The sequence below is a fragment of the Eupeodes corollae genome, chromosome 1 (genome assembly GCF_945859685.1).
Source record: "Eupeodes corollae chromosome 1, idEupCoro1.1, whole genome shotgun sequence".
NCBI lineage: Eukaryota > Metazoa > Arthropoda > Insecta > Diptera > Syrphidae > Eupeodes > Eupeodes corollae.
Genome location: NC_079147.1, coordinates 119,656,841 through 119,798,777, shown reverse-complemented (window position 1 = coordinate 119,798,777; position 141,937 = coordinate 119,656,841). Strand labels below are relative to the sequence as shown.

The 141,937-nt window shown below is 35.6% G+C and overlaps 2 protein-coding genes and 2 long non-coding RNA genes across 11 annotated transcripts in view; 1 reads left to right on the top strand and 3 right to left on the bottom strand.

The window, feature by feature from the left end:
* LOC129943292 (probable cyclin-dependent serine/threonine-protein kinase DDB_G0292550) overlaps positions 1-4,184 on the bottom strand; it is a gene marked incomplete at its 3' end in the record, with an annotated part of 7,232 nt that extends 3,048 nt beyond the window's left edge. The window contains exons 1-2 of the mRNA XM_056052617.1: positions 4,036-4,184; positions 3,687-3,942 (exon numbers count right to left, since the gene is read on the bottom strand). Of these exons, the coding sequence (XP_055908592.1) occupies positions 3,687-3,942; positions 4,036-4,184 (405 nt within the window). The remainder of the gene's footprint in view (positions 1-3,686; positions 3,943-4,035) is intronic.
* Positions 4,185-20,794: 16,610 nt separating this feature from the next.
* Positions 20,795-101,805, top strand: LOC129945594 (structural maintenance of chromosomes protein 6). 7 transcript variants are annotated; one of them, XM_056055444.1, is made up of 18 exons: positions 20,803-21,037; positions 21,105-21,318; positions 32,804-33,077; positions 33,128-33,254; positions 55,116-55,193; positions 66,202-66,374; positions 66,430-66,633; positions 66,688-66,884; positions 76,674-76,900; positions 77,061-77,374; positions 77,432-77,648; positions 77,716-77,886; positions 77,941-78,045; positions 78,104-78,355; positions 78,667-78,750; positions 90,635-90,862; positions 90,934-91,064; positions 101,235-101,805. In XM_056055444.1, exons 1-18 carry the CDS (start codon positions 20,945-20,947, stop codon positions 101,254-101,256), a joined length of 3,111 nt encoding a protein of 1,036 aa, XP_055911419.1. In that variant the 5' UTR covers positions 20,803-20,944; the 3' UTR covers positions 101,257-101,805. The 7 variants fall into 7 exon arrangements, 6 of the variants coding, with proteins under 6 accessions (XP_055911446.1, XP_055911419.1, XP_055911401.1 ...); XM_056055426.1 differs by having other exon boundaries at positions 76,674-76,996; XM_056055452.1 differs by having other exon boundaries at positions 20,810-21,037; positions 32,788-33,077; positions 76,674-76,996.
* Positions 101,806-102,946: 1,141 nt separating this feature from the next.
* LOC129941929 (uncharacterized) lies at positions 102,947-104,369 on the bottom strand. 2 transcript variants are annotated; one of them, XR_008780949.1, is made up of 3 exons: positions 103,665-104,369; positions 103,269-103,604; positions 102,947-103,184 (listed from the first exon to the last, which is right to left on the bottom strand). It is a non-coding gene; the product is annotated as an uncharacterized LOC129941929 (long non-coding RNA). The 2 variants fall into 2 exon arrangements; XR_008780950.1 differs by having other exon boundaries at positions 102,947-103,364; positions 103,440-103,604.
* Positions 104,370-120,659: 16,290 nt separating this feature from the next.
* On the bottom strand, positions 120,660-122,169 carry LOC129940375 (uncharacterized). The gene is made up of 2 exons (XR_008780672.1): positions 121,072-122,169; positions 120,660-121,000 (listed from the first exon to the last, which is right to left on the bottom strand). It is a non-coding gene; the product is annotated as an uncharacterized LOC129940375 (long non-coding RNA).
* Between the last annotated feature and the right edge of the window lie 19,768 nt (positions 122,170-141,937).

Below are 141,937 nucleotides of genomic sequence, written 5' to 3'. Positions count from 1 at the left end.
AGACTTTGTATACAAAATGCAATCTTACAGCACATGCCCACTTTATGAAGAACTTGAAGCATGTTATAAAGCTTAAAAGTTATGAAAGCTTCTTCATTGATTATTTTAAGTAATAATTTACGTTATTCTTAAAGCTTTGAGGAAAAAACAATAATAATTATAACAAGTTAAATTGGCACAATATTGACTTTTTACGTTTGCGAAATACTTTGTGAATACACAAATTGTAACTTCAGCTGTTCAGGTTGTAAAGTAATGGATTTGTCATTCATTATATTGTCGTTCAATATATTTGTCATTTTAATGGAATCAACCATGTTTTTAAATATGTCAGTTTAGATTTTCTGGGTGAGTTGCGTATAATGGCCATAATCGGACATCATAAAAGACTTGAATGTGAGGTAAGTATCTTGTATCTGATTGGAAAGATACATTAGAAGGTTAGTCAACAAAAATGTCATTTACTTCATTGGCGATCATAAAGAGAGGAACGCATGGCTTGCCCTCGGAAAGTGCGAAGCTAAAAGAATTTGGTTCTTATATTTTATCATGTGGAATGTATTGTGGTAGGGGTAAGAATGAAAGAGAAATTGAAAAAAAAAGTTAATTAAAGAAAAGAAAATAGAGAACAATAAAGGTTAGGTTAGGTTAACGTGGCTGCGGATTAAACAAAAAAATCCACACACTTAGGCCAAGAGAAAGGCCCGTTGTGATACCACATGAATCTAGAGAATTACTTCTAACTAGTCGAACCATTTTGAGCTTTTTATAAAGCGAAGAAGATATTTGATATCCTTTTTAGCTAGTTCACTGGGATTATCAAAAGAGTAGTCCCCCATGAAGTTTGCGTCTGAGTGAAAGAGCAAGGCCAGTGCATAGGTGATGAGAGATTGTTTCCTCTTTTTCTTCGTCCATACAGCTCCAACAGAAGTCATTTGAGGCTACGCCAAGCAGTATTGCGTGTCTGCCTATAAGACAGTGTCCCGTAAGGACACCTATTAGGGAGCTAATATGAAGTCAGCTTTGAGATAACAAGTCTTTAGAGCACTTTAGGTACAGCGAAGGCCATATGAGTTTTGTGGCTGCGCATGTTGGTAATTTGTACCAGATAGAATTTGCTATCGCAAAAGCTGTTTCTTTTAGCATAAGTTTACATGTAGCTATCGGTATACCTATCTTCTCCCTTTCAGGCGAAATAAGTATGACGGTTCCATTTTTAGCGAGTTCATCGGCTTTACAATTACCTGTGATGTCTCTGTGGCCCGGCACCCAACAGAGGTGAATGTTGAATTGCTGCGCCATCTCCATAAGAGACGATCGACAATCGAGGGCCGTTAAAGATTTGGTCGAGACACCGTCAAGGGATTTGATAGCACCTTGACTGTCAGAGAAGATGCAGATATCAGAAGTTGATATCACGTTTTCTCTTAGCCAGGAGAGAACCTCTTTGATCGCTTAAATTTCCGCTTGGAAGACGCTACAATGATTAGGGAGGCGGAATGAGATGTTTAGATTAAGCTTTTCTGAGTACACACCACTACCAACTCCCTCATTTGTCTTGGATCCATCTGTATAAAAATGAATACTTTTGTTATCCAGGAGTTTTTTGTCTTCCCATTCATCTCTGGATGGAATGGATACCTGAAAGTTTTTTCCAAATAGGGGTTTAGGAATAGTGTAGTCTATGTACTTTGGTATAGGACCAAAGAGGTTCAAAATGATGGACTGCCCCACATTGTTGTTGGTCCATTGAGATGAGGCGTCGAGTCTTATCGCTGTACTCGCTGCCATTAGTTTACTGAAGATGTCGAGGGGTGTCAGACGGAGGAGAGTGTCTTCCGCTTCTGAGGGTGTGGTTCTCAATGCCCCGCTTATGCAGAGACATGCAGTGCGCTGTACTCTGCTGAGTTTGTCGCAGTATGTGACTTTCTCCAGTGCAGTCCACCATACTGCAACCCCGTACATAAGTATTGGTCGGATGACCGATGTGAATAGCCAGTAGGTTATGCGAGGTTGAAAACCATATTTGCTTCCTATAGCTTTCTTGCAAAGGAAAAGAGCTACTGTAGCTTTTTGAACTCTTTCCTGTATATTGGATTTCCAACTTAATCCGCAGTTATCAGCCCATCTAGTGAGCATATTGAGTGCATTTTGTAGGAGGTCGCTCAGTGTATTAGGATGTTCCCCTATGACAGCGATAGCAACATCATCGGCATACGCAACCACTCTGTAGCCTTCCCTCTCAAGGGATATTAGTAGTGGGTTAACCACTATGTTCCACAGGAGAGGGGACAGAACACCACCTTGCGGAGTGCCTCTACTGACAGACCTTTTTGTGCGAAAATCTCCCAAACTAGAGTTGATGATCCTGCTTTTTAGCATTAGATTAATCAACTCACAGATTGAGTATTTGACGTTTAATTTCGTCATATCAGAAGTGATAGCTGATGTGTCAACGTTGTTGAAAGCGCCCCCAATTTCCAAGAAGGCCACCATAGTGTATTCCTTTTTCTCTAGGGAGTATTCAATAGTTCTTACCAGAGTGTGCAATGCTGTTTCTACCGATTTCCCTTTGCAGTAAGCAAGCTGAGACATTGATAGTCTCTTCTCAATGTTGTTACGTATATGGATATCGATCGTTCCAGAGTTTTTAGAATGAATGGTGTTAGGCTAATAGGTCTTAGGTCCTTAGGGTTGACATGCGAGCATTTGCCCCCCTAGGGAATGAAAACTACCTTTACATCCCTTTATCGCTGAGGTATATAGACCAGATTTATACAACTTTTAAAGATCATCTCAATGATGGGCGAAGTTATATCAATGGTATATTGTAGCTCAGCTGGTATGATTTGATCTGGACCTGAAGATTTATAGGGTTTGAAACTATTCAGAGCCCATGTCAATTTTTCTTTTGTGACCAGACCTTGAGGAAAAATTAAGTTAATACCCGACCCAGGACTGTTTGTTGTATTAACGGATTGGGAGCTATCTGGGAAGTGGGTGTCTAATAGCAGGTTAAGCGTTTCTTCGCAAGAGTTAGTCCATGTACCATCTGAGTTTTTAAGACAACTAGGCATGGTTGGATTTGTCGAGAGAATCTTCCTTATCCTTGATAAATCCGCGGATTCTTCTATGGAGTTACAGAAAGATCTCCATGAGGATCTTTTGGCTATTCTCAATTCTAGTTTATACTTTTTGAGGGATTCTTTATAGGAGTCCCAATCTTGGGGATGTCTAGTCTTTTTTGCTCGATTGAAAAGCTTTCTACAACCTCTCCCGAGTATATCTAGTTCAGCAGCCCACCAATATGGTTTCTTCTTTCCCCGCACTGTAGTGAGGGGGCAGTCAGTTTCCATGGCTTTATTGAGGGCTGCTGTAAGTTCATCGACCTTTTGATCGAGTTCAAGAGCGCACAAGGGCGTATCTGAAAGTTCTGGTTTAATCAGATTTTTCAGAGTCGCCCCATATTTTGGCCAATCTGTTTTCCTATAATTCCGGGATTGGATCGGTTTTGGGGACCATTCACTAAGTGAGAATTGGATGTTTCTATGATCGGAGAACGAGTTCTCCTTTGATACTCTCCAATTCAATATTTTATTTGAGAGATTTAACGAGACAAGAGTCAAATCTAAAACTCCTTGTCGATTTTTTATGACGAAGGTTGGTTCACTGCCTACATTACTTACTGCCAGATTACTTGTTAGAATATAATCAAAAAGAGACACACCTCTGTTATTTATATCGGTACTACCCCATGTAGTATGGTGCGCATTGACATCACAACCGATAATTAGGTTTGTTTTCTGTCTTGTTGATTCAGCGACCGTCTTCTCAAGAATGGTACCAGGCAGTGGACCCTGGTGGTCGTGACAGAAATATGCTGATACCAGCCAGTAGGTATGGTTGTCTATTACCATACTGGCTGTGGTGACGTCTTTATCACTGAAATTAGGGAGTAAAAATACATTTAGATTACGTTTTACTAGTATGCAGAACCTTGGGCTACCTTTTCCTGTTACATATAGCACGTAGTACCCAGGAGTTCTCAGTCCTCGAACCAGGGATTTCACAATCCAAGGTTCTTGGATGAGAACGACATCTTCTCCAATTTTTGTCAGGAGGTGAAGAAGGGAGGCCGAAGCCGTTTTAGAGTGTTGGAGGTCCATCTGTAGTATTTGCAGCATTTTGGCTACAAATAGGCAGATCAACCTCCACCACTGTTAAATCCAGCTCATCCAGATCAGACTAAGAGGAACCTAAAAGTTCATCTTCTTCCTCACTGGGAAGAGCTTTGTCGATTAAGTAATCAGTCTCATCATTAGGGATAAACCTTTGACGTTTTTAGGAGAAGACTGTGCTGCGACAGAAGAGGGGGCCGCCACATTCTTACCTACGTCTTGCTGCACAGCTTCGGAAGAAGACTGTACTACGACAGAAGAGGGACCAGGTAGATCATCAACAACATCCGAGGATGGGAAGGAGATAGCAGCAATGGGTCTCACTACGTCTTGCGACACAGCCTTCGAAGGAGGTTGTGGAGGCTCGCATGAAGCGTTTACCTCATCTTTTTTATATACGCGGAGCGTGACTGACTCGAAGCCGTATCTTATCACACCCTTATCTCGCGCCAGAGAAGCCACAGAGTCTTTATTGATTACGATAATCGCACTTCGATAAAGACCCTTTGGCTCCTCCAGTTTCGCGATCTTCCAGTCGTGACAAGGGAGGTTCGGGTTGCTGATCCTGATCATTGCACTAAAGTCATCTGGACAAGAGGGTTCTATCGGGATCCATGCGCAAGCTCTCGGCCTGCAAGGAATATCTTCCTTTGCAACGACCTCGAGTTTTGCGCCTGGCCAGACTTCGCCCAGCATTTCGACAGCAAGCGTATAGAGATCGCACGACCTCTGCTCGTTACAAGCGATTAGTTTGACATGACCTTGATACCAACCCCAATCGCTTGTTACTGGTGATGGACCCGGATGCTCTCTCATGACTTTGAGAAAGCCAGCCGAGAGCCCCAGTTTCACCATCTGCCAACGGTCAGAAGTCTGGAGAGGTTTACTCTCTTTGGTAGTGGAAAGATCATTATTCACGAACTTTCCACTACCGACCTGAGAAGGCGTTTTAGTCAGTGATACATCCTTTACCATACCGGAAAATGGGCAGTGACTTGGCACAAGCCCTTCTCCGGTGTTTGGCACAGGAGTAACGACAGCCGACGTTGCCGCCGAACTGCCGCCCGGTGTAGATAGAACCTGTACCGCACACGAAGAAGGGCAGTGACTTGGCACAATCCCTTCTCCGATGTTTGGCACAGGTGCAACGACAGCCACCGTTGCCGCCAAACTGCCGCCCGGTGTAGCTGAGTACCAGCTCCGGTTTGACGTTTTTGCTTCGGGTTAATTTGTTGTTTTTGTTTATACATTTGGATTCCCACGAGTTGGCGTAGTAAAAACGGGGGTCCATCTGTGCAGAGATTAGCTTACACAGATAAGGCTAGCTTATCTGGAGGTCGCCTGGTATCCGAAAAATCCGTTAACGACTGAGCTATTTTTAGAAATTGGGCTCTCAGCCTGGCTAATCATCGGCACGGGTCGTATAACACCTTAGATCCAGCCCAATTGGGAAGTTGAAGGGAGGGATATGTATTGGAAAAGGAGAGACGAACAGCAATTAAACCATAAGCGTCCCAGGAAGGAAACAGGGTATTGACAGACAGTGATGCACTATACAGTCAGGGAATAAGGAGCCATCAGCCAGCACAGTAGCACAAAGCCGATGTAGGAGGTGGTAAGGATTGGGAAAGGGAGGGGCGAGCGACCTTTAGTTTCAGGGCTCTTCTGGAGAAATAATTCCGAAGAATCATTGACCTTACTCAGCTTCTACAACTCGACAAGTTCGACGGTCAGGTAGAAGGAGAACTATATATGTATGCATACAAATTAAGCGCCAGTTCATAGGGGGAAATGAGAAGACAATTTTTTTAATAAGGTTAATGAAACGATCACAGTAAGAACGTATTTTGGTTGCCAATTGGAAACATTAAGTGTGCTTTTACTTGCTAAAGATCTCTTTGAAGGATGCAAAGAAGAACGCTGGTGAAAAAGAAACTCCTTGTTGAACACCTTTTGATTGTGAAATTTAAAATTTTGTCCTGAAACTAAAGGACGGCGATTTTTTCTCCATTAGAATCTGCCAATGAGCAGACTTAATATCTAACGAAGACAAATACTTCATGTTTCAAAGCTTGTCTTAAATCACTGAAACAAAGTTTAACTTCCTTTGGTCAACACGGAACCTATAACGGCCATCTTTCTTCTTAACCAGAAGAGCCGGTGATGCTCAAGGACTCTTCGACTTTTCGATCACTCCAGCTTCCAACATCTCTTGGAGCTTCTGGTCGATATGTTTCTGAATCACTGGTAACACTGGGTAATATCGTTGTTTTTTTTATAATAAGCACACACTCAAGGGGATATTACTTTCCTTTTTATAACTACCCTTATTATGGCACAAGGAAGAGGAAAGATTGTTTAAAGGGAGATCTCAGTGCACATTGGTTTTGAATTCCTAAATATTGCAATGACAAGGAAAGACATAGTGTGGTAAGGCATTCCACATTCGCGTAGTAGGTCTAAATAAAGAAACTCTGTATTTGATAGTACGGCCGAAGTTGGGCTCGAGGGTATACTGATGAGCATTTCTAGAACCGAGAGTATTACGGCTGAACTGTTTAATGGGAGGAATGCGACTGGATATTTCACTAGAGCATAAGCCGTTAAAATAACGGTACAAATCAGAAGGGGTGAAATATTTCTTGCATCGCTTAAGAAAACCCAAACACCTTGCGACATTTTTGGCGACATCTCGTATGTGATCTTGCCACAAGAGGTGGTTGGCGACACACATACCGAGAATATCGAGGTGTTCAGTCTCATTGATGCAAGTACCATCTATGGATAATGGCAAGCATTAAATTAAACGCGGTTTTTTAATCCCCATTGAACAATGCTGTTTAGGTCGGAATTTAATGAGCTTATCATATTTTGTCGTTGCAGTTCCATATCCGAAGAATAGGGATGTGAGTCTGAAAAAGATTATGGAAAGCTAAGAGTACTATCGTCAGCGAAACAATGTATTGGATTAGATGTTGCAGACATTAGATCATTAAAAAAAAAAGAGAATCGGATGTGCAGACGTTCTAATCTTGTGCTCAACTAAATTGGTGCACCTTAACCCTTCGGTCATTGTTTTAAAAAGTGTTTCTTACACTAATTCTAACTAACTATTTTCGAAATCGTCCAAATCCGATTTTTCCCTAATCCCTCACGTATCTGATAAAACAGTCATGTTTTCTTGATTTGAAAAGTTCCAAATAGCAAATCTTAAATCCGGAACTAAGTCCGGTAGTGCACAGAAATCATCACCCAAGATCAGCTGGTGCTATAAAATTGGATCTATTCTCAACCTCTATTGGTAGAGAAATATATCCAGCTACACCTACACCTGCTCGATCTGCTAACAGTACTGACCCAACACTACTCTTTCCTAACTTAAGCCCTAATTCTTTAAAAAATGTCCACCCGTCAACACCACAATGGTACGAGGGGCTCCTGAATCAAGCAACCCCAAAAACTTTATTCCATAAATCTTAACTCCCAGACATGGTCTAATGTCCCTACCATATGCCGCTTACGTGAAACTCAGTTGAACTCCTACACGCTGATCGTCAGGAGACGACCTTCTATGCTTAAATAAAAAGAAGATATTTGAGAGATAATAGGAACCCATTAGAATTGAGTGAAAATGAGTAAATATTCAAATAAATAAATATCCACCCGTGCCTTTTAAGTGAAGTTTATTACTTCTTGGTTTGTTCTTCACCTTGAATTTAAAATCACTCCAGGTCTATACAAAAAATGATCTGCAAATAAGTACATATATACTCGTATAAACATAATATTTAACATCAACCTACTTTTTTCCAATCTTTCAGATCCTTTTGTGGAGGACCCTCTGTGTTTAGGGATGCTATCACTTTTCCCCACGGCTTATTGCTATCTTTCCTCCCATGGGCAGTTTTAAGTACTCCCCTCGCTAAATCCACGTGAGCACTCATGAAGTTGGTTAAAATCTCACATTGTTTTTTTATTTATTGACATACATATTTTGTTTTTCCATTTTTCCGTACAAATTACACTGCCGACAATAACTTATTTCTGTGGAGTGAACATTTTTGTTTAAACGTCAATTTGAAGTTTGTGTGCTGCCGAATCTTTCGAAACAATCGAGGACGCTCGATTGAACCAAAATGTGTGCTGCCAATGCTCGATTGTATCGACTAAACTCGGTTGTATCAAGATACGTTCTGGCACCCCTGGTCATTAAGCACCAGTGTGTGAAACAAAAAGGAGAAACAATGTTTTAAATTACGTATCAGATCCTGATAGCAATTCATATAAATACATTAATAGTGATTTATTTGATCTCTCTATTTACAGCATGGCTTCAAAATGTTCTAGTGGGATCTACTCTTTGGAAGTTGTACTGGATGGTATTCCGATGAAAGTTGTTTGCAACACCGGTGCTCCTGAAACTGAAACTAAAGGACGTTCTTATCCCTCTACCTTCCCAAAATCATCATCCACTCCCACATAAACAAGGCATACCAGACTACGTTTATGTCACCAAGTCCCATCCCACTTCCCACGTTTGTAATGGCGAAAAAGCTAGCAACGGTCCTATCTCCTTCTCACTCTAGGTAACCTAGCTGAATTGCTGTTACCGAATCCCAATCTTTTCCTTACACGTCAGAATGATGAATTAACGTCAACTGACTCCCCACCCTTTCTCTTCCTCCCCAACCACCTCTCATCAATATTGGGCTGGATCTAAGGTGTTAAACGACCCGTGCCGATGATCAGCCTGGCTGGGTGCCCAATTCAAAAATATCCCAGTCTCTAACGGAGTATCCGGATACCTGGCGACCTCCGGATTAACTAGCCTTTACTGTACATGCGAATCTCTGTGCAGATGGACCTTTTTTCTTCGCGTCTCGTGGGACCAAACTGTACAAAACAAACAACAAAAACAAAAACACATGTGAGACCGGTATCACTTCAGGACCGGGCGGTAGCTTGGTGTCAAAGCCTGCTGTCGTATCTCTTGCGGCCAACACAGAGAAGGGAGTAGTGGCTAACCATGGACCCTCCTCTGCTGTTGGTAGCAACGAGAATAAAAAGGTAGCGATACCTAATTTCAGTAGTGGCAGGGTTGTGAAAAATGGCCTACCACTACTAGTGAGAATACTTCCAGAAATGGAAAACTCTCTAAAGGCCTTTATAGACAAAGGCGGCAAGCGGCGAAAATCTTGAAGGCCTCTGGTGCATCATCGGGGGCTGAAAAGACTCCGCAGCAAACCGCTAGCGTCGAATGGGCCAAAAGCATACTTGCTTCAAAAAGATCCAATAAGGACTCTACGTCCAAGAGAGAAAGGTCTCTTGAGGGGGCCGTGCCGACACCAAAACGGCCTCGGGTGCACAACACCAGCGCCCCCCTCAATGCCATCAAGAAACAAGCCAGTTTCAGTGACGTCGCGAAGGGCAAAGTCGTGGTTGCCGTCATTGACAGGAGCGATGATGATGGCACAATATCGGCTGATCGTTGGCAGTTGGTCAAGGTTAAGCTCTCGGGTGGCTTTTTGAGCATTTTGAGAGAGCTTCCAGGACCACTTCCTTCCATAAGCGATGGGGGTTGGCATCAAGGCCATGTCAAACTCATGGTTTGTGGCGACCAGAGATCTTGTGACCTTTACAAGCTTGCTGTCAGCCGGTTAGGTGAAGTTTGGCCAGGTGCGAAGCTCGAGGTTGTCGCTGTGGAAGACATTCCTAGCAGACCAAGAGCCCGCATTTGGATACCGATTGAACCTGCTGGTATCGAGGATATTCTCGAGATGGTCAAAGTGTGTAACCCGTCCCTTCCGACGCATAACTGGAAAATAGCCAAGCTAGAGGAAGTGAAGGGTCTTTATAGTAGCACCATTGTGGTACTCAATAAAGAATCCTTGGCTCCTCTAGCCCTAAACGAGGGCTCCATAAATTATGGTTTCGAATCCATTAAAATTTGAATCTATAAAAAAGATGAGGTTGACGCGGAAAGCGGGCCTCCAAAACCTACCGAAGGTGAACTAGCGGTTGGTGAACCTGGGACGTCGTCTTCTCTCCTAACAGAGGGTGACGATGCACCCTTGTCCTCTCCAATCGCGACTGCACCCTCTACAAAAGTCGTGGACAGTCCATCCTAAATGGAGACTGACGACGACCTTAACATGATCCTTCTGAGCGAGGACGAACTCTTGGGTTCATCCTCAGACTCAGAGGATCAGAACAAAACCGTGGTGGAGGTTGATCTGCCTAATTGTAGCCAAAATGCTGCAGTTAGTACAGATTAATCTCCAACACTCCATAAAGGCCTCGGCCTCACTTCTTCTCCGTCTGGCGAGTAACGGGGAAGATATTGTCCTGATCCAAGAGCCATGGATTGTAGGATCCATTGTTCGAGGACTCAGGACTCCTGGATACTACACACTTTGTGTGACAGATAAAGGTGAACCTAGATCTTGCATACTAGTGAAACGTAGCATTAATGTATTTTTACTCCATCGTTTCAGTGACAGAGATACCACCGTAGCTAGGCTGGAAACAACCAAAGGAAGTTTCTGGCTGGTATCGGCGTATCTTGGGCATGACCACCTTGGCGCTCTCCCTGGAAAAACCCTGGAGAAAGTCGTCGCTGAAGCGGAATGGCAAAGGATCCGCCTAATTATTGGGAGCGATGCTAACGCTCATCATACTGTATGGAGCAGTACGAATATCAACAACAGATGTGAGTATCTTTTTGATTATATTCTTGGTACTAACCTCTTAGTAAGTAATGTTGGTAATGAACCAACCTTCATAACTAAAACTCGACAAGAAGTCCTAGACATAACTCTTGTCTCAGATAGTATACACCATATGATCTTGGACTGGAAAGTATCCAAAAAACACTCGATCTCTGATCATAGATATATCCAGTTCAATATAAATGTGGATGATAACCCGAGTCCATTGACTTTTCGAAACTATCGGAAAACTGACTGGGCTTTATACAGGAACTCATTACAGAGTTTACTAGAACCTGGACTATCTAGTCCTTCTTCTAACGCTAACGAACTTGACAAAAAAGTCAATGACCTTACCTCAGCTATGAACAGATCCCTAGAAATTGCTTGTCCACTTATACACATAAGAGGAAAGAGGAAACCACAATGGTGGGCCTCAGAGCTTGACTCGCTCAGGAAGGAATGCAGGAAACTTTTCAACCGGGCCAAAGCTGCAAGACTTAAATCTCATTGGGACTCCTACAAAGAATCCCTAAGAATCTACAAGAAGGCACTAAGGAAATCCAAGCGATCTTCTTGGCGATCCTTCTGTGGCATGATAGAAGAAACTTCTGAAGCCTCTAGGTTACGGAAAAATCTTTCAACTAATCCAGCTATTCCAAGCTGCTTGAAAAATACAGACGGCTCCTGGACAAATTCAAGTAATGATTCGCTGAACTTACTATTAGACACTCATTTTCCTGGTAGTTCTCTTACCGAAACTTGCAACAGTTTTATACATTCAAGTTCAAATTCAACATATCCACAAGGTCTAATTACAAAGGATAAGCTACAATGGGCTCTCAACAGCTTCAAACCATTTAAAGCTGCAGGACCAGATGGTATAATACCAGTCGAATTACAAAAGGCTTCTGATATAATTGCACCAACCCTTGAGGCAATTTTTACCAGCTGTCTTTACCTGGTCCATGTTCCCTCGGCATGGAGAGAAGTTAAAGTTGTTTTTATACCTAAAGCAGGTAAATGCTCCCAAGTCAATCCTAAAGATCTACGACCTATAAGTCTATCATCATTCCTTCTTAAGAGCCTGGAAAGATTGATTGATATCCATTTAAGGGCACGTATCGATACAAGACTTCTGTCTTCGTCTCAACATGCCTACTGTAAGGGTAAATCGGTGGAAACAGCGTTACACACTTTAGTACGCACCATCGAATATTCCCTCCATCATAAAGAGTTCACTATGGTTGCTTTCCTTGACATCGAAGGTGCCTTTAACAACGTGGACACATCTGCAATCACATCTGCACTGACATCTCTAAATGTAGAGAATTCGCTTCGGGAGTTAATTCATTTAATGCTTACTAGCAGAATAATTAATTCAAAACTGGGCAACTCTTCTAGCAGACGATTTGTTAGTAGAGGGACACCGCAAGGTGGTGTTCTATCCCCTCTCCTCTGGAACCTAGTGGTGAATGAAATCCTAACTAGTCTGGATGCGGAGGGTTTCAGAGTGATAGCCTATGCGGACGACGTTGCTATAGCAGTTTCAGGAAAGCATCTTAATATCCTAAAAGAACTCTTACAAAATGCCTTGGACAGACTAATACTCTGGGCTGATCGGTGTGGACTGGGTGTTAACCCACACAAAACCGATCTGGTCTTATTTTCTAGGAGATACAAAATTCCATTTGTCAACCCTCCTTACATTAAAGGAATCCAATTAAAATTCTCAGACGAGGCCAAATACCTAGGTCTTGTCTTAGACAAAAAACTAAATTGGAAACGCAACGTACAGGAAAGAGTCAAAAAAGCTACTGTAGCTCTCTTTTCTTGCAAAAAAGCTATTGGTAATAAATGGGGTTTACAACCCAGAATCACGCATTGGCTATACACATTGGTAATCAGACCGATTTTAACGTACGGTGTAGCAGTATGGTGGACTGCTTTAGAGAAAGGTATAAACAGGGATAAGTTAAATAAAGTTCAACGTTCAGCCTGCCTATGTATAAGCGGATCGCTTCGCACGACCCCGTCTGCGGCACTGGACACCTTGCTCTACCTTACACCTCTTGACATATTTAGTAAACAAATAGCTGCAAGCTCTGCTATCCGCCTCAATGCTTCGTCGCAGTGGACTAACAACAACATTGGCCACTCCGTAATTCTAAGGTACTTAGAATCAATTCCAAAGCACACAGACTACACCATCCCCCAACTACAAATCGATAGGAATTTCCAGATTTCTATACCTACCAGATCTTTTTGGGAGGATAGGACATTCTTAGAGGATGAGTCAATCCACTTTTACACAGATGGCTCAAAGACCAAAGAAGGGGTTGGTGGTGGTGTGTACTCTGAACGACTGAAATTAAGTCTCTCATTCCGCCTTCCCAATCATTGTAGCGTGTTCCAGGCGGAACTTTTGGCGATTAAGGAAGTCTTGTCTTGTCTCAAAGAAAACGTGATATCAACATCTGATATCCGTATTTTCTCCGACAGCCAGGCCGCTATCAAATCTCTGGACTCAGTCTCTACAAACTCTATAACAGTCCATAACTGTCGATCATCTCTAATGAAGATGGCGCAACAGTTTAATATTCACCTTTGCTTTGTGCCGGGCCATAGAGACATTCCAGGTAACTGGCAATGAACTCGCCAGGAACGGTACAGTACAACCCATCCTACCACGTTTGGCAAGTACTGGCATACCAATCGCTACTTGTACTTGTACTCTGAACGACTGAAATTAAGTCTATCATTCCGCCTTCCCAATCATTGGAAGTCTTGTCTTGGCTCAAAGAAAACGTGATATCAACATCTGATATCCGTTTTTTCTCCAACAGCCAGGCCGCTATCAAATCTCTGGACTCTGTCTCTACAAACTCTATAATAGTCCATAACTGTCGATCATCTCTAATGGAGATGGCGCAGCAGTTTAATATTCACCTATGCTGGGTGCCGGGCCATAGAGACATTCCAGGTAACTGGCAATGAACTCGCCAGGAACGGTACAGTACAGCCCATCCTACCACGTTTGGCAAGTACTGGCATACCAATCGCTACTTGTAAACTGCTACTAATGCAAGACTCTGCGAGGAGGGCAGGCACCAGGTGGACCAACATCACCACGTGTCAAGCCACAAAAAACATCTGGCCAACACTGGATTTAAAACGTTCAAGGTGCTTGCTCTCTCTAAGCAGATCGTATATAAGCTCGATAATAGGTGTCACAACCGGACACTGTCTAATAGGAAAGCACGCCACGAGACTAGGCGTATTCTCAAATGACTTTTGCAGAAGCTGTATGGACGAGGAAGAGGAAGAAACGGTTCTTCATCTTCTCTGCACATGCCATGCTCTAGCTCAAAAACGCAAGAATTACCTAGGAGAATTCTTCTTTAACGATCTAAACGATCTAAATCATATCAGTATAATCAGCCTCTCACGTTTCGTAAGGGACTCTAACTGGTTCTATTGAGCTTAGGAGGAAGTCTCAAGATTCATGTGGTATCACAATGGGCCATTAAACTGGCCTAAGTGTGTTCGTTTCCATCTTGGACAGCCACTATAACCTAACCTAACCTAACCTAACCGGTACTCCTTGTGCGTTGGTTAAAATTTTTTTTACGAAAAAACACATAGTGCAAAGTCCTTAAGACCATGTCAAGTTCCATATGTTGACTATAGCGGCGAAAGAATCCAACTTTTGGGTGAGTACGATGCTTTAATATCGTATCGAGGTACACAAAAAAAATAATAGTTGTTGTTCCTAATACAAAAAATCCACCATTGCTCGGTTGCTCCTTTTTAAGACAGTTTAAATTCGATTTAATTTAAGTAAATTTTATTTCGGCTCTAGAAAATAATTTATCAATAGTTGTAGACCAATTAAAAGACAATTTTTCAAAAGTGTTCCAAGAGCGGTTGAGAGAATACAAGGGCAAACAAATTTTTTTTAAGGCCTTTGAAAATGCAAAACCTTTATTTTTCAAACCAAGGCCACTACCATTTGCTTGGAAAAGTAAAGTAGGAAATCAATTAAGAAAATTAATTGAAGACGGAGTTCTTGAGCAGGTAGATAATTCGGAATGGGGTACACCCTTAGTTCCAATTTTAAAACCAAACGGTGATTTGCGAATATGTGGTGAATATAAAGTCACCCTAAATAAATGCTTAGAAATTTCACCCACTTCCCAGAATTGAAGAGGACAATTATTTAGTAAACTTGACCTTTCTAATTCTAATGCATGTAACCAATTATTACTCGATGAAGAGTCACAGCTTTTATGTACCTGGAGTACACACCTTTTGAACGTTAAAATATTACCTTACGGTGTTAAAACTGCAGCATCTTTATTTTAAAGAGTTAATGAAAATGTATTACTTGGAATTAAAAATGTAGTGGTCTATCAAGATGATATAACTATAACCAGCAAAGACATGGCCGAACATATTGAAACTCTAAAATTGTTTTAAGTGTCTCGTTGGCACCCGTTCCAAAAGATATTTCAGAGCTTAGAGCTTTCATTGGAATGGTCAATTATTATTCCAAATTTATAAATAAATTCAGTCAAAAAAATGTTTCCCCTATCCGAGCTCCTCCTTAAGAATGTTCCGTTTTGTTGGTCAAAAGAATACCAAAAGGCATATGAATTAATAAGATCTCATGTGACATCCGATCAAGTTTAATCCAAGTCTACCAATAGTTTTAACTCCAGATGCTAGTAATAGCTGGAGTTCAGGAGTGTCACAGGATTCAGGGAAGTCTTAGGCCAATAGCTTTTGTTTCGAGAGCTTTATCAAAGAGTGAGTGTAAATATAGTACGCTTGAAAAAGAAGCTCTTGCCTTAATCTTTTGTGTTACAAAATTAAAACAATATCTATTGGGCAATAAACTTATCTTGCGTAGTGATCATAGACCATTACTAGGCATATTTGGTGAGCATAAAGGTTCACCTATCATGGGTTTTATGGTACTAACAATATGGAGACATAGATAATCGGACAAAATAAGACTGAGTTTATATACATCTCCTTAGCTTGCAATTTAAAAAAGCTCTCAATAGGAAGCAATATCGTGTGTTGAATTTGTTTTTAAAATAATAACACGCCTAATATGAATATACTAATGTCAAATTTAAACAGTTATTTTTATCATAAGCTATTAGCTTTGTTATTGAAACTTGCTGTAAATTAACTGTTACCTCTCAAAACCTTCATAATGATTTCGAAGGTCAATCAACATTTGGTTTGAATCAGCTTTGATAGCAAGTTCACTAAGTCACGATGTCCGTTTTTTTCGATATCTCGTTCAGTTTTAGCTGATTTAATTTTGAAAAAAGAGGAATCCTTAGAAGTGTTCTTAAATAAACAAAATTAAAAAATTATAACGGTAGATCGTGGTGAATTTGTTTTTCTCTTCTTTTTCTCAACGTTGCAGATGGATGGCAGCATTGTATATACATTTATTATAGTACTATAATGAAGAGGAACGATCGAAGCAACATCTGAGAGGCGTGGAGATGATTGCATTTGATCCCTTTTTGTATACCCCTCAATAGTTGGGAAGAGTTGAGAATGAGGAAAAATTCAACAAAAATTAATGAATAGAAAATAGAGTAGAACGTATGCAAAGGTAGTAGCAGATCGAGGGAGACAAAAGACAGTAGACAACCTTTTGACAATATTTTACGGTTATGCTTTGGCAAGAAATAGAAAAAGTAAAACAAAACAAAAACAAAGCAAAAAAGTACTTCAAGAGTACTTTTTGCGGTTGTAGTTAATACAATATATTTTTTTCAATTCAATGGGGTAATCCTGATAATTTTCTTTATTTTTGAAATGACTTTTAAAATTAAAAAAATTATAATTTAAATTTGTAGTGTGATATAATTTCTTTAGTTTGTCCGATTTATATATGTATATGTATATAAAAGGTGAATTTTTAAAAACTATAGGAAAGTTTTTCAAAAAAAAACACGTACAATTCAGGAAAATGCATCAAATCTTTGTTTAAATCGATAGAACGGTCTATATAATTTAATGTTTGAAGAGTCCAATTTTGGTACATTCTTTCCAACATTTCGGCCGGTATATCAAGAATAAATGCTTCAATGTTGTCTTCAAATGCAATAAACTCTTGAAACAATTATGTTTGAATCTTTAACAAGAAAAGACCTCAAAGGATTAAAACCGAAAAGTTAAATTTTCAGGACTATATGAATCGAAGACTCTCACAGAAGCAATTAATGTTATCATTATGATATCTCCACACAAGAAACATTACCATTCTGTACAAATTACTACCATGTCATCATGATAATTCATATATTAAGCTAATACCTTTCCAATTTAGGCATTGACACTTGTAACGTTAATTTTTCAACTGAGTTTTTATACGAAAATAAAAACATTCAATGCAGTACATCCTGCTTAGCCGTTAAAGAAAAAAACAAATAACAGCCTATTTTTGAGAGAGCAATTTGATACGTACAAAAGTAATACGAAATAATAACAACATAACAATTGAATATATATTAAATCTTTAATGAATCATATGCAAATTGGTCGAATATGGCAACATTTCATTTTTCACAAGAATTGAAAATTTAAAATCAAACAAGAATTTTGAAATTCAAAATACCTACAACGTCAAAGTATACATAGCTACAAACATATGCAAGTAGATACATATATGCACAACTACTCTACTTTCACACATAAAAGCAAAAAAATGTAAACAAATATTATTCCGTCTTGGTTTGACATTTGTTACATTAACTTAAACAAATTTACTTTTCTCATTTTTTCTTTAGTAATTTTCTCTTTATTCTTAATTCATTACCAAGTACTTTGATACACACAGCGCCGTCAATAGTTGTAGAGATGAAATAAAAAATTTCGTCTCATAATAGTACTATAGTAAATATATATATAATGATGGTAGGAACAACCAAAACAAGAAAGGTTGTGTGCAGAAAGAGTGTAACAAGTTTAAGATTTTTAGACTAGGCTTTATTTGCATACACATACGATCGAGTAAATATTTTTCATATATTTATATGTTATATTTATTTCAACAGTAATATCTTAACTTATAACTTTACTTATGTATTATCTAAAATATACTGCATCAAATTATTAATATGTTTTATTATAAAAAGCCAAATTAATAAAATTCTACAATTTACCTTGAATATTTATAAAAAATATGCATTTATTTTTGGCTTATGTAGTAAAGCCTTTAAAAGCAACACACTACAGCTACGTAAATATAAATAAATAAATAAATTGAGTGGCGCAACAGTCCGTTGTGAACCAGGGCCTAGTGACATACAACTCTTAACCATTCCAGTAATGGAAGGGACCTACAATTTTAGGCCGAATCCGAACGGCTTATTTTGAGAAAGCACTTTTTCATGACAAGATTTATTCTTGAAGGATTTGTCAATTAATCGCAAGAGGCAGTACCTCGCAAAAGGCAGTACCCGCGCAAATTTTTTTTTTTTTAAATTAAGGTGGCACAGTCAGGGATTGAACCCAAGCCCCTTGCTTGACAGTCCAATGCCCTAACCATTTTTTTTTTTTTTTTTGCAAATTCATTTTTATTTATTCAATCTTAAACCTATCTTAAAGCTAGACAAAAATTCATAAAACTAGCCTAATTATCCATAACTTACAAACCCTAACCATCATGCCACGGGTACTCACTACAGCTATGTAGCAAGGTGGAAAGTGGTAAGAAAAGCTTATCACCTATTCACAAATCTTATGCAAAGAAAATCGGCAGCAGAAGTAACAAGTTGACGGACTATTTATTTAGTCTCTACCTAAGTCACTTGGTTTCATCATTTTAGAAATGTGGTGGGTAATTTAAAGAAAAAAGACAACGAGTACACACAAATAAAACATGAATAGAAAAAAATGGGTACAGACAAATGTTTTCAACGCAGCTAATAATTTACCACCTAATTTATTTTATTAATTAATGATTAAAACTGGCCCAAAATATGTTACTAATATTTCTCTAAATTTAAATTTTAAATTTAGAATTGTTTGTAAATCTTCATTGTTCTGGCACCTAAAGCTAGCATCACACTACCAGTGAATTCACTGACAACTGACAGGCTGTGACGTAAAAATTACGTTACAAAGTCGTCAGTGTGGTTGCGCGTAGTGTGATAGCCAGTTTTGGGACGTCAGTGAAGTATGTCAGTGCACTGACGTGTTCACTGACAAGCCGAAATTGCGTCAGTAACTGACACGAAAAATGGCAAGTGTGATAAGTAGTCACTGACACACGGGACAACTGGCAGACTTTTTTGACAAGAGTAAACTGACAGTGTCCCATCACTGACAACCCATGTAATTTCAAGTGCTGTCAGTGTTGAAATCCTGTCAGTGAACTGGCAGGTTTTTTGACATTATTTGCATGTTTTCTGCAGGAGGTTTTATTTATATAAAATGAGTGGAGGCAATAACGTGGCTGATTCTGAAGCATCCATTAAAGCCAAGAAGAGGGCTAAGCGTGAGAGGGCTATGAACCATAAGTGGATATTTGAGCAGGAGACGTGTTTAATAGAGCATGTGGAAAAGCGACCACCGCTTTGGAACTGCACCCACCAAGACCATAAATGCCCAAATATAAAAAAAAAAACATGGCAAACAATACTTATTTTTTTAATAAAACAAACAAACTTTATTAAATTTTTTTTAAATTTTTTAAGCTTTTTAAAACTTTTCTGAAAAATAAATTAGACGCTAGAATATTGCCAATTGAGATCTCCTTCCCCTGTGAAATAATGCATCAATTCCTCTTGTATCTTTTTCGCGTTGTCCGATGACCCTCCAATCGGTTGCAGTGCATGCATCGATGCGGTTGGTGCTTCAGCACGCCAATCAGCCGGTCTCAAAAGGTTGTCCTCATCATCGTATTGATCGAATGCAGATGCTGAAGCACCGCACACGCTAGAACCAGTTGCTTTGCTTTTCCGGGATCTAAGAGAATAGGATGCCGAAGGACGCGAAAGCATGATACCAAACACGTTTTCAATGATGCGACGTGCGCGAGATAAACGATAGTTGAAAACACGTTGGGTCATCGTTATGGCGAAGGCATCGTCCGCGACGAGGACATAGGGCAATGGCATTTCTCTGAAAGGCAATGGTTTCGGTGGGGGCAAATGCAGCTCATTCCTTTTCTGAATGAGCAGCGGGTGAAAACACCACCATCAGAAAAGCGTCCGTTTCGACCGACGTCAACGTACAAAAACAAGAAACTGACAGCCACTGGCTGTTATTATTTAGTGCTTCCAGTATAGTGTGATAGCAAAACTGCTCACTGACCCAATTTCATGTAAATTTCACTGACGCCACTTGTCAGTGTTATGTGCCAGTGAATCATGTGTCAGTGTAATGTGATAGTCAGTTTTTAAGGCGTCAGTTCACTGATTGACTCGGAAAAAAATTCAGTGACTAGCATCAGTTGTCAGTGAGTTTTGGGACACACTGGCACGGGCCTGTCAGTAAGTGTGATAACCTTTTTTGCTCAACTGACCACTGACAAGCAATTGCTTCACTGGCGTTAAAACCACGTCAGTTTTTGTGACGTCACTGCCTGTCAGTGGTCAGTGAATTTACTGGTAGTGTGATGCTAGCTTAACAAGAGTAATTAATTTCACTTCATATTTGAATGATATTACTTCCAAACGAACAAAATGAGATTACCAAAAAAAATTGATCATCAACATTGTATTTTCTTTGAACACCTCTGAACAGCTGACAACATCCGCCATTGTTCAAAGGTGGTGAGTATGCACATCTTCTTGCATTTCGTCGCATAGTTCTTGTATACCGAGTTAATACACATGCAAGTTGGTGTGCAAATCTCAGCTTGTAGGCAAAAAGAGCTACCGTCGAATTTGACTCTCGCGATTAGTTTTTTTCTCTCTGTGTTAAACTTTTAAACGACGCTGTTTTGGATTCGAGTTATTAATTTACTTGAAAAGTGTTCTTAACTGACAATATTTCGGCATCTGTAAATCATTCCGCTATTTTATGGCACCTTTTAAAAAACGATCTAAACCAGAAACTTTTCCAAATGAAGAATCAAATTCTAAGCGAAGGAATGTCTTTGAGGATCTTGTTTTGGTAATCGAATCATGCACTTTAGTTTATTTGTTTACGTTTGGGTTTAATTAAAAGTACATTTTTTCAGTCGCAACAAGACGGTTATAACTTTCGATGTGGAAAAATAATTCGAATTCATTTGACGAACTTTATGTGCCATTCGAATCTTGTAATAAGCTTCAGCGATCGAGTTAATTTCCTTGTTGGAAACAATGGCAGTGGTAAGAGCGCCATCCTTGCAGCTTTGGTGTTGGGACTTGGATCTAAAGCCAGTAATACAAATCGTTCGCAGAATATGCAAAGTGAGTAATACAAATCATTATACATTTACTATCGTATTTCTCAAAATCCTTAAATCTAAGGCTGGGTGAAAAAGCTAACACTCTTTTGACCAGGGGAGTCATTCCGTAATGTTCCAAATGATAATCGTTAAAACGAATATCATGAACGATATTGTGATATGGAATCGGCTAATGATTATCACCGAATCTTCCGCCTGTGTAAGATGATTCAACTCCATTTAATTCCATTGAATAATTTCAGGGCCAACTTTCCATTACCGCAGCACAAGTTTCCTTCATTTTTTTTTACAGTTAGGTAGGGGTCTCAATAGAACATGTTTAAAATATTAAGGCGAGGAAACACGGTTAAGTCATAAAAAAATATTTTCTTTTTCTTTTAAAATGTAAATAATTTTATATTTGTTGCCCCCAACTATAATATCAAAATGTAAGTTATTTATGTCAGATATTAATGTAAGCTATTCATATCTTACTTTAAATATTTCATACAACCATTGCATTTAAGCTAAGTTTTCTCTTCCTCTTTGTTCCATCTATTCACTCAACAACTATCAATATTTTCAATGAATAACTATTGTAATTTTTAATTCTTCTCAGTATTCTTTCTACAATTTACTTTCTGGTATTGAACATTTTTGATAAAACCATTGCTTTATTTTGGAATTTTCGTTTTCCCTAGAAAAACTTCATTTTATCCAAGGGAAATATAAATTGCTAACAAAACATTTTTTGTTTTCTAAACTATTTTGGATAACGTCAAACTTTGGTACCCCCCGCCAACCAAAATCTCAATAGTTACAGCAAATCTTAATATTGTAAAATAACCGTCTGGCAAGTTTATTGTTTCCAATATCATTATAAAAGCTTTTTTCGAAATTCGAAAATGTTTAACAAAACAACAATTGTTTACAACAAGTTTAAAAGGTTATTTTGTACGTCTTTGTTTTGTATATACAAAAAATGCTTACATATCGGTTGGAAGAGCTGAGTCTAATTCTTGATTTCTACCAAACACTAAACTTTTTATATCGCAAAAATTGTTAACCGTTATGATGACATGAATATAAGAATTAACGTGGGTCAACTTTTCTTTTCATTTTCAAATGCGTTTCTTTTATTTATTTGATATGGATATACCTACATATGTATAACACCGTAAAGTTGAAAAAAAAATGTTTTTATTTTCGGATTTAACCATAATTTTTGTATTTTGCTTTTGAGGCACTGTACACACTTAAAACAATTTTTTTTAATGAATACTAATGCGTATTAACCCTGCAGAGGACTATAGAGTTGTGTTCATAAAAATAGTGCTCTCCAAATAAAACAAAAAGGATCATATCAAAGTTATAATATATTTAGTAAACTTCTAATAACAAACTAAAATATTTCATTCAAAAGAACAGAAAAAACGTATTATCGATTTTTTACAAACTCTAATAAGTTAGGTACTACATGAAATTATACAAATAATGTTAACTTACAATTAGTTCTGCGCAAACCATGATTTTCCAATTTTTGACTTATGCTTTGGGTCATAATCTTGTTTGTATACCCAAACCATTGGCATGTCCTCTTCAGCATAGGTTAACATAACCTCCTCGAGAATTTTTACATACTCGGTTATATCCCTTATACCCCCGATTGGATAAATAGGCCAGACCCAGTAATATGAAAAGCAAGCCCATATCATAATTTTTTCTCCACCATGCTTTACTGTTTTTATAGTGTGCCGTGGATCGTTTGCTGCATTTTAGGTTCTTCTCACGTATTCTCCACAGAACATTCCTCCATTTCTCTTTGCCTAATATCTATGCGCTTTAACTTTATTCTTTATTTAACTCCATTCTCTTTCCACATGCCTTTTGTTCAAGAATGGTACCTTGGGTGTACTTTGGGCTGGTAACTTCGCTTAAAAAAGACGTTTTCGTATTGTGACAGCGTTAACAAATATACCTTTCAAAAATATTTATCACTCATCGTTTGCGAATAACAGTGGTTTTTTCCAATTATTCATTGTTGTATGCAGACTTTTGTGGAGCACTGTATGATATTCAATCACTAGCTTTATGTACATATAAAATAAGGATAGTGGTATAAAATGCTTGCTTGAATCTACGGCCCATGCCCTTGTCTTCTTGGGATGCTGAAATTCAAATATTTGAAGGGTTTAGAAGACAAAATATATTTGCACATAAATATGAATATGTCCGTCTGGCTGGAGTTTGACAAACTTTTTTTTTTTTTCTTTTCTGAAAATGGAAATTGCGTAAGTAGGGTTGTTTTTTCGTTTGATATTTTTTAAATTTTCCTCATCATCCGAACTAGAAATGGCGGAAATTGGTTTGTTTTTTCTTGTCTTTGCATTATGTTTCATCTCATGTGTCGAGATATGTTTCTCTTTTTTCGTGAATCAATTACAGTAAGATGCGCTTACTAAACTGAAATCTCAAACAAATTGTTGAATGTTTTGCTTTTCAATAATACATGCCCGTTAGGCTAGTGTAGTACTAAATCTAAAATGATTTGAGAGTAATTTCAAAACGAACTTAATGTAATTAGGGTTTATTGATTGGAAAACAATATCGGCAGACATTACTGGATGAGGGAATATAGGTTATTTTAACTTATTTTAAAGCCCTGTAATAGTGGGCAAAAGACATTTGCATAATAACCATCACAAGAACTAGGTGGCATGCTAGTATTTTTTTTTTTAAATCTCAGTACCCACAAATATCTGTCAGTATAATTGATAATTGAGGTAAATAAAAAATTGTTAATTTTAAAATTCTAAATGCAATTGGAAAAAACGTTGGTTAAAAATAAGTGCTTCAGAGAAGAGTTTTAATCAAAGTTCTGACAAAACAAATCATAATTTTCAGTGAACTTACTTGCATTTGTACTGTTGCATACATTCATACATACCTTGTGGACGATTATCCATAGTAAGAAATAACCAAAGTTAATTTTGAAAAATCGGTTGCTGAGTGATGAAAACGGATTAATCGTTATCGATTATATTTTGTTCTTATCGGTTAAAGTTATTAGATACAAATCTGTATATAATTAGTTTAAAATTCTTTTAGACATATTATTATCTTTTGATATATCTGTTTGAACGAGTTGGCCATCACTCGAAAATATGGAGATTGAGGAAATCAATATAGTAATGAAATAGATAACCATCTTTTTAATTTGATAAAAATGATGTCAACCAACTGGCTGCTGCAAAGCCGTCACTCGTATCCAAGAATCGGCTCCTTTCTGGATCTTTTCCTGTACGACACCAGACTGACAATTCCAAACAAAGTGGGTGAACACCCTCGAAACTGTTTACAGACAGTCGAGTAAGACAGTGATCACTGCGGACTGGCTGCTGAAATGTAGATTCCGAACGAACGCATGGAGTTGGATGAATACGTTGCAACGCACTCTTACATTTACTGTAAGATGCACCTACATCGTTTCCCCAACATCTTAGTAAAAGAAACAACAGTAACCTAAAAAATACAGAAACTGACCAACATTTAAACAAACGGTTTAACGGGCAGTACCAAAGAACAAAGAACGGAACCAAATGGACGCCTACAGAAACGCGACTAAAGACGTACTACGTAGACACAAGAGTGGCTTACTAACAAGACTTAAAAACTTATACTTCCGGATAAACAGGGCTCAAGGCGGGTCGTGACACAACACAATAAATCAAAACAAAAATGCACAGTTGATTTGGAAAAGGCCTTTGACACCGTATAGTTAGAGGGTCTTTACCTAAAAGTGAGCAGGCTGATTATAAGCAAACCATTGTTGTATATAATCTATGATATGACTTTTGATCTATCAACGGTAGAGTGTACAAAAATAATGCTACTTTCTAATAATTAAAATGTAATCGTTCTTTGATTTTATTTATGTTGTATATAATCTATGATATGACTTTTGATCTATCAACGGTAGAGTGTACAAAAATAATGCTACTTTCTAATAATTAAAATGTAATCGTTCTTTGATTTTATTTAATCAGTTTTATTGGAAAATAGAATATTAACGTGTTATTAAAAAACTGTGCTGCACTGAAACACAACTAAATGTATCTTTTTTAACATTTAAATTTGTCTCAAATCTCTATGAGCAATAAAAACAAAAGAAAAGTAACCGAACATGTACCCGAATGCGCTGTATTAAATAATTACAATAATAAAAACATTGATTACATATAAAAAAGAAATACAAAATAAAAGTAAACAAACAAAACAAAAAAACACCACCAACTAGGACAAGACCGACGACGACTGCGTTTTTATAACATTAATGTAACAATGCGTAAAGTGGGTGTGAAACGAGACAAAGGCTAGAAAATCCTGATGGTGGTATTAGTGTAGATAGGGTGTAGATAGGTAGAGCTAGGGTTCTTGAGTAAAATCCGTCGGTAAGTAACTTCTTATCAAAATTATCCACCTTGGACTGAGGAATAATTCCAAGAAGGTACCATCGACCGACTATTCAAGTGACCTAGTACAAAAATCATAAATCGTGAGCATGTTTTGATTAAGACAAAGATGTGATAACTTAGTTTTTTTTACATAGTTTTTTTTTTAATTTATCAGCGCTTGGTTTCGCCTTAGTACCTTAAAGGAAAGATCGTCCAAGATCTAATTATACACACATATATATATATATATATAATTTCGAGCGGAAATAAATAATTAAAAGATTTTTTTTGTGCATTTAGCCGTTAAAAAATTCCTTTTGACGCCTCAATTTCTTTTAAAAGGGAACATGAAAAAAGGATATTAACGGGCAAGGAAATCCCCAAATCCGTAAATCATCTCGCCAACTGCAACACTAAAAAAAAACAACTCGAATATTTATACATATATATAAATAGTGCTTTTCTTTTAGGAATTTAAATTTAAAATTAGGTTAAACTACCTACATTCATTTTTTTTATTGTTCAATTATGTTTTTCATTCAGTGCTAAATATAAATTGTTTTTTTTTTTTTTTTTTTTTTATAACATTCCAAACAAAAAAGCATAATTAATTTTCAATTTAAATTCTTAACTAACAAAAAGAAGAAAGTGGTATATATACTGGCCTTATATATATATATATACGGGTTACAAAAGTTGGGTAACTCGATGTCATCAACCAATATATAGAAAGTCTTATTATATTTTGTTGAGATTACAATTTATTTTAAAACAATGAAACAAAGAAAAGATAGTCTGTTAACAACAACATCCATTGCGTATATTAAAAGTGTTGGCAAAAGTGCTATTGTATCTATTTATTAGGTGTTATTCAGTTCGCGGGTAAGCTGATCAGTGTTCTTAGCTAAAGTTGGCCGGAAACAAATACTCTAACGAAATAAAAGAAAAAATCGTTAAAGAATATAAAAGTGGAATGAGTCAAATCAAAATGTCGGGAAAACATTCCATTCCAAAATCAGTGATTTGCCGATTATTAAAATTTTACAAATCCAAAAAGTCATTCCAAACGGTTCATCGAGGTGGCAGACCAAGAAAAACAACAAAATGAGAGAATTTTGCAAAAATAAAATCAATTAAAAAAAACTTTTTTATATCATCGAGAGAAATAAGAACCCAGCTCGATCGATGGTGTACTAAAATCTTTCAAAGCTATAAAACAGCTTTTTTATTTCAACCAGGCACAAGCTGGCGAAATTAAATTTCGCTCATGACCACATTAACTGGACCGTTAGAAAATGGAGCAACGTACTATTTTTCAGGACGAGTTCAAATTCAATTTCAAAACCGTGTTCACAGACAAGCCATAAAGTCACTAAATCCATATTACACCAAAGCTGCTATAAACACGAAAGAGGTAACGTAATGGTGTTGGGATGTTTTTCAAGGTATGTACTGACACCGATTCAGCAAATAGATGGCACAATGGATCGTTTTATATACCATCACAATTTTCAAAATGTAATGCTGGCACACGCTTCTTTTCAGTTGCCTCTGAAACGGATATTTCATCAGGACAACGACCCAAAGCACACGTCCAATACAATTAAAACGTGGTTTCGGATTGACGTGCTACAATGGAAAGCACAGTCCCCAGATCTCAAGCCCATAGAAAATCTATGGGAAATCTTAGATATACGAATCGTAATTACTAATTGCAAAAATAAAAATGAGCTGTTTGATCAAATTTAATTGGCTTGGACCTAGCAATACCTCAGTATTATAGCAAGTCGAAAAAAAATGTTTAAAGTTGCTTTTGTTTTAACCAGGACAATATTGAACTCATTATGCTATGTTTAATGAACTTTTACAAAAAACATTTTATTTTTCTTTAGAAACTGTAAATATTTATTTAAATTAAAAAAAAAACTGAAAATATACCATAATTGAATACTAAATTTGTTTTTTAATTGTTAAATAACCACAGAAATTAAAGTTGCTTTTGTTTTGGCCAATACTGTACATCATTAAATTTACAATTCTGTTAATTTTAATTTTTTTGATAACAACAAATATGTATTTTGTAATTAATTATTTTCGTTAGTATTATAATATATTATTATAATAATAATTTAGTAACATAGGCTTCATAGAAAAAAAAAACAGTTTATTTCTTCGTTAAGTACCTAGTATCGCAAGCTTTTGCCTTTATTACATCGTAATTTGCATGAACACAACTAGGTTTAAAGTCACATCCGGTGAAATTTCTTCTATTCCTCAATAATAACGACTTTGAGTTGATTTTTGTTTTTAATTTTTGATTTTAGGGTTTTCTTTCCCAAATAATTCCAAAGATTAAGGTCTAAGGATGGAGGAGGATAAAGCAACTGCGTTTTGATATTATAGAGCAGCCATTATTTTACAAGCCTTGAGGTATGCTTAGCATCGTTGTTGTTGCGAAGATCTCGCTTAAGCCTATTTTATTGGCACTGGTTTTCAAGTTATATTTTAATATTTGCTCGTTTAAAATTTTATTCGACCTCTTCCTGGGGCCATTTCAAATCTCTTGTTTTTTTTTTCATAAATCACAATGGATGATATTTTAGCATAATCTTCCATCCTTTTTGAGATCCACATTTTTTTTTTGTCAATAGAAACTTTTTTATGTGATGTTTCCAATACTACAAAAGAAATTATAAAAAGAGAAGTCGAAATATTTGTTACTTATAAATACTGTTCTCACATATTTGCATCATTTGTTTAAAATAAAGTCAATCGGTACGTTCATTAAGTTATAAGTACATTGAATATAATCAATTGAAAAAGAATGTAATAAATATAATGAATAGAAAATTTCATCTATATTACATACAAACATATCACTTTTATTACGAAATACATAAATGTTATTTGGTAAATTAATTAACACAAAACTTGAATTTGAGGGTGGAAAAGATAACGACACCCAAGCTAAAGACAATAAGAAGCTTATTCGTTCTACAGTTCCCGTGAAATCGCAATTGTGTCCGCAGTGCACAACAGCGCTGAACAATATGTTATTACAATACGATGTTTTCCTAAAACTTGCAAACAAAGAAATGTTCGTTTATTTTATTGTTGACCTATACAAAATATTTTTAAATTTTGTAATTATATTAAGTAATAAGAGTATATTATAAAACATTTACATCTAAGAAATCATACATCAAGATCAAAGAAAAAAAAAATAAATGAAGTTTTGGCCAACAATGAATGTGCATATTACACTATATATAATACTTCATTTTTGAGTTATTTTTAATACATAAATTCTAGTCACCGACTAGCTCTCAAACCGATAACATCGTTCCACAATCTGTTGTGATTTAGTCGTGCCGCCAAGTACCTAAACCGGTTTCTCTCTTTAACCCCTACTCAAATCCCTCTCTCACTCAATCATCTTTATCAACAGTTATTAAAAACTTATGAATAGTAATGATTATTTTGTAAATAATATTGATAGCGATGATGCTGAAATACAATAATAAAAATTTCAACCCAATCTCTGACTCTACGTCTCGGGAACTGAATCGGGCAGGTTCCAATCAGAGCCTGCATGATTCAGCATCCGGCCCGCGGAGTCAGAACCCCGAACAACATAATTTTACCAACCCTTATAATTTCCAACAAAAAACTTCCAACACAAACAAAAAACCTTTTCGTAATATAAACCAGTCTTCATTTGCCAAAAGTAAAATATGTTCTTGGAATTTACAAAACATTAACAAAGCTCTCACCATTCTGCAATTGAACATGAATAGGTTTATAAATAATTTCGATGAGCTTAATTTTATAATAAAGAAACACAACCCGTCCATAATCGCCCTGCAAGAAACTCATTGCCCCTTTACTAAAAATCTGACCCCGCCTAAAGCATATAACGCTTACTTCCACAACTTACCCATTAATATTAGTGCCAAACAAGGCATCGCCCTATTTATTAAAAAAAAATGTTTCACACAAAACCTCATCTTTAAATTCAAATTTGCAAGCACTAGCCGTCGAAATTAAAACACAAAACTAAATTCACATACATAAACTTATACCCAGTAACGAGCTGTTCAACATTTATCTTCGGTGGTGACTTTAACGCCTGGAATACTCTTTGAGGATCCCCAAAAACAAACAAAAAGAGCGAACTAATCGAAAACTTCTTTTCTCAAAGGTATTTTCTATTGCTGAAAGGTATTAAAACCGCCGCCAACCTCTCCATCCCTCAGAATATTCCAAATACGAAGCGCAAAGAGGTAGTAGCATGGTGGAACCCCGAATTGTCAATATTGCGCAAAGAAAATTTTCCAAAAAAACCTATCAACTCAAAACTTGATAGTCTACAAAAAGTAAAATGCAAAATGTAAAAATAAGCAAAGCCAACAGTTTTGTAGAAATGACATCCAAGATCAACCCAAACACCTCCACTTCAAAAATATGGCAAAATATTCGTGTCCTAACCGGTGACCTTACCCCACTTTCTATAAATAATGTAGACATCAACAACAATGCTATCATAGATCCAGTAAGCATTGCAAACTGCTTTTCGCCGAAAATTGGTCAAACGCTTCAGAAAATATAAACTTTTCTGACCAATTCTTTCATTGAATTTGAAAGCAGCCTCAATAAAGTAAAGGGAAAGACTCCAAGCAGAGACAGGATCTCCTACCCAATGCTGAAAAACCTAACCATCAAAATCAAACACAGAATCATAGCCCTCTGCAACAGAATCCTCAGCAACTATAAAATCCCGCAATCCTGGAAATCTGCAACAGTCATTCTTATTCCAAACCCCAAAAAAGATGAAAATAAAATTGAAGGTTATCGCTCCATCTCGCTTATCCCATGTCTGTCCAACATAATCGAAAAGTTAATCGCAAAATGTTTGTTGTGGTTCGCTGAAACGAAAAATCTTATTAGCCTCAATCAAGTTGAGTTTAAGGCTCAAAGATGTTGCATTGACACTTTGCATCAGATCGATCATGCTATTTCAAATGCTTTTTCAACCAAAAAACAAAAAAACTCTCTCTTGACTTCGAAAAAGCTTTCGATCGTATAGGTCCTCATATTATATAAAATAAGCTCATAAAGTGGGTTGTTGTAAGCAAAATATATGAATACATAAAATCATTTTTAACAAACAGAAAACTTTTGGCAAAAACCAATAACGTCTACTCTTCCAGCTACCCACTTCATAACGGTATTCCCCAGGGGTCACCTCTCTCGGTTATACTGTTTATTATTGCCTTAGATGATATTAACGCAATACTAATTAAGTATCAGCTTTTGGATCATTGCAGCTATGCAGATGATACTTTTATTTTATGCAAAATGAATGACCTAAATAAATGTATAAATCTTTATTTCAAATCGCATTAGAAGATATAATTGAATGGTCAAAAAAATGAGGTGCAAAACAACAAAAGCTTAACATAAACAGCACTATGATAAATAATTTTAGGAATTTAAGTATTTTAGTATTGATATTTAACTGTAAATATTCTTGGAAAGAACATTGTTTAGATCTTAAGAAATGCCTAGCTGCACGAACTTACATTATAAGATATTTAGCATCAAGTAAATAGAATGTACATATTAACACCGTTTCATACATAGCAAAAACTTAAGTTCTTAGTAAAATTGATTTTGGGCTGTTTATATATGGTCACTGCCAAAGTATGTTTTAAAAATTCTAAAACCCATCTACCACACAGTACCTAGAAGAATCATAAACGCCTTTCCAACAAAAAATATCCTAACTGAAGCAGGCCTCCCCAGCATCGAAGAACGAAGAGGCGTACTAACTTCAATAATGCTCGCATAACTAGTATTCCCCAAGAACTCCATCATCAACAACGACATCGAAAAAGCTAAACGTATTCCATCCGCCATCGGTACAAATCTTAAAGAATCAAGGACTAATAATCTGCGAACCAAAAGCGAACGACTCATCGCCCCACGTTACCCGCCATGGTTCATCAATCCTGAATCGCTGATATTGGATCTAACAAAATATAAACAATTAAAAACAGCAAACAGCACATATCACCAACTTTATTTATGTATCGCCTCTGACTTAAAATCTGACGGTTGAAGATTTATCTTCACCGATGACTCTAAAACTCCGGACACCACATCTTATACGGTGACTGGTGAACCATAAGCATTGGTATTCTTCCAGATTTTGCCTCGATCTCCTCAAGCATACCGGAAATATATCTTCTGCAAAAAATAATCACGACTGCAGCCTATATCATATCAGCATCACTACAAGGATATAAGCCCCTCAAAATCTACGCCGATGTACCGTACCAACTGTTCGAAACAAAAAATAACTAACTTGGCTAGACTTCGACTTGGACACACTACTGCTTCCCACCAACTCCTCCTCAACAAAAATCCCAGCTTAACAAATATAAATAATATTACTGAGTTTCTCGAAAAATCAAAAATTGTAACTTGAATTTTCAAGCAACAAAGCCAATAGTCTCTGCAGCTAGGCTTGTCAAATCTTACATTAGCTTGTAATTTTAATTGCTTGTTAATAAATATTAGTAATAATAAATTATGCATTTTAGAAATTTAATAAATTTTACTACTTGCTTAACAAAGAAACGTTTGTATAAGTTTTGAGCTTGTTTGCTTTACCATCAATAAAAAGACAAACACATATTCCATTTATGCTTTAACTAGATGCAACTTTAATTCATGTCGAAAAAGATGGTTATAAACGACAAGTTGAGAATGATTGGGTTACAACGATGGGTCAAAGTACTTTTGGTGAACTAAGTGCTTTAGTTATTAAGAGAATATATTCGGTTTCTTAACCACTTTTAATTTAATTTTAATTCTTGAACCCTACAAAAAAAAAAAAATGATAATTCAAACTGCCTATTGAAACAATGCCTCCGCGCAAACAATTTTTCATGGATTGTGTTAAACGGTTGGGACAAAACAGCCCATTCTTTTTTATTTCCTTAAATTTTTTATTTTTAACTTATAATCCATAGTATATGTTATTTACAGAATTCATTAAAACTGATGAGACATTTACAAATATTGAAATTGAAATATCGAATTCTGGAGTCGATGCTTTTAATTATGAGACATATGGTGACAAAATAATAATAATTCGACACATAACTGAAAAAACCTCCTGTTATCGAATCAAAAATGCACAAGGAACAGTTGTTTCAAAAAAGGTTGATGACTTACATAAAATCATATTATACCACAACATACAAGTTGAAAATCCTGTTTTTGTTTTAAATCAAGAAAATGCTCGAGTATTTTTAAAAGAGTAAGTTGGATTTTACTTTTGTTAGCTTATTTATTCCTTTTTTTTTTAAGCCTTGATCCCTCCAAAAACTATGAATTATTCATCAAAGCAACTCAAATTGAAATTATTGGCGAGAAATTAAATGATTGCCTTCGTGCTTCTAAACTTCAATCATTACAACTGAATTGTTTGGGTCAGGTAAGAAGAACTTGATTTTTTTTTATCTAATAACTGTAATTAAAAAGTTACCTCCAAAGATGTTTTAACTTTATACATATATGTTAATTAATAAATAAGGTCTTGATTAAATTAAAATATAATTTTTAAACGTTAACCATTATTAATTAATATCCACCAAACCTGTAAGAATATTATACGTATTTTGTGTATTTAGACGATTCACTAGAAAAAGGCGATACCAGATTTCGAATCCAAATAATATACAGTGGAGAAAAACGTATTGGCAATTATGGTTTTCTCAGTTTTTTTTAGATTTTACTAATTAACAAAAATATATATCTTAGATAGTAGTAATTTAACTTCATGCATTTTTTTTGTAATTCGAAAACCACTCGCTTTACTTGATCCAGCTATTTACGTCGTTGTATTTTTAATCTTTTGACTGATTGTGTCGTTGTACAGCCTACGCAGTTCGTCGTTGTATCTTTTCCTCCACTCTGCGTTTATGCAGACGGGACCAAAAATCATCAACTTGACTTGCCAAGACACCGTATATTAGAACCGCGATTATGAGTGTCTTATATAGGGTGAATTAAGTTTCCTGAGAGAGCACTTTACTATTCAATTGCCTTCTAATTTTAGTACTGATGCCTTTCAACCCTAAGATGTATTGAACTTTATTTCAATTTTATTTATGTTTTTATATTTTTAGAAAATAAAAAAAAAATGTTGATACCTTTATTTTTATTTAAGTTAAATAATACTTAAAATAAAACTTACAACTACCTATTTTATCTAAAAACTTTTTGGAACCAGAATAACCACAGCAGGAAATCTAACTACATATTTGTTTTTCACACTTAGTCAGAGCCCTATTGATACTTCTCAAAAACTTTGCTGATAGTCGGAAGAAGGTTTATCGATTGAAGACTTAACGAGTTCTTTGTCATTTACCTTTTTCGGCAGAGTATAAACCACGACAGTGTTGCACTAGATAGTGTGCATTATTGTAGAATGTGATAAATATGTTAATTCCTCAGAATTTGTAGATTTTTTTAGTTATGTTAAAAACTTTGATATATTCTTTCTATTCGAAACATGTCACAAAAGGTAATATAAGTAAATTTAAAAATTATTTTACTGGCTTTAAGCTTATATGGGGAGATGCCATTAAAAATTCTGTTAAAGGACGTGCTAGTGGAGGAAATCTTTTCGGTATAAAAACTACATTATTAAATACGTCCGAGTTTGATGAACTTGAAGGAATCACAATAGTAAAACTCCTTAACTATTCTTATATGTGCATTATACCCTGCTATATAAATTGACACAGGATTTTGAAAATTTAAGCAACGCAATTCAACTCTTATCAAATAAAAACATTTTACTAATTGGTGATTGGAATGCAAGGGTCAGTGACTCACAAATTACTTCAGTTCAAGATATAACAAATTCGTCGATCTCTCATTCCAATCGTAAATCAAGAGACAATATTTGCAATAAAAATGGATCTGATATGCTTGACATGCTGCAGATGTACGATTCTATTATTTTAAATGGTTGTACTGATGGCGACAATGAGGGAGACTACACTTTCATGGGAGGACAGGGGAAATCTTTCATCGACTACTGTGTCGTAAACAATGAATGGATTGATCGAATAAACAAGTTTGAAGTACAATACAAAATATTTTCGGATAATATGCCTATTGTAGTAGAATTTAGAAATGAACCTCATTGCTAGTTCGTAAATATAAAACTGCCACCACGACTTAAATGGAAAAAGAAAGAAGCTGTTCTAATCAACACAATCTAGATAGTTTACTTACAAACAACGGTATGCTATTAGATGTTTGACATCGAATACATTTTTAAACAGCACTTGTCCAAAGTTTAAACAAAAATAGTTTGCATGTTGGAAAGAATGTTCTCTTATACAAATTGCACGAAATTCGCTCAATTGTGATTTGACAAAATGGTACCTTTCCTCCGCTTCTTCTCCTTTGCACTTCTACCCCATTTCCCCCTCACGCTCTCATCCCTTTAAGAACGAAGAGGCGCACTAACTTTAAGAATGCTCGCATAACTAGTATTCTCCAAAAACTCCATCATCAACAACGACATCGAAAAAACTAAACAGATTCCATCCGCCATCAGTACAAATCTTAAAGAATGAAGGACTAATAATCTGCGAACCAAAAGAGAAGGACTCATCGCCCCACGCTACCCGCCATGGTTCATCAATCCTGAATCGCTGATATTGGATCTAACAAAATATAAACAATTAAAAACAGCAAACAGCACATATCACCAACTTTATTTATGATCCCCCTCACTCTCTCATCCCTTTATGAATAAAGCTTAAGCCATCTTCATGGTTTTAAGCTTCATAAACATTCCATTTTGTTCTTTTAATAGATCACAAAAGGTTTTATTAAAATATCATTAATTCAAAAAGAGTATATATGTATGTACATGTGTATGTAGTGAAATAAAAAAATTAATTTATTTAACAACTAAAATTAATTGTAAGTGGCAACCATACGCCAATGAAGCGAAATCGATTGATTCGATATGAATCGTCTTCGATTTATTAAAAAATGGATCTTCCAGATCTCTTACTTTAAGCCTGGGTCGATGAATGATTTAATATGGTTTATAGATGTACGAAATTGTTCACTGTTAACTAACTTCAAAAAAAGCAAATTAAACTAATATTATATTACGTTTCCCGGAACGTATGTCACCAAAAGATTTTCGGCTTTAAGCAAATATTATCATCACCACGAGAATTTAATGTATAATTTAAGTTTAAAACAAAATTAGTTAAAAATTATATTAATAAAAAAAATGTATGTAAAGGGTGATTTTTTTGAGGTTAGGATTTTCATGCATTAGTATTTGACAGATCACGCGGGATTTCAGACATGGTGTCAAAGAGAAAGATGCTCAGTATGCTTTGAAATTTCATCATGAATAGACTTACTAACGAGCAACGCTTGCAAATCATTGAATTTTATTACCAAAATCAGTGTTCGGTTCGAAATGTGTTTCGCGCTTTACGTCCGATTTATGGTCTACATAATCGACCAAGTGAGCAAACAATTAATGCGATTGTGACCAAGTTTCGCACTCAGTTTACTTTAATGGACATTAAACCAACCACACGAATGTGTACAGTGCGTACAGAAGAGAATATTGCGTCTGTTTCTGAGAGTGTTACTGAAGACCGTGAAATGTCGATTCGTCGCCGTTCGCAGCAATTGGGTTTGTGTTATTCGACCACATGGAAGATTTTACGCAAAGATCTTGGTGTAAAACCGTATAAAATACAGCTCGTGCAAGAACTGAAGCGGAACGATCTGCCACAACGTCGAATTTTCAATGAATGGGCCCTAGAAAAGTTGGCAGAAAATCCGCTTTTTTATCGACAAATTTTGTTCAGCGATGAGGCTCATTTCTGGTTGAATGGCTACGTAAATAAGCAAAATTGCCGCATTTGGAGTGAAGAGCAACCAGAAGCCGTTTAAGAACTGCCCATGCATCCCGAAAAATGCACTGTTTGGTGTGGTTTGTACGCTGGTGGAATCATTGGACCGTATTTTTTCAAAGATGCTGTTGGACGCAACGTTACGGTGAATGGCGATCGCTATCGTTCAATGCTAACAAACTTTTTGTTGCCAAAAATGGAAGAACTGAACTTGGTTGACATGTGGTTTCAACAAGATGGCGCTACATGCCACACAGCTCGCGATTCTATGGCCATTTTGAGGGAAAACTTCGGAGAACAATTCATCTCAAGGAATGGACCGGTAAGTTGGCCACCAAGATCATGCGATTTGACGCCTTTAGACTATTTTTTGTGGGGCTACGTCAAGTCTAAAGTCTACACAAATAAGCCAGCAACTATTCCAGCTTTGGAAGACAACATTTCCGAAGAAATTCGGGCTATTCCGGCCGAAATGCTCGAAAAAGTTACCCAAAATTGGACTTTCCGAATGGACCACCTAAGACGCAGACGCGGTCAACATTTAAATGAAATTATCTTCAAAAAGTAAATGTCATGGACCAATCTAACGTTTCAAATAAAGAATGAGATTTTGCAAATCTTATGCGTTTTTTTTTTTAAAAGTTCTCAAGCTCTTAAAAAATCACCGTTTATATTGTATATAGATGATGGTGGTCGGACGCAAGTAGGTTTTACTCTAGGACTTTTTGTCGGCACCTTTTTTTTTAATTCATTTTCATTAATTCAATCTTAAAGCTAGTCAAAAATTCATAAAACTAGCCCTAATAACCATAACTTGTGACTAACTTAATGGTCCCATACGTACACTCTAAGTTAAACGATAATACTTAATATTAATGCATTTCGGCCCTAAGATCTATTTTACTTCAATTTATATTTTATTTATTTTTGTATTTATTAGAAAATTTGAAAAAAAAAACTAATGTCGATATCCTTTTTTATTTTTACTTAAAAACTACTTAAAATAAGGTCTTTAATATAAAACTTAAAGCTAACTTAAACTACCTATTCTACCTATAAATTACTTAAAACTAGAACAACCACAGCAGCAAATCTTTCTTACACTTTGTTTTTCATATTTTGTTGTCTTTTTTTTATTATTTTTTTTATTCCATGTTTTTTTAATGTTTTTTTTTTGTATTCTTTGTTTTTGTTTTGAATATCCTGTATCAGACCGCATCTATCTAAAAAGAGGAATGCCTCTGGTGGAATGCCTCTGGTGGAATGAAGCCGCTCGAGCGTGCACTTTCAAAATACTCGTCGTTCGGATAGAACGCCCCGAAAATTAAATTGTTGGTCGAAGACATAGCTCTTGTAATGTGACCTCAAACGAGTTTTATCTCGAAATTGTCAATTCTGTTGATTCGAGCGAGAATAGTAATGCACGTAAGAAGATTCGGCTGTTCGATATAAGATTCTAATAGCGGCCGTTCTGTACGCAATTAGATCGTCGGCGTACGCAATTGCCTTTGTAAGACTACCTATCAGATCGCTGGTGTAAATGCTGAAGAGAATCGGCGAATTCACCGCTCCCTGTTAAAGACCATTTTTGACAAGAAACTTTCTACCCTTAAGCATATCATATATCATATACAACAATGGCTTGCTTATGCCAAGCCTGCTCAGTTTTAGGTAAAGACCCTCTAACTATACGGTGTCAAAGGCCTTTTCCAAATCATCAGATGTAACCGAATGGGCTGTGTTTTAATAATTAAATTATTATTTTTATTGCATGCAAATAAAAGAAATTCAAAATCAAAGTAAACAAACAAACGAAAAAAAAAACACCACCAACTAGGACAAGACCGACGACGACGACTCAACTGCTACTGCAGTTGTTTATATAACGAAATATTACACAATGCTAACTCGCTCCCCCTCTACAGGGGTAAGCTGGGTGACAAACGATTCTCCTTCTGGTCAGAAAGAGTTATGGCTGACATACGAATCACAAATTGAGTGATTGTCAGCAAGTTACCATAATGTGAGAATGTTTAGAGGGAAGGTGTTGAAACTCACCTCTGTTGCGTGAAACAATTAGGATGCGATCGGTTTCATGACATTCATAAATCCGGTTTGCATCCAAAGACGTTTGCAACAAGTGCGTAAATCACACCCACCAATGTTCACACCCACATAAAAAGATTAATTGCGTTATAACATTAATGTAATAATGCGTAATCTAGTGGGTGTGAAACGAGACAAAGGCTGGAAAATCCTGGTTAGGTAGTGTTGGTGAGATAGGTAGGGCTAGGGTTCTTGAGTAAATGCCGTCGGCAAGTACCTTTTTTCAAAATTATCCACCCTTGAATAAGGAAGCCCAGAACAATTTGAAGAAGGTGCCGCCAACCGACCGCTCAAGGAACCTAGTTCGAGAATAATCTCAAATCTTTTTTTGTTAAGATATATCCGCCAGCGCTGATTTTGGTCACCTCGAGATAGGATGTTCATACCTATAATATAAACCTTAAAAGAAAGATAGTTCAAGATCAAATTTTATTTTTTATATGTATATATATATATATATACGTCTACAAATTTGTTACTAAGGCCGTTAAAAAAAATTCTCTTTTGACGGCCTCAAATCTGTGTTTTTAAAGGAAACAGAAACAGGAAATTAACGTGCGGGAAATCCCAAAAAAAAAACCTTAAATCGGCTCGCCAATCAACCACAAAACAAAGGAAAACCTAACAGTCATAATACATATATACAATTATAAAAGTGCCTTTTTTTTACTTTTTTAAATTCAAAAATTTAAACAACTTCAATCTTTTTATTGCTAAATTTAAATTTTTTTTGTTTAACATTCAAATTGAAATATTAATTTTGATAAAATAAGAAAGTGGTGTATATACATACCTACCTTATACATATATATATATATATTCATATACATACATAAATATATAAGTGTAGATTTACCATAGTGCAAATTATATTTCTTTTGGGTGAATTGGTAATATTTATATATTATAAAAAAAAAAATACAAAAAATAAGGCGTACTAAAGATCGCCACATCGAACAACGAATTATCGAGGGAGTGGCCACTACATCGATATTTTGGGGTGAGTGATATTTTTGTTAACTAGTCGTATTGAGACAATTTTAAATATAAATATAAATATTGCCCATTACTTCCGTAGAATATAATAGTGCAGTCTGCAAATATACCCTACATTTTTTTTACTTAAGCTTTCAAATTTTACTTAAATTTGTTCACTTTCAAATTTTAACTATTTTAAAAAGTTAATTTAAATGTGAGATACATTTTTTATAAGAATGAAATTGTTAATAAAATTTGTCATACATTAGATAAAAAATTATGAATCTCTAGATTTTTTAATTAGAAAGGGGAAGATGAGGTGATGAGGAAACCGAGGTAGAAGGGCGGAGGAAGAGGAACGGGGTTTTAAAGGGGTTGTTTAGCGAGGAAACAACCAGGTAGGGTGGGTAAAGATTATCTCGCGCATCACTACCAGCTAGATGCAAAGCCTGGCATATTTTTTTGATAACGAGGAGGTCAAAGAATCCACTCCTGAGCTAGCGAGGGATATTTTGTGTGCCAGCAATGACCTCAACAGAGATTAAACTCGTTACAAAAATGGCGCCCAACGTGTCGGTTTCACTATCGGAAGATGGTGAGACTAACAATGTTTCGTTTTGATTTATGAGTCGAAAATTAATTTTTTTTGTCAAAACATTTTAATTTTTTTTATTTTTTATATATTTTTTACTTAACAAAATTTGATTTCAACATCTTTGTGAGTCCTGGTTACTAAGTTCAGTTACCTGGTGCAGCGTTGCAACAAAGAGGTTGAAATTGATTTAAAAGTATTTATTTGTACAAAGGGATCATAAAAGCCTAGTCTTCGGGCGTCTGAAGAAAAGGTACCCAAATTGCAGGTGGATATGGTATACCCTTTTCTATACAACCAGAAATTAAAGAGACCCCTTGATGCTAGCGGTGTCTTGGATGGTCCTTTAAACATTTAAGATTTTCAATTCTTAGTTTTTTTTTTGAATTTCCAGAGTCCTCATTGATGATGCTCGTCATGTAGTGTCCTGGAAACTTAGAAGACAAAAAAACTTCATACAAAACAAAAAAAAAAAAAAACAATAGCAAACACTAGTTTATTTTATTTTATTTATATACATACACATATTTTTGCCGACTCAAATAACGTTCATTTTCAATCCTCGGTAATTGTATCTCGTTTCCGGATTCATACCTTGTTTTCCCTTTTTGACTTTTATGAAAATTTACAACTCAAACTAATTTTTCTTTGAGATACTAAGGATTTGAATACTCCGATTATATTTTTTTAAAAAAACACGATTTTATGAAATAAAGTTTCAATTAGATATTTATACGCTTTTTATTTTCTTTATACATTTTTTTATTGAATTATATTTTTTTTAACAGTTTGCTTTATAAACATTTTTTTTTATTTTATTAAAACATTTTTTTTTAACTTGATTTTGAATTGCAGTTTTAAATTTGTATATATTATTTGATTTGTTTTTTTTTTGGTTTTGTTTTTCAAAGTTTGGTTTTGGCCGATACTCAAATTGGTAAATCCCAATTTTTTTCAGTGGTGCAGAAAATAATTTGCAAGTTGCAAAAGTAAATTTCAAAAAAAATAGTTTCTAGACGAATAATTTGTTGTTTTCCTATAGAAATTTTTCTTTTGAAGCTTACGGATAGGTGATAGAAAGTAGTAGGTTGGTTCACTCAAACCAAGTATGAGCAGGAGTCGCCGAGTTTCTATTTCCGACGACATAGACATTATAAACGCTCACAACGAAGCAACATTTGAAGAAATTTTCCAAAGATTTCGTAACACGGTAGATAGGTTTAACTTGAACCATTCTTTTGGTTTTTCAGAAGAATTAGAATCAGATATTTCCAATTCAACATCCAATATGGCGGATCAAGAAGATCCCCAAGGTGTGGAAAATGACCCAAGCTATATAGTTGAGGGCGGTGATAGAGAGCCAGCAGATCGCGCTGATAATGATGTTGGTCGAAAAGAAGATTTGCTTGCTAGAATAGAGAGAAGCATGGTTCAGAACCAAGTTAGGATTTTCCAGCAAATGGACATTTTTATGGGAAATGTGCTGCAAAAATTGGAAGATTTGCGTTTACCTTCGCAACAAACAATCAACCCTCCTCAAGTCGAAAGACATAGCTCTTCCATGACCCAAGCTGTTCCACCAAGAAGCTCAAGTGCTTCCACTACGTTCAGTGCTTCCGGTCCATGTAGATTGGATCGTTGGAACATCAAATATGATGGTTCCGAAAATGTATCTGACTTTCTTTTGAAGATAGGAAGAATGCAGTCATGTTCATCTTATAGCGAAGAACAAATCGCAGCAAACTTCCATATTTTGCTTGACGGTAGGGCAAATAAGTGGTTTTGGCGTTTTGTGAAGAAAAATCCGAACGCGGTTTTATCTTTAATAAAGGAAGCAATGAAAAAGGAATTCGGCAAATTGGAGTCAGAAATTGATATTTATATGAGACTCATATATCGAAAGCAGGGACCGAAAGAATCTTTTGATGATTTTTATGTTTCGGTTTCAAGCTTAAACGATCGTCTAAAAGAACCATTTAGCGATAAAAAGTTGATTGAAATCATTAGGGGTAATACTAAGGAGAAGCTAGGAGAGATTTTGTTGTCGGCTGAGGTGAAGAACTTAGAGTAGCTTCGACAAAAAGCTCGCGAGGCTGAACGATTTTTGAATAAAAGAGCCGTCGGTCATCGAAACGTTAGTGAGATCGCGGTCGAAAACGATACTTCCGATACAGAATTGGAAAAACATGAAGTCGCAGCCATGTATTCTACCAGAAAGCCAGTTTCAACCGCAAATTATATATGTTGGAATTGTGATCAGAAGGGACAAGCCTATCACTTTTTCACTCACGAATTTTAAAAAGGGAAAAGTCCAACGTTGATGTTGATCACTTTCATCCGATAGAATTACACAATCTTAAGTCTCTTCACGAGCGAAAACTTAATTACGAAAAAGTTCGATCTCGAATTTTCGGAAACAACAATAGAACAAACGGTTTAAAAATTCAAAAAGCTCGTTGTCGTTTTCGAAATCTAAAAAAGTTTCGAAAACAAATAATCGAAACGATAATATCCTCGGATACGGATGGTCGTATGTATGCCAATGTTTTTTTGAATAATGAGTCAGTGTTTGCTTGATAGTGGAGCATCTATTTCAGTCTTAGGTGAAGGGTGTTGGGAGTTAGTCCGAAAACTAGGGGTTGAAATACTACCCTACAAAAATATGGTACGTACGGCTGATGGTAAATCTCATGATATAGTTGGATATTGCGAGATAGACACAAAATATAACGGCATTTTGAAAAAAATTACATTTTATATCATACCAAACTTGACACAAAAAGTATATCTTTGCATGAAATTTTGGCGTAGCTTCCAATTGTTACCACAGATAACTGAGTTAAAAGTAGATTTTGACAAAGAAGGAGATTTTAAAGATGACTTTGAATTATTGAAACTTTCATCTGTTTCGATGAATAACTTCTTGTCCTTAACGATAATTTACGGCTTTCGCACGAGTATTGTACGTGTTTATTCACTTAACGTATGCCCTGAATATATTCTTCGACACATTTTGTCTCGTGAGGGTGGTTTTTGCAGCATTTGGCAAGACAAACATTACCGAGTCGTTCAAGGCATCCAGTTTTCGTAAAAGTCGGTATGAGGATCCGTGAGATAACATGTTTTGCCCAAATAGAGCAAAGTATGGTTGGCAATTCAACGATTCATGTACATCGCGGAGAATATATGCTGCAAACCATAATTAGACAAAAACTGTTTAAACTCGCTGGAGATGAATAGTCGGAATGTATATTCAGGGGTCCCGAAAGTATGAAAAATATGGCTTTCGAGGAAAGTTATAACTTTCGAATCTTCCTCCACCACATCTACTGTCCTGAACCTTACTATTTTGTATATATATTTTCCCGATACAACAAGGTCAGGAAGAGCAGAAGGATTGGAAAGGATGCTATTTCTCAACTGAGAATATTGTTCCGAAACGAATTCAACAGAATTAATATCGATCTCTTTACCTATTGCCGAAGAATCAAGCTCTTCATAGTCGGTTTTTGAAACTCTGCAGAAATTTCTTCCATCTCTATTCGCGACAGGACATCCGGTACGACGTTAGGGGACCCCTTTCGATGTTCAATTTTGAAATCATAGCCTTGCAATTCCAGCGACGTCAAGGGGTATTTGCCAGTACGCGTCCTTTAAGTCGATCCCCGTGATAAAGTAAGTGTCTTTTATGCGACTCAACAAGCCTTCAACGCGAGGCAACGGATACGCATCGTTTACCGTGACTGCGTACATTTTTCGAACTATACCAGGCTTTCGCTCCTAAACAACCGGACAGCTCCATGGCGAATTACTGACTTCAATAACTCCAAGCTCTAACATGCGGTCCAATTCCTTGTACGCCTCTTCCTGACGCACTGGAGACAGTGGGTAGTGTCGAGATTTAATCGGAACAGCGTTACGGGTAACGACTGTATGACATCCTAGACTTGTTTTCCTTAAGCCTAACACCATGAAGGTGGAAAACAGGTTTTTCACTTTCTCTAACTGAAGTTTTTGCTCTGGAAGAAGATCTATCAGTTCCGCTTCAGCCTTAAAATGTACCTCCTCTTCTCCATTGTCAATATTTCCTCAGGCGTTAAGTGAAAAATTCGCCAAAAATTCATCCCAATGTGAAGCTTTTAAGTGAAATTGGGAATTAGGTAATAAGTAACTGGTTTAGTAACTCTGTTGTACGTCATTGGAACTTCACAATATCCCACGATATTATGCGATTTCCCATCCGCAGTCCGTGCTTCGTTTTTATATGGAGTTACTTCCGCACCAAATTCCTTTACCAATGCCAAACCATCTTTTCCAATAACGGGGATTGAAGTTCCGCTATCTAACAACCCGAAGACAGCTTCATCGTAAAGCTTTACGCTGGCATACATCCGACCATCTGAATTAGATGAAATTATGGTTTCGACAATTTGTTTACGAAATTTTTTTCGTTGTCGAAACCTTCGGCGACACTTTTGAATATGAACGCTTGATGAATTATAGCCATGCCCAAAATTACTTTGGCGTAATTCATCTTGCGATTATGTAATGTCTGAAGATTAAACGCTTTTATGGGATGGGATGCAACTTCAGAATCTTCGACATGACTTCGTTCCAAGATCTTGATTGGAACATTTTTATCAAGAGCTTTATTTAAATTGTTGTTGGATGGAAATGATTTTATTGTTGATAGGTGTTGGGGTTGGTGGGTTTAAAAATTTTTAAATGATTAATGATTAAAAATTGTGTTTATTTTCAAAATGTATCTTCATAAAAAAAATAAAGGGATGAAAATCTGATAAGAAAAATAAACAGGAAAAGAAATGATAAATAAACGGAGAAGAAGCCGTGTTCTACGAGCCAGATAATAAAACAAAATTCAAATAAACTACTTTAACTATTGTAAAAAAACAGGTTTTGAGAAAAAAATTAATCTTTGACTTTCAGAAATCCAAGGACGAATCACTAACCTAATCCTTGAAGGACTCTGAAACTCTCCGAAAATAAATGACTTGCTGGAAGGACCTCCGAATACGCCTTTACATAAACGGGTCTCTTGCGAGCATTAAGATTTGTTTAAAGTGTGTGCCACTTGTCTTGGTATTTGAATTCCTTATCAAGAATACTCAAAGACTTAAACACTTGATTCACATCACTTTTGAATAAAAAGAACATTTTGATTATGTCTCATTTGCGGCAACGCGGTACCAAATATCTTATATCCCGTAACCGGGACTCACAAAATCAAATTCGAATTTAAAATAAAAAAAATTAAAAAGTTATAAAAAACTAAATGAATTGGCTCAGAAAAACTCTTTAGCCACTCTTTCTTCAGAATTCAGATAGAGGGCTCCACGTTGCGGGCGCCATTTGTAACGACCTGTTTACCTTTTATTGGTCCTGGCTGGTAATCTATTGAACTCTCAGGTGAGTGCGGTTCTTGGACCCTTCAATGTCGCTACAAAAAAATAAATTTTGCCAGACTCTGCCTCAAGGTGTTGATGATGCGTGAGACATCACCTCTACGCTCCCTTCCTTAATTGACTCCCTCGCTAAAGCAACCCCTTTCCTCGGCTTCTTCTTCTTACCACTTCTTCCCCATTTCCCCCTCACTCTCTCATCCCTTCATGAAAAAAAACTTAAGCCATCATCTTCATGGTTTTAAGCTTCATGCACATTCCATTTTGTTCTTTTAATAAATCACAAAAGGTTTTATTAAAATATTATTAATTCACAAAGAGTATATACTAAACGGTGATTCTTTAAGAGCTTGAGAACTTTAAAAAAAAAAAACGCATAAGATTTGCAAAATCTCATCGATTCTTTATTTGAAACGTTAGATTGGTCCATGACATTTACTTTTTGAAGATAATTTCATTTAAATGTTGACCGCGGCTGCGTCTTAGGTGGTCCATTCGGAAGGTCCAATTTTGGGTAACTTTTTCGAGCATTTCGGCCGGAATAGCCCGAATTTCTTCGGAAATGTTGTCTTCCAAAGCTGGAATAGTTGCTGGCTTATTTGTGTAGACTTTAGACTTGACGTAGCCCCACAAAAAATAGTCTAAAGGCGTCAAATCGCATGATCTTGGTGGCCAACTTACCGGTCCATTCCTTGAGATGAATTGTTCTCCGAAGTTTTCCCTCAAAATGGCCATAGAATCGCGAGCTGTGTGGCATGTAGCGCCATCTTGTTGAAACCACATGTCAACCAAGTTCAGTTCTTCCATTTTTGGCAACAGAAAGTTTGTTAGCATTGAACGATAGCGATCGCCATTCACCGTAACGTTGCGTCCAACAGCATCTTTGAAAAAATACGGTCCAATGATTCCACCAGCGTACAAACCACACCAAACAGTGCATTTTTCGGGATGCATGGGCAGTTCTTAAACGGCTTCTGGTTGCTCTTCACTCCAAATGCGGCAATTTTGCTTATTTACGTAGCCATTCAACCAGAAATGAGCCTCATCGCTGAACAAAATTTGTCGATAAAAAAGCGGATTTTCTGCCAACTTTTCTAGGGCCCATTCATTGAAAATTCGACGTTGTGGCAGATCGTTCCGCTTCAGTTCTTGCACGAGCTGTATTTTATACGGTTTTACACCAAGATCTTTGCGTAAAATCTTCCATGTGGTCGAATAACACAAACCCAATTGCTGCGAACGGCGACGAATCGACATTTCACGGTCTTCAGCAACACTCTCAGAAACAGACGCAATATTCTCTTCTGTACGCACTGTACGCATTCGTGTGGTTGGTTTAATGTCCATTAAAGTAAACTGAGTGCGAAACTTGGTCACAATCGCATTAATTGTTTGCTCACTTGGTCGATTATGTAGACCATAAATCGGACGTAAAGCGCGAAACACATTTCGAACCGAACACTGATTTTGGTAATAAAATTCAATGATTTGCAAGCGTTGCTCGTTAGTAAGTCTATCATGATGAAATGTCAAAGCATACTGAGCATCTTTCTCTTTGACACCATGTCTGAAATCCCGCGTGATCTGTCAAATACTAATGCATGAAAATCATAACCTCAAAAAAATCACCCTTTACGTGTGTATGTAGTGAAATTCAATTTAAATTTTACAAAAAAAAAATAATTTATCACAAAAAAAAATTAATTTATTTAACAACCAAAATTAATTGTAAGTGGCAATCATACGACAATCAAGCAAAATCTAACTGATTTGATATGAATCGTCTTCGATTTATTAAAAAAATGGACCTTCAAGAACTCTTAACTTCTTCTTCTTTTAAAATCTATAAAACTATCGTTTAACCCCTTTTTTAGAAATGCTAAACCCTTTCATTAACTTTTGTGAGGATTTCCCTTGCTTCTTCACCATGGCAAGAAACTTCTAGTTCTGTGATTTTTGTAATAAGTGTTTTGATGTCTGTTACGAATTCTCGCACAGGTGGATACCCTGATATGTCTTACTAAGTTTGGTTTGCATAGTTTCTATTGTTTCTTTTGGTCCACATTTTTCTATTAATTTGTTTTTAAATGAAACAAAATTCTCTAGTTTTTAATTACCTAGTTCAGTAAGAGCTTTATCTTGAATTTTGCATTTTAATATAAATGTTATTAGTGTGGGATTTGAGGTCTCTTTAGGGGCGTCATGGTAGAATTCTACGCTGTTTATAAAATCCCTAATGTGTTTAGTTTTCTTGCCATCCTCATCACAGTTGAGGGTAGGCAATTTCTGAGCCATACTGAAATTGAATATTTCTGCCATGTTTTCAACTAATTCTATTATCTCTTCGGCTTCTTTATTTTCTTCTTCTCCAATAGTTTCTTCGCCTGGAAATTTAGTTTTTTTCTCTAATATTTGAGTAGTATGCAGTGCATTGAACCTTAGCAAGTAGTAGTGATCGCTAGTGTGATCCCTTCGTAGGATTTTTTTACCTGTATTGTTAACTAAGACCATTCATAAAAGGTGCAAGTGAAAAAACTCAGATATTAATCCTTTTCTGTAAATTATGAGCAATTTTGTGAAAAAAGGTAAAAAAAACAATATTGTTTTTTTGGCTTCTATTTGGATTTCCCATAGTTTTAATTTTGTATGACTTTTTACATTTAACATGGAATTTTTGTATGACTGGGGTAATATTAAAGGGTAAAAAAATGTAAAATTTGAATACCAGCATATTCAGCATTTTGTGTATAATGATAGGTTTGATCCCATTTAAATTTATTTGAGACTCTGATCTTCTCCAGTAAACAAAGTGAGCATCAAAAGAAAATTTAAGGAATTAACTATTGAAACTCGATCTATGATTATGACCCTTATTGAAGAAGGCTATTCGCAAAGAGAAATCACACACAAAACTGTAGATATCCAAAGGAGCAGTTCACAGGACCATACAGTGTTACTATAGTTACGGCGGTTTTAAGGATAAACCGAGGTCAGGACGACCTTGAGTTACGACGAAAACCGAAGATCTGCATATCATCACCATAAGCAAGCGTTCTAGAAAACAGCACCAGAAATACGCACCGAGATCAATAAAATCCGGGAAGAACCATTATCTGTATCAACAATACAACGAAGGCTACTGCATGCTGGACTTTTTGGACGCGTTGCAGTGCGGAAACCACTTCTACGACCCCAAAACAAGATCAAATTGTTGAACAGAAGATGCTACCAGACTGTTTGGTCCCGACTGTAAAGCAAGTAGGCGGTTCAGTAATGGTGTGGGGATGTTTTTCCTTCGGACGAATGGATAAAGAAGTCTATAAAACGATATTGGAAGACCACGTTTTGGTATCTGGACTCCGATTAATCGGTGAAGGGGATACCTGAAACAAAAAGAAGATGAGGAAATTCTAAAAGTAATGGTATGGCCACCGCAGTCTCCAGATATTAACCCCATTGAGCTCTTATGGGAAGACCTTGCCATAAATGTCCGGAATCACCACATAACATCGGAATCATATAAAATCTTGTAAGAAGAATTGTAAACAAAATTATTGAATTTAAAGGAGAGTTTTTTGATGAAAACTCAATTTAGAGCTTTTATTGGTTTTTTAAATAAATAATTTTTGTTTAGTATAAAACTAGTTTATATTTTTCTATCATTTACAACTAGACATGCTCTTCACTTTTTTCACGTATTAACTTTTTTCCTAAAACTTCAGTTTAGGGGTTAAAACTCGATATTTCTCAAATTTCAGAGGTGGTCTCAAACTTTTGACCGGTAGTGTACTTATAACAGCGCAAATTGATCGAGAAGAAGCCATGTTTGACGATGACTTTAACATAATTGAAAATCCGAAGGAAAAGGTGGAGGCAATGGAGCTTCTTTCCAGCAAGTGAACAAGGTGAATGTTAGCATTCGCCACAAGCACGACCTTGAAAACAGAGCCCTACTTCATCATTTTTACCTTCGAAATGAAACGACAAAACGAAGATGGGATATCCGGTTTCATGCGGTTCAATGACGATTCCTTAGCAAATTCCATAATCGCCGAACAAACGGGACCAAGTCCCTTGTCAGTGGCGAAGATTGACCTTCAGCTCATCTTCAAATCAATACAAAACAAAAAAGGTGTAGATGGTATATGTAACGTTGTACAAAGACATTTCATGATGGAGGCAATCGACTTTATAACACACTATTCAATAATGCATATTCAATGCATTGGAAGACCGCTGTGGTTCATCCTCTCCCGAAAAAGGAAAAGAACAACTCCAACCATTCAAATTTTTGGTCGATAAATCTTTTTCGTTGCATAAGCAAATTTTTCCGCTGCGGACAACAAAATAATTTCGGATAAACAGTTCGGGTTCAAGGCGGGTCATGACACAATTCATGTTGCGTCTAAACCTGTTTTGATATCCAATGGATTTAATCAAAACAACAATGCACATGTGCTGTTCTGATTGATTTGGAAAATGCTTTTGAGACCGTATGGTTAGAAGATCTTTATCTAAAATGGTGCAGACTTGGTTTGGGATGTAGGTGCATGAAAAGACAGGCGGATGCAATCTTTTTTAACTTCTCTACCATAGTAATGTAATGATTAAAATCCCGAGTTCGAAACTGTCTGCGAATGCAATAGTTTACTTACTTACTTTACTTAAGGTGGCGCTACAGTCCGGGGTGGACCTGGGCCTCAACCATCATGCGTCTCGAGCTAGCTCGGTCTCTAGCTAGCTATCTCCAGTTTCGCACCCCAAGTTGGTTGAGGTCTTTACCCACCTGAGTGCGCCACCTGAGTCGGGGCTTCCTCTACTCCGCCGTCCCTCGGGATTGGATTCGAAGACCTTCCAGGCTGGAACGTTGATGTCCATTAGCTCTACATGACTTAGACATCTAAGCCTTTGGACTTTAATTCTGCTAACTAGGTCAGTGTCGCTGTACAGCCCGTACAGTTCGTCGTTATATCTTCTCCTCCATTCTCCATCTATGTCGTACGGGATGAAAAATCACCCGAAGAATTTTTCTCTCGAAGTATTGTTACACTTTTTGTTGCACTATTGTCCACCGCGATATATATTTAATATTATTATTTAATAAAACAGATTATAACAAAACAAAACTGACGACGACGGCTGCGTAGCGACGAACGACGATGCAACTCGTACTCAACTGAGTACGAATGCGACACAAAGAAGAGAACAAAAAAATGTAACAATACAGCTCGTTGACGAAGCTGTAACCGCGGCTGCTCAGCTGGGCTGGGTTCTTTCGGAAGAATTTGTTTATATAAATTATAACAATGTTGATTGATTTTATACAATTTGTTTTAATTTTTGTTACAATTTGAAAATATGTTATTGCAAGTACCTACAGTGGGGTACGTTGCAATGAAAATGGGCGCCGAAAAAGAAAATTCCAAACCTCTTTGAAAAGAAAAAAAAAAAAAAAACGAACGTTTGATTGTCTTTAAAATTTATTACTTTGGGAAACCGTGGAATTGAAGATCCCTGCACTAAAACCCAAAATGTTTTCAAAATAAAAGTTTAAATTACAAATGATTGAAACTTAAAATATACAAAGTAAAACAAATAGCAAACAACAACAAAAAAATGGCTTTTAATACCGGATGCGTCCCGACGTTATGTATATATTCCAAAAAAAAAAAAAAAACAAAAAAAAGAACAAAGAAATATAACTACTTATCTTTTCCTTCCTATTTTCTTCCTCTCACAAGCCTCACACCTCGAATCTTAATTTTTCTTATTAACTTCTTCGATTTCCTGATCTTTTTCCTTCTCCTGGATTTTTCATTTTCCTTTACAAATTCCTCGAACTTTTCCTTATTTTCTTACTGCTCGCTTGTAAGGCTCTTTTTCGAGTGCCTTCCAAGCTAATTTCAAATTACTTTCTTCCTCCCTCGACCATTCCAGTCACACACACATTCATCCAACACAAGCATCCGTTTTCGTGATTGTCGGTCACGGTATCGCGGCCTTCTGGAAGCTTTACGCTCATCAGGAAAGACACCGTTGTTGACTCTCAGCGAAACTTTACTTTCACACACACAATCACGGTTTCGACAAGTTGTTGGATGAGTTTCCAAACCTTGCCGAAACATAATGGCGGGTTCAGACCCCTTCCCAACTATTCTTATTTCTCGAGAAAGTTCAAAGAAAAACAAAAATCTAGAAGAAGTCTAAACTAGGCATTTTCCTATTACTTTTAAAATCGCGCAAAGTTCGAGGTGTGAAATTCGTACCAAACATGAAATTAAGCTACTTTAAAAACGCGGCGTTAAAACCCCATTTTTTTACATCAACGATTAAATGTTATATTATTATTAAATCTACGTTAAAATAAAATTATAATATTGTTGTTGTTTAAGTAGGGTCCGCCTGACCGCATACTTCTTCGGCTCATCCGCCGGCATTTTCGACCTTGTCGAAAGAACTCGTTCTCGAATCCGATCACCTGCTTTTGCAAAATAACGGCTAGGTACACCTGTGGCTGATAGGACCATGGTTGCCCTCAACTTTGCCGATATTTTGCAGCCAAAGGCTGGTTTTTATTGCGGTAAAATTTACCGTAACAGTATCCTAAGACGCTCTCATCTTTCTTTGACAGGGTCCAGGCCTCAGCGACATAAATGAGAACCGGGATGATGAGTGTCTTATAGATTTTAGATGCTCGAGAGTGGACTTTACTTCTCAATTGCCTTCTAAGTCCAAAGAAGCGCGATTTGGAAGAGTTATTCTTCGTTTGATTTCAGCGCTGGTGTCGTTGTCTGTGTTAATAGCGGTGCATAGGTAGCAGTGGCGAAGGCACCATATAAGTCGATTCCTATCGACCACTGACATCACGCTTTGTAGTGTGAAAATTTGGCCGATAGTGGACTCTCCTGGTCTGAAGCCACACTGATAAGGACCCATCAGGTTGTTGACGAACGGCTTCAGACATTCACATAATACGGCAGAGAGGACCTTATATGCAATGTTAAGGAGACTAATGCCTCTGTAGCTGGCGCAATTTAGAGAGTCTCCTTTCTGATGTATCGGGCACACTATGCTGATATTCCACTCATCGTGCATGCTTTCTTCCGACCATATTTTGCAGATGAGTTGGTGCATGCTCCGTGTCAAGTCATCGCCTGCTGCTTTGAATAGTTCGGCAGCGATGCCGTCACCTCCAGCAGCTTTGTTTGACTTAAGTTTAGATATAGCTATCTTCACTTCGTCAAGGTCGGGTAGGCGGAATTGTTGATCTTCGTCGCCTAGGTTGAGTGGTTCTATCTCCCTTACAGCGGAATTCGGTTCGTCATCGCCGTTATATAATTTTGAGAAGTGGTCTTTCCACATTATCAACATAGACTGCGGTTCCACTACGATTTTCCCTGATCGTCCTTAAGGGCTTCGGTTCGTGGCTGGTACCCTTGGGAGGTTGTTTTTTCCTTTTGGTAAAATTTACGAACCTCATTCCTGTTGTGACATCCATCTATCTCCTTGAGCGAGCGCTTCTCGTGCTCTCTTTTTTTCCATCTAAGAAGCCGGTATTCCTCTCTCCTCTTCTGCTCGTAGAGCTCGCGACCAGCTCTAGTCGTTCTGTGCAGCGCCGTTTTGTATGCCTGTCGTATCGCTGCGTGATCTTGCCGGCATTTGCTGTGGTGGCCGTGTGAAATCTAGCACTTCAGAGGCGGGATCTCTGATGGCTGCAAGGCAAAGTTGCCACTGGTTTTCAATGCTTAATGCAGGCAGCATAGGACTCCTTAAGAGGTTATTAGAGACTCGATCGGAAAAGGACATGGCAATCTCTTGCAATTGTAGCCATCTAACGTCAAAACTTCTCACAGTACTTCCTTGATTTGTCGGCGATAGGGATATCCGTAGCCGTACCTAGGCTGCAACGAGGTAGTGGTCCGAGTCAATGTTGGTCCCTTGGAATGTTCGGATATCCTGTATACTGGAGAAGTGTCGCGCTTCGATCGCAATGTGGTCAATCTGGTTGACGGTTGATTGATCAGATTTCCATGTCTCCTTGTTGATATTGAGATGGGTGAACTGCGTACTAGCTTCCAGTACGTCTCGCCCAGCAGAATTTGTTGTCGGAAGTGGTGTCGTGCAGGCTGTATCTCCCGATTATGCCACCAAATATGTTTTCTCTTCCTAGCTTGGTATTAAAATCTCCTAAGACAATTTTAATGTCATAACCAGGGCACTGCTCATATGTCTTGTCCAAGAGCTCCAAGAATATGTCTTTGGTGTCTTTCTCCTCTGTTGGGGAATGCGCGCATATTAGGCGTATATTGGCGAATTTAGCCCATCCCATCGCACTTCTTGGATGGCGGTATTATCTGCCTTGCAGCAGTTTAGAGCTTCCGTTAGTTTTTAGGCTGCACGTGGTCTGTTAAGGACCTAACATTCCACGTACCGATCCGAAGTTCGTTTTCTTTATTGCGTTAGCGTGGGTTGTCAACAGTGAATCCGTAAGTTTTCGAGGCTTGTTTTTGCTTCGCAACTAAGGTATTTTGTACGTGGCCAGGAAGTCACCCCGACGGCACAACCCCCAACCTGGAGGGCCAGATCCTTAGTATAACTCGAAGGATGTGGAGCCGGATAAACCGCTCCTTACAGGCCTGGGCTCCGAATATGTCGAAGAAGCCCTATAAGGTGTTCGCTAAGTAGTTCAACCTTACTGGAACTGTAGACGCCACCGTTGATTCCAACTCGAGAATTCATCCGCTGCCGTCAGAATAAGGAGAGGTGCCTTAGTTGAAACACCTCTCCCCCTCTAGTTTCTATATAGTTCATATATATCGCAAGTCACAATAATAAATGTCATAGCAATGCTAATAATTTTACTCAAGCAATACAAAAAATCATTATATTAATTCTTCTATCATTAAAGATATCTCTAAATGAAAATAAATGTTAATTTAAAATGTATACTAGTCGTATATCAGTTAAATGAATGTTTATTTATTAACATGTCTTACATATTAAGAAAATATAATTTTATCTTTATTGTCCGAGGACGTTTGATCCAGGATGGTAGAGTTGTTGGTGTTAAATTTTTAGCCTAAGCAAGCTATTTTTAATATCACCTTGTTTTCTCAATTATCTTGCATTAACATTACATGCCTGTTTATTCTTTACACGTTGTGTTGGTAACTTTTGTAGATACATCTTAAAACACACCGCTACCTTAATTGTTTAGCATACAACTTAAATTACATTAACATAAATTAAATAATCAGGTTTCTAAAAAAATTTGCATGCATTTTTAATTCCAGAGAATATCACAATATAAGGAAGACATCCGTGAACTTAAAGAAAAACTTGCTAATTTGGATTCTATTGAAAGAGTAAAGGTTAGTTTTTTAATTGCTATTATTTAATAATAAATATTTTATAAGTTAATGTACTATAATGGAGCGAAATAACTGAGCTAACTTTCATGACGTAAGCCTTATCAAAAAAAAGAGAAAAAGCAACTCATGCTCATGGGTTTTTTAATACAATCATGTTCTATTTTAAGCCAAATAAATTAAGTACAACTAAATTTGTGTCATACAGTTGTTGAAAAATTTGCTAACATTTTTTTTACAACGAATTAATACGAGTCTCGATTTATTCGAGAAAATATGTGTCAAGACAAGGTGGTCATCTTCTGATGAGCCCAACCATTATATCCACCTATGCTGGTTTATTTTTATTTTCATTTTCATGATTTTAAATAAAAATTTCATTTTCATGATTTTAAATCATATTTATTAATAATACTACAGGATCGGGCAAAAAGATCTCCCATGTTTTAAAAGTAAACGCTGTGAAGTGTGTGCTTTGGCTCCATCTTGTTGGAACCAGACTTCTTGGTGGTGTCTAGTAAGCTGATTAAAGTTTTGTTGGAGGAATACGGAGATATTTCTCTACGACAAATACACGATGCTCACCGTGCAACGCCATTATGATTACTAAAAACGTAGACGTATACCTCTATCTATCTATATCCGGAATAACATTTTATCTATAAATAGCTTTAAATATAAGGGTCAAAAAATACGGGATGTTTTTTTTTGCCGGACCTGTATGATAAAAAAACACAACTGCAAAGAAACTACTATACGAAAACAAGAATATGTTAGGCGGGAGGCCTATTTTTTCAGAAAAGTAAGGTGACGTACAAAATCAAAGATTGAACCTCTGTGGCAATACCTACGTTATTGTGATATAACTTTTCTCAAAGCCAAAATTATTTTTGAAAAATTTTGCTTTGTCCATAGTATCAGAAAACGAACATTTAAATCTCTATTTAAAAACAAAATGATTTAAACAACACATTTTTTGTATTGAGTACTATTATTCCCAGTAATCAATTTCTTTCTAAATTATTCAAATAACAAAAACCCAAGTCTAAAAAAGTTTTATAGTTATTAGATTAAAAACAATTACATTTACTTTTATATTTATTAGTCAAGTAGTATTTTCTCTAGATAAAAGGAGCCAAAGAGTACGGTAGATCCATTTTTTAAATTTTTGTTTAGGTTTTTATGACGTTGGCCTTATAATAAATGGTTGTATGTCTAAAAATCAACCAATCCCCCAATAATCATTAGTTTTTTTGTAAGATATTGCCGATCCTAACTCTAATTGACTAATTGTATTCTCATAAACACACACTTCAATGCCTACGCCATCTATATATTTTTTCACGGGTACTGCCCCCTGCGAGGATTCGACAAATCCTCCAATAGTAATTCTTATCATGAAAAGTGCTTTCTCACATTAGCCGTTCGGATTTGGATTCCCCAACCTCCCTGACAACATAACCCGCACACAGGAATGGTTGAGAGTTGTTAGTCATTAGGCCCTACCTCTCAACGGACTGTTGCGCCACCTAATTTTATTATTTATAAACACATTCTACGATTATACATTAATGCAAATTATTTATTTTTGTTGTTTTAGTATATAGTTTCTGATTCTTAAACTAAAAATAATTTTGTTTTAACTATACAATTTGAAAGAAGTGTACTTGATTAGCAATTACCGGAAGGTATATAGGGATTTTTTAATTACAAATTACTTTCTTCTGATGGCTGATCTCGTGCAATGCACACGTCTTATAAGTATAATCCTTAACCTTATTTTATAAACGTACATATTAATCAAAGTGAACTTTAGAATTAGTATAATCAACGATCTTTTATTTTCGAAGTCGTCTTAAACTATTAATCACAATTGGTGACCCCGACTTGATATTCTATATTTTATAATAATAATAATTGGAGCTATCGAATCTCAAGTGATAACACAAGTTTCCTAAGCTTTTTTGAACCCTCCGAGCGAAAATAATTATACAAATCTTAAAACGCAAATAATTAAAAGATTTGAGGACTCCGAGCAGCGAAAATAAAATAACTTCTCTCTGAAGTTGATCTTGGGGATAAGAGGCCATCTAAACTTCAAACGAACTACGAGACCTTGGTGAGAATGAAATAAATACAGAATTTCTAAAATCTTTATGGTTGCAGAGTAATCTATGTTCTCTGCCTCATCGCCTCAGGTTCGTTGTTGGTTTCATAAAAAAATTGACATGAAAGCCAGAAAACGCCGCATTGGTCAACAAATTTAAAGATTAGTGGCTTACGAGTTAAAATACAAAACAAAAATTCTCAAAATGTCATACGACCGATCATAGGAGGTGATCTCATTCTTAACTTTGGACTGCTCATCGATCCCAAAGGCAACAGATTAATTGACAGCACAACTCAACTTCAAGCTAAAGCAATCATCCGTCAGCCAACTATAAAATCACTTGACAATACTATACTATACTATAGGTAACTATAAAATCACTTGACAATGCTCAACCGTTTGTCCCATAACATGACATAAATAGGTATCCGATTAACACCACGAGAACAATGCATAACATCGAAAATACAGTGTTTGCTCGTCTACCTCGATGAAAAAAAAAATATAAAGCTGCTCAATCCGAATCCAAGTATTTGACGGAAAGGGTATTTGTTGACCCCTAAAAGTAATTGGTCCAGCTCTTTGCATATGATTAAAAATGCGCATATGTGGCGATTATCGAGCCAATACTGAACCCGATCGATACCCGATTCCGTTCATCCAGGGTTTTTCCAACATTTTGCACGTTAGACAAATATTTTCCAAGGTACTTCTTCAAAAAGCATTTCATTAAATACCCGTTCAGCCTTGTAATAACAACACCATTCGGATTAAAATAGTTTCTTTTTATTACGAATGGACTATGTATAAATGCAGCTCAATCTTTCGAGCGCAACATTCATCAAGTTCTCCGTGGATTTGAGGATTTCACGTTTCCATACATCGGTAATATTTCCATTGCTTCGTCCACAAAACTAGAACGCAAAAATAATTTAAGACAAGTCTTGTAACTTTTATAAAACTTTGGTATTGCAATCAATCCATAGAAGTGCGTTTTTGGCCAATCGGAATTATAATTTTTGGGCCATAAGATCGCGATGGAATAAGCATCTTGTCAGTAAGGTAAAAGTTATTTAAGATATCGATAAACCTAAATTGGTAAAGGAACTAAAAAGATTCCTAGCCATGTTAAACTTTTACCGGCGTTTTTTACCACGAGCAGCCAACAAACAACAGATGATTCTTCAAGCACTTAAAAAATGACACACGGGTACAGCTGATGCCGAACTTGCTTTTGAGCAATGCAAATTTGATTTGCAAAAGCAACACTACTCTCACATTCAGTCATCATGCGGAAACGCATCAGCACGGACGCTTCCGACTTAGCTATCGGTGCTGCTCTGAATCAGGTCGTAGATGAAGTCACATATCCTCTAGGATTTTTCTCTACAAAGTTGACAAATTCTTAATAAAAAGAAGGTACTCGTACATACGACAGAGAGCTTTTGGCTATATACGAAGCTGTGAAACATTTTCGGCAGTAAATTGATGGTCGTGACTTTTACATTCAGACAGACCATAAGCCACTGATGTTTGCTTTTCAACAAATGGCCTGTTATTTCTCCGCGAACTCCTATTATCGAAGATCTTTACAGTCTTTCACATCCAGGTAGAAAAGCTTCAACTAAACTCACCCAGGAACGTTTCATAACGAAACTAAAATAAGACATAGCAGAGTCATAATAAAACACGTTTAATTTCGTACTCACCACCGCTTTCCAGGTTTGACCATGTTAAAATCGATCTAATAGGACCGTTGCCAATCTCGCAAGGATGTCGATATCTTTTTACATGCGTCGTCAGATATTCCAGATGGCTGGAAACATTCCTTATTTTGGATATAACAGTTGAAACTGTGTCTAAAACTTTCTTTTCTGTTTGTATATCACGGTTTGGAGTACCTTTACGAGTTACTACAGATTTCGGTATTAGACACCATCCACAGTGTAATGGAATCATAAAACGTTGGCACATATCTCTAAAAGCTGCGATTCGTTGTCACTATTCTACTAGGCTTAAGATCCATGGTTAAAGAAGACATCCAATCAACACCTGCAGAGTTGTTATACTGTGCTACAATTCGCTTACCTGGTGATTTTTTCGGTAATCAGCGCACATTCAAAGGTAATACTGAATTCGTTAGAGATCTTAGAAAGTCTAATTCAAAGGTTCGCCCAACATCAACATCATGTCATGATACAGCCAACGTCTTTATGCAGCCTAATTTAATTAACGCATATTCATGGTTAATGAGGGCAAAACAAAGTACAAACTGTCGTCTAGAAAGGACACACAACACCGACGTCTTGGTCAAAACGTCACAATCGACAGACGTAACTTTGAGGTAGTCAAGGACTTCAAGGACCGCTGTTTCTTTAGACTAAGAAAGCAATTGAGTGGTAACGTCCTCTCTCGAAGGACCAAACATTTATCATCCCCGTCCTGCTATACGGTGCAGAAGCATGGACCATGACAAAAGCGGATGAAAGCACCTTGGGTCGCTTCGAGAGAAAAGTTCTTCCTGTGATCTACGGTCCCGTATGCATCGAAGGGGAGTGGAGGAGAGCTGTACGGGCTGTACAGCTACGTAGACTTAGCCAGAAGTGTAAAAGTCCAACGACTAAGATGGCTGGGTCACGTAGAGCGCATGGAAACCAATGCTCCGGCCCGGAAAGTCTTCGAATACGCACCCACAGCAGAGCGCAGTAGAGAAAGACCGCGGATCAGGTGGTGCGCACAAGTAGAAGGTGTCCTCACCCAACTTGGAGCGCGAAACTGGAGACATCTAGCTAGGGACTGAGCTAGATGGAGAAGTTTGTTGGGTGAGGCCCTAGTTCACACAGGACTGTAGCGCCAAAAATACCAATAAACAAAAAAGCGCTAAATTTTCGTGGATCATAAGTTTAAGTATATCATTCTTTTGTTGGAGTTTCGGTTAATTCAAATTAAGCTATGATGTTATTTTTATCATACTTTATTTCTCTTCATGTATCAAAAATCTACGACCAAGCAGCAAGATGTAGTGTCGGCGCCTTCCGTACTACTCCTATCATAACATCCTGGCAGAGGCTGGCCTCCCTATTTTTGAGATATATCGCAAGATTTTTCAAAGGATTTCATCTGAACTTAAGTCCAAAAACTAGAAATTCAAACTCAGAGACTACAATCTTTGCAATCACAATGAAGACAGTAGCACGATACTTTTTGGATTACTTCCACAAACCGCATCCATTTTGACTTCTGAAGCCTTTGCCATTTTTACTGCCATCCAAGAGGCTTTAAAAGAAGGAAATAAGCAGATTATGTACAGATAGTCTCTCTACGATCGAAGTTGTCAAAAATACCAACAACAACATCCGCTCTTTATTCATAAATTTAATTTTTGTGGGTAAATGGAGTCCCCCGGCATGATTATTACTATTCTTTTTTATCATTAAGATATTTTAATTTTAATTAGTAAGAAAGAGGAAAGTTAATAAATGTTTGTACTTCAGGCCTTCAAGTGAGCCACTAATTAATGATTTTCGTGAAGGATATAGCAATTCGAAGACTGGCAGCTGGTTGCAATAAAAAAAATCTGAAAACAGTTGTGTAATTATACGTGAATCGTGATGTTTACAATTGCTTAGGATGTAAAGAGAAGAGTTTCGTTATTAGCAAAATTCTAAAAAAATATATCCATTTTCGAATTGCACTGAACCTCTTGCTTGTAATTTGGATACATAAGACTTAGCGTTTAGTTCAAAACATTTCAAGCCTCACAATATCAATTCAAATCGGAATCTAATCAATTTGTTGGATAATTTATTTTTAGTTAAGTTTGTATTTATGAAGTTTGTTGCGGTTCTTGAATCCCAACCAAATTTAAATAAAATGAAAATAAAAATAACATACAATTTTTGAACGAAACAATTTAATAGTAAAGAGACAAAACTAATTAAATAACTAAATTATAACCTTATTTTGTAAGTTTTCAGAATATTGATACTCGCTTTAGAGTTTTGAACAGATAAGATGATTGGGGGATGATGAAAATCTACGTTCAAAAGAGAACCAGTATGCACTTATGTTAAAGTCCGTTCGTGTTCCCTAGGGGGAAATAGGGTTTCAATTATTTTGACGCTGTATTGTGCAATTCCCTGCAAAGTGTTTGAGCTCCTTCCAACTATTCCCCAATATCGTTCCGATGTCATCTGCGACTTCGTATAATAGTGTCAATTCTTGTTGATATAAACGGTTGAGCCAAAAAGCCCTTAAGGTGGTTCTAAGACACATATTAATGATGGCTTGCAGTGTTTTAGTAATTGTTATTGTTATTTTTCAGGTGCTGCATACGTATAACATAACTGATTCTACTTTTAAGTAGAATGTTAAAAGTTAGAGCAGAGAGCTCTAACATACAAATTTTAATGTTTTTTCCTTGGAGCTTAAATTTTAGCTACATTTGCATACACGCTCTGACTACATTCACTTGAAAGCTACAATACTCACCTAACTAGTCCAAAAAGAAAAGAAATCCGTGTAGATCCAACCCTGTGACTTACATATGTTTAATTTTGTTCACCTGAATCAGGTCTTAAAAACACGGTTTTGACGACGATAGATCCCGAAAAATTACAATTTCTTCGAAAATACTTCTCACATATAACTAGATAAGAGCTTTTTTTTTTTTAGAAAATATATGTTCCTTTCTTTAAAAAATAAAATAAAATTTATCCATAAGCTAACCTGTGAGATTTTAAATTTTTAGCGCAAAACTTTTTTTGCCTGACTTATTTTCCAACTGTTTCCTAACTTCAAACAAAAATTATGAATTATTAAACTTTATGTATGAAAAGAAATCAGGTATAATCTTTAAATTTTGTTTGATATTACGCAAAAAATAGGGACAGGTAAAATAAAAAAAAGTTCTTTTTGTGGTTTTACCTGTATATGGTTTTTACCTAACACTTGTTGTTAGGTTCATGAATTGATACCTCTTATATGAATGAAAAAAAAACAATTCCTTTTTTAAGACCATTTTCCGGAAAACCCTTTTAGGATAGGTAAGACCTAATAAGAATAGTTTGGTTGTCACTTATATATATATATATATATATATATATATATATATATATATATATATATATATATATATAGATAACAAAAAATGGAATAATAAGTCATTATTAAGCTATTGTTTATTGTGCAAGGTGTTAGGAATAAATACAAAGAAATTAACATTTCACAGTTTGTTTTAGTTACACTGTTTTGTGTGAAGTTCTTAAAAAAAAAACCGTGTGGAAAATGAAATACAGGGATTTGAGATGACCTCAATAAATATTGGCACACTTGCCATACAAGTTAGACACCATGATAGATGGAAAAGTTGCTCAAACTGTCACAAATACTAGTTCTGCGAGCAACTGCATCATTTGTGGAGCTAAGCCTTCGAAGATGAATAATTTATCTAAGATCAATACCAAGATGTTGAATAAAGATGCTCTTAAACTCAGGATATCATCACTATATGCAAGGATTAGATATATATTTTAGGCTTTCTGAAACTCGACAAGACAACAAAGTGTGTTTACTTAAGAAGGCGCTTTACGGTCTCCATCAGGCGGGATGATGCTGGTACGAGAGACTCAACAAAGAACTGCTGCGTTTTGGGCTACATCCTACAAAGTCTGACACTTGCATATACGTTCGTGGTTCAGGTGTAGACATGCGTATCGTCCTTGTCTACGTGGATGATATTCTCGTCATCTCTCGGAATGCCAGTGATGTTAAACAACTTAACGAGAGTTTGTTGAAACCATTTGCCCGTAAGGACCGTGGTGAAGTTCAATGTTGCCTAGATCTAGAGTTCCTCAAAAGAGCTGATGGATACTCCATACATCTACAAGGTTACATAATACATGGTGGATGCAGATTGGGGCAATTGCCCGAATGATAGACGTTCGTACACTGGGTATGCTTTCATCCTCGCCGGTGGAGCTATTACTTGGGAGTGACGTAAATAGAGGATCGTTGCACTCTCTTCCACCGAAGCAGAATACATGAGTCTCAGAAAGTCTGTTAAAGAAGGAAGCAGCAGTTTTTTATAACGTAGCTTGGTCTTGATCATTTAGTTTCAACCTTAGTTTCATACTAAATTTAACCCGATCGAAATTAAATTTTAAAGGAAGTGTTTCATTTCAATGTACATATGCACCAGTATACCCATCTTATCTTATTATTTATACAATAATGTACATTATCTTTTTTACGCTCTTTTATTTTATTTATTTTTGGCAAAGTTTTGCAACTATAATTTGATGTGGTTTCTTAGACTTTAAGTTAAAACACAAACATTTTTAAAACTCTAATTAATGTTGCTTCTACAACGTTTTAATTTAGAATAAAAGAAAAGTAGGATACAAAAACATATACCTCTTAAGAAGGGATTTCCCCGTTTAAAATTCAAATTGTTATGTTACTTTGTTTTCTGAATTGAACCATAAAAAAGTATTTTATTTTAATCAGTTTAAAACTTAAAACTGTATGTATCTGCCTATCTTTACCACTCCCATGCGACTACAAAAGCTGCTAAAAGTCAAAACTACTTCCATGCAACTGGCAACCTAAAGCAAAACGATATCACAAACAAATAGGCAAAAAGCAAAAACAAAATAGAAAAATAATTCTTAAAGCCATGTACCACAAAATGTATATAAAATTCGAGAAGAAATTGTATGTATATTATTAGTGTATGTATACACAGTGCACTGGAATAGGTAACAAAAACTGGCAAATGGTATCAAAATGGCTGTAAGAATCCTTTTTTCCTCCACTTTGATTACATACATACGAGGGGCGTTCAATATATTCTCGGTATCGATATGAAAGAAAATGCGAATTCAATTTGAATTGTTTTTATTCTTCAATATAATCTCCCCTAACATCAATGCATTTGTTACATCTTGAAATAAGCTTTTTTAAACCCTCAAAAAAATAAGTTTCCTCTTTCCCTGCAAAATACCCATTTATTGCCGACTTGAGTTTTTCATCATCCGAAAATCTTTTTCCACGAAGACATTTTTTCAAATCCGGACACAGGAAGTAATCACTAGGGGCAAGGTCTGGACTAAAGGGTGGTTGTTGAATTTCTTCAAAACCACAATCTCGCACAGCAGCCTTGGAAACTCGCGCCTTGTGAACAGAATCGTTGTCATGAAGAAGCAACACACCCGCTGCGAGTTTACCCCGTCTTTTCTTTTTAGTTTCCTCCCGCAAATTATGCAAAGTGGAAGCGTAGGATTTGGCGTTGATGGTTTCACCTTTTTTTTTGTACTCAATGAGTAAGATTCCCTTTGAGTCCCAAAAAACTGTGGCCATGAGCTTCCCGGCAGACGGAGTGACTTTGAACTTCTTCGGGGGGTCTGTTCCTTTTTTATGCCACTGCATGGACTCTTGTTTGCTTTCAGGGTCATAGTGGTGAACCCATGTCGTCCCCAGTAACAATCCAATGCATAACACCGTCCGCGTTCTCACTACACATCTCCAAAAGCTCTCTACAGCATGCGATTCTCACTTTTTTCTGAGGCGCTGTGAGCATTCGTGGCACCCACCTTGCACTGACCTTTAAAAGGTTAAGATGGTCATGAAGGATGGTGTGAATGGTACCAGTCGAAAGCTTGGTGATCTCTGCCATCATTTTCACCTTTATTCGGGCATCCTCGAGAACAAGTTTTTCGACTTCTTTGATGCTTTCTCCCGTACAAGCACTAGCCGGGGCCCCGGAGCGGGGGTCGTTTTCAATGCTTTCTCTGCCTCTCTTGAACTCACTTGACCACTTTTGCACAGTTGATTATGAAGGTGCGGAACCCTGGTAAACTGCCAACATTTCTTCATGAATAGTTTTTTGACTTTTTCCTTGCTTAGTGAGAAATTTAATTACAGCGCGATGCTCAATTTTCACCATCATCGTCTCAGTTGCCATTATGATTCTGTTTAAATAGAGACTTAACGGTAAATAATAATCACATTTATATGAAATTTTACATGAATGCACTAAAATAATAGTATTACTTGATAAATAAGTCAATTTATATATATAACCACAGCTTCACCCCGATACCGAGGATATATTGAACGCCCCTCGTATATCTTTTTTTCGTCACTCGAATTTTTTTTTAAAGCAAAGAAATCTACCAAAATTACTTCTAAAATAGTTGAAAAATCTAATAGGTATGCCCCCAACGTATGATATACATATATATATATATATATATATATATGTACCTACTAACCTCCATTTGTGCATATGAATACCTACCTCTATCGAATTACTAAACAATATACATATATACTTACATATGTATGTAGATTTGCAATGCATACTTTGTAGTAAAGTTTAATTCGTCCATTATCCCAATAATGTTTTGACAAAAAAAACTCACAAATTATTATAATGCCAAATTACATTGAGAACAAAATTAAAAAAAAAAATAACATTTTTTGCAGTGAACGTGATCTGGCCTTGAATGCCACACTTCACAGGCATACCTAAACAGTTTGTTGTTGTTGTTGTCCATTCCAAATAAAAAGAACAAAAATATTCCGTTATCTTCCTCGAACATAACAAGTTGAAAGTAAATTTCCCATAAAATCCAAATCTGTAAAATTGGGTGTTGTTTTTGATAGACCCATAAAATGTTTAAATAACTCGCCGTATTATACCAGCGACTTATGAGCAATAAGTGTCGCCATCTAGAGCAAGATATGCCCGGTGTCCATTCTAATTGTAATTATTCAATGATTTAATTAAAGGAGGTCTATCGGACTCGATACAAATTGAAAACAACCCAAATAACGTCAAACATTAATTTAACGATTACTTGCAATCAACTCCTACATGTCAATTTTTATCCATTTCAGAAACTTATTAAAAAATGTGAACTAGAAAGGCTATGGATATTAGTTATAAATCAGGAAAAAAAAATACACGAAGTTGATTTTTCGATAGAAAAGCTAATATCTCAAAAAAATGAATATGAGAACAGGCTGCAAAATAAAGAATCATTTGAAACAGAAAGTAAAAATGCCTTAAGGTGAGTTTTTAACTTTTTAATACATTTTTGTTTTTAATTTATATTTTAATTTCAGTGAGATTGAAACTAATTTGCAAGAGAAAAGAAGAATATATGCTGAAGAAAACCTTAAATACTTATCCTTAAAAAATAAAATGGTAGAAAATAATGATCGCTTCAATGAATTAAATGCAGGTGTTGAAAGTTTAAATAAGAAAAACTTTTTTGTTAAAACACAAATTGACAAATTAAATGAATATATTGCCCAAAAAGCCTCAGAGTAAGTTTTTTTTCTTATCATTTTTGAGTAGAATATGAGAACTTTTGATTTCAGTAATCGTGTGAGTGTACAAGGTCTTCGAACGTCGAATGAAAAAGAACTTAGTGGACTACAGCAACAGAGAAAAGATGTTACAGCTATTCTTGAAGGAACTAAACGTGATGTTGAACTATTATCCGAAAACAAGGGACGGATTGACCAGAAAATTGAAGATCTAAAAAAGAATCAATATCGTCTACAAGAAGAAGCGCGTAGGTTAAAAATTTGGTTATTTATGAATTTATAAGTACGTTGTTTAAAATTAAGTTTTCTTTATAAGTAAATTAATATAATTAAGAATGGGGTGTATACGCCGGTTTGAAAATATTACCAAATTTGAAACTAAAGTCTACTAAGATTTATGATATTTTGCGACTTTTCTAAAACTTAATTCGAAAATAAGAATCATAATACGTATTAAAAATACTTTCAAAACATTTTTTTCAAAAATGTATACACCATTTGATTTCTCAAAACACCTTAATTCTTCAAAATTAAATTAATTTTGAATATATACAATTTTTAAATCTTAGTTTAAAAATATTTTTGGTATACAGTTATTTAGAGTTATTTAAGTTTTGTTTTAGGTTTTTATTTTAATATTGTTGAAAATATGATGACATATTTTCAAGATATTGAATCTCGAAAAAAAATAATATTTATTTCTAAAAATCAAACATAAAAACTATAAAATGTTTGATCATCAAATATTTATTTCTAAAAATCAAACATAAAAACTATAAAATGTTTGATCATCAAATAGTATTGAGAGCTTGTGCAGAGAAAAAATATTTAAATCGATTGATTATTTTTTAAGAAAACTTAACAATAGAATGAGGGTTTTATGCGGGGTACCCTTGCGGAGCAATACAAAAATATTTGTTTATATTGAAAAAATCCAATTCAAGAAAAAAAAAATAGCGAAAATATCGAATAAAAAATCTATCGGTTTGCTTTTGGGAAAATTCGAATTATCAATTTAGAACAAAGCATGACTGCAATCGGCTTCAAATTTTGAATTTCCAAATTTGAAGTCAATCAACCCAATACTTTGTACGGTCTGGTCTTGGACAGCAGACAGAAGGACGGAATCGGGGGAACCACTATTTTTGACTTCTCTACCGTGCTGTCATGTTTGACTAAAATCTCGAGTACGAAATTTCTTACAAAAAAAAATGTAATCATATAAACTACTTAGTAGTTCCCTACGTTTAAGTAAAGACTTTGTATTCGTTTCTAAGTTTTTATATTTTAATTATGTTCAATCATTGAAAATCTAATCCAATTCTGTTTTGAAATGTATTACCTTAAATCACAAAAGTGTAGGTTTTCCTGCTAAAATGCGCTTTAATCAGAGCTTTTCCTGTGAACCTAATGTAATGTAATGACATGCCTCTAGATGACAAGAAACCTAGTCAACTTTATTATGAGATGGTTCAGGCTGCAAAAGGAATTCTCAGTGAAGATGTTCTCATTGATTTGTGGGATTCACGTTTACCTCCATCTGTACAACCGTAGCTATTATGGTAAAAGGTTCTGCCTGTGAAAAAACGAAAATCGCTGATACCGTTTTGGAGAGTTTTGAATTACGCCAACTAAACGCTGTAGCTTGTCAAAATCCCACAACAGTGAAGAGCGACCATCAGAGCCAGCCAGATACTTCTTCTTCACCTGATTTAGCTCACCTTATCTCAGAATTTTCGAGATTACTAGCCAATCGAAACCAATAACGTCCGTCTCGACAACCACGCAACCGAACACCATCAAATCAAGTCAGGCCTGGAACATCCAGCCTGCGCAGACGGGATGATTGTTTTTTTCATCGTACATTTGGAAATAAAGCCTTAATTTGTCGCCCACCATGCAGATTTCGCCAATTTTCAACACATTCATGTCAGCAGTGACTAGATTTTTCGAAAGCAACAAAATCTTCAGCCTTAATCAACCAATTTTGCATACATGAACAAACAACCAATAAGCCTTTCCTTGTCGACACTGGTGCTGAAGTCTCCTGTTTACCACCATCGCCATCATTCAAAAATCTCCGTCCAACTTCACAAAGAGATCGCGTCTCGAACGAACGCAGTTTCAAAATCGCTCTCAGCAATCCCTAGCCATGTGCCATCACAACTCATCAAACGAAACGCGCCTTTTTCTAACATTATTTTGAAGTTTCCCAACATCACGAGGCTAGCACCATCTGGAGCTAAAACAAACTCCCGTCCCGCCTGATAAAATTAATGCTGCCAAAAAAGAATTTGAATTGCTCATGCGCGCTCGAATATGCCGTCCTTCTAAATCAAATTGGTCAAGCCCGCTCCATATGGTAAAAAAACCAGACGGTTCAAGGCGGCCTTGTGGAGATTATAGGGGTCATAATGCAGTAACTATTCCAGATCGATATCCACTCCCCTATCTTCACGACTTTACCAACATAATGCGAGCTAAGAATGTTTTTTCTAAATTTGATTACCAAGTACCTATCAACCCCGACGACGTTCCCAACACCGCTATCATCACCCCATTTTGTTTGTATGAATTTACACACATGATGTTTGGGCTACGCAACGCAGCTCAAACGCTTCAACGCTTGGTTCATGAAGTTCTACGAGGACTTGAATACTTATTTGTTTACGTGGATGATATCTGTGTCGCTTCAACTAACCTCGAAGATCACCACCAACACCTGTTTGAAGTTTTCTCTCTCGAACCACAATTTGGCCATAAATATTGCAAAATGTGTTTTTGGACAGGCAGAGTTGGAGTTTCTTCGCCATCTTATCACCCAACATGGAATAACTCCGCTTCCATCTCGAATTGAAGCAATTCAATAGATCAAGCGCCCAGAGAACGTTAAACAGCTCAAGAGTTTTTCGCAACTATTAATTTTTACCGAAAACTCATACCCCACGCTACTAGTACTTAAATCTCTTTGTTGGCAATGACTCCTGGTAATAAAAAGAACCACAAAACTCCTCTGATTTGGACCGATTCAACTATTAGAGCTTTTGATGATTGTCGCCATCTTCTAGCTCAAGCAGTATATCAACATATTGGTAACGTAGCCGAACCACTTGTTTTTTTTCTAAATAGTTTTCTTCTACTCAGCAACAATACTCTACATACGACCGAGAGCTTACTACAATGTATTTAGCGATATAACATTTTCGAGACATGCTGGAAGGTCGAACATTTCACATCCTAACAGATCATAAGCCACTTATTTTTGCTTTCCGTCAACGCCCTGAAAAATCTTCTGCTCGACAAACAAATTATTTGTCATTTATTAGCGAATTTACCACTGACATCCGGCATATAAATGGTGAAGATAATCATCAGATTTACTATCCCGGATTGAATCTGTGGGTGTCAAAGTCGACCTCTACACACAACTAGCAAAATCACAAGAAACTGATGATGAACTTCAGCATTTGCTCAAAGACCATTCCTCGCATTCCCTTAATCTGACATCGTTCTCCTTTCCGAACATAGTAAAACCAATATATTGCGACATCTCATATAATCGAATACGTCCTTTTATTACAAAAGACCTACGCAAGTCGTTTTTTGATGCTACTCACAATCTTTCGCACCCAGGACGTCGTGCATCAGCGCACCTTATGGCTGAACGGTTCGTTTGGCCGAATATCCGTCACCAATGCTTGAACTTTGCCAAAACTTGCATATCTTGCTAACGCACCAAAGTTCATCGCCATTCAAAATTTGAACTTCAACACTACCCAATGAAAGATTAACGCTTTGCCAACATAAACGTCAATATTGTAGGACCTTTTCCACCTTCAAATGGCTATCGGTATCTCCTCACTGTAATCGACCGATTTATAAGATGGCCAGAAGCGTTTCCAATGGTCGGCATGACCGCCCATAACTGTGCAAATGCCTTAATCACTGGTTGGATCGCTCGTTTCGGAACTTTTCATCTGTTTTTTCCGAATTGGAACGAACCACACAATGACGACCTCCTACCACCCACAATCAAATGGTAGAGCGATTTCACCGAACTTTAAAGGCGGCCATAAACTGGCGATTCTAAGCGTCTCCCTCTCATCCTTTTGGGCCTTCGATCAACCATTAAAGAAGACTTGGAGCAACGCCAGCAGAGATGGTATAGTGGGCAGTACTTCGTCTTCCAAGGGACTTACCTGCACCTGCTCGCGACAATCGATCTCAAACTTATTTTATAAAAGATCTTCGAAAATTATGCAAAATTGCAGATCTCAACCAACAGCATAGCACTCTCAGCAGCGTTCATTCGTGCATAAAGATTTTCAAACATCAACACACGCATTTATCCGAAATAATTCAGTGAAAGCTTCAATAATACCACCATACAAGGGACCATTCAAAATAATTGATCGATATGACAAATATTTCACTATGGATATCCGAGGACGCATCTTAAAAATTTCAATTGACAGATTAAAGCCAGCATATTTAGAAGCAGATTAAAAAGACGATGTACGAGTCGTTCCAGATGGACACCAACCGCCACAGCTAACAGCACCTCAGTATTCCCGCACTCGTTCGGGACATCATGTACGCCCTCCACAGCGTTAAGTGCGGAAAACTTCTGGGGGCCTATATTTGGGCAAATTCTATTTTTATTTTTATTGATTATTAAAATAATTTTAGAATTACTTTAATTAACCTGTGTTGTATGGATTCATAGTTTGCTGTCAGAGCGAAATTTTGGCCAGGGACCGTTTTATGGCTTCAATAACCTTTTCAGTTATTTTTAGTTGTCGATACGTTTTCCATGAAGTTCAGGTCAGGAGAATGTGGGGGCCATGGTAATAGGTTCACATTTTGCCGCTGAATCCCGACTTTTGTTGTCCGTGCGTTATGTATTAGTGCATTATCTTGTTGGAAAGTCCATCGCTGTGCACAAAATAACTTACAAAACTGCTGAAAAGCTCGTTCCAGAAAAGATTTTTAAGTGATTTTCGTCATTTTAGAGCTTTCAAAATCCAGCTCTACTGCCCAGTAATAAGTGATTGCTCCCCATACCATTACACCGTCTCCTTTGCTGTGCCTTTTTTAGGATAGATATCTTAGTTTTTTTCATGCCTCTCTGGGTCTTTGTATAAAACATTTGAACTTCTACTTTTGTTGGCTATAGATAGATAGATAGATAATTGATTTAATTTAAGATTAATTTGCAATTATTACAAAAATGTTTTATCACAAAAATCATAATGGCATGGCATTTGCTTAAATAAATTAAATTTCTGTAATTAACAAAAACAATTAAAAGAACAAAATAAAATAAAAAGGCCAATTTAAAAACTCAAACGTGAATCGTCCCGCAACACTGGCCTATATTAATATAACTTTTTTTCTTCTATTTAAGTCACTATTACTTAATTTTTACCACAAATAAAAACTCTAAACAAAGAATAGAAGATGAATATGAGGAACAATTTTGACAGTTGAGTCGGTGCGGTATGATGTTCAGGTTTAGTAGTTCGATTCTTAACCAAAGACCCAAAACCCGTTTTTTTACATTGTTGTATTTGTAATTTTGACAAAAAAAGAAAAGAAAACGATGCGTTGGGCTAGCGTCCCTGCAAAGCAAAAACAAAATGGATGTTTTTTTTTTAGATTTTTCTTTTTACTTTTTTCGATGGAAAAGTCAGTTTTAAGCTTTTCAACATCAGTTTTAATTCACTAATTTACAGTACTCCTACTCTCGCCTCCCCGCGGTGAACCCCAGTGAAAAGTTGTTGGGGGGAGGGAGGGAGAGGTGTTTCCACTAAGGCACCTCTTCTTATCCAGACGGCAGCGGACGAATTCTCGAGATGGAATCAACGGTGGACAGTTCGTTTCTTTTTCGACATATTCGGAGCCCAGGCCTGTAGGGAGCGGTTTATCCGGCTCCCCTTCCTTAGAGTTATACTAATGATCTGGCCCTCCAGGTTGGTGGTTGTGCTGTCGGGGTGACTTCCTTGCCACATAAAAAATACCTTTAGTTGCGAAGCACCAACAAGCCTCGGATACGGACGGATTCACTGTCACTGAACTTCGGATCTGTACGTGGAATGATAGGTCCCTTAACAGACCACGTGCAGCCGAACAATTAGCGGAAGCCCTAAACTGATGCAAGGCAAATATTACTGCCATCCAAGAAGTGCGATGAGATGGACCGGGCAAACGCAAACTGCGGCGACTGCTACCGAGAACAAAGACAGCGTCTATTCGGGTGTGGATTTATTGTTGGAACTAGACTCAGGCAAAAAGTCTTGAGTTTCAACAATGTGAGCGAGCGTATCAAGACAATCCGCATCATACAACATAAGCCTAATATGTGCGCATGCCCCAACAGAGGAGAAACATGAAGACACCAAAGACATATATATTCTTCGAGCTCTTGGACAAGACATATGAGCAGTGCCCCGGCTATGACATTAAAATTGTCTTAGGAGATTTTAATGCCAAGCTAAGAAGAGAAAACATATTTGGTGGCATAATCGGGAGATACAGCCTGCACGACACCACCTCCGACAACGGATTCAGGCTGATCTATTTCGCTGCTGGGCGAGACGTTCTGGAAGCTAGTACGCAGTTCACCCATCTCAATATCAACAAGGGAACATGGAAATCTGATCAATCAACCGTCAACCAGATTGACCACATTGCGATCGAAGCGTGACACTTCTCCAGTATACAGGATATCCGAACATTCCGAGGGGCCAACATTGACTCGGACCACTATCTCGTTGTACCCTAGGTACGGCTACGGATATCCCGATCCAAGCCAAAACAAGGAAGTACTGTGAGAAGTTTTGACGTTAGATGGCTACAATCGCAAGAGATTGCCATGTCCTTTTCCGATCGAGTCTCTAATAACCTCTTTAGGAGTCCTATGCTGCCTGCATTAAGCATTGAAAACCAGTGGCAACTTTGCCTTGCAGCCATCAGAGATGCCGCCTCTGAAGTGCTAGATTTCACACGGCCACCACAGCAAAACCCCTGGTTGACGACGAATGCCGGCAAGCGCACGCAGCGAAACAACAGGCATATGGCGCTGCCCAGAAGGACCAGAGCTGCTCGAGCAGAAAAGAGAGAACCACCGGCTTCTTAGATGGAAAAGAGCATGCGAGATAGAGGGATGTCACAACAGGAATGAGGTTCGTTCATTTTACCAAAAGGTAAAAAAACCTCCCAAGGGTACCAGCCACGAACCTAAGCCTGTAAGGACGATCAGGGAAAATCGTAGTGGAACCGCAGTCTATGTTGAAAATATGGAAAGACCACTTCTCCAAATTATAAAACGGCGATGACGAACCGAATACCGCTGTAAGGGAGATAGAACCACTCAACCTAGGCGACGTAGATCAACAATTCCGCCTACCAAACCTTGACGAAGTGAAGATAGCTATATCTAAATTTAAGTCAAACAAAGCTGCTAGAGGTGAAGGCATCGCTGCCGAACTATTCCAAGCAGCAGGCGATGACTTGGTAGAGAGCATTCACCAATTCATCTGCAAAATAGGGTCCTAAGAAAGCATGCCCGATGAGTGGAATCTCAACATAGAGTGCCCGATACATAAGAAAGGAGACTTCTAAACATTGTATATAAGATCTTCCCTGCCGTATTATGTGAACGTCTGAAGCCGTTCGTCAACAACCTGATGGGTTCTTATCGGTGTGGCTTCAGACCAGGAAAGTCCACTATCGGCCAAATTTTCACACTACAGCAGTTCTTGGAAAAAACCCAGGAGCTTGAAATCGATACCCACCATCTATTTATCAATTTTAAAGCTGCGTATGACAGCATCTATAGGAAAGAGTGCTACAGAGCGGTGTTGAGCATTGCAACGGAAGCGAAGAAGATGGGTTTAGTGGTAAATGAGGGCGAGACCAAGTATATGCTGTCATCATAAAAGGACATTGAACAACGACTTCTTGAACAAAATGTCACCATGGACAGCTATAACTTTGAGATAAGGACTTTGTCTACCTAGGCACCGCTATTAACACAGACAACGACACCAGCGCTGAAATCAAACGAAGAATGGTTCGAGAAAAAAATTCTTCGGGTGATTTTTGATCCCGTACGCATAGATGGAGAATGAAGGAGAAGATATAACGACAAACTGTACGGGTTGTACAGCGACACTGACCTAGTTAACAGAATTAAAGTCCAATTGATGTGTCATGTAGAGCGAATGGACATCAACGCTCCAGCCCGGAAGGTCTTCGAATCGAATCCCGAGGGACGGCGCAGTAGAAGTAGCCCGCGACTCAGGTGGCGCACTCAGGTGGGTGAAGACCTCAACCAACTTGGCGTGCGAAACTGGAGGCTAGGGACCGAACTGGCTGGAGACAGCTAGCTAGGGACCGAGCTGGCTGGAGACGCATGTCTCTTACTTACCTTAAGTAAGTAATTTACATTAATCACTATGAAATTTAAATCTTTAAATTTCATAATTAACCTCGGATTATTGTATCAAAGATGCGTTCGAAGAACCATCAAGTTAGAAGCGAGCGCAATTTATTGAATTCTAATAATTTTTCTAAATGAACGGCCCAAATATTTTTTTTTGCAAGTAATTCAAATCTGTATCTTTTTAATTAATCCAAGTATATTTATAGTTTGTTTTTAATGCTTTACGAATCTTCCAATTTAAGACCATGTCAGCACTTCAGATTCTGTTTGTTAGGATTTTTTCGTTTTTGAACGAATGCTATGAAACATTCAAAATGAAGCATTAAGATAGACCTGAGGACTATAATGAAGCATTTTGATGGGCCTGAATGTGAGAATGTGAACATTTAGTCCTCAGTAGTTTGGAGGCAAACCGAAATGTCAGTCTGAGATTCCCATTGTAGCAATGACGTTTATATTATTTGCATCATGGAAGTGTTATGTAGGATTATGGTTCAGCCTTTTGTAATCTGTTCTGAACAACGACTCAACTGCTTCGGCTGCATAATCTGCTCTACACTACTCATCTACCGCTGCTATAACCTTGTACATAAGAGCTTTACTTTGCGATACATCTTCCGCATTTAAATTAAAATTTAAATTGTACTCACTGTACAAGTGATTTTGATCTTCTACAGCTTTTATTACAAGTCGGTATTCGACCATAAACGTGCAGGAGATATTCCGCTTGCATCTTTAGGTTCTTTATAAATAGAGGTGTTAGGCAGGGGGGCCATATTTTCAAAGCTAATTCAATGTTAAGAAATTCCCTTGATTTAAAAGATCCTTATACTGCTAATCCCTTTATTGTAGCATTTTTAGGCCATATGCTTGTGTTGAATGGAACCGTTCGGGCTTTGCTTTGAGAGAATTAGAAAATGTTGTTTACACAATTCATCATTCGTTTCAATCAAAATGTGTTTTACTAGGGATGCGAAGTGTAATACCTGTTCGTGGCATTCCTTGCAGTTTTGTAAACTACAGACAATAACTTGTTCTTTTTTCTTTATATGCACGTCGAGAGCTTTAAGACGAAGGCCATTACTATTTGAGGTTGCACATAGAACGTCTTATGGATACCGAGAGTCTTTAAATCTTTGTTGGAGATTTTGTAATTAAGCTTAATACAACATAGATATAAGTTTAAACGGAAACATTTTTAAAAATTTTGTTCTTGGCTTATTTTACCCACAAATTTATTTATAGGACTTACAATTTTTAAAAATGTTTCCTGGTCTTACCAGATAACGGAAAGGTTTAGTAAATTTTGTTGCTTTGTAAAATGTTTTTCAAATTCCGTTTAATATTTTAATAGAATCTATGCAAACAACCTCAAGAAGAAAAATTTTGATGGTACTATTTCATAAAATTATTTTAGATATTTTGCTATGAATTTTGATAAATTTATCTTAATAAATACAAAGTAACACTTACCAAACTGTTGAGTCAGAGAATATAAAAAAATAAAGAAATGATGCGAGCTGTGTTTAAATCTTTTATAAAAGATGTAATAAATTCCTTACATTTTAATTACGTTCTTATTTCATTTCAGGAAACATTCAATCTCAAATAAACAACATAAATGCAAATTCTAAAGATGCTCTTTCGATCTATGGAGAGCATGTCAGTCGCATTGTACTTACTATTAATAAGCTTTATCAGGAGAAGCAATTTAGTGAGATGCCACGTGGCCCCCTAGGCCGATATATTGAAGTTGTTGATGAAAGATTTCGAAATGCGGTCGAAAATCAATTAGGTGGTTTGATAAATAGTTTTGTTGTGAGTAACAACAGAGATTATAAAATATTGGAAAATGTTCTAAAAAAACATCAAAATTTCAATCCAACTATCATTACTACCAAGTTCATGAACAAAGTTTGTGCCTTTTTTAAAAATGTGTTGTACTACCCTTAACATCTATTTAAATTTATTTCTTTAGGTTTATGATGTATCAAAAGGCATAGTTAGTCCTCCTCATGGGACTAAGCTACTTATGGACCAAATACGTTGTTGTGATACTGTGGTCCTTAACTGTCTTATCGATCGCGTTTCAATTGAAAGTATTCTTCTTACCGAAAGTAAAGAAGTTGCAGAAAAATTTACATCCACCATTAAAAGTGTTCCAAAAAATCTAAGAAAAATTATACTGATTAAACCAGGCCTTGAATACTGTCCAGAGCCTTCGTATCGAATTTATTCACTTAAAATTCAGCCCGCTCGGTTTATACAAGTTGACATTCGTGAAAGATTATAGTAATATTAATGTTATTAAATTTTTGTTGACAAAATCTAACAATTTCTTTTCTTAAGTCAATTGGAGCTGGAAATGAAATCATGTAGAGAAGAAACTAATCTATGTGAGTCGATGTTGCGAGAGTTAAATTCACAGTTACATTTAGCAGCACAAAATATTAAAACAAATAGAAATTTGGTTGAAAAGCTCGAGTATACAGAAAGGGGCTTGTGTGAGCGAATACACGAGTTAGAATGTTTTCAATATCCAGCTTGCAATGAAATGGATCTTTTGGTTTGATTTTAATTAAATATGTTCTAAATAGTTTGTTTAACAAATTGCTTGATACACTTTTTATCAGACAAATGAATTACAAGAGTGCAAAACAAAGGTCTCCCAAACTGAAAAAAAACTTGAAGAGAAAATCAAAGAAGCATCTGAAACGAAAATTGAACTAAGAGGAATCAAAGAAGAGCTTAAAGAGAAAAAAGTTTCCTTAAATGCGATCGAAACTGAAATTAATCAAATAAAAGTGAGTTATGGTTTCAAAATGTCTGATTTTCATGAAACTTTGTTTTATTTTTAGAGCAAATCAGATGACATACGTGTTAATTTATCGAAGTTTATGCATAATGTGCGAGCCATGGAAACTGAACTTAAAGAAACGGATTCATCTGTTCAAGAACTCGAGGTATAATATTTTTGTTAAATTTTTAAGAGTAAAAGCCATTGTTTTTTTTTCAATAAAGGGACAAAGAAAATTAATGGTTCAAACTCTTGTTGAGTTATGTTCTGACGCGGAAAAATGTGGTTCACGTATTGATTCCCAGCGGCCAGAAAAAGATATAAACGAAATAATTCGAAAACTCAAGAATGAAATCAAACATAAAAGCCAAAGCAAAGAAAGTCCAAAAGAATTGCACACATTAATAGAAGGTAAATCACAAACATTGTCTAAAAATGAGGAGCTCTATTTATCTGTAAAAGAAACTCTGGAAATGGTAAGAGATGAGTTTTTATATCACTTTAAACAAATGAAATGCTACAAATTTAGACTAACTGATAAATATACAAAATTACCTTAATTAAATTACAATATTGAACCATCCATTCAACTTTCATATATTGTTACTGGAATAATCACTTTCTTTGCTCATTGTACAATTTAACATAAACAATAGATTTTCCTATACTGACGCCTACCAATTAAATTTTATCGGTAAAATCTAAGTTTTGTTACATTTATGTTCTTGTTTACAGAAATATTATAAATAATTATCTTTTTAATATGTATTTAAATCTTTGGTTTCAGTTGAATGACTCTCGCATTAAAAGATTTCGATTTATAAAACATTTAAAACGCCATATGGCAATGAAGGTGATATTTACTTTTCAGGTAAGATATTGATTGATCTATTAAATATTGATTGATCTATTAAATTTTTTTAAACTTTATTTCTGTTAAATGACTGCCGCTTTTGGCAAGGGGAATGGTGTACATTTTTCATGTTCACAATCTATCGAATTCCGGTTTACGTTTAGGCTAGTCGAAATAGCCCATACATTTTGAGAAATTCAGATATAAGATTATTGGATTTATTATGACAAATCATTATCCTCGTACAGTTACTAAAACACAAAAAATCAGCTGTGCTTACCTCCATTTCTCTTTCCGAATGGATGGAAAACCGTGTTTATTCAGGCTGTCCCTAAGTAGTGCGAGTTCTTTTGCTCATCAAACTATTTAATTGGACTAATGTACCTTTCGACAGATATTTATTTTTAGCTTAAACAAATCTAAACTAAATTTTCGTTCTTGAAAATTAAATTTAACTTGGTTTTATTAACTTATATAAAATTGCAATTTACTTATAAGCTCCCTCCAACTCTTGCCTAGTGACGCTGATTCCGCCTCGACTCTTCTGCGCCATGTGCTTCTCGGTCGTCCAGCTCTACTTCCTTCTTGTGTTTGCGAATTCCACTGCATTGCTTGGCCTGCAATGCAGTCGTTATAGATTCTATACGGTCCTGACCTGTCTTTCTGTGAAGGACCTCATTTCAAATACGGTTTGAAAAGAAAATCCTTAGGATATTACGACATTTATTACGAAGGTTTGCAGCTTTCTTGTTATGGCTGAAGTAACCTTCCAAGTGAAACAGTCGAAGCTTTGTTCCTAAGCTAATAGAGTTATTCCTTCAAATTGTTGACAGCAACCGAACGCCGCTTTTGCTTTGCCGATGCAGCAGATGACGTCTTGTTCGGTTCCGCCTTCGATGGAAACGATGCTTCAAAGGTATTGAAAGATCTCCACTTTTTCCACCAGTTGCGAGAAAATATTCAGGTTCCGAGGCTGATCATTTTTGTTTTACCGGAATTAATTTTCATCGCCTAAACTTCTGCTTCTCTCTCCACACTTGTTGTCAATTGACGGAGATCAATGATCCTATGAGAGAGTAAGCAAACATCGTCCTCTTAATCCAAGTGCTTTAAATAACAGATGAGATGCGACCCACACTGATAACTTCCTATCCTGTCAGTCGATATCTTGCTTAAAACTTTAACAAAATATTCATAAAAATAGTTTTTGTGAGATACATAATTTTAAGTCAATATCTTTCTTTGTTCTCCTAATCATTGAGTCCAAAACCATTTCTTATCAGGGGAGTCATTCCGTAATTTCCGAAACGATATCGGCAATAATTTGCTTCACGTAACTGTATCACTATCGTCTCGTTCAATCGTTTTGAGTATAAGTTCGTTGAGTATATTATACTATGACTGAAATGCCAAAATGAACTCAACGAAAGATATTTCTTGTTCAATTGCTTGACAATGTTATTAAACTTGGTGTTCCGCTATGAGAAATTTTGAAAATTTGCAAAAAATGTATTGTAAATAAACATGCCACCTATTTTGTGATGTTCATTGGTATTGTCACTTTTTGTATTTTCATTTGTTGCCGCCGAAGATCAAACTTTAATATCAAAATGTTTGTTCAATGTCTGATAATTTTGTAAATCAGCTGCAGTAATAAACCAAATTTTGTCCAAGGGAAGGAAGTGAAGACTTCATTTTATCCACAGGGAACATAACTTTTTTTTTTTTTTTATAATTAGCAAACACTAAAAGGGTTTTTTATACCTTTAATATGCCAAAGACACAGTGTGAGCATTAGGAAAAGAGGGAAGGGTTGGATAGGAGGTGTCGGTGTACATTGGTTTTAAATTTCTGAACATTGCAATGACAGGGAAAGATAGAGCGTGGCAAGGCGTTCCACATTCGCGTAGTACGGCTAAAAAAAGAATCTCTGTACTTCATAGTACGTCCGAAGTTGGGCTCAAGGGTAAACTGATGGGCATTCCTAGAAGCGCGGGTATTACGGTTAAATTGTTTAAGGGGAGGAATGCAACTGGCTATTTCACTAGAGCATAGTCCGTTAAAATAACGGTAAAAAAGGGTGAGGCAAGAAACTTTGCGTCGATGTTCGAGTGATGTAAACGAGTTTATGATATTAATGTCACCAATCATTTTAAAAGCTCTTTTTTGAATACTGTCCAAGAGGCTTAAATAAGTTACTGGAGCACCAGCCCAGAGATGAGAGTTATATTCAAGTTTCGGACGTATATAGGTTTTGTAGATTGTAGCCAGATCAGACGGAGAAAAAAATTTCTTGCAACGTCTCAAAAAACCTAGACATCTTGCGGCATTTTTGGCAACATCGCGTATGTGATCGCTCCACAATAGATGGTTGCTGATGCACATTCCGAGGATGTCAAGATTTTCTGTTTCGTTGATGCAAGTGCCACTCATAGATAGTGGCAAAGACGGTTTATCTCGCTTTAACGATGCAAGACAGCATTGCGTTTTCGAAGCATTAAATTCCACACGATTTTTTATTCCCCATTGTACAATGCTGTGTAAGTCGGAATTTAATGAGCTAATCATATTTTGCCGTTGCAGTTCCACATCCGAAGAGGAGGGTTGTGAGTCTGGAAACGAATATGAAAAGCTAAGAGTGCTATCGTCAGCGAAACAATGTATTGGATTAGAAGTAGCAGACAGGAGATCATTTATAAAAATGAGGAAGAGGGTCGGAGACAAAACGGAGCCCTGGGGCACACCAGCGTTTATTTTATGAGTTTCAGACTTGAATCCTTCCAAAACAACTTGTATTGAACGGTTCGAGAGAAAATTTCTAATCCAACGAAGAAGAGATTCGTCCATACCGAAAGCACGCATTTTCGATAAGAGAGCAAGATGCCAAACTTTATCAAATGCCTTTGAAATATCAAGTGCAATAATCTTACTTTCTCCAAAACGATGTAAAGATCTGTTCCACTGTTCGGTGAGATGAACCATGAGATCACCAGTGGACCTATTGCTACAAAAGCCGTATTGCCGGTCATTAAGAAGCTTCCGTTCCTCAAGATATTTCTTAAGCTGATAATTAATCAGCGTTTCCATGACCTTAGAAAGAAGGGACGTTAGTGCTATCGGTCGGTAATTTGTGGGAGAAGAAGATTCGCCTTTTTTTGGAATTGGCTGAACAAATGCAGTTTTCCAACTACTCGGAACGAGCCCAGAAGAATAGGATAGATGGAAAAGCTTACGCAGTGGTTTTGCCAGCGTGGAAGAACACCTCTTCAGAATAATAGCGGGGATACCATCTGGGCCAGCGGATTTATGAGTGTTGAGATCTTTAAGAACTCTCGCCACAGTTCGAGTACGAAAAAAGATTGGTCCCATAGAATCATTTACGCGTTCAAGAACTGGGGGAGTCATGACACTATCTGGTAAGGTGGAATTTTCGGCGAACTGCCTTGCAAATAAGTTGGCTTTATCAATAGAGCTAACTAAAGGAGTGTCATTGACAATTTTCGGCGAACTGCCTTGCAAATAAGTTGGCTTTATCAATAGAGCTAACTAAAGGAGTGTCATTGACAACAACCGAGGAAGAGGAAGAATTCCTCATGTTTTTTACAAATGACCAAAAATTCTTACTGCCTTTGGGACATTGCAGTATTTTTCGCCGTAATTTTTGGTCATGTAAAAATTTGGTCCTTCGAATATAGGCGTTGCAGGCCTTCCTGGCTTGCTTAAACTTTTTCCGGTTTTCCTCAGTTGGGTTGGCTTTAAAACACCGGAAGCTCACCTCTTTTTCCTTGACAACCTCTTTGCAGCTCGAATCGAACCATGATTTAACCTTGGGTTTAATACTTTAAACCCTATTCGGGATAAATGTTTCCATTCCCAAATGAATCATACTAGAAATCATATCTGCACTGGAGTCTACGTCGCTACCGAGGAAGCATAGCGACCAGTTAAAGATCCTGAAAAAATTATTGAGACCGTCCCAGTTGGCTTTCTCGTACTGCCAAACGGTTCTCTTTGGAGCTCTTTCTTTAACTGGATTTGTTTGACACGAGAAATTAGCAGATATAACACTATGGTCCGATGTTCCTAGAGGCGTCAATACACTGATTGTGTACTTATCAGGATCAGAAGTGAGAAACAAGTCAAGGGTATTTTCTGCTCGGCCGTTAACGTCTGATATTCGAGTAGGCTCATTGACAAGCTGAGTAAGATGGTTAAACTCAGCAAAAATCTCAGCACACATTCCTTCGGGCGTTGTCTGGCCCGAATGGCGAAGCCACGAAGAATTGTGAACATTGAAATCGCCCGTAATAACGATTTCAGTGTGAGGATACAGGGAGACAATTCTTTGTATGGAGTCAGACAGAGCATCAAATTCCTGAGAAGTTGAAACTCTGTCCAGGTTTGGGCTCCGATAAAGAAAACAATAGTGAATGATGTGCTTATTCACTGAAAGTTTTAACCACATGAAATTAAAAAGGGAGTTGGTACAATGACCGTATTGTGGTAAAAGTTGATATGCAACATCATTCCTAATATATATGGCGAGACCATGGTGAGAGAAGAATAATGGCACTAAGCAATACCCATGAATAAAAAATTCAGCAGGATCGGAATCTTCACCTACTTGGGTTTCACTCAATGCCAAAACAGCTGGTCTGTTAGAATTAACATGGATGTATACAGCCCACGAACATTACTATAGTCTACTCTAAAATAACCAGTCATTGCAATATAAAAAAAAAATCTTAAAATCAAAACAAACGAACTTCTAAGTATATTACTGTATAAGATTATTTAAAGATCTTTACAATACAACCTCACTACTAGTGTTATGCCTTTAGTAGTGACGTTGAATTGGTCCGGACCCTGACAATCAAAACAGTAATCTACAATCCATTTGTTATTGAATGAACCAACACATACACATCATTGAGCGAGCTTTCAAAAAGCTTAGCCCAATGCATGCACCTGCTGAGCCACTCAACTGTAGAGAAAAATGAAAGAAAGAGTGAAGGGAATGCACTTACTGTGTTCTGGTAGGTTTTTTTTTTATTATTTATTTCTTTTTCCCTTTGTGTTGCTTTTTTTTTTTTTTAGTATGAATGCTGTTGTTTTTCACTGTTTTTTTGTATCATTATTATTTTCTGTTGTTTTAGTTTAATTTGTTATATTTTTTTTATCACTATTTTTTTTTGTTTTGTTTTGGTATTTGGTTCTATTTCATATATAATAAATGAACATTACAAGACTGCGACGGGGACGCGGACGGGAGACAAGACAACAAATAATCGAAAAAAAATGCAGAACACGACGAGCACATGAACCTCCCCACTCGAGCTTTCACTGACTTGGCTTCAGAAATATTTTTTGTTTCCAAAACTAATTTGGATTAGTGCTTTGTGCAAGAGCGATACTAAAATCGTTGCCTGCCGAATATACCAATGTTATTCCGCCCAAAGTTTCAATAGTTACGAAAAATTTTAATATTGAATGTGTATACATTATGTATGTAGAACGACAACCGTCTGGTAAATTTATTGTTTATAACATCATTATACAGTCCTCTTTTGCAATTTCAAAACTACAATCGTTTTATTTACATATTTAACAACAAATAAGAGAGATTTTTCTTTAAAGTTGTTAGTTATTTTTTTCTAAGATTAGAAATATTTTTATTTCATCAACTGATCGAAGATCTGCTAATTACAAAGTTACTACAAAAACTAAAGCTAATAAGATTTATGCATGTTAACAAGAAATTTTAGTTAAATATTTCAATTAAATAATAATTAATCAATTACTTTTTTAAAGATTTTTTTTTTTCATTATAAACCATATTAAATAGATATATTAAACGCCATTAGGACCATAATTAGTTGTATTAAGGAGAGGATAAAATAATTCATTCATGTTGCGAAAAATTCGTGATGGAACATGGAATGGAGTTAATGAAAGCAATTCAAATGAGGTTATTCTGTTATCAATAATATCTTTATTGAAATAAACACTTTAAGCGTTTAAGCACCTTGATTTATAATCTAGTAAAGACCCAACCCAATTAAGTTTTAGAAGTGCATAAAAAGTGAATCTTACGATACAACAATATTCTACAGCTGGTAGAACTATAGACATAATCTTTTATCGTAAGACCGGCCCGACTCAACTCAAGGTGGCGGTGTCGCTCTTTTTAAACGACAAGGCATTAATTAATAAAGTTATATAGAACAATGAATTGCGAAAGCTCAACACGCTAAAAGTTTCCGTTGTATGCATCTCTCTCACTCAAGGGAAGGGGATGTATATAACTGCGGCTTATGCGGCTGAAGCTTCGCATGTTCTTTGCATCGAAGAAAACAATTTCATCTTGCCCGGTGATTTGAACACAAAACATGAAGATTGAGGAAATCAATATGTATAATAATCCCAAAGGTAACCATCTTTTTAATTTGATAAATCTTCACAGCGTTGAATATGGCTTCGAACTGCTGGCTACTTAAAAGCCATCGTATCCCAGAAGCGGCTCCTTTCCGGATCTTTAGCTATACGAAACCAGACTGACAATTACAGACAACGTGGGTTATTACCCTCGAAACTGCTTACAAACAGTCGAGCACGACAGTGATCATTGCGGACTGGCTACTGTAATGCAGATTTCGAACGAATACGTTGCAATTACACTCTTACAATTACAGTAAGATGCGCTGGCCTCGTTTCCCCAACGCCTTAGCGAGAGAACTTCGTTCGTTCAAACAAAAGAAATCTAACAAATGCCGAAATTGGCCAACATTTAAACAAATGGACGAAACAATAAAACGAACGATGTAACGGACAATACCAAAGTACAAAAAAAGGGACAAAATGAAAAGAAACGTGCCTATTGACTACAGAAACGCGACTATTGACTACAGAAACATGACTATTGACTACAGAAACGCGGCTATTGACACACTGCGTACGCACAAACTTATGCAGACGACTTACAGACCCACACGACTTGGAGGTCAGGACTCTGAGATCGTAAATAAAAAATATCAATCTGTTGATTAAGGAGAGTTATCAATTAACAAGTACTGGGATCGCAAGATCCGGTCAATTAATTCCAGTGACCCGAATATGTTTCCTAAAATACACAAAATATTCAGCTGGGATTAAAAACAAATTAATGCTAGCTGATATTTTCATTTAATTCAAAAATACGATAATATTATATTGATTGAAACTTTTTTACAAGAGGAAAGACAAAATGTAATTCTAATTTCGTTGCTGAATCTATTAAAACAAAGCGGGGTATATTAATTTCCTGCAAAGAAAACAATTCCGACAAATAGTTTAGCAGCGTAGAAGCCTGCAATCAATTTTTGTTTTCCAAAGTTCTTGGAGAAATATTTTTCCCAATAATGATACTGGCCCTATAATGTTATGATTTCTGATGCATTAGGGTATATATGCTGAAAGTTGTTTACTAATTTGACTAAGCATCTAGTCGATAAATAGGAAGCAGGAGCCGTTCCATACGTAACAGTGTTCAGCTAATATGTTCTTAACGTGCACATAGGATCTGACCTCCATAAAATAAGCTGATATGCTCTATCCTTGGGATGAATTAGTACTTGACGATACATTTTGCTTATATCGGCAGTGAATACGTATTTCTAAAGCCTACAATTAGCTATTATTAAAAATAAGTCTGATTAAACGATTGGGTCAACCATGAGGGTATCATTAGGTGAATACCCAGATGTCGTCTTTGCAGACGCATAGAAAACTGCCCGGAGCTTCGTTGATGAACTCTCAGGTTTAAAAACTCAATGATGTGGAAAGACTTATGTAGTTAGATTTTGGTATGCACTTCTCGGGAAGGGGAGTCATATAACCTCGACGTTCATATTCCTCCATGAAAGTTATATAGCTCTCTTTCAACTCTGAGTTCTTCCCAAGCTTCCTCTCCAATGAATAAAAACGCTTTTTTACCATTTCTATTTCTTTCTTCTCAATGTTTCATTTGGTACCCTTTTAAAGGGGAGTCGTACTATGTACTGACCATAAAGTGTTCTTTCCACGTGCTTATTAAATTGTTCCCACTTAAATTCTTCTTCACTGTACACTTTTGATTCACCTTTAAAATTTTCAATCTCCCAAGAAGATCAACTAATTTATCAAGAGAGCTCAGACTAGGTTTTGAGACTGAATGACAGACAGAATTGTGATTAGAATCTATACTGCTTCCTGCTAAAACCCAACCTAACCTTGTATTTCTTAATAATGGATGGTTGGTCAGATAGGAGAATGTTGCATGGCAAATCCCAAGTTTGAATGTGTCCATAGGTAAAGGTACCAGATTAGCGTTTTTAGCTAGAGCAGGGCATGTACAGAGAAGGTGAAGAACTGTTTCCTCCTCTTCCTCGTCCATGCAGCTTCTGCAAAAGTCATTTAAGAATACGCCTAACCGCGTGGCGTAGACAGTGTCCAGTTATAACACCTATTATCGAGCTTACATGCGATCTGCTTAGATATAGCAAGCACCTTGAACGCTTTAAATCTAGTGTTGGCCAGATGTTTTTCGTCACCTGTCACGTGGTGATGCTGTTCCACCTGGTGTTTGCCTTCTTCATAGCGCCTTTCATTAGCAACAATTTACAAGTAGCGATTGGTATGGCAGTGTGTTCCAAACGTGGTAGGATGAGCTGCACTGTAGCGTTCCTGGCGAGTTTATCTGAAATATCTCTATGGCCCGGCACCCAGCAAAGGTGAATATTAAACTGTTGTGCCATCTCCATTAGAAATGATCCACAGTTATAGACTGTTATAAAGTTTGTAGAGACAGATTCCAGAGATTTTATAGCGGCCTGACTATATGAGAAAATGCGGATATCAGATGTTGGTACCACGTTTTCTTTAATCCAGCACAAGACTTCTTTTATCGCCAATAGTTCCACTACAATGGTTGGGAAGGCGGAATGAGAGAATTAATTTCAGTCGTTCAGAATACACACCTCCACCAACCTCTTCTTTTGTTTTTGAACCATCTGTATAAAAACGGATTGACTATTCTTTCAGGAATGCCCTATCCTCACAGAAAGATCTGGGAGGTATAGAAATCTGAAAGTTTCTGCAGCTATTTGTTTGCTAAATATGTCAAGAGGTGTTAGGTAGAATATGGTGTGCAGTGCCAAAGATTGGGGTCGTGCGAAGCGATCCGATTATACAGAGGCAAGCTGAACGCTGGACTTTATTTATTTACTTATTTTTCGCGGTTTAAAGCCTTCTCTAAAGCAGTGCACCATACGTCCACACCGTACAATAAAATCGATCTGATTACCGATGTGTATAGCCACTGCGTGATTCTGGGTTGTAAGCCCCATTTATTACCAATAGTTTTTTGCAAGAAAATTATTTTTTATTTATTTATTTTTTTATTTAAAACAAGACCCAGGTATCTAGTCTCGTCTAGGGAGGGTTGACAAATGGAATTGTCTCCTCGAAAATAAAACTAAATCGGTTTTGTTAGGGTTAACACCCAGTCCACACCGATCAGCCCAAAAAAATAGTCTGTCTAAGGCATTTTGTAAGAGTTCTTATAAGATGTTTAGATGCTTTCCGATGCTATAGCAACGTCGTCCGTATAGGTGATCACTCTGAATCCCTCCGCATTCAGACTAGTTAAGATTTCATTTACCACTAGCTTCCAGAGAAGAATGGATAGACCAACACCTTTCGGTGTCCCTTTACTAAAGTATGTAACGCTGATTCCACCGATTTACCATTACAGTAGGCAATACTTGCCCTAACATGGATATCAATCAATTTTTCCAAGGTCTTAAGAAGGAATGATGGTAGATGTTTAGGAATAATTTGCGAGAATCTACCTGCTTTGGGTATAAAAACAACTTTAACTTCTCTACATGCCGAGGAAATATGGACCCGATAAAGACAGCTGGTAAAAAGTGCCTCAAGGATTGGTGCAATTATGTCAGAAGTTTTTTGTAGCTCGGATGGTATTATTCCATCTGGTCCTGCAGATTTAAATGGGTTGAAGCTGCTGAAGTGCTTGAATTTGTCCAGGAGCCGTCTGCATTTGTCAAGCAGCAGTTGAAAAAATTTCCCGTAACCTAGAGGCTTCAGAAGTTTCTTCTATTGTGTCACGGAAGGATCGCCAGGAAGATCGCTTAGATTTCCTTAGTGCCTTCTTGTAGATTTTTAGGGATTCCTAAGAATCCCAGTGAGATTCTAGTCTTGCGGCTTTGGCTTGGTTGAAGAGTTTCCTTCATTTTTTTCTGAGCGAGTCAAGTTGGGCCCACCATTGTGGTTTCCTCTTTCCTGTTATGAGTCTAAGTGGACAATCAATTTCTAGCGATCTGTTCATAGCTGAGGTGAGGTCATTGACTTTATTGTCAAGTTTGTTAGCGTTAGAGGAAGGACTAGATAGTCCAGGTTTTAGTAAACTTTGTAATAAGTTCCTGTAAGAAGCCCAGTCAGTTTTCTGATAATTTCGAAAAGTGAATGGACTAGGGTTTTCATTCACATTGATATTGAACTGGATATATCTATGATCAGAGAACGAGTGTTCTTTGGATACTTTCCACTCCAATATCATATGGTGTATAGTATCGGAGACAAAAGTTATGCCTAGGACTTCTTGTCGAGTTTAAGTGATGAAGGTTGGTTCATTTCTAACATTACTAATTACTAAGAGGTTAGTACCAAGAATATAATCAAAAAGAGACTCACCTTTGTCGTTGACATTCGTTCTCCCCCTACCTTGTGATGAGCGTTAACATCGCTTCCAATAATTAGGTTCTTTGCCGTTCCGCTTCAGTGACGATTCTCTCAAGGGTTTTTCCAGGGAGAGGGCCGAGGTGGTCATGGCCAAGATACGCCGACACATTAATGCTACGTTCACTAGTATGCAAGATCTAGGTTCACCTTAATCTGTCACACACAGTGTGTAGTACCCAGGAGTCTTGAGTCCTCGAACAACGGACAATGTCTTCCCCGTCTCTTACCAGATGGAGAAGAAGTGAGGCCGAGGACTTTATGGAGTGTTGGAGATAAATCTGGATTAACTGCAGCAGTTTAGCTACAATAAGACAGATCAACCTCCAGCACGGTTTTGTTCTGATCCTCTGAGTCTGAGGATGAACCCAAGAGTTCGTCCTCGCTCAGAAGAATTGTGTTTAGGTCGTCCTCAGTCTCCATTAAAGATGGACTGTTTTCAACTTGTTTAGAGGGTGGAGTTGTGATTAGAGAGGGCATGGGTGCATCGTTACCCTCTGTTGGGAGAGAAGATGACGTCCCAGGCCCACCAACCGCTAGTTCACCTTCGGTTGTTGTAGGAGGCTCGCTATCCGCGATAAACTTGTCTTTTTTGTATATTCGAATTTTGATGGATTCGAAACCATAATTTGTGATCGCCACAAACCATGAGCTTGACATGACCCTGATGCCAACCCTCGTCGCTTATGGAAAAAAGTGGTCCTGGAACCTATTTCAAAATGCTTAAAAAGCCACCCGAGCGCTTAACCTTAACCAGCTGCCAACGATCAGCCGATATTGTGCCATCTTATCTCTCCTGTCAAAAACCGCAACCACGACTTTGCCCTTCGTATCGTCACTGAAACTGGCTTGTTTCCTGATGGAATTGAGGGAAGAAACCTTTCGCGTTTAGATGTCTTAACTAGTCCTGTTGTAGCAAGGACACTGTTTGCCCATTCAACGCGAGCGGTTTGCTGCGGTGTCCTTTCAGCCTCTGTCAATTCGATCAATGAAATCAGTTTAAATCAAATATCTTTAATTTTTAAAAAAACATTTCAGTCGAAAAATGCGTCTTAAACCAAATAATAACTATTTTGTTTTGAGCTGAAACTCACAAATCAATAACCAAGCACATTTACAATTTTTTCAGGGTATACTTAGTTATCGTCAATTCACCGGTGATATATCAATCGACCACGACGAACGTAAGCTAACTTTGTCCATTTTTCCAAGAGACCATGGCTTGGAAGGATCTATTTCAAGTACAAAAGCTCTATCTGGCGGAGAAAGGTCTTTTTCGACGGTTGCATTTCTGCTCTCACTATGGTCGTGTGTAGATCATCCGTTTTATTTATTGGACGAATACGACGTATTCACAGTAAGATTTTTGTTTGAATATTTATTTAAATACAAATTTAGAAGCAATTTAAACGTTGATCAAATTTACAGGATGAAGTTAATCGTGAGGTCATGACACAAATGCTTTTAAATGAAGCTGAAGCTAAACCACAAAGGCAGTACACATTCCTTTCACCACAAGATATGGCATTGGAGACAAAAGACTACATAAAAATTCACAGGTGAGTATTATATATGTTATTAACAAATACATCAAAACGCAACAATATGTAGATTTCACTTTTGAACTCACTGATTGTAGTTATTATTAAATATCCTTCCCCTGAATTAATTTTGAATTCGACAAATTGTGTATAAAACGTTACTTTTAAATCTATCACAGCAAGGTTTTAACAACTGTTTTATAAACTGGATCTAATCATATTTGCAAGATAGGCGTTATAGTGTTAAATTTCGTAATGAGTGTTTAAGTTCATTTGTTGTAAAATCTAGGGTCCCCAAGGGTAGTCACCTTGGTCCTATTCTATTTGTTTTATTTATAAATGACTTGGTTTCGATCATACATAATTCGTCTGTCCTAATATATGCTGATGACATTAAATTAATAAAAAATAACTCTACATCTGACTGTCTTCTCTAGCAAGAAGACTTAATATTATTCAGGGAATGGTACAATAATAATCGTCTTGTTTTAAATGTTGACAAATGTAAAACCATGAGTTTTACACGCAAAAAAATTACAATCGTTTTTAGTTACATGTTTGATCCTTGTCCTTTAAGTAGATTTTATGTGTTTCGTTGGGTGTTGTCTTAGATCCTAAACTAACATTTAATTAACATATTAACTTTATAGTTAAAAAAGCAAATAGAGTTCTAGGTTTTATTAAGAGATTTGGCTATGATTTCCGTGATCTATACGTTTAAAAATTACTTTTTGTTTCATTTGTGAGACCAGTCCTTGAATATGCTGCTTGTACAGTATGGTCACCTTACTACGCCGTACACGTCACAAGACTCAGAAAAGATTGTTGCGTTTTTGTCCAGAATCCCTTCCGTGGTTTCGTGATATTCAATCATTACCCCCTTATTCACAAAGACTTTCTTTCGTAAATCTTCCTTCTTTGACAAATCATAGGATGTATTTGCAGTTTTGTTTTATTAGTTTTAGTCGTTCAAGTATAAGCTGGTTTCTTATTCACTTGCTGTACTTGTTGGCAAACTTTACAATTCCTAAAGTACTAAAATAAATTGACTCTCACTTTGGGTCTGTAAAACTTTGCCTCAATTCTGACAAAAGTTTTCCTAGCGCATATGGGATAATGCGTAAATTGAACAACTGACCTTGCTCAACTCTCCAGGCTGGATATCTTAGTGCGTTTAATTTAAATTACAATAGCCTGACGGGCTCATCTACCTTTATAATTTGTATTGCTTAATCAGAGCAAGGAGTTCCAAGGAGCACAACCTTTTCTACCTTATCAAAATTTTATAAAGAACTGCACCTATACATAAATCCGCGTCTGTTTTAACGACAAAAGTTAATTTTTGGTCAGAACCTATACATATCAGTTTCGATTTGTATTCCACCTTGAGCGCACGCTATAAAGTGTAGTATAATTAGCTCTCGCAGTGTTATCTTTTAAAAAAAATATCAATAAAACTTTTAAAATTCAAGTTATTTATTCAAAATCAATAATAAAAATAAATAAAAAGAAAAAAATTAAATCAATCACCCAAAGCTTGCTACAAAGCAGAAGGAAAACAAATAATTCCAGTGCATTTTCATACTAATAAAAAAATATGAAAATATAGCGGATCTGCTTCGTGGTCCCACTCTGCTTCAACTTCAACCACAATCATTCGCATAGCATAGCCACATTATGCACTGTAGGTGCAGAGTGGCAATACAATATGCGTAATATGAGTACTAACTTGATAAATTGTTAATTTAATGTTTGTTTGTGTTTGAGAGGGGATTAGTTTTAATCAAGGTCTTTGCTAGCAGTATTTGTGTTTTTACTGGCGTAAAATACTGGGTTACCCAAAGTGTACGTAGAGCACCATTCATCTTACCAACAAGTCCGTTTAGGTGATCGTCCCAAGTCAAAAATCAATTAAATGTAACACCAAGGTTCTTTGCAGTCTGTACGTATTCGATTGGATCATCACTTAACATAATTTGAGGAAAGTAAACAAGATCTAAGTTCTTTCTTGAGATAACTAAGCATTTAGATTTCTTCGGAATCAAAAAAGACCATTTAAATGGGACCAAATTAAAATTTTCTCAAGGTCCTCATTGAAATTGGAGACTCCATTGTCAATAAGTCCGAGAGGGCAGCTTAAATAAAGTTGGACGTCATCGGCATACAAGTGACAGAAATTATTATCGATCAAAGATGGTAGTTCATTTACATACACTGAGAATAGTAAAGGACCCAGTACGTTGGTAGAAAATTGGACAAACTGTCACCAGCTTGGACTGTTTGTTTTCTATTGTTTAAATATGCATATACATATGAGTTTTGTGGCACCTGTTGAAAAATTAAACTGCATAAGCTTGTTACAAAGTATGACATGATTAACTGTTTCAAATGCCCTGGAGAAGTCAAGTAAAACCAAAAAAGTCTTCAGTTACATTCAAAAGCGCTGTAATACAACTGTGCTTTTTGCGGAAACCGGATTGTTGCGAGGTAAGCAGGGAGTTAGTCGTAAGAAAAGCGTTAATTTATTTCTGCAAAATTTTCTCAAAAACTTTAGATAAATAAGAAAGAATTGAGATAGGTCTGAATTCGGTTTCTTTAGCATTAGGAAGTGGTAAGATTTTTGCCACCTTCCAAATGTCAGGATAAACTCAAGACAATAAAATGGAGTTAAATGTAAACGCGATGTAGGGCAGCAAAAATGGCAGAATCATTTTTATACATTTTGAATCAATTCCGTCCAGACCAATAGCTTTAGACTTGATTGAGAGTAAGCTTTCTACAACGTCAATAGAATCTACTGCTGGAAAACCGAAACCAGGATGATCTGAGTCTTCCGCAAACGAGACACCCCCAGAAGTGATTGGCAAAGGCGAAGGTGACGGTCGTGAGGCAAATGCTTCGTTAAGTGTGTTTACATCAAGATCTACAACAGACGCATTTTTGGAATTTCCAATGCTGTTGTTGTCGCCCAGTAAGTGAAGCATTCAAATGCTTAGAGAAAATTTGAGATTTAGCTGTACTAATTACCGCAATGTTCCGAAGAGAACAAAATGTGAGTCGTAACTCGGGCAATAGATACCGCTTCCAATTATTAAATGCATGATCCCGTTTTTGCATTAACGATCTTATATTATTTGTAAACCAGGGCTTATCATTTTGTTTCAAAATGTTTGTTTTCAAGGGTACATGTGTGTCGTAGAGAAGATTTATCTTGTTCGTTAAGAGTTGAACTTGTTCATTGGAAGAAGGCATGTAGAAAATGTTATCCAAATTAATGGCTCTTGTATCTTCCTCCAAGTGCAGACCATTAATATTCTTAAAATCACGATATAAAATCTGTTTGAGGCATATTTAAGATTAAAATTTATTGTCAAAAATATTAAGTCATGCCTTGAAAAAGCCGGTGCGGAAAGTTGATCATACAAAACCACATCCCTGATTTCACTAACCAAAAATAAGTCAAGCAGTGTTGCGCCCCCGTCAAAGAAAAGAGCCCGAGTCACAGTATTAACTGGGCTAAGATTGAGTGAACATATGTTATCAATTAAAATGTTTGGGCTTAGTAGATTGCAATTAAAATCTCATTAACTATATTTGGAAAACCCAGAGAGTTTTCTTCTAAAAGTTCAGAAAATTCTAATAAATTGCTCCTAAAAGTAGATTGATTGCTCTTCCAAAAACCTCAACGAATAAATATTCAATAAGACTACCTCTCTCAGAAGAAAACTTTAGTTTAGATTTTATAGAAGATTTTATATATTGCCACACCACCACCAACACGATCTGCTCCATTGATCCTAAAAATGCGGTAGCCCCCAACAAAACACAACTCGTCACCAATATCTTCTCTTAATCTGAATTAATAAAAATGTCACCAAACTCGTCAATTTTCGGTAACAAACTTTGAGCATTTATATGACAAACCCTAAGACCACATTTCTGCTTACTCAGGACCCTAACCATAGAACGCAAATTACTTGAGTTATCCAAAATACACAACAAAACTGAAAAAAAGAAAATTCATATAAATAGACCGACGTTTATGAAGAAAATTTAAAATTAAATTAAAGTTAGAAATATTATTATAAATTTCAAAAGCAAAGTTTTTTAATAATAAGGAAGTTTAACTAAGACAATTCAAAATAAAGGAAAATAATATAAAAATATAAATAACAATGTTCGAAAATAGTTTAGTTTGTTAAAGCTACAATCATGCTTGGAGGCTGGCAATGCTATTCAATTCATCGATGTTCTCAACCTTGGCTGGTGCATCATTTGAGTGACGTTTAATGTATACCAATCAACGTATTGTAAATACGGATAAAAGTTGTTTTTGTTGCTTTAGATGTAGTGCGGCATGGAGAATGTTGTTATGTTCTTTTTTGTTAGACATTCGCGTAAGTACACACTCGTTTCAGAATCTAATCCGAAATTACTCAAGTTTAATTGCTTTTTATGTTGCGTTCGGTAACGTGCGATAGATGTCAAAATAAAGTTTCTATCGCATGCGGACGAAAGTGCGTATTCGAAACGAGTTAATGAATTTTGGTGGTAGAAAATTTAAGTCGTGGCATAAGTTATTGATATACGTTTTGATGTTTTCATTATCTAATTATGGTATTCCGAAAAGAACAGCATCACAAGAAACGTTTTTATTATAAATAATTTCTTGCGTTAATTTTATTTGGACTAGTTCACTACTCAAAGATGATAGCTCGGAAAGATTGTTTGTTAGATCAATGTTTGTGTTTGAAAGCCTTGTGTTTATTTCTTTGAGTTCATTTTTAAGTAAACTTATGGCACACAACTTAAAATAAAAAAAATTGAAGACAATATTTTTAATTGAAAAGCTATTTGAGTCGAAAGCAAATTTTTACAAAGTTTGTTATTTTTTAAAAGATAAAAGTAGTTTAAAGCCAATATTTCGAAGTTTTGAAAAGTTTTTTGAGTCGAAAATCCACTTTTACCAACTTTTATTAATTTTTTTGTTTAGGTTTTTATTTTTTTTGTAATTGTAAAAGAAACTGTCAATTTGATTTTTCCCAAATTTTGTCCGAATATTGAAAACAATATTTCTTATAAGTTAAAATTAGTTGGAGGTCACAGTCTCAATTTTTTGAAAAGATATTTGGGTTTAAATTCAATTTTTGCCAACTTTGAATAATTTTTTCTTAGGTCTATTCGATTTTTCTTAAAAATTTACCAGGTGTTAAAAACGTAAAATTTTCGGGGTGACACATTTTTTCAGTTTTTTTGATTTAAAAAAACCGTTGATTGGATTTTTTTTCCAAAAATATCCTTTTTTTGGTATCACGTTACAATATATCAATATAATATAAAATTTAATTCAAGCTTCAATCACCGACCAACTCTCGAACCGATAACATCGTTCATCAAGTTACTGTGTGATTAGTTTTGTCGCCAAGCGCGGAAACCGGTTTTCTATTTTTAAACCACTTTCTCTCTTTATTTTTGTTTTTCTTTCTTTTTCTCGGTATCGCATTTGAGTGTACCCAGTATATAAAAGAAAAAACAGTTAAAATGGCCAAATAATATAGGTGGTCGATTTGGGAATCTTGACCCCGACCTTGAGCCCAAAAAAAAAAAAAAACAAAACATAACACCATACTACCAAGAGGCTTTCCCAAGCCTCCCATCTATCACTGTAAAAAATCCTCGATTTGTCGTTATTTCCCCAAAATCGAACGAAAAACCCATCACATCACTGAGCCTATTTGTCCTTAAAAAATCCATCGATGCTATAAGTCAAGATTACGAAAGCATAAACCAACTTCGCGACGGTAGTTTACTAATATTTGTAAGGTCTCAAAAGAACGCCGACATTTTCCTTCGAATCAAAGATCTTGCTGGTGTTTGTCCAGTAACTGTGAACCTACATGATAAACTTAACCAAACGAAAGGAATCTGTTATGCCCCATGCCTCATTAACGTACCTGAAATTGAAATAATTAGCGAAATGAAATCTCAAGGTGTCATAGACATATATAAGTTCCAAAAAAAAGGTGATGAGGGAAAACAAAAATCTTCAGGTCTTATGCTCTTCACATTTGACCTCTACCAAATCCCTTAATCAGTTGATATCGGTTTTTACACACCCAAAATTACGGAATATATTCCCAACCCTATGCGATGCCGCAATTGGCAATTGCTGGGTCATACAACAAAACGTTGCGGTGGAACTAAAATATGCGAAACTTGTAGCCTTGCCCCTCACAATCCTGACCTATGAACTCGCACAATGTGCGCAAAATCCTCCTTCCCTCATTCCTCATCAGCCAAAATATGCCCTAAATACAAACAAGCAAAAGAAATCCTAACAATAAAAACAACAAAAAAATGCACTATGAAAGAAGCCAAGCAAATATATAACCAACAAAATACAGTACTAATCCCACCTCAAGTTGATACGTTCAAGAAACCAAAACAGTACAACAAATAATATCCAAGTCTCTCTTCCAAGCTCAATTCATACCCGCCTTCTACCTACCCCTCCAAAACAAACAAATAATCCAAAAATCAACTCATTACATACACAAAAAACCATAGTAAACAAATCAAGCACTCCATCTACTCCAACAATTACAACTGACCTACCTCCTACACTACCAAAAGAAAACTTAACTATTTCCACACCATTTGACACAAATACTACTCTATCGCAACCTACTCATTCAATTCCAAAAAAATAACTCACAACATTCTTCAGACACAAATACCAATACAAACACCCAATCTTCCACTCCCTCAATCCCCCTTATCAGCTGTCACCCAAAAACTTTTGGGTAACAATGAATATTATATAGATAACGAAAATTCAGACAATCATGATGCCGACATCCAAACGCCCGACTCTGCGGTTCGAGAATTAAATCAATCAGGCTCTGAGAAAAGCCTGAATGATTCAACGCCCGAGTCGCAGAGTCAAAGCACCGAACAACATAATTTTAACAACCACTACAATTTACAACAAAAACTAAACATGACAAACCAAAACCCAACAAATACTCTCGCTATCCACTCTTGTCTTGCCTCTGGTAAAACAAGTGCGTGGAACTCATGTAGCATCGAAGAAGCTCTCAATGTTCTCCAGTGGATTATGAATGGATTCATAAATAATCTTGATGAGCTAAACATTTTGATTAAACATCACAATCCTACAATCGTCGCTATTCAAGAAACTCACTGCCCCTTTGACAAGGCCGTCATTAAACAATAACAATGAAGCGGCTCTCTTGCTCAAAGCAATCAGAACTGCTGCTCATTTGTCCATTCCTCAATCTGCTTCAATTAAAAGAAAACATGTAGTCCCTTGGTGGAACACTGAACTTTCATTGCTACGAAAAGAAAAAATGATTGCACTAAATAACTTTCAAAAAAACTTCACAATACAAAATTTAATAATTTATAAAAAATCAAATGCTAAATTTAGATGGTTACTTAAAGACAGCAAAGCAAAAAGGTTCTCCGACTTCACTTCCTAACCTTAACCAGTCAACTCAACAGGCTGCTAATCCGACAGCTCAACGTATCGAACAACCAATAACATTAATCGAACTTGAAACCTCACTTAGCAAGGTCAAAGGCAAAACCCCAAGCAGAGATAGAATATCTTATCCAATGCTGAAAAATCTATCTCATAAAACTAAGCAGAGAATTCTTGATCTTTATAATAGTATCTTAAACAACTCTATCATTCCTCATAGCTGGAAATCTTCTACAATTATACCTATTCCGAAACCAAAAAAAGATAAAAATACAATCGAAGGATACCGCCCAATCTCCCTTATCCCATGCATATCCAACAAACAAGCTCATAAGTCCTAACCAAGTTGCCTTTAAATCCAACAGAGGATGTGTCGACGCTCTTCTTCATATCGACTATTTTGCTACAAAAGCTCTATCAGCAAAAAACCACATATCCATATAGTTCTGACAAATCTTACAAAATGGGGTATTGGAAGAAAAATATACGGTTATGAAAGATCCTTTTTAACAAATAGAACTTTTTGTGTAAAGACTAATAGCGTCTACTCTTCCAACTACCCATTGTATAACGGTATACCCCAGGGATCACCTCTCTCGGTGGTTTTATTTATAATTGCATTCGACGATATAAACATAATTTTCAAAAATCAAAAATTACTAGATCACTGCATTTATGCAGACGATATATATATTTTATGTAAAATTAATGATATTGACAGAAGTAAAATCTTGTTTCAAATTGCCCTAGAAGAAATTATAGATTGGTCGAACACGTCAGGCGCCAAATTGTCGATCCAAAAATCTAAATTGCTCCACATTTGTAGAAAACAAAACTGTACACAACCTAATCTTAATATAAACAATGTACAAATCCAAAATGTTAGTAACTTAAGTATTCTAGGTTTAGTCTTTAACAGAACGTATTCTTGGAAACAACACAGTATAGATCGTAAGAAATCACTTGCTGCGAGAACTAATATTGTAAGATATCTAGCTTCAATGAAAAGTAACGTACATATAAATACCCTTTCAAACACTACGAGAATGTTAGTTTTAAGTAAGATTGAATATGGATTGTATATATATGGGCATTGTCCTAAATTAATTTTAAATATAATAAAACCAACTTACCACGCCGCAGCAAGGAAAAGCATTAACGCGTTCCCAACAACACCTATAAAAAATATATTAGCAGAAGCAGGACTTCCAAGCATAGAGGAACGAAGAGATACTATAACTGCTAAACTGTTTGCGAAACTGTCGTTTTCCAGAAATTCAATAATTGATAACGACTTCAAAAAAGCATCTGATCATAAACTTAAAAAAAGGATCCCATCCGCCATTGCTACTTTTCTTATAAAAGCAGCTGAGTTTGAACTACCAACTAAACAGGAGCGCCAAGTTACTCCTTGTATTCCCCCATGGTTCATCAACCAACTAACTCTAGCTAGTTATAAAAAAGTAAATACCAGCAATAGTATCTACCGCCAACTCTACACAGCCATCTCACTCGAATTTAAATCGGATAGATGGAAATTTATATTTACCGATGGTTCTAAGAAAACTGATAACACATCATTTGCGGTTACACTCGAAAATGGTGCAATTGCTTGCATTGGCAACCTGCCTGAATTCCCTTCAGTATTCACTGCAGAAGCATTCGCTATACTACAAGCTACTAAGACTGCGTCTAATTACCGTGGAAAACACATTATATGCTCTGATAGCATATCCGTACTTAACGCCATAAAAAACCCCAACAATAATACTGAACTCATATCACAAATTAGATACCAACTCACCAAATCACCAAACAATATCAAGTTAATATGGACCCCTGGACATGTAGGAATCCAGGGCAACGAATACGCTGACAGTGCAGCTAACTCAGCCAATAATGCTCCTGTATATAGATTTAATATCCACACCAAACAAGATCTGCTAAAAATCATTCAAAAAGAGTCAAAATCCGTCATAACCCACGACTGGAATAAACTCGCCCCCGTATACCCAACAAACGTTTCCAAACACAAAATCTCTAATTTTGTACGACTTCGACTTGGACACACATCAACCTCTCGTCAGCATCTCTTCAAAAAAAAATCCGCCACCACTTTGTACAAATTGCAATACCAGGTTGGACCTGAATCACATCCTAGAACACTGCTCTGTATCGCAACCCATAATCAAAAATTTTATTTAAAAATAAATGTATTTATGAAATTCTCCAAAACCCTAGTTCCACAAATATCGAAAAAATTTAGATTTTCTTTTAAAAGCAAACATTTTAATTTAAATGAAAACAAAAATAAGACCCAATAGTCTCCGCAGCTAGGCTCGTTAAACTAAGTATCACCATAGTATAGTTGTTTTTTTTTTGTCTTGTTTGAGACCTGTTGACAGTAGTAGTAGTAGAAAGCGCCCCTTTTTTATATTTTCACACATATACTGATACACAATCATAAGCCTTTTCCACATTACCCAGGAGGAGGTTATAGAGGTATCCGAAGTAACCATAAACTAAAACGCTGCGATGAAGTGAGTAGAGGGGAAAATTTAAACTTGGAAACTTACTTTTCTGGCCTTACATTTTGCAAATTCATTCTATAAAAATATATGGTCTTAGTTTTTTTTTTATTCTTACATAAAAAACCAATTAATTTAAATTTCTTTTTTTTTTAGATTGGCAGATCCAACACAATAAAAGGACAATAAGGAACTTTCAATTATTAAAAATTGAAACAACATACATTATTTTTCATTTCCGTACGAATATATACTTTTTTCAATTTTTAGTGTTATACAAAAATAGAATAATTAGAAGAACATATTTGTAATATTCTTAAGTCAAACTGTTTTTGTGAAAAATAAGATTCAAATAGGATTCATTTTTTTCTGCTATCTTTAAGTTCAATTAATGAGCGATGTGACAGTTTTGATTTGATCGTTCTGCTTTCTTTTTTTGTTTTGCTAACTTGTTCTTATCAACTGCAATAAAATCTGCATTATCGTCTGTTAACGAAAAGAGAATTTATAAAATGGAAATAAAGCTTTCGAATATTGAAGAAACGATTCTCAAACTGTTGTCGAAAAAATAAGCATTTGAAGGCATACACAAATCCAAAGTATTTGGTATGCCTTCAAATGCATTGAATTGAACTTGAAGAAATAAAATAAAAAAACAACCTACATTTTTTGTTTAAATAAAATGCTCACTTTTTAATAAAATAATAATCTAATTTTCTCAATTTTATTAATTTGTAATAATTTCCTTTTATTAATGCGTATATACAGAATGTTTTTAAAAATGTGATCATATTATAGACTTTTTCCTATATCCCTTGTTATTTATACGTTGGGCCGAGTTGTGTTTGTGGTACAGGAGAAAGCTTGTCCAATTCTTTCTCAGTATTCGATATAACATTTTGTGGAAAGGAGTCAACATTGAAATATTTACAAACATTGTAAATCGCATAAATGGTAGATAGATGCATTCAAGAATACAAGCGTCCACAGGTTTTTCTCAAAGCTAGCTAGGGATCGAGCTAGATGGCAAAGTTTGTTGGGTGAAACCCTTGGTCGCACAGGACTGTATCGCCACTTTAAGTAAGTAACTATAGCGCAGAGCATGATGTTGATTATTTTCACGGCTATTTCAGGGAAATAATGCAACTGCCTTGCATTTAAAAGACATCTCCACTATCCCTTAAGATCACCTATAACTCTTTCTATTATGATTCGGCAGCTTTTGTGGGTATTATTAAATTTTGTTTCAGTGGGTCTATGTGAGGTTAAAAGCCAAGGCTCTAGAGGTTATCCAGCATCACCTGAATTGCGAATTAGTATTTCCTTTAAATTATAAAAAATATTAAATCCACACAACATATTAGCTTTAAATTATAGTACTCTTATGGAATATGAGTTTTTAGTTCATTGATGGTTGACAGGCGGCGCTGGGGGTACTGAAATTTGTTGTGGAGAATTCAGAAGTTAAATCGAAAAAAAAGTTAAGGAAAAGAGTTGGTTGTATTATTTTCACTCTCGTAAGATATCAAGGGAGTAAGGGAAACAAAAAAATAATATATTTGTTGGCGTTTTTTTTCGTGTGTTATCATTGAGATATTCATATGTATTGAACTATGTAGGTTTTGTTTTTGTTGGATTTGATTTCAAATTTTCAAATTATGAAATCTAAAATAATTCAAATTTATTTTCTCAATACCTACAATGTTGTCAAATTTTGAATATTCTACATAGTTGCATATTTAATTATAGGCAATAGATTTTTGTTGTTTTTTTTTTCATTTTTGGGAAAGAAACAATACGTTAGGTAGGGAAATTTAGGGCCCTATTATGACTCGCGAGTTGCAAGAAAAATTTAATAAATGTGACTATTTGGTATTACCGTTTGCGAATCGCCTAGTTGACATTCGCCTAAAATGTCAAAAAATAGCGAATTGAAATCTCGCTCTATTACCACTAGCGAATGTTCGCTTTTATCTGTCAGAATCGGTCGAACTGTAGTTCTTCGTGACTTGAAGAAATTTACTGTTAAATTTGAAATCGGTGGTTGTTTGTTTGTTTTATTTTGTTTTGAGAATAATTTTGGAAAATAAAGTAAAATGAGTTGCACTGGAAATAGAAAAAGGTAATGAATGCTTAAAATTAATGAATGCTTAACAATTGCAAAAATAATATAGAATTTTATTTGTATACCTAGCATAAAAAGAACCAACTCCAACCAATTTTTAAAGCTCGTTGAAATTATGGAGACAAACCCCGAAAATGCGAAAGGTATAGGATCTTTCGGATCTTCAAAAAAAAACAAAGCCTGGTATTTTTGAAGAAAAAAAATTGTTCTTAAAAATAGCCCATTGACTTCTTTACCTACGAATGGAATATATTCACACCTAGATATCTTGACCGCTCTCCATTCAACCACCAGCTTTCCAAAAGATCCTTTAATTCAATATGATTCCACACAAAAGAGTCATGTGTTGAACCTGGATATCTGGAATCAATAAATCTTATAATTCCATTATTGTCACAGGCCTTGAAATGAAAAAAGTTTGAGTGAAATAATAAGAATCAATCTCTATGTATCTAACTAACCACCACTAACATTCAAACTATAAAATCCTTTTCTGTTCAAAAATTGATGTTGTAGCTGAACAGGAGCGATTATTCCAATGTGAGTCCCATCTACACAGCACACTATTCCGGGTAATCTGGCCCTTTCAAAAAAGTAACAAGTAAAAAAGTAATAAGTAACTTCACTTGGAACTACTGAAACTTTTATATATGATGGAATTGCAGAACTTTGAGTAGTTTTAAATCCTGGTGTAATGATGTTTAAAATATAACCAAATGCTTGCTTATTATTGCGAAAATATGACACAAACCTATAAAAAGAACAATTGAATTAAACTGAAATAGAATTCACGATTTTATTCTTACAAATTATCTGGAAGTTGAAGTGGGTTGGAGTTGTCCCTTAAACTTCTCTCTACACACCAATACTTTCTCCGCTCTTTCGTTTTCATCTTCATCTTTAAAAAATAAATCAACACTGCTTATCATATTTTGTTTTATTTATTTTACTTTTTTCCAAATTGTAAACAATATATCATCAACAATAATTTTCAGTCTTTGACGTTTCACCGAGTCATGACGTTACATATTTCACTTCTTATAGTTGGTAATATTGTTTTCAAAAGCGAACGTCGAAGTTCGCCTTTCATAATACCACGACTTAGGCAATTCGCCAAATCGTTCGACTTGAGTCGAACGTTCGACTCGCGAGTCATAATAGGGCCCTTAATTGTGAGTCAAGTATGCATGTAGAGAGGTAGGTACTATTTTTGTTGCTCGTGAGTTGGATATGTAAGTAGGTACAAATTTAAAAACACTAATAAGATAGTGTTTACAAATTTGTACCTATGAACATATACATAGATATAAATAAGTATAGCTACATTTTTATCATAGGTTATTCGTATTTGGTATTTTATTGTCAAATCAAAATCAAATGGGGTGGCACAACAGTCCGTTGTGAACCAGGGCCTAGTGACTTACAACTCTCAACCATTCCTGTGTGCGAGTACTGTTGTCAGGAATGGAAGGGACCTACAATTTTAGGCCGAATCCGAACGGCTAGTTTGAGAAAGCACTTTTTCATGACAAGAATTACTCTTGAAGGATTTGTCAATTCCTCGCAAGAGGCAGTACCCGCGAAATTATTTTTTTAAAATTAAGGTGGCACAGGCAGGGATTGAACCCAAGACCCCTTGCATGACAGTCCAACGCACTTTTTTTTTTTTTTTCAAATTCATTTTTATTTATTCAATCTTAAACCTATCTTAAAGCTAGACAAAAATTCATAAAACTAGCCTAATTATCCATAACTTACAACTAACTTAATGGTCCCATACGGACACTCTAAGCTAAACTATAACACTAATTACTAATGCCTTTCGGCCTTAAGATCTATTTTACTTCAATTTAAATTTTATTTGTTTTGTTTTCATTAGAAAATTTTGAAAAAAAACTAATATCAATAACCCCTTTTATTTTTACTTACAAACTACTTAAAATAAGGTCCTTAAATAAAACTTAAAACTAACTTAAACTACCTATTCTACCTATAAACTACTTAAAACTAGAACAACTACAGCAGCAAATCTAACGTGTTTTGTTTTTATATTTTACTGTCTTTTTTGTATGTTTTTTTTTTTACTCCATGTTTTTTTTTTCTTTGTTTTTTTTGTTTTTTTTTTTATTTTTATTTTTTAATTTTTTTTTTTATTTTTTTTGTGCCACCATGCCTATTCTACTTAAAACTAAACCCTAAAACTATAAAATAAGTATGTAAGCCGGCCAAGGCTTAAACCCCATCCCGACCTACCCATTATCAAGTGCCGATTGAAGCCACCAAAACTGGTTCTCCTGCTTCACCCTATCAGTTCGGTCCCGTTCGGACACAGCCCTACTGAACCGAAGGAGCTCTGCTCCGCCTTGTGCCATGACGTCCCGATTGTACAGGAGTCGCCTATCCACGGTTCTTCGTCTGACGTGGTAGATTAACGGGACTGCCAATCTATCCTGTATCAGACCGCATCTATCTAAAAAGAGGAATGCCTCTGGGGAAATGAAGCCGCTCAAGCGGGCACTCTCAAAATACTCGTCGTTCGGATAGAACGCCCCGAAAATTAAATTGTTGGTCGAAGACATAGCTCTTGCAATGTGACCTCGAACGAGTTTTATCACGAAATTGTCAATTCTGTTGATTCGAGCCCCGTTGTATAGGACCTCGTTTGAATAGTAATGCACATAAGAAGATTCGGCTGTTCAATATAAGCCGGTACAGCGTCGTAAACACTGCCGCTCGAACACCCGAAACTTCTCCATCTGGGAAGGGGCAACGTTGAACCACACAGGACAACCGTACACGATCATTGGCCGTATGAGGGCCATGTAGCAAATTACCTTCACTCTGGGGTCAAGCCGACTGCTAAAAAACAGTCGTTTCGTCAGAGCGAAGGCTCCTCTGGCCCTGGTCAGAGCAGCATTTATATGTCTGTCGAAATATAAATACTGATCTAACCAGATACCGAGGTACTTCACTACACATTTGCTCGCCAATGGCTGCCCGTGAAGATAGGTAAAGACCCTCTAACCATACGGTGTCAAAGGCCTTTTCCAAATCAACCAGAACAGTACCTGTGCATTGTTGTTTTGATTTATTCCATTGGATATCAGAAACGAGTTTAGACGCAGCATGAATTGTGTCATGACCCGCCTTGAACCCGAACTGTTTATCCGGAATTATTTTGTTGTCCGCAGCCCACTTAGTCAGAGCCCTATTAATGATTTTTTCGAAAATTTTGCTGATGCTCGGAAGAAGACTTATCGACCGAAGATTTGTCGGGTTGCAGTTGTCGTTTCCCTTTTTCGGGAGAGGATGAACCACAGCGGTCTTCCAATGCACTGGATAATATGCATTATTCAGTGCATTGTTGAAGAGTGTGGTGTAAATGTCAATTGCTTCCGTCGGTAAATGTCTTAGTACAACGTTGGATATACCATCGACACCTGCTGACTTTTTATTTTTTATTGACTTGAAGATGAGTTGAAGCTCAACCTTCGTCACTAACAAGGGACTTAGTCCCGTTTGCTCGGCGATTATGGCATTTGCCAAGGAATCGTCATTGAACCGCATGAAACCGCGGTTCTCAGATCGCCAATGTGTGATATCATTACGGAGGTAAAAGTGATTAAGTAGGGCTCTGTTTTCCAGGTCGTGGTTGGGGCGAATGCTAACATTTACCTTGTACACTTGCTGGAAAGCAGCTCCCACCACCTCCACTTTTTCCTTCGGATCTTCAATTATGTAAAAGTCATCGTCAAAGATGGCTTCCTCTGGATCAATTTGCACTGTCATGAGTACGTCTTTGTTCTCTTCAGTTCTTTGGAGTTTAAGACACGGAAGGTCATTATCGTTTTTTTTCCTGAATATCGTGTTGACTTTGGGGAACATACTAGGGTCACACGAATTAACTGACCGGATCTTGCGGTCCCAGTACTTGTTAATTGATAACCTGTAGTTCTCCTTAATCAACAGATTGACATTTTTTATTGACGACTTCAGTGTCCTAACCTCCAAGTCGTGTGGGTCTGTAAGTCGTCTGTGCAAGTTTTTGAGTCTTGTCAGTAAGCCACTCTTGTGCCTGCGTAGTGCGTCAATTGTCGCGTGTCTGTAAGCGTAGATTTGGTCCCGTTCTTTGTACTTTGGGATTGTCCGTTCCATCGTTCGTTTTATTGTTTCGTCCATCTGTTGTAAGTGTTGGTCAATTTCTGTATTTGTCAGGTTTCTGTTGTTTGATGGGGCTATGTCACTCGAACGAAGTTCTCTCGCTAAGGCGTTGGTGAAACGAGGCCAACGCATCTTACTGTAATTGTAAGAGTGCGTTGCAACGTATTCCTCCAACTCCACGCGTTCGTTCGGAATCTGTATTACAGCACTGTCGTCGAGGTCTGTAAGCAGTTTCGCGGGTGATTACCCACTTTGTCTGTAACTGTCAGTCTGGTGTCGTACAGCAAAAGGTCCAGAAAGGAGCCGCTTCTTGGATAAGATGGCTTTTCGGTAGCCAGCAGGTCGACGCCATATTCAACGCTGTAAAGATTCATCATCAGTCCAACGCACTTACCATCATGCTACGGGTATTTTATTGTAAGAATAGTTATAAAGAATTATAGGTAAGGTACCTATATGGAAAAAACTGTACGTTGACTTTCTTAAAATTTTAAGAAATGTTATCAACAGTATCTTGTATTAAATAAATTAAAATTGAAGACAATAGTCTCAACTGTCCTCGAAATATTCGAAGCAAAAAAAAATGTACCAATCGTTTTCGTGTTTTTTTTTTAAAAGTTAAATTTTTCTAAAAGATTAACTAATAATTACCAACTACATTTTGCATATGATGAAAAAGTTTGATTTCAAAATTTTTTTGGTTAACGAAAAACAATATTTTCTATAAGAAAAGTTTGAAGCCAATATCTTAAATTCTTTAAGAGATATTTGAGTCGAAAATCAATTTAATACCAACTTGTAGATGTTTTTTATATTATTATTAAAAAACTGTAAATTCGATTTTTATCAAAATTATAACAGATGTCGAAAACATTTTTATATTAAATTAATAGATATGAAAAGTTTATTATGTTTTTCAATTTGCCATTAGATTAACGAAAGTGTCACTTTTGATCTTTTTGAGATATTTGTGTTCTTGAAATTCGTGTTTAAATCTTAGTTCAAAGCAAATTTACTTCAAAAAGAAAATTTATTTCATTTTTAAGATCTTAAAAGATTTTGTATTTAATATAAAATCCATTTTGAAAGAAAAACACTTTAAAAATGTCTTACAATATTTATTTGCTTAAAAAAAATGGAATTGAAGACGAGTTTCAGAAATTTCAAAGCAATTGGCGATCTCTTTTTAAAGGTTTCTTCTTAAGAACTTGAATATTTGCTCTTTCTCTCAGATAAGACCTTAAAAAATAATGTATAGTAATAATAAACTTTTTCTAAAGTGAAAATAAAGATTTTAGTTGTTTTTGACAGCAAATCGACTTTTATTTGTCTTCTTTTCAAATATACTTACATACCTGTATTGATAGCGGTTTTTTTTATTTCAATAATATTAATTCCTACTTTCATTTGATCCAATATACATATGTAGATGCATGTACAGGGTGTCCCATAAGTAATGGTCCAAACTCTATATGATGAATTGTCTTTACAGCATCTCAACGGTTTTCGAGTAACGGTTGTTTTAATGAAATTTTCAAAAACACCTACTCTTAGTCGGTTTTTCAATCACTCTGTCCACGAATGATTTTTGTTTTTACTATATGTTAATATTTTACATTTTTGAATAAACATTCAATATTGTTGCGTTAAAAAAATTTAAATTTTCGGCCCTATTTTGTAAAATATTAGTAGTTAAAATCATATTCTTATCAAACTTAACTTTTTACATCGAACTTTAAAATAGTTTTATTAAAAAAATCATATTACACAATACTGGTTATGGTTTAAAAACTTGTTTGATTTTTTAGCTTTTCAAAAAGGTATAAAACATTACAAAGCTAGCTTTGGTTCAAAAGTTATAAGCAATTTAACTTAATAAGTCACAATTTAAAAAACAAATATAAAAAGAAAAAATGTGTTTCTGTTAGAATTTTGTATTACATCACTAGAGTCATCTTGTTTCCAATTCATTAAATTAGTCTTATCTTTTTCCTCATCAAGCAGCGCTTTTTAACGACTACGTCTAGTACTTGTACTAATTCTTTTATTATTTTAACCGCAAATAATATGGCTATTTATATTATCGCCATTTTTAAACCAATTAAGTTGTTAAGCTATAAGTGCGCTACCTTATTTATTTCATAAAGAAGAAATAATTCAAGAAAAAAAAAACTAAAAATGTCTTACACGTCACGAAGGAGCGTATGTAAAAGATTCGGAGTTCTATCTATTATTTACAAAAGTAATACTTACTAAGCGGAGAAATTTAACCAAGTTCTTTCTTAAGGCTCCCCCAAAAATGTATCAATATCAGTTTTACAATGAAAACTATTGTAGTACCCGTGGTCTGTGACCTTACCTAGGTCACCTAATTTATTTTCACGGGTACTGCCTTTTGCGGGGAATTGACAAATCCTCAGAGTACCTAATTCTAGACATGAAAAGTGCTTTTTCAAACTAGCTGTTCGAATTCGGCTTAAAACTGAAGATTGCCTCCATCCCTGACAACATTACTCGTACACAGAAATGGTTGAATGCAATTTATGAAACTATTTGTTTCATTTTTAAAACAGGGATTTGAATTTTGTATGGCTAGAATTTTGGGATAGCATGATCATAAAAGGTAGAAAGGTGTTTAATTTTGTTCGGAACATAAAAAAAGGTATATCTCTACGCTTTTTAGAGCAATTGTTCGAAATGTCCTTCTGCATTCAAACATGCTCAACAACGTTTTAAAAACTGTCGTTTCAAACGTCTGGAATGTCCTGAGCTTCTTAATTCCTCAGCCGCAGTTTTAATTTTCAGTCTTAGTTAAGTAACACTGCCTATTGGCTGGGCAATAACTTTCTCTTTTAAGCAACTTCTAGGGGGCCATGCTATTGTTCCACCACGACCGATCCATCCAAAAGTCCAAGTTTAGTTAAGACATTTTCCATTTTAATAATTCTATCAACAAACTTAGAAAAATATCCGAAGTAATCTCCGGGGGTAAACGAACACGTATTAGGTTTGGGATAGGAAAGTGCGACTCAAAGGAATAAAAAACGTCCGAGAGAGAATAAATATTTTCTATCTATATCTATATCTATACTATTATAATAAAAGCGAAACCATTTTAAAATTTGTTACGCACGATCTCAAAAAGTAGTCAACCGATTTATTTGAAATATATTTTATTATTTTCTATATTGTTATGAGAGTGTTGATGGCTTTAAGGGGGTATTCTGGTCTAGAGACATGAATTTTAGGTAATTTTTGAAGTTCTATAGAAAAAAGCAAGCAACAATTTTACCGTATACATTATTTATTCTTATTAGAAGCATACAAAAAAAATAAAAAAATAAAAATAAATCAAAATTCCGTTAGTTATCAGCTGATGGAGAAGTGCGTCTCAAAAATTTGGTGCGTGACCATACCCACGATTTTAACTCTCCTAGAAATCTGAAATCAAAAACTAAAAAAGATTATTAATCTACAATAATGTCGCAATGTCTGGAACTACGGAAAAGTTACAAACATTTTATTTTACAAAAGGGCAACTGCCTAAAGAAAAAAAAATTACCACTTTTTTAAACATTCTTCCATTTGTTAAAAATAGTAAAAATGAAAATTTGGGGATGGCCGTAGTTCCGGACGTATACAAGTCCCTTAAGAAGACTCTCTTAAAATTTCAAGTAAATCGGTTCGGCAGAACCTGAGAAATCGTGGGTATCAGATTCAAAAAGACAGTTCTGAGAAAAACGTGTTTACCCCATTATGTCTTTTGTTCGATTAGTTGCAGCCCAACCGATTTGTATGGCTGCTCAGCAAAATACTTATTTCTCCGAAAATAATTTGAATTTGGAAAAGTCCTCTCGTAGACATATTCTTAAATAGTTAAACTATGAAAAAAAACAATTTTTTTTATTTCTAGACCAGAATACCCCCTTAATTTGTTTAATTAATTATTTGTCAAACTTAAATATTATTAATTTTACATTTTTTGTCCATTTTTTTTTTCATTAGTTGACTTATACAACCACTGATATCTTAAAACTTATACAATAATCGACAAAGATTAGCATTGCTTCATAAAGCCAATATTGTTGCGCAAATTTTAAGCCTAAAATCAGTTCTAAGTTAAACATACAACCTGAGAAATAAATAAAACCAAATTACATATAAACTTTTTGAATTTATTTTATCGAGGAAATTAGATTCCATCACAATCGCGAGGTCGCTGCTTTTTTTCATTTCATTATTATTCCAACATTTTTAATTTTCTTTTCTTCCCATGCTCTTTCTCTCTTAATATGCGTTCCATTTAATAGTTACGTTTTTTCTCTTACCTACCTAACTACATAATCAATTTTTCTGTATATAGTTCATCAACTAACCTACACACACACATTATTTTTTTGTTTCTCTAATTCTATCGTCACATCGCTGAGTATTATGGGCTCTTTTTTTAAGGTACAATTAGAGATGGCAGGGAACGTCAGGTAATCTACTCGGTAAACTACGTGTAGTTAATTGGATAAACTACACGTTTGATTTGTTTCATTTCCTACCCTAAATTTGTTACGTGTGCTACTTTTACAAAAAAACGTTTAATTTCAAAAAAAAAAATTAAAAAACGAGTGAATAAGTAACTACTAACGATTGAAAAAGACTGAACTATACATAAGAACCAAATATGTTGCGTAAATGAACTAAATCAAGAAATTTGTTTTATGAAGTTTTATGAAAGAAAATTGCAAATTTAACAATCATCTGTTTTATTTTTGTCGTTCGTGTATATGATATCTATCAATTTTTTGAAATGTTCTTTGTTCAGCCATGTTCCGAATTTTCGAGAGTTCGTTTTTCACACTTTCACAGTTATCTTTTCGACGCAATTTATCAATTTGGTGGTTGACATGGACATTTCAAACTACGTTTTGACGTCTACCGCTACGTCTGCTACATTTAACTACGTTGACTACATTTAACTACATTAACTACCTCATTTATGTAGCAGACGTAACAAATGTAGTAAATCAAAAAAAATCGCATTTCTGCCATCTCTGGTTACAATGGACATTTAATTAACTACAGTGCCGTGCACATGAAATGCCGAAGTGAATAGATTATAATTCTTCCAATTTAAAAAAAAAGTTCTATTATAATAGCTTGAATTACCAACTTTGTATCACTTCCTCGTACAATAAAACTGAAATTAAAATAAAATTTTCTTTACAAATAACTCCAAGAAGGTACTTACAATGACGTCGATAAAAAAAGCACACAAAACATTGCACTGAACATGAGCAGATGAATAAAAAATGTGCCTATACATGTATGAGAACATTAAAAACACAAATTTGTTGTTTTTTTTACCGCAAACTATATTTTTCGGTTGGTTGCTCTTTCCAGGGTAGGCTCAAAAAGCAACCAATACATACTTCTTCCTCGCAGTAATATAACTGCAAATATTGTATATCCGAAGGCTTTAAAATAAAAAAAAATATTTATAATATGCACAAACATGAACAAACTCTTTTTTTTTCAAGTGTGAAATCTAATTAGATACCGTACGTACATATATACAAATAAACTAAAATTAATGTTATTGTAGAAAATATGCTCAATCCCATTGAGAAATTTTTTCATATGCTAATACTAATATTCAAAAAATGTTCGTGGTTACAATTTGCGAAGCAACGCGAGCACGGGTCGGCTAGTTTGTTATAAGATCGTTTATTTTGATTAGTTCGACGTCATGATCAGGAGAACCAGCTATCCACTTCAGATGATGCCTAAGGTTTCTATAGCTTGTTTGATCGTTAGTTGGTCCAGCAATGTTTCAATTATAAGTAAGTTATTGTCATGCCTTGTTTCTCTAGGTGTGTCAGCGTATGCTTCTTCGTGATCTAATCTTATCCTTACTCGTGTATTGTTCAGAAAATTTCTAATTTTTGTGAGGTTAGTCACATGAAAAATATTTGAAGTGCTTTCATAAATAAAGACTTCACTGTCTTCTACTAACAGATAGTTTTCTCTCGTGTTATCAATAACATCGGATTTTGCCTGGACTACCAATATGAGTACGACGAGTTTGACGTCCATTGTCTTAAATTAAAGTTTAAGGTTATCCTTGTGGATAATTCTATTATTTGGAAACTTTATTTTTGCTAAATCCTGTACTACAATTCTTTTCTTAAACTTCGGTTGTAACTTATTACGTACTCGTGTAATTTGTTATTAAATATAGATATATATATATATATAAATTTCTATCGCATGAAGTAATGTACGTTCTTGCTTCAAACATCTTCGCAATTTTTAGTAAATTGTAGAAATTCGATTTGCATGTTTGGCCAATAATACCTTTCTATAATTTTCTTCATATTTTTCCGAGCATTTCTATGTGCCTTGTTATGAGTCTGCTCTATTATAGAGGTCTGATCATCCATATTTGTAATATCATTAGCAAAAAAAATTTGTTCTTACGAATTTGTTTTTAATTTTTTTTTATTATACTCTTGGTTTTATATACTACCTTGGAGTATTGAATATTGCTACAATAACTTCCTTAAGGTATTCTTTAAATAAAGGGATAACATCTTCGGGATTAGAATATGTAATAAGATGTCTATTTTTGTTAAGAAAAGGAATTAATTGATCGTTTCTAGGCCTTTGTTTATAATTATTTGTTGGTTATACATGTTCACAGGACGTTGGATAATTTCTATATCGTCTTCCTCGCTACTTTCGGCTGAGAGTAACGTTGCAATAGAATCGCTATCGGTAATCTGATTCAGATTTTGCCTTGACAATGCATCGGCAACTACATTGGTTGTTCCTGGTTTATAAACCATCTTTGGTGCGTATTCTTCGATAAGCGCATGCCATCGTTTGGCATTTGGGTTGCAATCGTCTCAGTTTAAGTAAAGTTGGCAAGTGGCCACTGTTTAATATAACTCATCGAAAGCCCAGTGGATGTGGCGTCCAAAGACAGTCGTTCATTGACTTCAAAACTGTGAAGAAGTGCAATTGTGATTTTACTTAAAAGTTAAACTAGTGCAAGTGTTTGAGACATAGGTAAAGTTGGCTATTTGCTACTGTATTATATAACAGATCAGTAGCATAGTGGAGGTGGCGTCCGAAGACACAGTCGTTCTTTGAATTCGTGGATCCCAAATTCTCTTACGCCCAAATGGTTTCAGAAAATGGGATTGAACAAAGACCCAACATATTCCAATTGTTAAAAGACTACAGTCCCGATGTGTTTATGGCTAGCGAAACTAAACTAAACCACAAACACAAATTGACTCATAAGAATTATAATATCGTAGAAAGTACCGGCCCGGTGGGAGCTCCCTTCCAGCAAGTGTACAAGGTGAATGTTAGCATTCGCCCCAAACACGACCTGGAAAATAGAGCCCTGCTTAATCACTTTTACCTTCGAAATGATATGACACAATAGTTTTGGTGGCTTCAATCGGCACTTGATAGTGGGTAATCGGGATAAGGTTTTAATCCTTGGCCGGCTTACATACTTGTTTCATAGTTTTAGGGTTTAGTTTTAAGTAGAATAAGCATCATGGCACGAACAAAAATAATACAAAAATAAGAGAAAAAAATAATATATATACAAAAAAAAACTAAAACAATAAAACAAAAGATAAAAAAGGACAACAAAATATGAAAAACAAAAAGTTTTAGGTAGTTAGATTTGCTGCTGTGGTTGTTTTAAAGTTTTATTGAAGGACCTAATTTTAAGTAGTTTTAAGTAAAAATAAAAAGGATATTGATGTTATTTTTTTTTAAATTTTCAAATGAATAAAAAAATAACTTAAATTGAATTGAAGTTAAAATAATCTAAGAGCAGAAAGGCATTTGAATTAAGTATTTTTGTTTATTTTAGAAATTCCGTATGGGACCAGTAAGTTAGTTGTAAGTTATGGATAACAAGGCTATTTTTATTAATTTTGGCCTAGCCTTAAATTACTTTTTAGGAATAACGAAAAAAATTAAAAAAAAAAAAAACAAAAAAAGTGGCGTCCGAAGACATCTCCAAGGGTCGTGGGTACGAATCCAGTGAGGAGTACACCAAAAATATTGAAGCTTTTTTTCACAATCGTGAAATCGTTGATTTTAAAGATAGGGAATGTGGTATATAATTTCTTTATTAAAATATAACTCTTATTTAAAGACTACAAATCTAATTCGACTGGCTTGGGCGCGTCCGTTGAATAGAATAGCCGTTAGAATACAAATTTTTATGAGAGCGAGCCAAACAACCTTTTGTCTCGCTTCTATGTCTCAGGTTTCAGAGTTTCGCGCTCAGCGTGCGACATCTAGCTACGAAACTCTGAAACCTAAACATAAGGGGAATTACACATTATTAATGATAGTTGCCTTAATTTTATACTACAGGAAAAAAGCAAATATCGAATAAGAACAAAGCAGGGGTATCAAAAGGTACCTCTGCCAATACATCAGGTGATGTTACTGTGATGGCAGTAGCGGTAGCCTATATCACCGAAACGGCATCGGACCATGCAACGGACCTGACAGCAACAACAAACAGGAAGAGGCAAACTCCCAACTTGGTGAAGCGAAACAATCCTGCTGAGCTGAAAGCTAATAAAAGAAAAATGCAGCAAAAAACCAAAGGCGTGACGTCAGACCATGATTACGTCTCAGAGGGAGGAACGACAAACAAATCGTTGGAGGTGGACCAAATCCTCCAAGAAGAAAATAAACTGATGCAGGCCCTGCAAGCTAAACAGGCACCCATCATTGAATTTGAAGAAAGTCTGAAGAAACTTAAAGATTAAATGCAGCCGCTCCTCAGCCAAATTAAGCAGAAGCAAGAGGCGTGCCGGCAGCAAGAGGCAGCGCAAAGGCAAATGCAATAAAAACATCAGCAACACAAACAACAGCAACAACAGTCACAGCAGCAACAACCATAAAGCAGGCCCGCAACCAAAATATCAGAAAGTTCAAAAGGCACCGCCAGCAACAGCAGGCCTAAAAGTTGAGGGCTCAACAACCTCAACAAAAGCCAAACAACGGCTACAAAAGAGCCGAAACAGCCGCAGCAACAACAAATCCTTCAGCAACAGAAGCAGCAGAATCAGCAGAAGCAGCTACAGCAGAAGCAGCAATACTACAAACAAGCACAGCCCAAGAAAGAGAAGGTGCCACCATTTAGGACCTACCGGGTTGATCTACAGGACTTAAAACAAGTCGGCCTCGGGCAATTTTGTTATTAACATTTTTTTTTTATTTTTTTTATAAGACGCTTAATAATTGTTTAGAAAAAATGTTATTTAAAAAAAAAAAACAAGAAAAACTAACTTTAACCACCCTTGGTACATGAAAGAATTGCGTTTACTTCGTAACAAAAGAAATAAGGCATGGAAAACTTATCTCAAAACTTTGTCTACAATCAACTTCTCTGTTTATGTTGATTTCTTTAAGTCTCTTTCTAATTTCTTATACGCTAGTTATATTTATTGATATACGCACCTCTTTAAAAGAGAATCATAAAAAAATTTGGAAACTTGTAAACTTAAAGAAAAAATCAAAGGGCTTTCCAGTTAACTTTACTTACAAGAACCTTTCGTTTGTAGTATAAAATTAAGGCAACTATCATTAATAATGTGTAATTCCCCTTATGTTTAGGTTTCAGAGTTTCGTAGCTAGATGTCGCACGCTGAGCGCGAAACTCTGAAACCTGAGACATAGAAGCGAGACAAAAGGTTGTTTGGCTCGCTCTCATAAAAAATTTGTATTCTAACGGCTATTCTATTCAACGGACGCGCCCAAGCCAGTCGAATTAGATTTGTAGTCTTTAAATAAGAGTTATATTTTAATAAAGAAATTATATACCACAACGTCAGATGTGGGGTAATACACCAAAAGAAAACTAAATTATTGTGTATATTACCTCTTTTTGCGGATTTAAAGCCAGCTATGACAAAACTCAACAAAGCACAATTGGTTGAAGCACTTCAGAGCGCTGGAGTAGATGTGCCAGACACGGCTTCTCTAGCTCAACTTCGGGCATTGTATGAAAGTACAGTTACAGTGGCACCCCAACAACCTTCTGGTGAGTTAACTGAGAAAACTCCACCTTCTGCTGAGCTAACCGAGGAAACTCCACCTTCTGCATCTCCGAATGGAGAGAATACTTCCGAAACACTGGCCGCTTCTGATAACAGGCACAGTAATACAGCTTCTGATGTCCAAGACTTGGAAGAAGAACAAGAGCTGGCCAGACTTGAGCGTCGGAAAAAAATCCTTGAGCTAAGGAAAGAATTGGACCAGATGGAAGCGCCCACAACATCTTCGGTTGCACCATGGCGTGCAGTGGACTTCTCAGACATCGAAAATGCTGTTCCTGCATTCAACGGTGACGATCCATACAGCATCACTAAATGGATAGTTGACTACGAAGATGTGACCGACTCGCTGGGATGCGATGACCGATGCAAGTACTTGTCTGCACGCCGTCTCATGCAGGGAACTGCGAAAATGCTGTTACGCACGGTCTACGTTGACAACTGGGATTCTTTGAAGCAAATACTTATCAAAGAATTCGACCATAAGATGAGCAGACAGCAGGTCTATCGTCAACTGAGTGAGAGAGTACGTCGTCAGGGCGAGCCACTTCTTCGATATGTCATATGTATGCAAGAACTTGGGTCACATGCTGAAATCGATGAGGCAGAGTTGATCGAATTCATTATCGATGGTTTGAGGGATTCACCAGCAAATGTCTCTATTCTTTTTGCCGCCAAAACTATAGTAGAGCTCAAAAACCTCTTGCCACGATACGAAAAAAGAAGAGTTCCGAGGACTATGGTTGCTAGGGCAACAACTTCTGGAGGAAATATGGTTCCCTCAACTTCAGCATCAAACAACGAGCAGTCCAAGAGATGTTTTAATTGCTCAAAGTATGGGCACATCGCAGCAAAATGTCCAAAGGAGCAACGACCAGCTGGATCCTGTTTCAAATGTGCTGACGAGGGGCACACTTACAAAAACTGCCCTTATATTGTGAAGACCAGAGTTGGAGCCGTGAACCGGGATGCCCTACATGATGACACCAAGGAGCTGACTCAGAGTTTGGATGCTGTTCAGATGGTGAGTGTCGCCTTTATGACAAATAAGAATAAGTGCACAAAATTTATCGATTGTTGTTCTCTTTTGGATACCGGTAGTCCGATTAGTTTCATACGAAAGTCTGTTCTGCCTGAAGAAATTAACGTTCAAGAATCATTAACGTATTCAAGATTTAAAGGATTAGGAAACATTAAACTCTTTACGTACGGTACGATTAATTGTTATATTAATATAAAAGATAATTTAAATCTTGTTTCCCTTATGGTTATTCCAGATGAAGTAACTCCTATACCTTTACTTATTGGTCGTGATCTCCTTGAAATCTTTAATATAAAACTTAACATGAACTGTAATAAAGTTAATATAACTTCTGAGCAGTGTCAAAATGAAATTTGTTCGAATAAAGTTTTTCTTTCTAACCAATTGTATATGTGCACTTATTCTGATGAAAAAACCGAACCTTCAGAGTGTAGTCATTATAAGAACAACATAAATGATGTTTTTGGGAGCAGCGTATTAGCCGGTGAATTAAAGATACAACCTAAAGAACTTAGTGATTGCTTCAAAGACAAGTTGAATACATTTGATCATGATCGGATTAAGCTTAAAGACGATCTTGATGTGAAGAGAGAATACAATAATGTTGAGGTAGATAGTGATTTATTTGGCTGCCATGCTTTTGAGATTATATGGGATAGAAAAGATTATATAGATATTGATTCAAATCTTAGTTTAGACATTTCAAAAACTATTAAAAATATAGTATCTCAAAATTATTTGAATTTTGATAAAACTATGGTTTCACCAAAGGATTTTGAGATGCACATTAGACTTACATCTGATATTCCTGTTTGTTTTGCTCCGCGAAGGCTATCAGTCTCAGAAAAAGGTACTGTGAGTGAAATAATAAAAGACCTATTGGAAAAACGAATTATTCAGCCAAGTAGTTCTCCGTATGCTGCACCAATAGTTTTAGTTAAGAAAAAATCTGGTGAAACCAGAATGTGTATAGACTATCGAGCATTGAACAAACGTACAGTAAGAGATCCTCATCCAATACCATTGATAGACGATTGCATTGAATACCTGGAGGGGAAGAAGGTTATGACCTTATTAGACCTTAAGAGTGGGTTTTACCAGGTAAAGGTAGCAGCAGATTCAACACAATTAACATCTTTCGTAACCCCGAACGGTCAATGGGAATTTCTTAAAATGCCTTTCGGCCTTAAGAATGCGCCCAGTGTTTTTCAGAGATTCATAATTCAAATTTTTCGTGAATTTATAGACAGAGGAGATATAGTTGTCTACCTAGATGATATATTAATTGCTAGTAAAACTATTACTGAACATTTTGAGATACTTACTAAAATTTTATGTTGTGTAGCGAAGAATGGGTTGGAGCTCAACTTGTCAAAATGTCGCTTTGCATATTCGAAACTTGATTACTTAGGGTTTAAAGTAACGGAACATGGCATCCAACCTAGTGATTCCCATATTCGAGCGATTGCTCAATATCCTGTGCCTAAAGACAGAAAGAAATTGCATTCATTTTTAGGACTTTGTTCATACTTTCGCAGGTTTGTCGAATCCTTTTCAAGAATAGCAAGACCTCTTTATAATTTATTAAAAGCTGAAACTCCTTTTAGATTTACTTCCGAATGCGAAGATGTTTTTCAGACTTTAAAGGAACGGTTAACATCTCCACCTGTATTGGCAATCTATAGTCCAAGGAAAGAAACAGAACTGCATTGCGATGCAAGTTCATTAGGGTATGGTGCAGTTCTACTCCAACGACAAGAAGATGATAAATTACATCCGGTAGCATTCTTCTCTAAAAGCACCACTGATCAAGAGGCCAAATACCATAGTTTTGAATTGGAAACTTTAGCCATAATTTCAGCTTTACGTCGGTTCCGTGTTTATTTGCAAGGTATTCCTTTTACAATCGTAACTGATTGCAGTTCTTTAACAATGACACTGAACAAAAAGAATGTTAATCATAGAATTGCTCGATGGGCCTTAGAGCTGGAGGATTATGATTATAAGGTCAAACATCGTAGTGGTGCCAATATGAATCATGTTGATGCCTTAAGCAGATGTAATGTTATATCCGTTATTGACTCTGAGGATGTTGATTTCCAACTCAGAGCAGCCCAAAATCGAGATGTAAAGATTTTGGAAATGAAAAACAAACTATATTTAAAAGATAATAATTCGTTTTTAGTTCAGGATGGTATTGTCTTCAAAAAAAATAAAAATGGTAAACTTCGATTCTATGTCCCATCTGAAATGGAAACTAATGTTATAAGAATGATCCATGAGAAAATTGGGCATTTAGGTGTAACAAAAAGCTCTGATCAAATTGGCCGTCACTATTGGTTTCCGAATGTTCAGGAAAAAGTTGGAAAATACATTAAAAATTGTATCCGTTGCATAATGCACTCAGCACCAGTTCGATCTAATATACGCAATTTGTTCAATATTCCTAAGGAGCCCATTCCATTCCATACAATACACTTGGATCATCTTGGTCCTCTCCCTTCAATAAAGTCAAAGAGAAAACATATATTAGTGGTAATAGATGCATTTACAAAGTTCACTAAATTATACCCAGTTGTATCTACAAGCTCAAAAGAAGTATGTGCAGCACTAAGAAAATATTTTGAGTATTACAGTAGGCCATCAAGAGTAATTACTGATAGGGGAACCTGCTTTACATCACTAGAGTTTAGTTCATTTGTTATAGACCAGAATATAGATCATGTTAAGGTGGCAGTTCATTCGCCACAGGCCAATGGTCAAGTAGAGCGAGTCAATAGGGTATTAACTGGCATGCTTGCTAAGCTTTCGGAACCAATCGAGCACTCAGATTGGGTTGTTACTTTAACACAAATAGAATTCGGACTAAATAACACTATACATCGCGCTATTCAAAATACACCAAGTCAATTGTTATTTGGTATTAACCAAAGGGGAGTAGTAATCGACAAATTAACAGAATTTCTTGATGATAAACAATTAAGTCAACTGGAAAGAAATCTTGAATTGTCAAGAGAAAAGGCTTCAGAAGCAATCACTAAGATTCAGGAATATAATATTAAATATTTTAATGAGCATAATAACCCGGCACGTATATACGATGAGGGTGATTATGTAGTAATAAAAAATGTAGATACAACAACCGGTGTAAATAAGAAATTGGTTCCAAAGTTCAGAGGCCCATACGTTGTTTACAAAATTCTACCTAATGATAGATACGTAATACGCGATATCGAAGGTTGTCAAATCACACAGCTGCCATATGATGGCATTGTCGAGTCTCGAAATATTCGACTTTGGAAGAATCGAGACTCTGAAGGTTCGGTTGATTAAGGGCGACACCTACCATCTCATGATTATAACTTAAGACTTGTTTGTTTAATTTAATCGTGGGCGATCAAATTGTCAGATTGGCCGAGTTGTAGTATAAAATTAAGGCAACTATCATTAATAATGTGTAATTCCCCTTATGTTTAGGTTTCAGAGTTTCGTAGCTAGATGTCGCACGCTGAGCGCGAAACTCTGAAACCTGAGACATAGAAGCGAGACAAAAGGTTGTTTGGCTCGCTCTCATAAAAAATTTGTATTCTAACGGCTATTCTATTCAACGGACGCGCCCAAGCCAGTCGAATTAGATTTGTAGTCTTTAAATAAGAGTTATATTTTAATAAAGAAATTATATACCACACGTTAGATAAAATTGTTGATATCTGTAACGCTTTCGCAACAAATTTCCGTGAGTCATTTGTTAATAGTCCTGAAAATGTTGACGGAGTATATTTTCATAATCTTGACTCCTTTTTGCAAACTACCTGTAGTCACATTCCTGCGTTGAATGATGACTGCTCAGCCGGTTGTTTGTGAAAGTATAGCATTTTTTAGTAAAAATCTCATTTGATATAGCAACATGGTTTTGTAAAAAAAATCAACCGTTACTAATCTTCTCACATTCTCAAACATATGTTCAAATGCTTAAGAACAATGTTATGAAGTTCACTGTGTATACACTGGTTTTTCTAAAGCTTTTTACCAACTTAGCCACGGGATTATTTTATTTAAACTTAAAGCTTCTGCTTTTCTACCATTTTTCTTAGATTGGATCAAATCTTACCTTGAAAACAGATCCTATGAGTTAAAATTTAGATATTGTCCTTCAGAACCTTTTGTTGCTCAATCTGGTGTTCCCCAGGAAAGCCACCTTGGCCCTTTTCTGTTCCTCCTGTCTATTAACGACGTATCGTCATGTCTACACTAACTCAAGTGAAGTTCGTATTTTTGATGATGATATGAAAATTTATAAGATTATAAAGTCTACCCATGATCGTATCCTTTTACAAGCCGACATTGATAGTTTCACCTTTTTGGTGTGGGAAAAATAGCCTTGCCCTCAACCCTTTAAAATGCCAGACCATAACTTTTACTTAAAAACGCATACTTAGTGTATTTGATTATTGTATATCACAGCAAAAACTGTCGCGTCTCCACATTTAAAGATTTAGGTTTTTATTTCTGTTCCAACTTAGAGTTTAAACATCGCATTGACTTTATTGTCAATAAGGCAAGTTCTATGCTTGGTTTTATAAAACTCTGGCAAATGTTAATCTTTCTGTGTATAATTCTTCGTCCTCATCTTAAATATGCTTCGCAGGTACGGACTCCTTATTACGAAATTCAAAGAAAACGTATTGAATCAATTCAACATAATTTCATTCGCTTTGCACTTAAGGGTCTTCCTTGGGATGATCCTTATGATCTGCCTCGCTATGAACATCGTATTCTGCTTTTTCAAATGCAATCTCTCCATCAAAGGCGTGTTAATAATGACTTAGTATTTTATCATCAACTCATTAATGGGGAAATTGGTGCACCTTATTTGCTCTCTTGTGTACATTTGAATTACCGTGGCGGAACTCATTACCTACGTTCATTTGATTTTATACATATTGACTTCCATAGAAATAACTATGGCAAGAATGAAGCTTTAAGTCGAATGAGCATTTTATATAACTCAAACTTTTCATCGATAGATTTAAATTTAAATAAGGTGGGATTAAAATCATTGTTGAGAACCAGTGCTCCACTATCGTAAACGTCTTTATTTTATAATTCATGTTAAATGTTAATTATGTTTTGTATTTTGTGCACGTGGTAGGCCTTAATTGTATTATTATCTTACTAACAACTTACACATGCACCTATGATGAACCTCTGATCTTAGTTTGAAGCTTGCTATAAGCTAACTACTTTCTGAAATTCTGAAGTTTAAAAAAACATCCAACTGCAAGAACAGTTACCACAGCGGCAACAACAAATGAAAATAATGGCGGCAAGATTGCATCAAGCAGCAACATCAGCAGCACCTCAACCTGCAGCGAATGGTAATGTAGTTTTAAGAAATTTGGAAATAAATCCAATTCATTATATAGAGAAACTTGAAACATTTGATAGTGAACAAAAGATTTAGCTATTTTTTACAAAAAGTGGATGACATAATTCCAACTTTGCTAACATATCACGAGCAGGGCACATAAATGGGCACAAATATTTTAAAATCCAAATTTATAGGTTGAGCTAAATTAGCCATTGAGATACAGGCTCACCCTACTACAAGGCCTGAAATAAAGAACTTGCTTATAGAAAATTTTGGCGGCTTACTGCGGCGATGTAATAAAATTTTATAATTTCATCCAAAGATCTCTCTCATTAGTGAAACAGGATAATAATCTCCCGGACATCCCAAAAAATGCAGAAACCGGGCTTAAAATGTTTAAAGAACAGTTTGGAGAACTATTTTATATTCTATTAAACGAAGCACTGTAGAACTTGGCACGGCACGGCACATCCCAATTGGGATGGATTCCCAAGTTTCGAGTTTGATTCTAATTGGGAAGTGTGAGTGGTTGGATTTCTAGCAGAATTTGTATTTTCATTTGAATATTGGTTATGGGATTGGATGTTCAGTGATAAATTGGTTGTGGGATATACTTTTCTAGTCGGATTTCAAAAATTATATTTTTGTTGGAATATTGCTTTTTTCTCAATTCAAAATCTATGTCACTCCTACTCTACCCAATACAAAATTGATGTGTGCACCAAACTTGGCTCAGCACGTCCCAATTGGATTGCATCCCAAGTTTCCAGTTTGATTCTTATTGGGAATAATTGTCAGTGGTTGGATCTCTAGCACCATTTGTATTTTTTTCATTTCAACATTGGTTGGGATTGGATTTTCAGTGATAAATTGGTTGTGGCATATCCTTTTATAGTTGTATTTCTTTGAGTTGTTCTTGGTACCGGTTGTATTTCTAGTTCAAAAATTAAATTCTTGTTGGAATTTTGCTTATTTGGTTGGGTAGCTCCTACTCCATCCAATTCAAAATCTACGAGTATGTCACTCTTTCTCCGCCCAATAAAAAAATTGATGTGCGCAGTATGCATATCTAAATTTCGTTGTCCTTAATTTGTTTGCGTGGGTTATCAACAGTAAATCTGTCCTTGATTAAACTCCAAGGACAAATCGGCATAACCACTCACTACTGGCCTGGGCTTCGAATATGTCGTGGTTACCCCATAAGGTTTTCACTGAGTAGATTAACCTAACTGGAACTGTAGATGCCACCGTTGATTCCATCCTGCGAATTCCTCCGCTGCCCACTTAATGAAAGCTGCTTGTCGTAATTCGTCAGAAAGAGTTTTTGAATCCTCCAAAGCTTTTCGTAAGAGTACTTTAATTTCTTTCTACTTTATTAAATGTGGATTATTATATATTTATTTATAACTTTATTAACACGTGAATTAATTACTAAAGCTAATACTTAGCGATCTTTAGCTACCATGACTACCAGCTCGAATTATTACTACAATAAGATTAATTTATACAATATTGAAATAAAAGTAAGGTAATTTTAATTTAATAACTAATTTTCAAATACAATTTTCTAAATTTAGTTTGCATATTATGGGTTTTAAAGTAGATTAGTTAAGGATGAGTCGGGAAGTACTGTTTTTGGTACTTCTTTAAGTTTAGAACAATCATAGACGAGGTGTTTAATGGTGATAATGTCGTTTGTGTTACAGAGATGACAGTTTGGAGGCTCGGTTCTTGTCATGAGATGACCGTGGGTAGTATAAGTAAGCCGAATCGCAGCCTAAGATATATTTTAATCTTTTTCCATGAGCATTGGGTACGAAAAATGATCCGTTGGATGTTTGATTGATATGAGAATAATGATGTACATATTGAATCCAATCGTCGTCAAGTCTCTCCTTCCAATATTCATTAATTTCTTTTCGCGTGTCTTTGGTGCTTGGAAATTAAAACGTATATAGTTGTTCACTTGTTGCAGATTTAGCAGCTTGGTCTGCTTATTCGTTGCCTTTTATTCCAACGTGTACTGGAATCCAAATAAGCTTAATTTTGTCCTTGCTGCCAATTTTTTTGTTGCGAATAATGTCCGGTAAGAGGATTCTATTGTCAACATTACGCACTGACACTGTCAGAGCAGATAATTGTTTTTTTTTTTCGATCCTGAAATTTCAATTGCTTTTAAAACAGCCTTGGCTTCGGCAGAGAAAACAGAAGCAGAATGTCGAAGGAGTCCTTTTGAGATTATAGTACCGTTCGTGGTGGAAACAGCAAATCCTGTGCCGAGATCGTTTTTAGATCCATTAGTGAAGATGAAATTAAAGTTGTGTCTTTTTTTTGTATATATAATTTCAAAGAAGCTCTGTTTATACTGCTCGTTTGGAGTTGTCAATTTTGGTAAGCAGGTGAGTTGTGTATCTAGACAGTTTTTTGGCAGGGTCCAGGGTGGTTGGGCGGTAGGTCGAATGACATTTTTCAAAATTAATTAATATTAATTTCTTTTGAAAATTGTATGATAAAGTGTTGACGGGGAATTAGGAATTCTTTTACGGCTTGAGCATTGCCTAGCATCAATCGACACAAGATAACTATCGGATGTAATTAATCTTTGAACGAGAAGAGATGTAAGGAATTAAACTCTTTGCTCTAAGGAAGGAAGACCAGCTTCAGTTAACATGTTTTTAATAGGCGTAGTTCTAAATGCTTTAAGGCTCATCCGAATAGCATTATGGTACTAGGGTTTTACTATATTCAGTGAAGACTTTGAACATTTACTATAAATACTCATTCCATAATCGATTTTGGCAAGTATGGTTGATCTGATGATACTTATTAGTGAGTTACCTTGAACTAAACTGTTTTTACATGATAAATACTTTATAATGTTTAGTCTGGTAGCCAAGCTTTTTTTAAATACAAACAATGCTCCTTAAAATTAAATCTACAATCAAATATTAAACCAAGCAAACAGAGTTTATTTACATTTACAATAGAATTGAAATTTGAACTTATAACGATATTTATTGAAAAACTGTTTTTCTACAGATATGTACTATTTTTTTTACTTTTTTCGAATGAAATTCTCGAACCGAAATAAGAACACCATGTTGAGATATCTGCAAGAATGTTAGAAAATGTGGAAGCAGTAGTTGTGAGGTCTTTACATTTAGTAAACAGCGTTAGATCATCTGCATATAAAGAGTGTTCCAAGTTTTTAAATCTTCATATAATTTCGCTCAGATCGTCAAAGGCTATTATGAAAAGAACAACTGAGAGAGGAGATCCTTGAGGAATTCCGTTTTCAAGGTTTTTGACAGATGAATATATATTACCTAATTTGATTCGAACTTGTCGGTTAGTTAAAAATGATTTTATCAGATTATACATTTTTGGGCCTATTTTCCATTGAGTAAGTTTTTTAAGAATAATATGAATTCCAATTCTGTCAAAGTCTATTGACAGAATTGAAACATGGTTTTTAGTTGATAAAGCGGATGAAACATGAAATCAATGTGCAGTAAGGCATCAATTGTAGAATTTTATTGTTTGAATGCCACTTGGTTTGAACTAAGAACTTTTTTTTTATCTAGAAACCAAAATTTTCTCTTTGATATGATTTTTTCAAATATTTTCCAGCGCATGGAAGTAAGGATATTGGGCGGTAGCCCGATATTTCAGTGGTGCTCTTATTGGATTTTGGGATAGGTATCACACTGGCTATTTTCCATATTTGTGGTATGACTGCGTTGTTAAGAATTTCATTATAAAGACATAGAAACCTTTGTTTTAAATCCATTGGTGCATTCTTTAGCATTGTGTAGGAAATCCTGTCAAAACCATAGGTTTTTCTTTTTGCGGAACGAAGACAGCTTTCTAGTTCTATTAAATTAATAGGAAGTTCAATGTGTTTTGATGTTGAATCAGTTTCATAGGTTGGAGCGAAGTTGTTATTTACTTCTTATTTTTGGATAATGAATTCAGGGGGAAAGTTTTGGTCGTTGGAATATAGTGACCACGTTTGAGCGAAGTGCTCTGCGATTTCAAGCGGACATGTTAAATTTTCAGTTGTAGTTTTTATGGTTTTTACTAAAAGATTTTTGTAGTTGCCTGTTAATGGCTTAACGTCAGCCCAGACCTTTTTAGAGCTGGAATTTGGGTTAATGTTTTCTGTAAATTTTTGGAAGCATGAAGCTTTGGCAATTTTTGCTGTTTTTCTAAAAATTGCATTAGCTTTGCGAAAATCTATGAGGTTTAGATCTGATGGATACTTTTTTAATTTTTTCCAGGCATAGTGTTTGATTTCTCTGAGTTCTGCAATCTCATTATCCAACCAGGGGACATTTCTATGTTGTTTTGGTTTGTAATGCGTTTGGGGGATAGCTGTGTTAGCCGCAAAGCTGATGGATTTTTGGATAATAGCTGTTTCTTTGTTGATGTTAAGCGATTTTTTCTTGTCAGATAAGAAGTTGGACACTTCAGATTGAAATAAAGTCCAGTTAGCTCTATCAGTTTGGAATTTTGGAAGAGCTTTTGTATTTATCAGTGGAGTTTCAAAAGTTAATGTGGTTACAATTGGAAAGTGGTAACTTCCATGCAAGTCAGAAAGCCTTGCCCAATATGAGTTGGTACAGATTTGAAGTGATACAAAAGTTAAATCGACATGGGTAAATGTACTTTGAGTAGAGAAATGAGTAGGTTGCCCGTCATTTAAAAGAGCAAGGTTTGAGGTGTTTAGGAAATCTTCTACTATTTTACCACGGCTATTTTGAGAAGGTGAACCCCATAATTGATTCCATGAATTAAAGTCTCCTGTAAATATTATTGGTGTTTGAAAGCCGTTGACGATGCCTTCCAAATCTTGAGCACTGAATACTTGATCTGGATGAATGTATACTGAGATTATTGTAATTTTAATTTTAAGCTCTATTTCAACTGCTATAGCTGGGAGTCTAGAATTAATATTTTTGACTCAATTACCTTGAATCGAAGAGGTAATGGAGGGTGAGCTTTGAAAGTAAGATGAATAATTTTTGGGTGATTGTGGTTGAAAATTGAATTTAATGTGGTTCTCTTGAAGAGATATAATGGCGGGGTTTATTTCATTAATAAGGAGTTGTAGCTCGTGATAATTATTAAATAAGCCATTAAGATTCCACTGGAGGATCTTAAACATTGATTTTGTTTTGGGTTCAGAGTTTTGTACAACATAATTATACTTATGCCGTGACAAAACTTTGTTGGAAAGATTACGTTTGTTCGAGATAGTAATAGCTCTCTGTAGAGCTGGGGCGATTCAATTCTGGGACCGCAGAGTCAGATTGGGGAGCGTCATTTTTGTTTTTATATTTCATCTATTTCTATAGGTGCCGTTTGTTTAATTGAGAAAGATATTTAGTATGAGTATGACTAGATACAGAAACTGTGTTTGTTTGAGAAAATTTAGCGCCTATTTGGGTAGAGGCACTATTTTGTGTTGTTTCAGTTGAAATGGAAGATTTATGAGTAAACGGAGGTTTAAAAAAGTTTGTGTTTGAGTTATGAAGTGGAGAGTTTGAGTGATTTAAAAATGTTCTGGAGCTGTGGGAGAGATTTGATGGTTTGATAGTGGAGAGAGAATTGAGAGAATCGGTTTCATTGTTTTGTGTGATTGATGAGTGGCTTTTGATTTGATTGTTTTGAATATGTGGAAGTTGGGTGTTTGAGGCAAGAGAAGATGAGGGACGAGACTGGAAGCAGTTGAGTTGGACTCGAATGATGGATTAGTTTTTTCTAGAGTGGTAGGTTTTGTTTCTATTTTTTATTTTCAGTAGGTTTTAGTTTTGATGAACTGTTTATTACAGAGGACTAAGAAGGTGAAAAAGTTGTGGGGGATTTCGTTCGTTGTAAATTTGTTTTGCCATGCTACATTTTTTGACTGTTTTTATTTTGAGCATTTCTTTAGCCTGTAAGTAACGTGGACGTTCCCTCGAAGACGAAGGGTGTGGTTCAGAGCAGTTGGCGCAGAAAAATACGTGTACAATCAACAGGAGAATGAGGGGGTAAATTGCAAGTGTTACATGAAGTTTTACCTGTACACCATTTAGAAGTGTGCCCCAGCAGCTGACAATTACGGCAGCGCATCGGGTTGGGAAAGAATTCCTCGACTTTAACGTGTTCCCAGGCAATATGAAGTGAAGTAGGGGGACGGAAAAGGTCAATTGTAAACAACACCAGGCCTGTACAAACCGCTATGGGCTTGCCTTCCTTTTCTACTGATGGCTTAGTAAATGTATATACACTTGTAACGCCTTCTTCTTTCATTTCATGGACAATTTCATCTTCTGATACATTTATTAGACACGGTGCGTAGACTGTACATTTGGATTGATTGAGGTTGGTATGAAGTGTCACTGATATTGAACAAAGGTTAGAATGCATTTTTTTTGATAGGAAAATCTCAGCAATTTTTTTGATTTTGTTAAGATCAATAAATTTCTATCGCGCAGTTGAGATATTGACTCATAACCAGTGCTTATACTATCAATTGCTTTTTGGATGTCAGTTTTTTGTTTGGGTCTGAATGTGCGATTACAATGAATTTGGGGTTCGAAAAATTATAACTAATTGGTAGGGATGTGTTTAAATCCAAAGATGATAAGGTAGTAGTGGGTCTTCTTTTTTTAACCGTGTTTTTGTTCGGAAAGGATCTCTAAATCGAGAATCCCATACTGACCACTCGAATGACCACTCGGCCCAGGGCCCATGATTTAAAGAGATGTTACACACTTGTTGATTAGATTTTTCACTCACTAAGTAAATTAAAAAAAAAAATATAACCAAAGAAAAGAGAGGATAAATTAAAAGTGATGAGAATTCTCTCTTAAGAAAGCAGGTAATCGTGTACCGCCGAAAAAATATAACAAATCACACAGAAGGGATAACTAGCCGGCTTGAAGGTTAGTCGGTGAATGTAAATGTGGATACATTTCAAAACATCTTCTAACTATTAATATTAGTTTTCTTTTAAGATGTTACGAGTAATACACATTAGTTGTGAACGGTCATTGTATTTGCATAATGTTAGACTTATTCCATCTAGATTGTTTAAAAATATATTTATTAAAAGGCATTGATTCGAAAAGTAAAAAAAGTAAAAAAGCAAAAGATTTACTATAAAAACGTAAAAATTTGGATTTTAAATATTTTGTACTAATTAACATTCACAAAAATAAAGATAAAATGTGATAAAAAATGTGTTCTTCTTCGTCTTCATTACTCTCATTTATCAGATCAATGGAAGTTTGATTTGGTGTGTTTGGGGATTTTAGTTAGTTGATTGCTTCCTGGGGCAAATGTTTAAGTTTTTTTGTTGGAACTCTTTGCAGACTTCTTAAAACGGGGTCTGATGACAAAAGGAACAAATTAAAAATGTCTGAATTTGTATTTTACGGCTATTTTTTCGGGAGTGATGTTCTCTATAATTTTTGAAGTCTTTATTGCGTGCTTCTTGAGCTTCTTTCTTCACTTAGCTTTCCTATAGGCAATAAAGCTTTGAAATAATTTCATTTCCATGCATGAGATACTTGTGGACTGTAGGAGGCATATAGTACCAAGCATACTTAGCAAAGTAGTATTTCTCAGTTTCATGGTCAAATTCCTGAACTTTTTGGCAATCGACTTCATGATCACAAGCAACCACTGTCATGATAATATTTATAATAATATAATATTTATTTCAGCATTTCCGAAAAATCTCCTGGCTGTATTTCCGTCATTAGAATTTTCGAAGCCCGGCTTTGGCTTGTCAACGATCAGACCCTAACGCAACCAAAACTTTTTTTGTATTTCTTTTTTTCGTTTCAGCAACGATTTTTTATGCTATTCTTGTCTTGCTTGCCATTGTTTTATTTTTAATTTGAATGAAAGGTGAATTAGACATTCGAAAAAACGGATACAGCCATGCAACCAAATTTAAGATTATCAGTTTTTACTGGTCTATTTATCATTGCATCAATGGAGTTAAAGTCTTTTGATGGGGCATTGCAAATAAAACATTTCTGTGTAGAGGAATTTTTAAGTGATGGCGTTACAGACCTTTCCATTTCCTTTCACCAACTTTAACTTGACTAGGCTGGAGCTCTTTGATTTGACTATCCACTCCTTCTGCTACAGATACGGGAGCCGATTCCTTGAGAAACTCAATCTTAAGAGGCCTGCAATATCTAGTTGAACTCGGTCGGGGATTCTTCCAGATTATTTTTTAATCTGATATCAAACGAAGAGGAACAACACATGCAATGAAAACAGATGAGTCATCGGCGTCGAGTCCATGAAACGCTTGCTTATACTAACTGTGGCTTGAACTGCCATAAAAACCCCACTTGGAGTATAGTTATAATTTTCACCGTATCGGTTATTTTCTCGATTCGGTGTCTTTCGTTTGGAGTGTTCAGACGGAACGGTAATTTTACCATACACCGTACTCGGTTTTCAGTTGCATTGCATATTTGCATCAAGACGCATAAAGATGGATTGGACATTTATAGTAATATACTGGACATTTATAGTCAACTGCAACGGATTTAAAATTGAAGATTCTGGGTCCATCATATTGTGAAACAAAGGAATATTTTGGGCTCTTTTAATAAGCTAATGTGTCAATTACGACAGGAGGAAACAAATATTTTTTTCTTATTTTCGAATGTCGATACCTATTTTCCATGATCTATTGAGAAGAGTAGAATTAATTTTGACAAGGCAAGACACAAATATGAGACCAAGCATCAGTCCAGAAGAAAAATTAGGCATTTGCTTAAGGTAAGTTATATAGTTTTATTTTATTCATATTTTAATGAAAATAATAAATTTTAACAAAAAATAATAAGTAATAATAATAATAATATACTAATTTAGTAATTATAATGATAAATAATATATTTAGCTCTAAATTATATCAGCAAAGTCATATTCCTCGGTCTCTTGACTTGTGGTTGACATAACTGAAACTGGTGCTGAATTCACACTTTCTAGGCTAGCAGTTGGTTGGTGTACCTACGGTTATGTTCTTGAAATGTGGTAGACGTTGTGGAGGCAATTTTGAGTAATTGGTTGACATTAGTGAAACTCGTGCGGAAATCACACTTTCTAGGCTAGCAGTTGGTTGGTGTACAGTTATGTTCTTGAAATGTGGTTGACGTTGTTGAGGCAGTTGGAAGTAATACTCATAATTTGGTCACGGATAATTATGTTGCATGGAAGTTGGTGTTTGTAAATTGTGTTGGTTGTTGTATGCATATTGCGAGGTTTTCTTTTTAATATTTTGTAACATCGATACGACGCCAACTTGGAATTCTAAAGTTTGATCCTCATTAAGTGATGTCATTCTAGGCAGAAGGCCTTTGAAAAATGACAAATGACGGTTTTCTTCGTTCCCTGGTGTCTGTATTTGGTGATCGATAAATTTTAACATTTTTGCATCCAATTCACGCAACGGATCTGACTTGGGCTTCTTTTGTGTACCAGAAATACTAGGCTGGTGCTTCATTAAAAAGGTTTTTTGTTGAGTCCATTACTTTTTTTTAAAAACACATTTGGCTATGGTACAAATACAATTTTGATGGCTTGAATTTTCATCTAATTCATCCATGAATCTCTAGTTTGGTCCATTTTTTCAAAACGATTTTACCTGGTTTTAATTATTTAAATGATAATCAAATGTGTATTCAAATATAATTATTTATTTTTAATTTTTTCTCTTAGGTGTTAAGCGTCTGGGTGTTCATTTAAAGATCTTCATTTTTCCTATCGAATCGGTATTTCAACAATAAGCTACATTGTAAGAGAAGTAACATCAATTATATGGGCTAATCTACATAACGAATTTATGCAATTACCAACTACATCTACGGCCTGGGAACAAATATTGAATGGTTTTCAATCAAAGGCCAATTTTCCATACTGTATTGGTGCTGTTGATAGAAAAGATATAAGAGTAAAAAAGCCTTCAAATAGTGGATCGATGTATTTCAACTACAAGAACTATTTTTCAATCATATTATTAGCCGTCGTAGATTGGGAATACCGGTTTATATATGTGAATTGCGGATCATATGGAAAAGACTGTGATTCTTCAAATAAATGTAGAAACAGCTATTTGTGTAGTAAAAGCATGCACAGTGTTACATAATTTTGTCAGAAAAAAAGATGGATTTGATTTTTAAAGTGACCACAAATTAAAATAATATTAAAAATTATAATTACTTACCAAAATTTTGCCTTTCTTTTTGATCCAATTCTGGAAAGTCTTCATTTAAAATTGTACATATTTCCCTCCATGATGATTCTTTCGATGTCTTATCCTTATATATGTCCAGTGTTTTATCCCACAATGTAGGTCTTGCTTCGATCAATGATAAAAGCATATCTGTATTTATATCAACCATTTTATTTATATTGTCTGTTCACTTATAATTCAAAATTTAATAACTAATTGTAATTAAATTAAATTAGCTTAAATTATTACACAGTAGCCCAGACGAAAAATGACGCACTATCGGTCAAAATATCGAATCGTCTGAACGCACTGTTTATAAATACATTTTTTGATATACTCATATTTTCAGGCTCCGGATAACAACTTATTTTGCACTCTTGAACTACTTTGCATGAAGGAAATATTTTGGGAGCTTTAGATCGTATAATTTTGTATCGAAAGCGTGAGAGATTTGCTTCAAAAACTATTGCTAAGGTTTCTTCCCCAGTAATTGAAGCTTTTCTGCATTTTCGACATAATTTGGGTTTATTGTCACGTCACTCATAAACTTTGCAGCATCTATCTGCCCAGAAGCTCTCAAACCCATTTCAGCTGCGAAAGTCCACTCAGCGATAGGCATGGATTTTTTCTGAAGTTACGTTTTCTGATGTTTTGATCTTTCTGATGATTTCTCAAACGCAACCTTTGGTCGACCACGCTTAGACTCAACAGAAAATTTAAAAAGTAAAGGCATTTTTTTTTGTATTCAAGAATGTAATTAAATTGAATTAAATAAAAAAATCGATATTTTTTGAGAGTGACGTCACCAACAAAAAAATTAACTGTACTTAAGGCAGCAAATATCTGCAAGAAAACATTACAGATTCAAAAACTAGACAAACCGTTTGTCACAAATTGATACAACACTTAACATCATGTCACGTTCAACACATCTAAAACGCTTAAGTAATTTACTAAATACAAAAATTAACACATTCATTTTTTTTTATGTAACCACATTAAAAAGACAAAAATAAAAAACTTCTCAAAAAAGTTTTAAAAAATCAACACACCTGAGTTTTGCTTCCATTGTTATTGTCACTTGAAACAAAAAAAAACACCGTTGGCTTCGATTAAAAAATTACCAAATGATCCATTCTTGACGATTTGGCGAAGACCACGTGCTCCCAATTGTCGAATTCTCATTTTGTATTCTCTATAATATTTACAATCTAAATAAAACGATAGTTTTAATCAAAGCTCAACTACAAAATGTTAAATGCCAGCATTGGAAATGAACCGAAATTAATGTATAGATTCAATTTAACGAAAATAATAATAATGCGAAGTTCATAGAGAACAAAATAATTTCACAAACAATAAACCAGAAACCAGAAAAAACCCAAAGCTGATACCTAAAAAGGTCGCAACAAGAAGGAAGAAATAGCAACAAAGTCATAATAAAATCTCAGAAAAGGATTAATTAACAAACAAACAACTCACAAAATCAGGAATCAACAGTGCCAGTAAAAAACAAGTGTACAAATATTTTTAAGTATCAGAATACTTTAAGTAAAATCAATACAAAGAATTGCAATAGTGATTGAAGTGATAAGTCAGAAATCAACCTTAGATCCATTAAAACACATTGAAAAATTAAATAACTTGAAAGGTTGAACAGTAGATACTATTTTATAAACAGTCTAGATGGGTCAAAAATTCTACAAGATTTGTATAGAACAGTTAAAAACAAGCATTTTTTACGGGAGGTCTATCTTCCCCCGTTTAGGTTTGAGGGGCAATTTAAAAAAATAATATTTAAAATGGAAAACAATAGTTAAAAAAATTACGGTAATACTTACAATTAAGTTTGATAACCAGTTTTAAACCAAGTCAAAACTATGTGTAGTTTTTGAAAAAAATAATCTTCAACTCAAAAGTTGAGTAAATAAAGTTAAAAAAGGTTTAAAGGGTAATTTTTCAATACTTCAAGATTATCTACTATTGTTTCTATCTAAGAATGTATTGCTCTTATTTGTTTTTGATCAAAACCTGAAAACTAGATGATTTTATGTCTTCTAGTTTTTGAGAAAGTTGCAAAAAAAAATATTTTAATTAAATTACTTTAAAAAAATGTATAAAACTTAGTTGTAAAGTAATATTCACATGAGCACGACCAACGACCAACGAATGAACGAATATTCGTCGATTTTGACGTTTCTTTCACATGAGAGTTTTTAATTCGTCGCGAATGAAGCCACAGCCGAACACCATACACCACCGAAACCAAAACAAGAATGATTTTTTAGGTTAAGTACGCGCGATTATTTTATTCGTTGCGAGTGTGGATTATGTGGAACGCGAATAAAGTTTGACAGTTCGTATCAACTATAATTTTTTTCGCGACGAATAAATTTGTTTTCTTAAATTTATTAATACATTATAATGTAAAGTAAAAGTATGTATCATAAATCAAACATAAACTATATTGCTATCGTTTTGTTAAAAATTTGTGTGGAAATATGTCTTCAAACGTATATAAACTCACATTTTGTATTTCATTCGTCGTTCGTTGGTCGCGCTCATGTGAATACTACTTAAGTACTACCAATATTATTTAATAATTGTTTTCCATTTAACGTTCATATTTTTTTAAATTGCCCCTACCGCCTAAATGGGGGAGATAGAACCTCCCATTGTAACTAACTCCCATAGTAATTAACTGTTCTATACAAATCCGTCATTAAACTTTGTCTCCTAAGTTATTGTATTCTCCCCAAGCCGAATATTACATTAGTGTCAGAATAAGAGATTAAAACTTATTGAGAATAAAAACGGTGAGCAGTGATTGAACTATTTTGTACGAAGTAGTGAAGTTTAAAATTAATTAAAAAAATGGGTAAGGTTTTGAAAGAGCTAACTGTACCTGAGCTAGAGGCCGAACTAAGCAAACGTGACTTAAGTGTTACAGGCGTATAAAACAAACTCGTTAAACGATTTCAGGAATATCTGGTGCAGCAAAATGAAGACCCACATACGTTTGCTTTCGAATTAAAAGCAAAAGTGAAATATGTAGGTAAATGCAGATGTTGCCTTATCTAACATGATGTCAGTTCTTTTAGCCAAATTTTAAGAGAATGAAAACAATTTTCTTAAGCAACAAGAAACTCAAAAAAATGACCAAAAGCAAGAACAGCCGAATGTTCTCAAGCAACTAGAAAATCGAAGAAATGATGTCCTGAAATAACTAAAAGACCAAATAAGTGACCAAAAGCAAGAACAGCAGAGCGGTTCGACGAACAGCACCTTAATAATAAAATTTTATAAAGAAATACACAGAAAATTATGTAAACTTAGAAAAATGGTAGTTATGTGCGTTCAAGAGGACAAGCGTCCACAGGTTTTTCTCCTTTCATCCAGTGGGCAGCGGAGGAATTCGTATGATGGAATCAACGGTGGCATCTAAAGTTCCAGTTAGGTTAACCTTATGGGGCAACCACGATATATTCGATGCAAAAGTAACTCATATTTATTTCTTTATTCTCGTATATATATTTTGTTTCAAAATACACCTAAGTATTCAAATATAGAGTAGTACCCGTAGCATGATGGTTAGTGCGTTGGACTGTCATGCAAGGGGTCTTGGGTTCAATCCCTGCCTGTGCCACCCTAATTAAGAAAAAAAAAATTCGCGGGTACTGCCTCTTGCGAGGAATTGGCAAATCCTTCAAGAGTAATTCTTGTCATGAAAAAGTGCTTTCTCAAACTAGCCGTTCGGATTCGGCCTAAAAAATTGTAGGTCCCTTCCATTCCTGACATCAGTACTCGCACACAGGAATGGTTGAGAGTTGTAAGTCACTAGACCCTGGTCCACAACGGCCTGTTGCGCCACCCCATTTGATTTTTTTTTTATTCAAATATAGACTTAGAATTATGTAAATATTATTGTTAAATAATGAATTTATAAATTCCCGACTTTTTACCTTTGGTTTCTTGCAAAATATAAACAGTTGATTGGACGGAAAAAATAAATCCATTTAACACTACTGCTTACTTCAAATTTAAATATTGAGTTTTCATAAAAAACGATTTTAAAATTTTCGCAACTCCTTTAACACGCTAAACGTCGCGTCGCCTCACCTTTCATTTGATATCATTACAGTCTTGGCCAAGGCTCCAAGACTGTGATGATATCAATAAATGATTGTGTAAGCCTATTTATTGAGCGGTAGGGAAAACAGTTAAATTTTAGAAAATTAATTAAACTATTGTTTCGTTTACATTACCAATCACTTTTCTAGGCTGAATTTTACATTAATTTGGGATACTGCCAGGCAAATTCAATATCGACAATCTGGATAAAATGCTATATTTTTCATCATATTACTCATAGCCCTAGTACTCAAATGAACTATTGGTCAGGATTCCTGTTTGAATGAGTCTTAGCACAAACAAGTCTATTAGCTATATTTTGAACAATTTTAAATTTGAAAGTTATTTCACTAACAAATAATATAAAAAAAGTGTGTAAACTTCATCGAATCATAGTGGTTTGTGTAGTTAACATCACAAGTGAACGAAAGTTGTTGTGCCTTTGAAGCAAAATGATGATAGAAAGTCTCCCAAAATGAGTTTTCGTTAAGTCAATTTAAATATCTTTCTTAAACTCTTTTGGTACCTTAAGTAAGTCTGATATACAAAAAGCCTATATGGAGTTAAAATCTGTGCAGATCCCATTCAAATAACTCTAAAAATGAATTATTCGAAGTTCACGATTCAAAGAAACGATTTATTTTCTGTAAAGTATTTATAAAATGAGATCCAAGATGAAATCACTGTTGAAAATATTTTCGAAGGTAAGATTATTCTCAACTTTTACTACATGGTGGGTAAAAACAACATCACATTTAAAAAGCATTTTTTTGTTCATACTATTAATTATTAACGCTAAAATTTGGTGTAATTAATATGGTTTATAAGCTGTAGAACACGGTCTTCTAATTTCAAAACACTAAACACAATTTTGAATCAATCAAAAATGGTAACTTAATGTTTCTAAAAAAAACTTTTTTTTCATTCCCATTACGAAAATGTGTTGTAAATGTCGAAGAGATAATTCCCTGAGAATATTAGGTATACGACAACTTTGATAATTGTTCGTAAATTATAAATAGCACAACGGCCTCTAATAGTATCCTATCGCCTATTACATTGGTATCTTAACCTACATATATTGTACCTTGCTACTGACAATAGGAATAACAGTACCTTGTACCTTGCTACTGACAATAGGAATAACAGTATTTTAAGTAAATGAAAATGTAGAACACAAATACAGTGTAGGAAACGCTTCTCAAAGCCTTCGTTAAAAAAGTTGAAACTAATGGGAGACAATGCTGTCGAACGTACTGCAAAAGCAATATTTATATTGCTTTAGCTTGGTACGTACTGCCGTACTGCACACTTTTTTTGTACTGCATTTTCATTTTTGTATTGCCATATGTATTGTTTCTTCAAATTCGTTGTCCATAAGAAATCTTCCTTGGCGCACAAGCTAACATTTTAGTGTGCTCTGGGGGCTTAACAAGGGAAGTTATTCAAAATATAAAAAAAAGTGTAGAGATTATGTACGAAAATAAGAAATGCCATACAAATAATTGATCCAAAACATAAATCCCCAGGGTTTAATTCAAGAACTTGTCGATGACATTGATGATTAATGGAGGGCTCTTTCACATAAAATTATGATAAGTATAGATTTGAAATTCGAAGATTATTGGAGCGCTATCTTTAATTTAAACAACGCATTAAATGCTCCAATTTTTCTCCTTTTAAAAATATTTGTTGGGTCCATTTTATTCTTTCCGCATAGCAGTGCAAGTGCAAAGCGCATTTTTTCGCAAGTAGCTTTGATAAAAGATAAAAAAGAAACTCTTTACTGACATCCACAGTCAATTAAATTTGAATGGCAAAGGAATTAAAAATGTGTAGCAGGGCTATAGAGTGGGTTTCCTTGAAAGAAACTTTATCAAAATACAAATAATGTGAAATTAAATAATGATTCTTTGCCTTCCGAAATTATTTCTAGTTAAGTTGCCTGAATTTAAAATATAATTTTGTGTTGAGTCTTTATAAAAAAATATTCTCGTGCTTAAATTACATGTTGAATGTCTTTAAGAATTCACAAAAATGAATTGAAATTAACTGCGATATTTGTATTCATTTATTTTTGTTTAATAGATATATAGCCATAATATATATTTATTATTATACTATAAACAATTTCTTATTTTATTAAAAGTGAAATTAATGAAATAGTAATGTTTAAAAAAGACTAACCGATTGAACTAAATGTTTATAGATATATAAAGAAGATATGTATCTAAGCTTATTTTTTTTATAAAGAAAAGTAAAAATAAATATGAATTTAAAAAAAATGTATACGTTTTGCTTTTGTCCAAAAATTATTAAATTTTTTTTGGAATGTACTGTTATGGACTTTTTCAAAACGAAAGCACTGATGGGAGACGGTGAAACTCCAGACAGAACCAAACTTTATAATATCTATACTCAAGAAATAAATAATGAATAAGTAAATAGGTACATAAATAAATTAATGTATAAATACAAAGAAATTTAAATAAATAAATTAATGGGTACATAATTAATAAATAAATACAAATTAATAATAAGTTAACAAATATTGAACATTAACTTAACTGATAGTGAAATAAATAATGAATAAACAACTTTTATAAAAGCAAATAAAAACAATTAAAAAAAAAATATTAATATGAAATATATAATACATTTATATTTTTTGTATTATATTTAGTAACTAGCCAGATTTGCTAGCAATTCGTTGCCGGAAGAAATACATGCTATATTATATATAAAGCCTTGAAAGTCTTGACGATATTACAAATTTAATGCTGTTCTTTTGTCGAAAAATGTCTTGGATGGTTCAAAATCAATTTCAAGACTTAATTTTGAATGATTTGTAACTTACGAACGTGACTGCCGCAGGAGAATCGTAAAATATTATTGCTTTAAATACAACTTTGTATGTACATACGAGTATATCAAGAACTCATTTTTCATGCTCAATTTATATTTACGGATGATGAAAGGGTATAAAACTTGTATTGTGATACCACTTTCTTTCACTGTCTCTTGTACATGTAAGCCAAAAGTAAGAATTTTGTCGAGGTATATCCCAAGATATTTTGCACTTGTTTGCCATCTTGTATTCATACCGCAAGCAAATAATTAGGTTATTGCTTGACAAAAAACAAGCTTTTCTTTTTCGAGTGAAAAAGACAGCCTGTGTTTTAAAGCATTTATTTTTGTTTCCCAAGTATTGAAATAGCGTTGTGTTTTGTTTAATGCAGATTTCAAGTTAGCTTTTATAAAGCAGCCAACTGAATTTGAAGAATAGATACGTGTAATTGCGTTTTCACTGTAAGGGAAAGAGGGTAAGTCATAAGTGAAAATGTTATTTAAGATACGACAAAGTACAGAGCCTTAAGCTACACCTGATTTTACATCAAAAGCATTAGAGAAGGTTTTGTTGGCAGTATCTCTACACTTCCTGTAATTGTAAATTAATGTAACTATTGAAAATTGCTAAAGAAATGACAATGAAAAGAAATTACAATACATTATAATACATACAATATAAAAATAGTAAAAGGAATGAGGTCTTATAACACAAAACGGTTAAGCAACGTTCTTTACAAGATGTAAAAACAATTCATAGATTAGAAAACATTTGAATATTATTGTAAGCTAAAAATAAAAATACATAAATGCATACTACAAACAAAATCGGCAAACAAATT

Excerpts from the sequence above, each read along its gene's own strand:
- LOC129945594 (XM_056055426.1), top strand. The coding sequence starts at position 20,945 with ATGGCACCTTTTAAAAAACGATCTAAACCAGAAACTTTTCCAAATGAA. Across the intron at positions 33,078-33,127 it reads GCTCGAGTATTTTTAAAAGA|CCTTGATCCCTCCAAAAACT; the intron begins GTAAGTTGGATT and ends TTTTTTTTTAAG. Across the intron at positions 78,356-78,666 it reads TAAAAGAAACTCTGGAAATG|TTGAATGACTCTCGCATTAA; the intron begins GTAAGAGATGAG and ends CTTTGGTTTCAG.